The following is a 144,179-nucleotide window of genomic DNA, read 5'->3' as shown; positions in this document are numbered from 1 at the left end:
CTAGAGGAATACCTTGCCTCCAAAAGCTGAGAGACAGAGAGAGAAAAGGAGGAAGAGGCAGAAAAGAGGGGAGGGGAAGGTGAAGAGGAGAGGGGGAGACTAGGAAGGAGAAAGTGAAGTAAAAATCTCCCAGAACTAAAGGATATAAGCCTTTTGTATCCAAACATCTGCTGAAAGCTTGGTGTGGTGGCTCATGCTTTTAATCCCAGCATTTGGGAGGCAGAGGTAAGAGGATCACCATGAGACTGAGGCCAGCCTGAGACTACATAGTGGATTCCAGGTCACCCTGGGCTAGAGTGAGACCATACCTCAAAAAAAAAAAAAAAAAAATGAGGATATAGAACAATGAAATATGTCATCAGCACAGCCTTTGGTAAATAAAACTCCGTCTCAGTCAGTCAATATCTTAACTTGAAATACTATGTATTCTTCCTAGATCTCACCTTAGCAATCAAAAGTTAATTGTGTTTTCAGAGTCATGGAGTAAAACACCTACCTATCATCTATTTATAGCCTTACATAGTTTGCTGTTACTATTATTATTATTATTTGTATTTCACCACACTTTATCTCAGTAACCCTAAAAATCACCAATCTGTACAGGTACTGCAGTCGGCTCCACGTTACTGGGATGAACATCCAAACCCAGCGCAGTTCAGGGAGGAAGGGGTTTGTTCCAAGCTGACAGCTCCAAGGGGAAGTTCCAGCAATGGCAGAAGAAGCTGCTTCCTTACATCCAAGCAGAGAGAAACCATCACCAGCCAGCAAACCCCGAAAGCATAAACCAGAAAGTATAAAACCAGCAGCAATAAACAGGGATCCCTGAGAGCTCAGACTGCTTTGCACACCTACGGGCTGGAAATCAGATCCACTCCCAAACACACCTGAGGACTGAACACCAGGTACAGCCCCCCCCCCCCAGGCACCTCCTTTAGCCAGGCAGCTGGACACCCAAGTGACAAGCTTTTCTAAAACACCTCAGTCTATGGGGGCCATATATTCAAACTACAATAGGCAAGATGGGCTGGTAGTTTGAGTCATCCCTCAAAGGAACAAGCCATTCTGTAGAAAAGTCTGGAATAAAGAATTTCCTGGGGAAGAAGGGCCTCTGGAGTTAGAAGTGTTGAATTTGAATCTTAATTGAAAAAAAAAAAAATCTCAGCTGTGGTATCTTACATAACTAAACCTCTCTATCAGCTATGTCCAGGTTCATGCTAATCCCTATCAGGAAGCGGCAGCTATTTTCTTACACTCCCTCATTCCAGCCATGCACCTGTGTCTGAGCATGAAGAGGTGGAGGGGTCTGTGAAGTTGTTCAAATCCCTTTATTCCTAGATTGCTTCATTCTGCATAGGGTTGTTAGGGTGAGTGTCTGGGCCCTGCCACTGCCTTGCATCCTCAATATGCCAATTCAAGAGAAAAGTCACAGTGAAAAGCAGGGAAAGGAGACATAGTCATTGTGGCCACATGGGCAGGAGGAATAAATTAAGAGGAGCAGTGACTCCCAAGTCCATCTTTGGAACACTGACACGAAGCAGAGATTTGAATAGTGAGCAGGAGGTATGTGTAGCTAAGAGGTGCTGGTCAAGATGTAACCCTGCACTTCGCTAACTCATTGTCTTAGCTTCAGTTTCTCCTGCAAGGTGGTTTGACAACTTGGCAGAGTAGTGCCATCCTGTGCCCTTTTGGTCCTTTGGTCAAGTAGTTACCATGGAGAGTTGAACGCCTGTATCTAACACCTCAGTTTCGTGCAGTATTTTCAGAAGTGCACTGCCCTGTGTGTCAATACCTTTCTTTAGGGGTGGTCAATGAGTTGCTGACTTGGTCTTCCTTATGGACACAGCAAGGACACCTACCTGGCTACCATTCCCTCCTAGAGCTGAGTAGACTAGAGCTCCTTAAAGCTTTATAGGATCAAGGCCAGCAAAAAGCTGTAAGAGCTAGTTTTAAAAAATATTTTACTTATTTAATTATTTCAGGGAAAGAGAGAGAGAGAGGGAGGGAGGGAGAATGAGAGAATATGAATTGGCATGCCAAGGCTTCTTGCCACTGCAAATGAATTGCAGATGCATGAGTTACCTTGTGCATCTGGCTTACATGGGTCTTGGGGAAGTGAACCTGGGTCCTTGGACTTTCAGGCAAATGCCTTAACTGCTGAGCCATCCCTCCAGCCTAGAGCTGGGTTTTGTCTAATAGAGTCATTCATCATAAAGATGTGCTGTATACTCACGGAGCCTTTAGGCAGCCATTGCTCCTATTGGAATGTATTTTTTATCACTTCACTTATATTCTTCAGATTCTCTCTTGTCATCTTTAAGAACAATGGAGGGAAGTCCAATGAAGACTTCTTTTTGAGTATATTATTATTCACTATTGGCTTGGAAGTTAGAATTTTTGTATTTCTTATATAAATTATGAATAAGAAATAAGAATCATCACTCTTGATTTCAGGCCAGACATATTTTATTGTGCAACAATGTATTATGAACAACAATATCATAAACGTTGAGGGCTGGAGACATGGCTCAGCAATTAAGGCACTTGCCTGCAAAGCTCAAGAACCCATGTAAGCCAGATGCACATAGTGGTACATGCATTTACAGTTTATTCACAGGGGCTAGAGGCCCTGGCACACTCATTCTCTCTCTCTCTCTCTCTCTCTCTCTCTCTGTCTCTGTCTCTTTCTATCTCTTAAATGAATAAATTAAAATTTAAAAAAAATTTAAAAGGAATATCATAAATGTTGGAGAGTTTGTCCTAGAGGGGTTTGACACAACACACAGTGATAGCACAGAATTTAAAATGCAACTGTGAGGACTGGGGGTGTAGGTCAGTGGCAAAGCACTTGCCTCGTATGCTTGAGGTCCCAAGTTCAATCCCCAGCACCACAAAAATAAGCAAACAAAATGGAGCTAGGAATGGGGGGAAAAGAATGCATAAGTCCCCAGAACTTGTGAATGAATGTGATGTTTCACAACAAGGAAGTGTAAGGTTCAGAAGTGACCAAGGACCATGGTGACCATTCTGTGGCAAAGATGGAAGTTTTTATTGAGAGAGAAAAACACGCACTGCCAGGACTGAGTCTCAAGAGCAGAGCAGTCAGCTTAGGGTTACAGAAAGTGGGCTTTATAGAGCTCTTAAGTTGGAGGAAGGTGAGGAAGGGGGAAGGAATTTCTTTGTTGGGGCAGTAAATCTCTGTTCTTTACATTAGCCATAGGGTGAGGCCAGAAGTGACCCAGTGAGAGATAAGGGACAGTAAATCTAAACCTGGAGTCTTGTTAGGCAAGGGAGGGACAATGGCTGGACAAGTACTTGAGGAATGTGGATGACCCCTCTGTTGCCGTCCTGCTGTCTGCCCTCCTCCTGTCCTGGGTGACTCCATTTTATCCTGACCCAACAGGGAGGAGGGTTGAGTTTTCCAATAGGATTAAAATTTCTAGAAACATAAAAAAAAAAGGACATCATCCTGAATTGTTGGGTTCGCCTGAATATAATGACAAAGATGTTTTAAAACAAAAGAGGGATGTGGAAAGAGATTTGTAACTAGCTTTCTCTGAAAATGGATGAAAGGGTCACAAGCTAAGGGATGTAGAAGTTGACAAACAGGAAGGCAAGTAAGAGACCCTGTTTCTAAGAAAGATGGACAGTGTCTGGGGTATGACACATGAGCCTGTCCTCTGGCCTGCATGCACATGTGTGCGCTGTGTTCAGGGACACACACAGACACACACCATACACACGACAAGAAAGCAAGTTTTGCTCCTGAGCCTCTGGAAGGAATCCATAGCTGTCAGCACCTTGCTTTTGGTTCAGTGAGGTGCAATTCACATTCCACCTCCTGAACTGTAAATTAGTGTTGTTGTAAATTACTGTTTGTAGTAATTTGTTACAGCATCAATAAGAATCAAATACACCACTCCTGAGGATTTATGCTAATAATGACATCAAATTGCATCTAGTTGAAAACAGAAGTGGATGTGGTGGTTGCATACCTGTCATCCCAGCACCTGGGTGGAGGCAGGGGGATTAAAAGTTCAAGGTTAATTTTGGCTGTATAGTGAGTTCAGGGCTAGCCTGGGCTATAAAAACATTTTATCAGAAAGATGAAAGAAAACAGAAAGGAAGGAAGAAAGGAAGGTATGAAAGTATCTGTATTTGTAAACATGATCATTGGTGTTCAGTGGGCAAGGAAAGAGAAGCCTTCTGCCCAGTGGAGTCTAATTGTTTCTTGGTAATGATCTGTCTATGGGATTTGGAAGGAAATATATCACACATCACCTGATCTGTAAGCCAATGCTGTAATCTCCAGTTGCCAGAGGAATAAACAAATGTAATTTGGCAGTAGAGTGCATGCTTAGCACACATGCAAGGCCCTGGGTTCGGTTCCTAGTACACACATGTGTGCTCACACACACAAATAAAAAGAAGAAAAAGAAGCCGTGCATAGTGGTGCACACCTTTAACCCCAGCACTTGGGAGGCAGAGGTAGGAGGATCGCCGAGAGTCCAAGGCCACCCTGAGATTATATAGTGAATTCCAGGACAGTCTGGACCAGAGTGAGACCCTACCCTGAAAAACAAAAACAAAAAGAAGGAAAGAAAGAAGAAAAGGGATTCAGAGGAATTGCTCAAACTCTTATAACTAATTGTCAAAACAGAGGTGACTGCCAGTGCTCTGTCTTTTATATTCAGTCAAGGACTCAGCCTGTAGAGTGTTGCTACCCACAGTTAGGGTGGACCTACCCTCCTCTATTAACCTAGTCTAGAAAATCCCTCATAGACATACCCAGAAAATTTTCTAGGTGATTCTAGATCTTGTCAATTTGGCAGTATTAACCATGACAGTATTCCACCTGAACTGTGTCTCCTTGTTTACCAATGATTTCCTTGTATCTAAATTCAGTGTCCACATTTCACTTCTTCACTTAGGCCACAGAGAATGCTGTCCAGACAATATTTATCCCTCTGTCCTGAGCTATCCACACCTGTCCTTGACTTCTGTAACCCTGTTTCCTCCTGCCTTTTTCTCTAACTCTATGACTGACCCTTTTTGGTTTGATTTAAGCAAACCTACTTTTCACCTGTCCCCTGAATGACAGCATTTATTGTAATAGGCCTTTCTCCTATTCTATACACTCCTTTCAATCATGCGGACGTGTGTGTGATGTGTATGCTTGTGTAATGTGTGTAGAGGACAAAGGAAAACCAAACATGTCATCCTCAGGCATGCTATCCATCTGTTTTTGAGACAGGAGCTATCATTGGCCTGGATATAACCAGTTAGATTAGATTGGCCAGAGAGTCCCAGGGATCTTCATGTCTCTACATCCCTGGTGCTGGGATTAATACATATGCTATGACAGCTGACATTTACTGGGAATTCAACTCAGTTTCTTGTGCTTGAGAAGCAAGCGATTTACCATGGGAGCCTCTCCACAAACCCTTGCTGCACACTCTGTGCTTCGTCTGTGTATACTAATGGCTTCAGCCTCATGGGGAGAGCTGATCTGAACACTCTCATGTTTATACCTCCAGCCCCAATGTTTTTAATTCCTAAATCTCACACCTAAATATTCTCAAAAAAATTAAATTAATTACAGACATACTTAGTATGGATACATCATGTGCTGGTTCCACCTTTTCCCTGGTCACTACCCCCATTCTGCAAGGTACCCTCCCCAGTGGGTTTGCTGGTATTCCCCACAGGGTTGTGGGTTATACATTGTCAGACCAGCAGCTAGTTACTGGGGAGAGGCAGTACCTCTGGGCATGATGTCCCCACTGTGGCTCTAATAGTCTTTCTGCTCCCTCTTCCACAAAATTTCCTGAGCCATGTTGGGTGTGTTTGAAATCTACTTCAGTGACTGGCTTTTAGGAGGCTCTGAATCTCTGCCTTGGTAAGTGTTGAGTATCCTCAGTGTCTGTCTCCTTCACCCTGGTGCTAATTGCAAGGTTCACCAAGGAAGTAGCACTCTTGCTCATCTCCCCAGTTCCTCTGTGGTTTCAACTGGGGCTTGGCTGAAGTGCAAGAGGTAGTTTATCTCCTTGTGGCTTGTACCTGTCTGAAAATAAAAGCAGGTTCTCCAACAAGAGAGTGAAGCCAGCACAGTTTAAATGAGAAAAGCATTATTAATTTAGAGAGAATTTGATGGATGTAGTCCTTCTTTTAGCCCAAAATTAGTGAGAACCTGACATTGCAGCCCTCAATACGCTTGGAAAATTCCACTTGATGGTTTCATTAATGCTTTTTTTCTTAGAGTCCAATATTGCATTTTGAGTGCAAACAATTTATACCAGGAAGCATCCTAAGATACTGAGAAGCAAGACAATGGAAGAAAGATAATGAGTTAATGAGCAGGTTATTGCTGTGAGCAAGTGAGGCTCATTCATACTGGGGAGCCTCTGAGACAATGGATGGAGAGCCCCTGAGAAGTATGGTAGAAACAAGAAAGCTAAAGTGTGTGTATATCTGTTCTAGTCCCTAATAGGTGATGGTCACATCCGGGGCAATAACTCATTACAACTTCAGTTCTGACTACACATGCCCTAAAGCCACTCATGCTAGAGACCTAAGAGTGACCTTAGCCAAAGAAATGTGGAAGATGATTTTTTTCATAGGAACTGGCTGTGGCAACTTCAATGGTGGATTGAATGGATGTGAATGAGTCATGGGCAGTCTCTGCCACATACCTCAGTTCAAGCTGAGTTAAGATTTTACCTTCTTCCCGCATTCCTGCCTCAGTAAATGACTCCATTGTTCACGTAGCATCCAAACCACAAACTTAAGTAACTTCACTGTCACGTTAGTTTCCTCCCTTTCTCATTCCTTCTATACTATCTATCCTATCAGTTGGACCTTTTAGACTTTTCTCAAATTCACTCATCTGTACATTCTATAACCAATGCACAATGCCAAGCCACTATCCTCTCTTACCTGGATGCCTGCATAGTACCCCCACTGGTCTTTCTATCTCCTTACTCTGTAACTCCTAACTTACTTATATCACAGCACAGAAACTTCTAGAAGTATAAATTTTATATTACTACCTCACTTCTAGAAACCATTCCATGGAAATAAAACCCCCACATCTTAGAATAAATGCTTTTCTAGATACCCCATGGTTTAGTACTTGCTGACTTCTTCTACTGGACATATTTGTATTAGTGTGAGAAAATACCTAACAAAATCAACCTAAAAGGGGGGAGGATTTATTTTGGTTCATGTGTTCAGAGGTTTCCATCCAAGTACTGCTGGATCCATTGCTCTGACCCTGAGATGAATGTTAGTTACTTTTCTTATTTCTATAATTAAATTCCTGAAAACAGCAATTTAAGGAAGGAAAGGCTGATTTTGGCTCACAGTTGAAGGTGCAGTCCCTCAGAGCATTGCGAGGAGCTGGTCACAATTGAGTCTCCAGTCAGGAAACAGAGAGGGAATAATGCCACTGCTCAGCTCGTTCTCTACCAGACCTCAGAGAATAGGCTGGGGCTGCTCACAGTGAGAGTGGGCCTTCCTATCCCAATTAGCTCCCAATTAACCTAACCTAGCTGCTGTCTCACAGACATGCCCAGAGATTTGTCTGTACAACCAAATCAAAGTCTACGGCCAATCAAATTCACAGTTAGCATTAGCCAGTGTATCTAGCATGCACCAAAGCCATCAGAGTAAAACTGAACATCATGGCAGCAAGGGAATTTGACAGAGGAAGCTGTTCATCTCATGGAAGCAACTGAGAAGGAGCCAGAGCCAAGTGCCCCCTTCAAAGTCACACGTACCTACCTCCTTCAACCAGGCTCCTCCTCCTAAGTCTGCATAATGTCACTGATTTCATCAATTCATTGATGGAGTCAAAGTCTTCACAATCCAGTTACTCATAGAGGTCTTCAGCTGGTTACCAAGGCTGCTTCTCATGCATGAGCCTTCTGGGAGGACACTTCCCATCTAAAGCATAACATACTGTAGCCTTATGCTTTATCCCTTTCCTATTCAACAATTCCATTCAAACACACAGGACTTTTCTGTTATCTACACATGTACTTTGTACTTTCAGTTCTTCAGACATGCCTGCAATGCTTCCCTCCGCCCCTACCACCCTGCTCCAACCTCTGGTATTTAGCTCAGTCTCTCATCCTCTTGTTAAGACTCAGTATTCCCTGAGAGTACAAGCCACATCTTCCCAAGTGTCTCCCTGATCTCCATTGTTATAAGAATCTGATAGCATGGGACTGGGGAAAAGGCTCACTAGGCAATGTGCTTGCCACTCAAGCATGAAGACCCGAGTTCTATCCTCAGCACTCACACAAAAGCCAAGCATGGTGGTAGCTGCATGTAATTCTAGCACTAGGAAGGTAGAGATAGAGGATCTCTGGAGTCTGCTCACTAGGTAGTCTCCTTGAATTGGTGAGCTCTGGATACACTGAGACACCCTGTGTCAAAGAATAAGATGAAGAGTGATTGAGGAAGACCCCTAATGTTGACCTCTGAGCTCCACAATCATGGACATAAGCATGCACACTCACCCGCACACATGAGCACCCACACAGATACAAACAGGCATGCATATCTCTCTCTCTCTCTCACACACACACACACACACACACACACACACACACACACACACACCAGAAAAACAAGATACCCATAGAATCTCATCAAGGTGATCTCACTGTGATATTTTTCATACTGAGTAGTAACCTGCTTATCTGCCCAGATCCTTTCCCTCTTCCCAGAATGAGAGTTTAATTAAATGAGGTTCATGTGGGTCTTGGTCACTGTATTATCACACACACACACACACACACACACACACACACACACACACACACACAAACGAGAGGGGGGGGACTTTTTGGCCTATAAAAGAAACACTACATATTTAATTTGAATGAATGAGTTCCATTGCTCACCAAAGTAATAACTATGTAAATTTGTCTGGTGGTTAACTTTTCCTCAGATGCCTAAAACCTGAAAGTTCAAAGCTGTTCTTACATTTGAATACCACAGAGAAAAGAAAGGTCACCCTTTGAAATCAGCATGGGTCTTGTCAGTCCAAAAAGCCCAGGGCCAGAAGAAAATGTGTTATCAATATACTTACCTCCCACCTACTGCTACAGGAATTAATCACAGCTCTGAAGAGTATCTAAAAAGATATGGTTCCCAGAGTATCAAACCAATGATCTTTTCCAGAGCCCTTTTAACAACCCAGTACAATTGGTCTATTCATCTTTCTGGCAATCAGTTTTTGTTCCCCCCTCAAAGCTCAAAGCACTCAATTCATTTCCTGCCACTGACATGTAATCCAGAAATAATAGAGGTTTGAGCATAACTCATACCTGAAGAGGGAAAGTGCCAACACCCTGAAAGAAAAACTCTGCATTAACTCTTCCCCAAATATTCCCTGATTCCTTGTTAAATCTTTCCTTTCCTCCATCCTTCCTTCCTTCCTTCCTTCCTTCCTTCCTTCCTTCCTTCCTTCCTTCCTTCCTTCCTTCCTTCCTTCCTTCTTCCCTCCCTCCCTTCCTCCCTCCCTCCCTCCCTCCCTCCCTCCCTCCCTCCCTCCCTCCCTCCCTCCCTCCCTCCCTCCCTTCTTTCTTTCTTTCTTTCTTTCTTTCTTTCTTTCTTTCTTTCTTTCTTCCTTTCTTTCTCACAAAGATGGAACATGAGACAGTCTATTCAGTGTTAGCTGCTATTTCTTTTTGTTGTTTATTATATACCAGCACCTCTGACACGCAGTGGAAAGGGAGAAATTTGAAAATGTCTCTCTAGCATAGTCTTCATAATGATGTCCCAGAATTTGTATCTGAAAATTGTTTCCAATTTGATTTTCTGGGGAAATAAAACCCGGCCTGGAAATGACAAAAGTTGAATTGATGTTTGATTGCATGTGTGTTTGTGTGTACTATATGTGTGCATGCTTCTATGTGTATGAGGGTGCACATGTGTGTGCATGTATGTGGAGACCAGAGGGAACTTCAGGTGTCACCCTCAGGAATGACATTCATCTGCTTTGAGAAAGGATCTCTCACTGGCCTGGAGCTGACCAAGTAGGTGAGACTGACTGGCCAGTGAGTCCTAGAGATCCAAGTTTCTCTGTTTCATATCTGGGATTTCAAACATGAACCACTGTGCTTGGCATTTGACTCAGTTCCTCAAGCTTGTGAGGCAAGTACTTTACCCACTGAGCTTCCTTCCCAGATTTGGACTAAAGCTTTTAAATCCTTGTACTCTCACTGTGTGACAATGTACATGAAACGAAGCAGATGACCAGACTCCCAATGAAAGAAAAAGTTACATGAATGTGAAGTGAATCTTTGTTGTCTTAGGCACTAGGATCTGGGATGTGTTGGTCCATTTTTCACTACTGTAAGGAAATACCGGAGGAGGTAATTAAGAAGAAGGAGGTTCATTTAGCTTCTATCTTTAGAAGCTGACAGTCCAAGGTTGGCTAACCTGGTTATCCATCCTCAGAGGATGTCCTCCATAACATCACGGTGGAAGCAAATGCAGAAGAACAAGATCGCACCGCAAAGACCAGACTCGCAAAAAGTCATTCAGGGGTCAGGTTTGCACTGTAACAACTCACTTTTATGAGAGACAAGGAATCCCATGAGAGCTGTTTCAACCCCTTCTGAGGGTAGGTCCCTAATTGTTTAAGGACCACCCACTAAGCTCCGCCTTTGAAAGCTACCACTGTCTCTCACAACCACATGGGAGACCATGTTTCCAACATGTGAATCTTCAGGGGCGGGCAGTGTAATTAAACCCTACTGGAAGCACAGCCGAGGGATCTTTAATTCTACACAAATGGTCACAACTTTCTGTGAAATTTCTGAGTGCACACAACTTAAGGGCTAACTCTCCAAGCTTACTCAATAAACTGTTTGCCTTGCAAACATGAGGGCCTGTGTTCAATCCCCAGAAGCCAGGTAAAGAAGCCAAACATGGTGGCATACACCTGTAATCTCAGAGCTAGTGAGATGGAGACATGTGGCTTTCTAAGGCTTGAGCCTAATTGACAAGTTCTAGACCAATGGAAGACCCTGTATCAAGGAAAGTGAATGGCACCTGAGGAACAGCACTTGTCCTGTGTACTTCACATGCAAGTACACGTACCTGCACACATGAACACACGGCACACATACACACAAAAGGACCACATGGATAGAAGGATGTGAAGGGGGAGAGAGAGACACACACATTCTGAGGGCTGATAGGTTTTGTAACTTGACTGGATGTAGAATCTCCCAGGAGACAAATCTCCCAGGAGACAAACCTCCAGGAACATCTGTGAGGGTGCTTTTAGGTTGGGTTAATTGTGGTGGGAACACCCGCTCTCAATGTGGATGACACTATCCCATGAATTGTCCCTAGACTGAATTAAAAGGAGAAAGCAAGCTGAGTAGCAGCATTCCCACTCTCTACTTCCTGACTGTGGACACATTATGACCAGCTGCCTCAAGCCCCTGCTACCATGTCTTCTCTACCCTCAAGCTGTGAGCCAAAATAAACCCTTCCTTACCTAACTGGCTTCTCATCAGGTATTTGGTCACAGCAACTTACATAATTATTTTGGCTTAGTTATACAAAGTCTTTGATGGGCCCGATTTACTTATTTCTTCGTCCGGGTTGGAGTAGCTGGTTACTACAACTCATGTTTTCCTCTATTAACCCCTCACTGTTACTCCCTCATTTACCAAATGAAGAGTACCCAGTGCTAGCCACTGACATTCAGATCCTTGTGGAGATTTCAGTATAGAGAGCTTGGAGTTTGGGCTTTAAATTCATGGCAAAAACTAAAACAAAAATCAAAATAATAGCAAAGCAAATGGGATACCACTGAAACTGATCAGCTTGAAGTGGGAGAAGAAGCACACTATAGTGACATCTTGGGGGGGGGGGGGAAACAACAAAAAACCAACCAGCAGGTCCCATGACACTGTCATGTGGGATTTATCAGTTGAGCAACAAGCATGTGTTTGACTTCCAAACCATAAAATTCTTTTGGCCTCTGTCACTCTGTCAGCTATAAAAAATCTCTCTCTTATTCCCTTCTTCCTTCCTTCTCTCCCTTCCTCTCTATAGAGCCTACATAAAAAGACAGAAGGAAGGAAGAAAGGAAGGGAAGTCTTCCCACATAACTTAGTTTGGTATATAAATCTCTGATTTATTAGCTATATAACAAACTGAGTCATTTTGGGGCAAACACCTTTTTTATGTGTAACAGCCAAAAAACCCCACAAGCTCATTATATGAAGGGAAAGAGTCTGACATGACATCTTAAAATGTCACTATTTTCTTTGCACGAAACATGAAGAAAATGTGTCCATAATCATTTATTTTTGTTGAACAGTCTGCTTCAGCAAATCCTAAGACATCTCTGGAATGAGCAAAGAAACTGTCCAGAAATGAAAAAACAAACAAACAAAAACTGTCAGGATCAGCCTGTACATTTACTGGTGCTATGGAAATTTGCATGAAGTTTTTCTCTGGTGTTTGTTCATTTCTTCACAGTGTTTTAATTTAGAATGTGGAAGCCTGAATGAAATTTCTGGCCAAGTTTTTCTGACCTCTTGTCAGACTTTCATTTTTTTCCCTGAGGATAGCTAAACTCAAAACAAGCATATAGTATTTTATCAAACACTAGTGCCTGATTATAAACGAACTCTATTTAGCTCTCAGGGAAAACATGTAGTTCTAATGTGGTTTAGCATGCTGGAGGGCCCTAAGTTTAGTCTCTTGTTGTGTACATATTTGTATGACAAATAGAAACAACAGAAGACAGTGACAGAGACAGAGAGACAAAGACATAAGTATTAATCATCGAGATGACAATATTTTCATGTTCTACATATTATATTTCTAATTCTGATAGATAAGATTATACTATAGATCACAAGTTTTTATAAAATAGTTGTTACAGAGAGCTATGATCAGACTTGTAGCCAGAGAAGCACATAGAATTTGGAGTTTCCCTTCTTTATTTTTAATATTTTATTTAGTTGACTAGATAGATAGATAGAACATGCAAATGTGTCAGGGCCTCTTGCCACTGCACACAGCTCCAAACACATGTGCCACTTTGTGAATTTGGCTTTATGTGGGTACTGGAGAATTGAACCCAAGCCAGCAGGCTTTGCAAGCACATGTCTTTAACTGCTGAGTCATCTCTCTAACCCAAGCTTTCTTTATTAATACTTATTAATAATCTAAATTCACATTGTAATTTTGATTGATTTAGTCTCTGCTTGTTATCGAACACTTTTGATATTATATATTCTGGAATGGCATTAATAGTTAAATGGGACAAAAATCTCACCAGTAGACTGTGTTTTCTGGTGCTTTCAATACTTGAATTCTATTTGTTGTCATGGAAGCCTTAGGAAACTAAAGGAAAAGGTGGAAATTCATTTTCCACAATAACAGTTTCCATAAGGCTAAAGATAGAACTCAATTAGTATAGTGTTTTCTTGGCATGCATCATAACAGAGGAAGCTATGAAGGAAGAAAAAAAAGGCAGGAAGGAAGGAAAGAAAGAATGAAAGAAGGAGAAAAAAAGAGGGCAGAGAGATGGCTCAGTGAATAAAGCACTTGACATGAACGCATGAGAACCTGAATTCAGATCCTGAGCACTCTTGTAAAAGCCACGTGTGGTGGTGCACCTGTAGTCCCAATCCTGGGGAGATGAAAACAGGAGGATCCCTAGGGCCCACTGGCTTGTCTAGCTGGATCAGTGTGTCTTGGTTCATTGAAAAGCCCTCTCTCACAAAATAAGGTGGAGAGAGATTAGGAATACACCTAATGTTGACCTCTGGCCTTCACATGCTCCAGCACACACACATATGAATATGCACATGCACATTCATGTAAACACACACATCAACCTCTGGTACACACACATATTCATGCACCCATACATCTAGGAACACATGTACATATGCGCATGTGCACCGCCCAGTATGCACACATTACAAAAAAGAGAGCTTGGGAAGATGATTCAGAAGGTAGGAGCGCTTGCTGTGAAAACATGTGAACAGGAGTTCACTCGCCATCACCCACATAAAAATCCAAGCGTGTCCAAGGAGATGGCAATAGACAGTGAAGGTGGCCAAAACCCATCAAGGCAGAAATCCAGAGGTTGCAGAGAGCTCAACAGTAAAGTAGACTTACAACATACCCGGCAAGGTACAAGGAACACAGCAGAAGCCACAGGGTGGGAAGGGGTATCCTGAGTCCTTTCTCTCTTCCAAGACTGACTGATTCATTCATAACCCATGGTGAATACCAACAACTCCACTGAGATGAGCCTTCAGTGGAATGGGACCAACACATGATTTGTTCATACAGTAAAGTACATAATCATTAAAAAAAAAAAAAAAAAAAAAGCTAGGCATAATTACACATGCCTGTGTAAGCTAAGCATGGCAGAGATAGAATAATCTCTGAGGCTCATTGGTCAGCCAGTCTTACCAAAACCAGTGAGCTCCAGGCTCAGTGAGAAACTGTCTCAAGGAAAAAAAGGTAGAAGAGCAATAGAGGATGCCCAAGCTCTGCCCTTGGCTTTTGCACATGTGCACCGGGCATGGGCATCTGCAGCACACACACACACACACACACCAAAAAGAGAAAAGGAAAGGAAAGAGAAAAATGTGCTTCACGTAACGTCCAGCTGCAGAGTGGGTCAACTTCTTGGTTCCCTGAGCCTCTCCTTTTCTGTCACTTCGGAGATAAATTAATGCTGTGTCAGTAGCACAGTTGACTTGGGATTTACCTCCGGCCCAGATGCCAGGCACTGAGCTGATAAACAGATCCCAAGTCTCAGCCCACACGTTTTGTGAGAGTATAGATTTAGCATTCCATCATGACTAGCAGCATGTCAGTCTTCCTGGCTCACGGTCCCTTCACTCATTGATCAGTCTAAGCATGTGATACAGTTTATCCTCCAGTGGCAAGTCAGGGAGAGGGGGTTGGAGATATCAGTCTGGGATGGATGTTAAGAAGCAGAGCAACTTTCATTACTTGTGTTTGGAGCAGAGAGGAAGAATGACACATGTGTTCCCAGGGAGAGAATTCTTCAAGCCATTTTTCTCCATCACTTCCTGTGATCTGCTTGTTGACTTAGTAGAAAACATTCCAGAACCATTTGAAGAGGTAGGGAGAAATGAACAAGTGTCCTGGAATATTGTGTATTGGGTGAATTCTATTTAGAAAAGCTACAGGTGCTAGAAGTGGGATGATGTGAACATACTTTTTCTTTCCTTCCTTCTCTTCCTTCATCTTTCCTTCCCTACCCCTCCCTCCCTCCCTCCCTTGTTTCTCACTCACTCAGACTACAGAAGCTTGCACAATGATCTTTTAACAATCTTCTCCAGCTCAGGAAGCAGGGAGGGTAGAAAGAGCTGCCTTTAGAGGAAGGAGATGCCAGAGACTTGGGTAGCAACAGTAGGTAAAGTATTCATGGAGGCCCATGAGTGTAGACGTTTTTCAGGTGAAAGCAGTTGGGAGGCTAGCTGAAAAGCATCTTCTAAGAACATCCCCTGAGGCTGAATTCCTCTGGTCAGGCAGCCTGAGCTTCCGGGTTGCCCAACCACTTTTTCAGAAAGACAACTTCCTCTTCAGTTCGCTAGTTTCTCCCCTTGTTTTTACAACTGGAGTCCAGGACACAAGGCAACTGCATAACATTCTTGAACTGTAACAGGGACAGCTACTGGTTGCAGCCTTGCCATATCTTCCAAATGTCTCAAATTTCCCCATGAGCTTTCCCATGGTTTGTTTTCCCCTTTCTTTTCTGTTTCTTCATTTGTTGTTGTTTTGTTATGCATGTGTGGTATATGTATGTGTAATCTCACATGTATACAAGAGGGAGGGAGTGTATGCGCCTGCGCATTTGCAGGCCAGAGATTGATGTCAGGCATCTTCCTCAATCACTTTTCACATATTTCCCGAGTCAGGTTCTCTCTGTTGAGCCCAGAGCTCACTGATTTGGCTAGACTAGCTAGCCATCTGGGGAATCCTCATCTCTGCCTTCTTAGCGCTGGGATTACAGGTAGGCCATCAAGCCCACCTACTAAATACCTGGTGCTGGGGATCTGAACTCAGGTCCTCACGCTTGCACTGGAAGTGCTTTACCCACAGACCCTACTTGCCCTTCCTTTACTGACAAGGGAGAGGCTTTCAGGAAAAGCTTAGCAAACATTAGACAGTAGAGTCCTGCCTCTGTCAGCATAGCTCCTTCAGATGCACACTCATTGCAAATGGTCACCAGTGCCTAAGATCTGGGCCTCATCTTTCTCCTCTTCAATGTCAGTACACAGAATTTCTCTCCACTGGCTCCCCCAAACAAAAACTTACTGGGGTGGCAGAGGCAGGAGTATGCCTGGAGCTTGATGGCTGGCAAATCTAGCTGACTTAGTGGGCTTTAGTTCAGTAAGAGACTTTGTCTCAAAACATAAAGTGGAGAGACTGAGGAGAGATACTCAGTGTTCACCTTTGGTCTCCATCTTCATGCGCACATATATATGCCCACATGCATATCAACACACACACATATCACACATACACATGCAAAAGAAAAAAAATATTGAACCTTTTAGCTAAAATTCTATTTTTGTTGTTGTTTGGTTGGTTTTTTACTGTTTGTTTGTTTTTGAGAGGTAGGGTCTCTAGCTCTGGCTGACCTGGAATCCACTGTGTAGTCTCGAGGTGGCAATCCTCCTATCTGGGTCTTCCGAGTGTTAAGATTAAAGGCATGAGCCACCATGCCTGGCTTTGTTTTTTCTTTGTTCTTTTTTGTTTGTTTTGTTTTGTTTTTGAGATTTTAACAAGAAAGCTGAAGTCTGTGGTGGACTGAGTGCTTGTACTGCCAACCCCAGTTGCTCTATGCAAGTGTGAATGCCAGTGTGTTAGAAGTGTGGCTTTGAGAAAGCTAGACCCCCAGATTCTCTATTACAGGAGAACACAGTGAGACACATGTGTAGTGTCATGAAGAGAGACCTCAACAAAACCCAGCCATTCTAGTGCCTTGACCCCTGACTTCCAAGTTCTAGAAATATGAAAAATACACTTGTGGTACCTTGTTTGCTATAGGAACACAAACTGATTAAGCCATAAAAATAAAAGTATCGGGTCTTGGCTGGACCTGGGGTCCAATTAACAACAGTGTGTGATTCTCACATGCATGAAGCCCTGTGTTCGATGTCCAAGACCACCTAAACCTGGTTGGGTAGCCCATGCCTATATTCGCAAGGGGAAGCAGAGAGATCAGAAGTTCAATGTCATCCTCTGTTACACAGGGAGTTCCAGGCCACTCTGAAGTACATGAGAACCTGTCTCAAAAACAAAACAAATCAAAAACCAAACACACGGGCTGGAAGGATGGCTTTGCGGTTAAGGCATTTGCCTGCAAAGCCAAAGAACCCAGGTTCGATTCCCCAGAACCCACATTAGCTAGATGCACAAGGGGGCACACATGTCTGGAGTTCGTTTGCAGTGGCTGGAGGCCCTGGCATGCCCATTCTCTCTCTCTCTCCCTCTTTCTCTGCCAAATAAATAAATGAAAACAAAATATTTTAGAAAACCAAACACAAATAAACAATAATCAGATTTATGTGACACTTTATTCTTATAATCTTTTGCCATTATACACAATAAACTGTTTTTCTCACACACATAAAACTTTTTTTTTTTTTTGAGGTAGGGTTTCATTCTAGTCCAGGCTGACCTAGAATTCATGATATAGTCTCATGGTGGGCTCGAACTCAAGGTAATCCTTCTACCTCTGACTCCTGAGTGCTGGGATTAAAGGCCTGTGCCACCACGCCTGGCTAACACTTTGTTTTTAGTGACCTATTATAGAATTTTACAACGAAGGAGATTTTGTTCCAAGACTCTGTTAAAGATGTTAATTTAAAGTTGGTACTAACTATATCATAAATGTTATACTGTACATTGTAATGTGTGCCAGATAATTTTCTAGGTGTATCATAAGGAGACAGCATGAAAAACAAGTGAAATCCTAACCTGTGTGAAGCTGTGTTGGAACTGAGCTCAGAGAGAGTATGTATGTAAGAGAGAGACAGAAAAGAGAGAAAAACAGAATGAGAGACACAGAGAGAAAGACAGAGAGATCAAATCACAGGAGTATCTTAAAGAAACAAGCAAAAAAAAAAAAAAAAGTTTTAAGCATGTTTTGCCACAGTAGAAGCAAATTCTAAACGTGGAAAAGGTACCAACTTTTCTTTGTTTCCAAAGAGTCAGAGTCAGGTGGATAAGTATAAACATGGAGTTTGGGAGTTTGTAGGCAAAAGGCATTGGAAGTTTTGTAGGCCCTGAGGTGGGGAGAGTGAATGAGGGATTTAGAAGTGGGGAATATGTCCTCAAAGTTTTTCCTCTCCCATAAGGAGCTGCCTGAAGAGACAGGGACGAATAGAAACCTAGGAATGTGAGCATATGACCTGGGGGCGGGTGCTGATCCCTCTAGGTCTGGTATAGGGAGAACAGCTGGTCCTGTGAGGTCAGCCTGTGGTGGGGCTTGAAATATCCCACATAGGTGGTCACCAGGAGAAGGTGTTCTCATTGACTATGTGGCCACTGGGAATGTAAATGAAATACACTGCTAGATAGTGACAAGTGTTAACAAGTAAGCAAGAAAATAAACAAGTAAGCATGGCAAGGCAGAAAGCACGAAGGGAGTACTGAGAGTTTAGATATGATAGTAATTGTAGTCAAGGCAAAGGTGATCTTGCTGGAATGATAGTGGATTAGTTGATTTTCTTGCAACAGTGACAAATACCTGACGGAAGCAACTTAAAGGGAGAAGGGCTTTTTTCAGCTTACAGTTTCAGGTTCCAGTCCACTGTGTCAGACAGGGCAGCAAGGAGCCAGCATGAGGCAGCTGGTCACACTGTATCCACAGTCAGCAAGCAGAGAGAGGTGAATGCTGGTGCCCACCTTACTCTTTTTCTTTTCCTTTCCTCTTTTTAAAAAGATTTATTTATATATTTCTTTGAGGTAGAGAGAGGGAGAAAAAAAGGGAGAGAGTGAAAACGGATGTGCCAGGGTCTCCAGCCACTGCAAACGAACTCCAGATACATGTGCTACCACGTGCACCTAGCTTTCATGGGACCTGGAGAATTGAACTGGGGTTCTTAGGCTTCGCAGGCATTTGCCTTAACCACTAAGCAATCTCTCCAGCCCACTTTTTCCTTTTCATTCAGCCAAGGACCCCAGTCCGTGGAATGATACATCCCACATTAAGGGTGGGTCTTCCCATTTCATTTAACCTAATCTAGGAAATTCCTCACAAATGTTCCCACCATGTTTCCATGGGGATTCTAAATCTTGTCAAGTTGACAACTATCACACCTAGGTTCAGGAACAGAGCCTTGCAGATCCCTAGAAAAAGAGCAGTTAGAGACCCAGTTACAGACTGCCTGTGTGGAGGGTGGCAGGAAGCCATATGTCTGAAGTGGACTAAACAATGGAGAAGAGAAGGCCATGAGATCACAGAGATGGAGAGCTCCCTTTCATGCATTCTAAACATACTTTTCCCTTCACATTTTGAAACCTCTGAAATTAGAAGGCATCTTATATTCAGTGGTGTGGTGGTTGAATTAGGTGTCCTTCATAAACTCATGTGTTTTGAATGCTTGGTTCCCAGCTGCTACTTGGGTGGTGAAGTCTTGCTGGAGGAGATGTGTTGTTGGGTCAGGTTTAGGTGTGTTATAGGTCAGCTCTCCTCTAACAGAGTTTGGATCACTCTCCTGCTGTTATCTACTGGATATTAGCCAGGAAGTGATGTCCAGCCTCTGCTCTACCATCTTTCCTCTGCTATCATGGAGCTTCCCCTTGAGACTATAATCCCAAATAAACCATTTCCTCCCATCAGCTGCTTTTAGTTGGGTGCTTTGTTTCATCATTGCAAAGATAACTGACGATTGCTAACCAGGTGTTGGTCTCCAAGTGAAGAGATGCCATATAAAATGGGAGAAAATTTTTTGCCAGTTATATACCTACAGAAGAATTAATATCTACAATTTACAAAGAACTTATAATGTCAATAATAAGGAATAAAAAACCTAATAAATGGACTAAAGAAATTGATAGTTATCAAAAGATGAAGTACAATAAACACATGAAAAATGTTCTCGTCATCAGAGAAATGCAAATTAAAACTACATAGAACATGCATCTCATTCAACCAGAATTTGTTGTTAAGGAAGCAAATGAATGCTACTAAGGATGTATACAAAAGGAAACCTTATACACTGCTGGTGGGAATGTAAACTAGTCAAGCCACTATGGAAATCAGGGTGGATGTTCACCAAAAAACTAAAAGTAAGTCTACCATGTGACCATCTATTCCACTCCTGGGTATTTGTTTATTTAAAGAACATATCAGCACAGCAATGGTCTTGGTAGCACTATTCACAATACCTAACATTTGAAAACAACCTCGGTGTCCAAGAGCATATTACTTGATAAGGAAAGGATAGTGTATACATACAATGAAATTGTTTCTAGCCATGCTGGATAATGATGTGTAGTAAAAGGAATGAGGCCCTACATAATAACATATACACTCAGGTGTTAAGCCTGGTTCATTGCTATTCCAATTAGGCTACACTGGTTTGCCTGGTAGTCATACACATGATAGACACTCACCACCCTACCCAGATTTTTATAGGCATACTGGGGATTGAGTTCAGGTTCTCATGCTTGCATAGCAAGCACTTGACTGACTGAGCTTAGCCCCTTAGCCCCTGCCCCCCAACACACTTGTACTTTCTATTTAAGTTACACCAAATTTTCAATTTCTCATAAAACTAAGACCTTGTTCTTATACCTCTCCACCTATTTTATCTATCTTTTCCCCATCAACTGTTCTTTCACAATGAGCTGGCTCAGAGGTTGCCTGATCAGGGAAACTTTTAGATCTCCATGCGGACATAATTATTCATCTTCTGACAAAATACACTGCATGGAAAATCAGTTCATCTACTTACCCTTCTCTACCAAGCATCTGTGAGATGGAGACCCCATTCATTTGTGTGTTCCCTAGAGAAAGTAATATACTTGACACAGAACAATTACACAGTGTTTGTAAGAATCATTTTCTGTTAAATTGTTTTCAGTGAACCACAACACCTTCCCCTGCAAAACATAAATAATTCCAGAACCCATCTCATAAAGAGTTTTAGGTATTTTGAAGATTACTTAAAATAATGGATGAAAGCAATAATGCTGAGGGCTGGAGAGATGGTTTAACAGTTTAGGTGCTTGCCTGTGAAGCCTAAGGACCCATGTTCAATTCTCCAAGTCCTACTTAAGCCAGATGCACATGATGGTGCATGTGTCTGGAGTTCGTTTGCAGTGGCTAGAGGCCCTGGCACACCCATTCTCTCTCTCTCTCTCTCCTCTCTTTGTTTCTAATCAATCAATAAATAAAAATAAATCTTTTTTTAAAAAGAATTATGCTTGATCACTAAATGTTTGCTGTTTAAAAAATTGCAAATATTGCAATAGAATTATGGTCTTATTTTTAATCATAATATATTTAGAACCCATCTGAAAATAACAACTATTTTTAAACCTTGTAATAGTATCTACCCCATGACAAAAAGTTCTAGTGTGATCAATGAAAAAATAAAAAAGGCAGTAAAAAGAGGAGGAAGGTAACCCCATTTCATTGTCCTCCTGCTGAGGAGGTGCTGAGATCTGAGGTGATATGAAGATTCTAAATATAGAGTGCCAATGACCCAAAAGTTCTTCTCAAACTTCATTTTTTTTTCTAATAGCCTTTGCAAAAATACTCCTGGGGCATTAACAGTTGGTGTCAATTCAGGGAGTTTTTGCAACTTACAGTAATTCATCCTTTTATCATGCTGTCCTTGTCTCTTAAGGCTCTTTTTCTGTCTACTGTGGTTAGTTTGTTGAAAATGCTTCATTCAAATTGTGTAGTATTTTTCAAATGTTGAGATAAACTTTCTAAAACATTAGTTACATGACTAAAATTGGCAACATTTGGCTAGCCCTGAAAATGATTTTGCATTATACTTATTCATCTGAAGGAATAAACTGCATAGAATTATTGGAGCAAATATGCAGGAACTCTTCATGTAACTGTAAAGTACTGTGTGTGAATTACACATTCATGTCTTGTTTTGAAAATGGAAATAGACATAACTAAAGATCTAAGATTGAATTAAACTCAAAGGAATCTCTCTTCTCAATAAAAACAAGAAATCAGAACTCCCACTTTTCCAGCTGCTGACAGTATGGAAACAGGTATAAAACCTAATTGCCTGTGGTGATTTTGGGCAAGTATATAATTAATGATGGAGCTTTAAGTGTAGTTTCAGGAGAAAGGATCCCTTGGTAGGGATCTTATCTGCTTCCATGAGGCAAAAGTATAAGTATGGATCCAAATCCTATAGGCACACTCATAAATCTTCATTGGAAGTTTGGCTTTTTCCCAGGGGTTTCCCCTATGCTGCTCTTTTCCCCTTTCTCTTCATTGTGTCTTAGGAGTGGAGAGGAAGGGAATTAGCTTTTTTTCATTTTGCATTCCACTGTGGTTCTCTTTGTAGATAAAATTTATCTTTTCATGGCTTTACAGCTGTAAAAGAAACTTAACTTAAATTCTGAGTGCCTCGGGTTTCACAGTTCCTTCTGTTTTCTTCTTAGAGTGCATATCTTGAAATGCTATGATGATACATTCCCTTGTGCCTCATTTCTTACAATAGCCTCTCTTGAATGTTGGGTAGGAGAGCTTTTGGGCAAACTGTGTAGTTATATTTGACACTAGTTTGAATTAGCCAACTTAAAACTGTGAGAGATGAAAATTATTGTTGAAATCTCTATGCATACAAATTGAAATAACATGTTTATTAATTTTTTACATTATATTTATTCATCAGGAGAAAATCTATCTGTAATTACATTTGTTTGGAGTTTGATGAAGTCTGCAGAAACAAATCCCAGAATAGCTCTTGAGTAGCATGGACAATCTAATGGTCCTCTGGGAGTAATCCATTTTATTTTAATACTGATGTTATTGCTAATAGTAAAAGTTACTTATATTTAAGTAATTTAAAAGTAACTTACTCCTGTGCCAGATAATATGTTAAATTACTATGTATCTTTAGAACTACAAAGCAGGGATTATTAATATTATGTCAATTCTAGCAAACTTAAGCAACTTGTATCCAAGGAATTACCTTCGTGATTGAGTCTGAAATTTAAAAATTGTGCTGGAAAGATTGCTTAGTGGTTAAGGCACTTGGTTAGAAAACCAATGACCTGAGTTCAATTCCCCAGTACACACATGATGTCAGATGCACAAAATGCTGCATGCATCTGAGTTTGTTTGCAGCAGCTGGAGGCCCTGACATGCCCAGTTTGTTTGTCTCTCTCTGCTTTAATTAAATTAATTAAAATCAAAAATATATTTAAAAATTGGTTATTTCTATTTAATTCCATATAAAGTATTCACCATGATAACCTTAGTGAGTTTAGCCATGAGTCTCTTTCTGTGATCAGTCTTCCTGTTGAATTTTCTTCTGTACCTTGGCTCTTAATTCACTCCTCTAACTGTTAGGAAAGTAGCCCAGTCCACAGAGGTGATATTGGACAAAGAAAGTAAACCTCCCTCCCTGTGCAATGGCTCCTGGTTTTAAAGCTGTTTCACTTTTTTGCTTTGATTTTTCCTTTGTGTCCTGGAACATCAATTGAAATTACTCAAACTCCTATTCAAATGGCTGCTCTGTGCTGTTTTTTAGAAGACAATATCTAGAGTTAGGGGAAATGGTTCAGTCAGTAAAACACTTGAGGTTCTCAGGTTGGAGCCTGACATCCATGTGTTATAATCAGTGCTTATAGGATGGTATAAGGATTCCTGGGCTTTTTCAGCCAGATCTCTTGGCTGAACTGGTTATCTTGGGGCTCAGTGAAAGACCTTGTCTCAGAAGAGGTGGACATAATTAAAGATCACATCTGACACCCACATTTAGCCTCCAAACACATGCACACATTCATGCATTTTCACCTGCAGACACATAAACAAACCTGTACACACATACACACACACAGGATAATATCTGTAAATAGTATTGGCCTCTTCCTAGGGAGAGATCATTATTGTCTGCAAGATGGATATGGATAATTATGTATATGGGAGATGTTATGAGGTATTTATTTTGGGAATCCTTTCCTATTTGGGGTTTTAAAACAGTACATCCAATCACCAAGGTCCTTTGGCTGCAGTTCATTGGAGGCATTCCCTTCTTAAATCCTTCCAACTTCATGTAGCAGTTAAATACTTGGGATACAGGAAGATAAGCCCAGCTGGAATTGGGGTCTTCACACTCCATGCTACTTACATTGTCTACTAAGAAAGTTATAATCATATCAATAAATAACTATTAACCAAAACCCAAAAGCCCTGCTCCATTTCCGGCAATCACTGAAAGATCTTCATCTTACTTTTCATTAATAATTCATTTTCTATTTTTCTCCTACCCCACCCAAAGTGAACTTCATGAAAGAAGGCTTTTTAATAGAAGATTGCCTGACATGTAGGAAGAAGTCAATGATTTTCATTATATACATTATGATTTGATAATTGAGGTGTCATTAAATGTGATAGTTCATTTTCATTGTCAAATTGATTAGATCTAGAATCACTTAGGAGACAAATTTCTACTCATGTCTGTGAGGGAGTTTCTCAATTAGGTTAATTGAAGAGGGAAGATGCACCTTAACTGTAGAAGGCACCGTTCCATAGATTGAAAGCCCAGGCTAAATAAAAAGGACAAAGTAAGCTTTGCACAGCATTCATCACTCTCTGTTTGTAGGCTGCAGATACAATGTGACCGGTTGCCCCTTGCTCCTGCCACTAAGTCTTCACTGTCACTATGGACTGTATGTCTCTCTTTGAACTCTAAGTCAAAGTAAGCCCTTCCTCCCTTAAGATGCTTCTTATTGGCTATTTGATCATGATAGTGGGGAAAGTAGCATGCATTAAATAGCTTCCAGAAGAACTGAAGGAAAGAGGCAGAGCAAGGTAAAGAGCAGTACTAGCAGAAAAGGAGGACGGGCTTCTTTCAGCTTTACCCTCAGTTGCTGAAGTGTCTAAAAGAAGACAAGTCCTCACATAGCTCCAAAAATCCTTTTCTCCTTGCATTCTATGTTCTGGCTGGAGTACCTGAATAGTGACTGTGGTGACTTGAATTAGGTGTTCCCCATAAACTCATGTGTTCTTTTTTTTTTTTTTTTTTTTAATCTTCCTGAGGTAGGGTCTTGCTCTAGCCCAGGCTGACCTGGAATTCACTATGTAGTCTCAGGGTGGCCTCAAACTCAAGGTGCTTCTTCTACCTCTGCCTCCTGCGTGCTGGGATTAAAGGCATGTGCCACCACACACAGCCCCCATAAACTCATTTGTTCTGATTTCTAGGTCCCCAGCTGGTAGTGATTTGGGAATTGCAGTCTTATGAAGATGGTGTATTGCTGAGGGCAGGCTCATGGGTGTTATAGCCAGGTTCCCCTCTCAAATGCTTGGCACATTCTCCTTCTGGTGTTGTCCACCTGATTTTGGTCAGGAGGTGATGCCCAGCCTCTGCTCATGCCTCTGTTTTCCTCTGCCATCATAAAGCTTGCCCTTGCAACTGTAAGCCAAACTAACCCTTTAACTCCCACAAGCCACCTTTGGTTGAGTGCTTTGTGCCAGCTATGTGCAGCTGACTGCAATAGTAACTTATTCTTTGTCTTCATTTCTGATTATTTTTGATTCAAGGTTCTTAGTTTATGGAATGAAAGCTCATCATGTGTATATTATATACTTTGTAACTATTCCACAAGGTCAGAATTCATTTATTTATTTTTAATTTTATCCACATCATCCATTTCTGACATTTTCATAAATGTATATATTGTATGTTGAGCATATTTCTCCCAATTGCCCTTCCCTGTGACCCTCCCCTCCCATTATTACCCTTCTCCATTAATTTCCATTTGAATTTAATGCAATATTTTTATGCCTTGAGTTAAACTAGGGTTGCATTTATGATCATGGCTGGAAGTTTATTTATGGCAAAATGGGCAAGTCACCAGTGGCTGCATCACTGATGAACTGGATTCCTCCTTTACGTTCTACCAATTGTTACTTTTAAAATGGCAGCATTGTTTTTTCTACCCTGAATATTTCCCTGGGGCCGTCCAGAGGTATGCTTGCTCCTACCCATTAGCTTTAAACACTTTCTCATTGTTCATTTACTAATTAAAGGGCTGTTTTCCTTAGGGATGGTTATTGTTAGAGCAGAGGAGAGCCAATAAGTTTCACCCTACAAATCAAACATGCCAACTCTGTGACTCACACTGTATATTTAGAATATGAGTTAAATTAGTCCAGCAGCAGAGAAGAGACACTGATTCTATTGGGCACCACAATTTTATCTTCATTATCACCTAGAGGTATTAATGATGAACGACAAGTTGAATCCTGCGTTGAGAGTGTCTATTCTTATATTAGCTTTACTCTTTGATACAATGAAACAAAATATCTGACAATAGCTCACAAATGCATGGTGGTAGAGCAGGCATGATGGCGGGGACATGATACATCTGGTCATATAGCATCCAGTCAGGAAGTAGAGACCAGTGAATTTTGGGGCTCAGCTCACTTTCTCTTTTTTTATTTGGTCTGGAATCCATCCCATAAAATGTACTCCTCATATTAAGGTGAGTCTTCCTTCTTAGTTAAGCCAATGTAGAAATTTCCTTACAAATACCCTTAAAAGTATATCCTAGCTGGGAGTGGTGGCACATGCCTTTAATCCCAGCACTTGAGAGGCAGAGGTGGGAGGATCATTGAGAGTTCGAGGCCACCCTGAGACTACATAGTTAATTCCAGGTCAGCCTGGACCAGAATGAGACCCTACCTCGAAAAAAAAAAAAACAAAAAACAAAAAAATATATCCTAGATGATTTTAGATCCTGTCAAGTTGACATTTCCCATCAAAGCTCTGGTTTAAACTTGGCGTTTTAGATAACTGGGACTGTTAGCATTTGGCACTCCAAGTTCATGTCTGTTCAACAGGTGCCTTGATACAAAGACAAAATACCTATCAGCAAAAACAAACAAACAAACAAACAAACAAAACAGGTTTTCCTAGTTCATTTAATCTATAAAATAGAAAAGTTCCTTTAGGGGAGATCATTACATTAACCACATAAAATAGCTACTTGTGGTGGTGTGGCACCAGAACAATGACAATATAAGTAAGGAGATAAGGGGTCAGGGAGCCATGGCCTGAGGAAGTGTTAGGCAAGGAGGGGATAATAACTAGGTAGTTTCTTGAAGAATGTGGATAATCCACATTCCTATGCCTCTGTCACCATTCTGCTGACCTTGGTGACTCCATCTTGGGAGCCCATTCCAACCTAACAGTTATAGCAATGAGTAAACTAATTAATACATCACCCATTTTGGGGGAAACACTATAATTCAGATAAATGTTTTCCAAATTTATTTGTAAGCTTATGACTTACAATGCCAGAAATGTACTTTCCATAGTATGTCCTTTCACACATCCATGGACATAAGTATAGACACACACACACACACACACACACACACACACACACAAAAAAAAAAAATCTTTTCAACACAGTGTCTTTTCCAACTTCCCTTGAGTTGTTGAAGTTTGTCCATTCTATTTCATAATTTAAGTGTGTTTGCTGTGAGTCATGCTATTAGTTTCATGATCCTCTCTAGAGGCTTACATTAAAATAAACACTACTATAGATGATTTCAGGAGAGTCAATGGAAAATTATAATCATTGGACAACACAGAGAGTAAATAGACCACTAAATTATCAACTGAAATAAAAATGTAAAAATGCCTTTCAATAGATTGTGCTGGGGACACATAGGTATCTAAATGCAATTAATAATATACAAAATTAACTCAAAATTCTTAATTATTTCAATATGAGAGCTACAATTATTAAGCTCTTCAGAGAAAACATAGACTGAAAAAGATGAATAGTTTTATATTCAGTGCTAACCACTGAACTTGCTTGCATAGAAGGTCCTTGGTATGATTCACCTTCGCATAACAAAGAAAAGGAAGGCAGAGGTAGGAGGATCACTGTAAGTTCTAGGCCACCCTAAGACTAAATAGTGAATTTCATGTCAGTCTGGGTTAGAGTAAGACCCTGCTTTGAAAAACCAAAAAGGAAAAGAAAAAGAAAAAAGCATACAAATATTTGTGACCTTTGATTTGGCAGTGGTTGATTTGCTAAGACACCTAAACTACAAGTAGAAAGAGGAAAATAGAGTAATAGGATTTAATTAAAATGTAAAATTGTTATGCTAAGGACTCCATAAAAATGAAAAGACAACCTCTATCATATGATAAATAGAGATAAATACATATATCCCGAGTATATAAAGAACTTAGCTGGGCTGGAGGCTTAGTGGATGAAAGTACTTACTTGCGAAGCGTGATGGCCTGGACTTGATTCCACAGCCCCCACAAAAACTAGATGCACAAAGTGGTGAATATTTCTGGTGCTCTTTTGCAGTGGCAGGGGCCCCTGCCTGTCTCTTTCTTTCTCTCTCTCTTAAAGGAATATATATATATACATATATATTTAAATAGAATACATTAAAACTCATAATTGAATAATACAAAGATAAATTACTGAGCAGGAAAGATGGTTCAGCAGTTAAGGCACTTACCTCCAAAGTCTAAGGACCCAGCTTTGAGTCCCTTCTGGCATTTGTTTACAGTGGCTAGAGGTCATGGCATGCCCATTTTCTCCCCCTGCCAATCTCTCTCTTTTTCTAACAACTAAAATAAAAAGAAAAGAAAAATTAGCCAATCACACACCTGTAATATCATCATTTGGGAGGAAGTGGTAGCAGGATCACTGTAAGTTTGATGACAGCCTGTGCCACACAGTGATTTCTAGGTCAGCCTGGGCTAGAGCAAGCTCTACAACAAAAAAAAAAAAAAAAAAAAAAAGAAAGAAAGAAAGAAAGAAAGAAAAACGGAAGAAAGAAAAAAAAAAAAAAAGACCAGCCTAATTAAAATGTAAGTTCCTTCAGTGTTTGGGCAAGAGGAGAGAGAATGATTCGCAGGAGGCACTCTCTAGGTCAGGAAGTAGAAACCCAGGGAAAAAGACCTTGGGTGAATTTCCTGTTTCACATGGTAATTCTTTGCCAGGAATCTCCAAACCTTGGAGCAGTAGGGGACCTTGATCTAAATCCTTTAATGAGTAAGAGAAGCAGATAAGGTCCTCTGTTAGTTACTTATCTTGTTCCTGTGACCTGATACCTGGCCAGAAGCAGCTTGAGAAAGGAAGGGCAGCCAGAGCAGAAGCAACAAGCCACATTCAGTCTGCAGAGATGTAAACACTGGTGCTCAGCTTGTTTTCTCCTTTTTATTCAGTCTGGGACCTCGCCCCATGGGACGGTGTCACCAACATTTCAAATGAGTCTTCCCTTCTCCGTTAACCTGACTATAAACTTCGTCATCGATACGCACAGAGATTTGTTTTCAAGGTGAAAGGTTAAACACCTCAGGTTCTTAAAAGACCACATGTCCAATGTGATAGGAAAACTAATGTTAAGAGAGTTCAATTCAAGATGTTTATACAAAAAGAGAAAAATATGAAGAACAGAAAGATAAAGAAGCCAGAATTAGGACAACCTTAAAAATACAAAGTATATATTTGTCATGATGATTTTTTTTCTTGGACATAAACAGGTATGTATTTTGTAATGTTGTTCAACAGTATATAAAATGGGAACAATTTACATGAATGTTAGGCCAGAATTAATGCAGGCGTCCTATGAGAATAGGCTTTTAAAAATAATAATTCACAACATTCAGTATTCTTTTAGTGCCCTCTGCAGTTCTCAGAATCAGTATACTGTAATGTTTTTTATTTGATGTTGCTGCCCTCCTCTTCATTTCCTCCATAAATCATTTCCTTATTTCAATTTTCCTCTATCATCAGGGACCTAGTGGCCTCATTTTGTAGCTTGGGAGAAAGAATTCTTTAGGAAGATCATGTCTCTTCCTCAATTATGTATGCATACAAAGGTGTGTGTATGTGTGTGTGTAACCAAAAATATATGTATTCACTGAAAAAGTTTAGAAAACACATCATTTTAAAATCACCTTTATTCACACTACCTAGATGTAAATGCTGTCTATCTTATAGTGTGTGTCCTTTTTAGTTTTAGATTTTTTTAAGGGAGGTTAATTTACACAAGAATATTTTAAAATAAAGGCTCTCCAACTGAATATTTATAGATATAATATAGGCTTTATTTTAACTTAAAGAAGTTCCCCCTTCAATATCACATGTCAGTTTTAAATACAGCATATTTATATGATAATGAAAAAGATTTTTCAATGCATCTGTAAGAAAATTAGGCACAGAACACTATAGTAGTCACTTATGCCTGACAAGTGGCATATGGAAGAAAAGGGTCTATTTTGGCTCACAGCACCAGGGCTGAGAACATGGCTGAAGGGAGGACATGGCAGTAGGAGCGGGAGGCTGGCTGGTCACACTGCATCCACAATCAGGAAGAAGAGAAAGTGAGGCCAGTTTACAAAACCTCAAGGCCTGCCCCTAGTGACTCATGTCCTACAGTAAGTCTCCACTTCTTAAAGGTCCCACAACTTTCCCAAACAGCACCACCAGCTGGGGTCTAAGCATTAAAGTGCATGAACTTAAGGGGGACATTTAATACTTACACTGCTACATGATAGTCAGGCAGAAAACACAGTTGTTCTGTACATTTATCTTCTGTAGTGATTTGGATAATGTTCAGGCAGGTGGATTTGCCAGTTTGTTGGATGATGGTGAAAGCCACCCTTGGATTTTTCAGGTGTTTTTCCTTGTCTCCTCTTCTTATATACAGCTCATTGTTTGACAGTGATATATTTAAGGTGAACTTGTGGAAGTATGAATTGATTTATATATTTTTTTCCTTTCAAATAAAGTAAGAGTCAAGTAGTTTTCCATGAAGACTATAAAATGGTCCCAGAAATGTCCTGGCAAGAGATCCAGACAGATGTCCATAGGTCTTCCATCCTACTTCACTTCCTATATAGACATTTCAGGATATTCTGTTTCTGTGGGAAGATGTAGAAAAATAAATAAATAAATAAATAAATAAATAACTAAAATGGAGTACAATTTTTAGGGACAAAACACAGAAACACTGATTCTTTCCTGAGCAATTCGGCCTCACTGACTATTTGCTTCCTGAAATTAACCTGTGGTAGATGGAAAAAATACAACTAAGCTTTTCTCTAAAGCTTTAACTATCAAAGGGAAGGATCTAGAGCAGTGCTGGGCATGCTCATGAGTTTTTGTTAATTTTATTTTTTTGGCATGTGTCTGTGTATATACATATTTGTGTGTGTGTGTGTGTGTGTGTGTGTGTGTGTGTGCATGTTTGTGCATGAGAACCAGAAGTCAGTGTTGCATACTATCTTTATTTATTTTCCACCTTAGTTTTTGACAGGGTATCTCACTGAACTTAGAGCTCACAAAGTAAGATAGATTACCTGGTGTGGTGGTTTGATTCAGGTGTCCCCCATAAACCTAGGTGTTCTGAATGCTAGGTTCCCAGCTGATGGATATTTGGGAATTAATGCCTCCTGGAGGGAGTGTATCATTGGGGGCGGGCTTATGGGCTTTATAGCCAGTTTCCCCTTGCCAGTGTTTGGCACACCCTCCTGTTGCTGTGGTCCATCTTATGTTAGCCAGGGGGTGATGTCCACCTTCTGCTCATGCCATCGATTTCCCCTGCCATCGTGAAGCTTCCCCTCGAGCCTGTAAGCCAAAATAAAACTCTTTTTCCCAGAAGCTGTTCTTGGTTAGGTGATTTCTACCAGCAATGCGAACTGGACTGCAACAGTAAAGTGGTACCAAGGAGTGAGATTGCTGCTAGACACCTGACTATGTGGCTTCAGCCTTTTGTAGCTGATTTTCAAGAGGAAAGTGGAAGGAGTTGAAACCTTGGCCTAAGAGATGCCTTGCAGTGCTGTAAGTACAGCTTAATGGACTATTCTGGTCAGAGCTCTAAGACCTGAATGCAGTAAGAACTATGGACTGTGAGGTTTGGCTTATGAGGGTGAGAAAGAGCTGTGCCTGGACTGGGCTAGCAGTTTGTGTGAGAAGCTTGCTCTTGTGCCCATGTTCTGAGAAGTTGTGCAGGGTTGCTTTGCGTAGAAATGAACTGGTGTGTGCAGAGGGATATGGCACAGAAAGAAAAATCTTTGGGTGAACTGTTGCCCATTCAGCTGCAATTGAGAGATTACAACCTCTGAGACTGGGCTAGCTGACCTGCGCTAGGGCAACAAGAAGAATGTCAACTCTTTTGAAGGGGTCTGAGTGCTCAAGGAGTGTCCTGTTCTTCAAAGTCTGCTTTAATCCCCCCTGGATTAACAAATTGGCACCCTACCTGGTATTGTGGAGTATAAGAAATGCTGGAAAGAGGGTCATTGAGTTTGCAACACGGTCTTGTGTTTTGGAAATGGCCATGGGCAGTGTGAAGCAGGTTTGCTGGTTGCCTGCATAGAGACCCCATGGGGCCATGAAGATGAACCGTGGCTTGCAGTGGAGACCCAGTGGAGATGCCGGGACCATGAGATGGCTGCCAAGGAGCTGCTGGCCCCGATGAAGTTTTCCAGGACTGTGAGTAGCCTAGCTGGAGGGGCGGAATTGGAATGCCAGAGACTTGTTGCTGGTTAGAATTATCAGACTTGAAGATTTGTCACTGGTTTGAGTTGCTGGACTTGAAGCTACAGAGTTTGATGTTTGCCCTGGTTGTTTTAAATCTTGTATTGGTTGAATGTTTCTTTGCTATGCCCAATGCCATCTATTGCAGTGTGAATATTTATTCTGGGTTTTTTGAGGTTATATTTTGGTATTATGGCTCAGTTAAAAGATCTTGAACTATGGGGATGTATGAACATCATTGAGATTGATAAAAAAAAAACTATGGGGACTTTTAAAGTCAGACTGAATGCATTACATTTTACATCATGCATGGATATCAGTTTATGGGGGCCAGGGGCGGAATGTGGTGGTTTGATTCAGGTGTCCCCCATAAACCTAGGTGTTCTGAATGCTAGGTTCCCAGCTGATGGATATTTGGGAATTAATGCCTCCTGGAGGGAGTGTATCATTGGGGGCGGGCTTATGGGCTTTATAGCCAGTTTCCCCTTGCCAGTGTTTGGCACATCCTCCTGTTGCTGTGGTCCATCTTATGTTGGCCAGGGGGTGATGTCCACCTTCTGCTCATGCCATCGATTTCCCCTGCCATCATGAAGCTTCCCCTCGAGCCTGTAAGCCAAAATAAAACTTTTTCCCAGAAGCTGTTCTTGGTTAGGTGATTTCTACCAGCAATGCGAACCGGACTGCAACACCTGGTCAGCAAGCCCCAGGGATCCTCTGTCTCCAACTCTCAGAACTAGCATTACAGGTATGTACCATAACACCTGGCTTTCACATGGGTTCTGGGGATCCAAACTCAGGTGTTCTGGCTTGTGCAACAAGCACTTTACCTTTTGAGGTGTTACTCCTACCCCTTGAGTTATATTTTGAGACAAATAGTATTATATATACCACTAATGATGATGGTATTCTGCAAATACTTTTATAATCACTTATCATTTTTGAGCAACAATAGTGTGTATAAAATAGACAATAAAATAGCCATTATCATTTATTTTCTTGAAAGTAAAAGAAGCACTAAAGAGAAAATGTTGAACATACTACTACCCAAATGTTAAACAAGAAAAACAAGATTGTGATCCCGTTGGAAAGCATAGCTGTACATTATCTATAATTGCATAACAATGAAACATTACTTCAATGAAAACTTTTGACTTTATATAAAAGAATGTTAAAATATGAATAAAACCAAAGTTGTTGATTTCTGAAATTGGCTTTTATGATTTTTTGGAATTATATTTTGTGTTTTATGGTATTGAGAGATGTCTTTAGGTTCCTGCTCTTAGCATTGGTGGTTATGTCACTTACCTTCTTGTCACTGGGGGGAAAAAAAAACCAAAACATTTGACCCAAAGTAGCTAATGAAAGAAAGGCTTGATTTTCCACTTACACTTTCAAGGGAAAAACACAGCAGGAGCTGGAAGCTGGAGTTACATTGTCATATCCACAGCAAAGATGCAGAGAATGATAAATACTGAATTTCAACTTACTTTCTCCTTTTTTGTATAGTTCAGGACCCCAGCCCATGGGATGATGCTGCCCACAGTTAAGGTGGGTCTTCTCATTTCAATGAATGTAATGCAGAAAATCTCTAACATACAAGCCAAGAGATTTGTACCTATGTGGAATCCTGTCAAGTTGACAACTGAACAGATCATGAATTCAGCCTCCTTCATTTGTTCAGCTTCTTATTGTTCCCTGAAAGGCTCTAATTCCGTGCCTCTCACTTTGGTTCCAAAGCTAGACCATACCACTTCAGTAACAATCTGTTAATTTATTTAAGGCCCATTCTGAGTCTCCTATGCCCATGATTCCACAATGATTAATTCCTTCACTGATTAATTTCCTTTCTTTGTTCATCAACAAACATTTGTTGAATTCATACTGGAGGAAAGACACAGTTGTTAACCTCAGATATATAGCAGGGATAAACAATCTCTGTTCTCAAGAAACACTTATTGGAGAGTAGTGATGGTGACAGAAATCACGTATTTAATATATAAAGTTGTTATACATGGCAATGTAGGAAAATGAAATTCAGAAAAGGGGGGTGATCATAACGTCATACTGGGGAAAGTAGGTTATTTGATGTGTGTGGACAGAGAGGGCCTTGGGGTGATATTAGAGAAGATATTCAGGGAATTGTAGGGATTCTGAGATAAAGTTGACTCTCACACTATCTGCATATCGCTTAAAAATAAATTATCCTATAACTTAAAGTGGCTTATCATAAGTGCTTATTATCTCACACAGTTTTTTGTGGGCCAAGAACTTGAAAGTGGCTTAACAGGGTGGATTTGCTGGGGATCTCTCACAGGGTTATGGCTAAAATGTAAGCCAGAACTCTTGTCTTTGAAGGCTGGAACTAAACTGAAGGACACTTCCAAAATGGTTCTCTCACACGGTGTGGTTGTTGGAAAAGGACTCAGTTCTTCCCTTAATGGGTTTCCCCCATACAACTAGTGGATGTCCTTGTAGTATGGGCTTCCATCCCCAACTACTATGTTGAGAAAATAGTTGACACAAGCAAATGAACCTTTAAAAAATATTTTATTTATTTATTTTACAGAGACAAATGTAATGCAGAAAATCTCTAACACACAAGCCAAGAGAGAAAGTGTATGTGTGGGGGGGGAGGGGAGAGAATGAATTGCACCAGAGCCTCTAGCCACTGCAAATGAACTCGAGACGTGTGTGTCCCTTTGTGCATCTGGCTAACATGGGTCCTTGGTGAAATTGAACCTGGGTCCTTTGGCTTTGCAGGCAAATGCCTTAACTGCTAAACCATCCCTCCAGCCCCAAATGAACCTTTTAATGCTGTGTTAGACTTTTTGATAATGTTCTTTTTAGCATCCCCTTAACTTCTGACTCCTAAGACCAACTGGTGCCTACTTTGAATGGACAGATCCTGCCCACCCTATGTAAAAGGTTTTATTATATAAATGGTAGAAACACTTCTAACCTCTGAGTCGCTTACAGAGCTAGAAAAGTATCTTAAAGAACAGCCAAGACAATAGTAAGAGTTTAAAGAAGGTCTTCACCACAGGTTAGAAAAGACATGTTTGAATGCCATAAAGTTGTTGAATGAAAATCCCAGTCAGGGGTGAGCTACTTCCCTATGAATTATTGATCAGGGAGGCTACCATAAAGGCTATTAGCACTGCTGTTGGTTACATTTCAGAACTAGATTGTAATACCCTGTTACTGAAGACACTGTATGCCCTGGCTGCAGGATATGGGGAAAAAAATCTGGTTAGAACTGAGCTGGAAGCACCCCCCCCCACACATACACACTGGCTAGCTCTCAGTGTCTGAGGTTGCTAGGCAAGCTGATGAGGGAGAATTGTCACCAACAATTCTGCTAAGCTTCATGTGCTACACTACCAACATGTCGGGCAAGACGTGTTTGTTGGGAACATAACGGCACAACTATTGTAGGCACACCCAACAGCTTTCCAAGTGGATTCAAGTCCTGCTCCACAGGAGGGAATTCATGTCAGGTACTGTAAACCTGGTCAAAAACTTGTGGCTAGGGAGGTCATCGATAGGCTCCTAGTGGAAGGCAGCTATTTCAATGAATGGATGTGATGTGCCTGTCAGATTGCCTTTTAATCATTTGTGCCTATGCCCATAGAACATTGCTGCTGTTAATTCTACTGCCAGCCTTGGTTGTGAAGGAGAACTTTTTACAATGGGGACAACTACAGAGCCTCAAGTGGACAAGCTCCTGACACTAAGTGACTGTTACTAGGGCATAGTGGTCCAATATATGCTTAGCTGTCTACCCATGGGCATCTGTCTCACTCCCTCCAAGACTCAGGGGATACCAAGGACTGAAAGAATGTTAAGAGCCAGAGGAAGGGGTGGAGAGTATTGTAGCAGTCTCCTTCAAATATAAACATTCCCTTGGGAGAACGGCTCCAGCGAGCGGCTCGGGAGGCAACAAGTCTGGGAAAGCTGAAACTTGAAAGGTTCCCAGACCCCATCCCAAGGTACTGGATGTAATAAACCGGGACAGAGACTGTCCAGCCAGCTGGGCTGAGTGCAGGTTGTACACTGCGCTCCAGAGACACAGCCCCGCTCCGTAAGTGAGCCCCATAAACTCACGGGTTCACCAAAGTCAGGTTTTGGTGCACTTGTAATTTGGTCTGTTGTCTAAGCCCTAACTGGGGTGATTAGATGTGTGTTTGTGTCTCCCCAGAGAAGAAATATCAGGCAATGTGTACTAATAAAACTAAAAAAAAAAAAAAAAGAAAGAAAGAAGAGAAAAGAAAAGAAACTGAGGGCTGGAGAGACAGTTAGCAGTTAAGGCACTCGCCTGAGAACCTTAAGGATGCAGCTTCAATTCCCCAGAACCCACAAAAGCCGGATGCACAAGGTGGAGCATGTATCTGGCATTTGGTTGCAGTGGCTAATGGCCATGGTGTACCCATTCTCTTTCTGTCTCTCTCTACATAAAATAAATAAATATTAAAAAAAAAACACATTGAGACTCTGTCTCAAAAATAAAGAGCAAGAACAGATGATTGGGCTTCTGTGTGAGAAGGAAAATACTAGCAGATGCCAGTAAGTTAAAAAGGAGATATAAAGGGAAGAGAAAGGAAGGGAGGAGGGTACTTAATAGGTTGGTACTGTATATATGTAAGTACAATGATTGAGATGGGGAGGTAATATGATGGAGAATGGAATTTCAAACGGGAAAGTGTGGGGGGGGAGGGAGGGTATTACCATGGGATATTTTTTTATGATCATGCAAAATGTTAATAAAAGTTAAAAAATTTTAAAAAAATAGAGACAAAAAAATAAAGAGCAAGAGTGATAGAAAGGAACACATATCATTGACCTCTGGCCTCCACACACACATACATATACTTACACATAGGCAAAAAAAAAAAAAAAAGGAGTCTTTCCTCTCTGTAGGACTCTGGAGATGCTGCAATAGGGAGGAAGTTTGGACCATGCAAACATCCTGTCAATGGCAAAGCCATTAGCCTTCTTCTCTCCAAGCTGCTTTTCCTCTGAGCCACTGAACATTTATCAACAAGGACTAGAATTACCTCACCCACTGGCATTCTCAGTCATTGTCATGTGGCAATAACTGTTGGCATCACATGCTGTTGTACAAGTTCTGTGTGGATTTAGGGTTCTCTACAAGGTACAATGCCAGCTTGGTAGTTATGGACATTTGGACATGTAGATAGTAGTATAAATGTTAGTGGCCTGGCCTTTGTATTTGTATGAATATAAAGCAACAAGGATCAGATTATTTAGGGTGGCAGGCTGTTTAATAATAGACCATGGCTATGAAAAATAAGTGATTAAACAAAATTTAGTTAGGTTAATTGAAAATGCTCTGCACATTTTGCTACGTACATTTGGAGATGCTTTGTACATTTGGATGCCAAGCAACTTTTGGTTCCATTTACCTACTCATTGGACTTGTTCTTGGATTGGAGACTTTGAAAGTGACATGCTTACCAGAAAGGAAAAAAAAAAAAAATCAGCCATGGTATTATGCCTTCAGAAAAAAATGTAGTTATTAAAGCAAGCTAATTTTAACTGGATAATTGGTGACTTAACTGTCTTCTTGTCAGGAGGATTTGAACAATAAAAGACTTTAAAACTTTTAAAACTAGGCCTGGAGATTAAGGCCTATAATCCTAGCTAGTTCAAAGGTTGAGGTAGAAGAACTGAAAGTTCACATAATCTCTGAGAGCACAGAGAAATCAAGGTCACTCTGGATAACTGAAAACTTAAAAAAAAAAAAAAAATGACCAAAGGTTTGTATTATAACTTAGAGGCAGAGTGTTTGCCTCACATGTGGAAGACCCTCAGGCTCAATTCACAGTATTTCACTCATCTTCTCATTGCTGGGATAAAACACCTGACCCAAAGCAGCTGATGGGAGGACAGTGTTTATTTTGACTTTCAGTCTTGAGGGGAAGCTGCATGAAAACAAGGGAAAATAGGACACGAGCAAAGGCTGGTCATCACTGTTCCAATAGCAGGTAGAAAAGAGCAACAGAGAGTGAGCCACAATCTAGCAAGGGGAGCTGGGCTCTAACACCTCTAAGCCTGCCTTCTGAACCACACTTCCTCCAGTAAGACTCCGCCAGCTGGGACCAAGCATTCAAAACACATGAGATTTGTTAGGGGGTACCTGATCCACGCCCTGATCTGATCAAACAATACACACATCAGATCAAACCACCACACCCAGTATGACCACAAACAAGCAAACAAAACATTTTAAGCCATATGACCAAACACCCAGTTGATATTTGTAGTAGGCATTGAAAGAACTTTCGAGATTACTGAAATAATGGATAGCATTTAAAATATGAGATTTCTCCCAATTTAAATTACCTATATGTTAGTACATATATTTGTTGATGCATCCAGCCCTATGGACTGAGTACTGACTGGGTTTTCAGTCTTTTCACCATGGAGACAAGAAAGCCACCCAGCACATTGTGTGTACATCAGTCTAATAAATCCTTTTTGTACTATATATATATTTTTAATTTTTTGTTATTTAGTTATTTGAGAGTGATATACAGAGAGAGAAAGATGCAGAGAGAGAGAGAAAGAGAGAATGGGCATGCCAGGGCTTCCAGCCACTGCAAACGAACTCCAGATGCGTGCACCCCCTTGTGCATCTGGCTAACGTGGGACCTGGGGAATCAAGCCTCGAACCGGGTCCTTAGGCTTCACAGGCAAGCACTTAACTGCTAAGCCATCTCTCCAGCCCCTGCACTATATTTTCATTGTTTTGGTTCTATTCCTCTACATAACTTTGTAACACACTCAGTAAGCACTTTACCCACCGAACCTCCTCACCTGCCTGGTGTCAGCTATATTCTTCCGCATGTGTTCATTCCTAGCTCAGACGCCTCCATTCGGGACTCTCTATGGGGGACTATTGCACTGATTTTCTCATTGCTGAATAAATACCAGACTAGAAGCAGTTTATTGGAGGAAGGGGTTTATTTCAGGCTTACAGAATCCAGGGGACACACCATCTATGGTGGAGTAAGAAAGTATCTCACTTCTATAGATGCATAGCACAGGGACATCATCAAACAGCCAGCAAGCACCAACAGGCAGAGCTCAAACTGCCTCTGGACACACCTGGTAGGGCTGGATTACAAAATCTACCCCTGAGTGACACCTCCTCCAGCAAGCTGCTGAACACATAAGTAGGAAGCTTAACCTTAATCAAAAATCCCTGAGTCTGGGCTGGAGAGATGGCTTAGCGGTTAAGTGCTTGCCTGTGAAGCCTAAGGACCCCGGTTCAAGGCTTGGTTCCCCAGATCCCACGTTTAGCCAGATGCACAAGGGGGCGCACGCGTCTGGAGTTCGTTTGCAGGGGCTGGAAGCCCTGGCGCGCCCATTCTCTCCCTCTCCCTCTGTCTTTCTCTCTGTGTCTGTCCCTCTCAAATAAATAAATAAAAAATGAACAAAAAAAATATTAAAAAAAAAAATCCCTGAGTCTATGAGGGGGCGGGGGAGGACACGTACAATCACATTCAAACCACTAGAGGGCCTCAACTAAACACTTCCCAGATACATGCATCAGGAGTCTTGAGGGAGCATTGATTGGCATCTTTTTGCAACCTGACTCAGTAACTTTTGCCTCTGAGCCCTTCTTCTCCCCACCCTTCCCTTCCTGGGTTCATAAAAGGCAGAAGCCTTTCAGTCAGACTCCTAAGCAGTGAGGTGCTTCCTCCCCCAATGTCACTGCACACTGCAGACCCTATCCACAGAAAGCTGATGCCTTGCTCTTTTGCATTTGGTTGGCATTGTCTCTTTAAAAATGTTATCCTAAGTTTAGCTTATGTCCCAATTAACCCCCTCAATGTCCACACACAGGATGATACTGCAAAGTTACAAAGAAAGAGTAATTAATACCAGAAGGGTGAAGATCTGGGTCAATAACACAATCTGCCAGAGTGATATATTATTATTATTATTCCTTTATTAATTAAATAGACTAATTTTATGTCATTTAAAAAATTATTTATTTATTTATTTATCTGCATATGTGTGAATGGGTATGCCAGGGTCTCTTGGTGTTGCAATCAATTACCTGTCTGGCTTTATGTGGGTGGCTGTGGAATTGAACCCCAAGCAAGCACCTTTAACTCCTGAGCCATCTCCCCAGGCCCTTATTTTTTAAAATTAATATTTTCAATATTATTCACATATATAATGTATTTTGATCACATTCACTACCACTATTTTCTTTTGTATCCCTCCAACTTTTTGCCAACCCCCTTTTCTTCTTTTAAACTAGTCCCCTTTCTACCTCAATATCTTATCCTTGTAACACACTGAGTTCAATCAGAACTGCTTGCATGAGCATGGGCAAGGGGTTATTCACAAGAGCATTAGTAGCTTGCTAGGGGATACACAAATGAAGAAAGTGTCTTCCCTAAACCACTTCTATAAAAGTAAATTGACCCATCTTTTAAAATATATAGCCAAGATCTAGAATTTTTAAGTGGTGACAGATGAGTTTTATAGGATTTTTAAACTAATGTATAGGCTATAAGTGTATTTGATATATTTCAAGTATTTTAATTACTGTGCGAGTGTCAGTAGGAACATGAATGGTTGCTATATGTTCTGTTTTCCTGGTGGGACAAGTTGTCCTGGAGCTAAAATCAAGCAACAGTTTAATTTTTAAATATTTTATTTTTATTTATTTATTTGAGAGAGGGAGAGAGACAGAATGGAAAAGCCAGTGCCTCCAGCTACTGGAAATGAACTCCAGACACATGTGCCATTTTGTGCATCTGGTTTACTTGGGTCCTGGGGAATTGAACCTGGATCCTTTAGTTTTACAGGCAAGCACCTTAACTGATAAGCCATCTCTCCAACTCTTAATTTTATAATGTGCAAAAAATCCAGTGATAGAAGGTTAATTTCCTTTCTAATGTAGCGGAAGAAAATTTAATTTTAGTTGCTGAAAGTTTAACTCATTCTATACTAGAAAAGTATGCATAAAACAAACTTTAAAACTTCAGATATTGAGACTGGGTAGATTGCTCAATGGGTAAAATGCCTGTACAAAGGTTAAAAAAAAGCCAGGCATCTTGGAGTGCATTTATAATTCCACTGCTAGGGAGGCAGAGATAGAAGGATCTCTGGGGCTCACTTTCTAGCTTAATCTGTGACCTCTGGATTCAGTGACAGACTCTGGCTACATTTACATAATGTTTACATAATGTAGAAAGCAACTAAGAAAGACACCCTGTTGCAGTCCGGTTCACATTGCTGGTAGAAATCACCCAACCAAGAGCAGCTTCTGGGAAAAAGAGGCTTATTTGGCTTACAGGCTTGAGAGGAAGCTCCACGATGGCAGGGGAAAACGATGGCATGAGCAGAGGGTGGACATCACCCCCTGGCCAACAGAAGATGGACCACAGCAACAGGAGGGTGTGCCAAACACTGGCATGGGGAAACTGGCTATAAAGCCCATAAGCCCGCCCCCAACAATACACTCCCTCCAGGAGGCATTAATTCCCAAATCTCCATCAGCTGGGGAGCTAGCATTCACAACACCTAAGTTTATGGGGGACACCTGAATCAAACCACCACACACCCAATGCCAACTTTTGGTCTACACACACTCAGAGGAATGTACACTCCAACACATATATAAAAACATGATTGTACACATGCACTCCACACACACATACATCCACATACAAAAACATCAGATCATTAGTATGGTGGTTTAATCATTTTCATTGTCTTTAAGAAGGAAATGCAGACTGCATTGGTGAGGGCTGCCTTCAGACTGAGAACACCTCTATCCCATTTCAAATTGGTCTCCTTATTCCTCAGTGCTGAAGGAGTTCAACAGCAAGGGCTAGCATTCATCTTTGGCTTCAGCAAACTTTTGTAACAATAACTGCATGTCTCCTGTAGCCAAGTGTTTTAATTCATTATTCTACTAAATACAGCAAGTACTAGGTGAGTGCAAGCATTGCAAAAGCAACCATCCGGGCTGCTCAAGAAATATAGATGAAACAGCTAATGAAAATAACATAAGCTACCTGTTTCTGGAGAGACAAGTTAAACATACAAATAATTAGGTAATGATTCAGAATAATATGTAATTATTTGTTTAGACAAGTGGTAGAATCCTTATTACTCTGGGCTTTCAGAAGAGAGAAATGAAGTAGCTTAGCAGGGTGAGAAGTAGATGTGGGGGATCAGAGATAGTTCAGTTGGTAAGGTGCTTGTCTTGCAAGCACAACAACGATAGTTCAACCCCCACATAAAAATCCAGGTGTGAAAGTGTGCACTTGTAGTCCTAATGCTGGGGAGGCAGAGATAGGAGGATCTCTAGGTCTTGTTGGCCAGTCAATCTAGCCTAATTAGAGAGCTGTAGGTGGATGGGAGACCCTGTCTCTAAAAAGTGGACAGCCTTTGAGGAATGACACTCAATGTTGTCCTCTGGCTTCTGTGTGCACATACATATATGTGAATACGTACCCATATACACATGTACACACACACACACACACACACACACACACACGGTGGGTTTATGGAGGAGTTACTCTTTGAGTCCTGTAGAATGTGTGTCGTGACCATAGCCAGAAGAAAGAACACATGAACAGTTAAAAAGATGGGAATGAAAATGGCATAGCACCTAATGAGCAAGTCAGCCACCCTGAGTGGAAAGTTCTTGCTGGGAACACATGAGTGGGAATCAGATGCTTGGCAAGTCTGTTAGGCTGAAGAGATTAGATTTCAGAATAACACCTGTGCCTTTCATGTCAGCTGCTATGGACTCTGCTGTTAACCAATAGCTAGCATTTTTACTTCTGGAAGAAATCCAGGAGTGTGATTTATGTTGGAAAAGACTATCAGAGTTTGGAGCAGAGTTTGGAATGGCTATAGGGAACAGGAATTTAAACTGGCTGCAAGCAAAAGAAGGTAGTCATCTCAGAGACAGGAGTCCATTCGTTCATTAAACAGATGAGTACTGAGGACCTCTATGTGCTAGGCATTCACAATAGAGAACAACATTGTTTCTTAAGAATTGTTAAGTGGAGCTCAGCATTGTGACACGTACCAATCGCACCAAAGAGGCAGAGGCAGGAAGATAAGGAGCTCCAGGTCATACTCATTTACATAGAAAGTTTGAAGCCAGCCAGGGCTTCTATGGGAGAACCTATCTCAAAAGGCAGAACCACAACAAAAAGAGAGGCTAGGGAGGTAGTTTAGAGGTTAAAGGAGCCTGCTCCACAAGCTTGATAGGAGAGTTTATATCCTCAACACCCACATAAGGCTGAACACAAGCAGCACATGCATACATAATCCTAACATGCCTAGGGCAACGGAAGGCAGAGTCAGCTGAATCCCAGTTTCTGTCCTTGGTCAGTTAGTCCGGCCTTTCCAGTAGCAAAAATGAAAAGCAAACACAAAGACCATTTCTCAAACAAGGTGAAAGAGAGGACTTGACTACCCAAGATTGTCCTCTCATCTGCATACACATGCTGTGTGGTACACTCATACTCATACACACAGACAACACACACAAACACACATACACACGTGCGCATGTGCACACACACACAAGGACCTGATAACAGGCATGAATAATTAAAGAAGAATCAATACCTTGATATAAATAACTTAATAATTCAATCGTTAAGAGTAGAATTTCAGACCAGCTGATCAGGTGAGAATATTTCTTGCCACAGTTGCTCTGTACTGTCAGAGGATCCCATGTGTTTAGTCTACTCAGCCACCAACATAATGCAAAAGCTGAAAATGCATAAATCTCTTTTAAACTGTTCTCTCCATGCACATTTTGTAATCCAAGCCATCAAAAATCTCAAGGGAGGACATGGGTGAGGGGAAGAAAGAAATAGCATAAATTCTAAAAAGCTGCTGAGAACATCTACAGTAGACTAATATTGGAGAGCTTCCCATGGAGCAAGGGTCTTCTTGAAGAATTCTCAGAGCACCTCTATCATGCATCCAATTCATCAATAGATAATCTTCAAGTTCCCGGATGTTTGGGGCATGGATATAGTGTTAGAACCGTGGAAGTGTAAGACCGAAAATGTTTCTGCACCCATGCTGCTCATATCTAGTGGCAAAATATACACATGTACACATACTTTTTTTTAATAAGTACTATGAAAGAGTAAGGTAAGAGAATAGAGTGATAGTGTGTGTGTGTGTGTGTGTGTGTGTGTGTGTGTGTGTGTGTGTGCGCGCGTGTGGTGGAGGCAGTGATTTTAAATTGAGCAGATTGAGGAGAATATCTTTGAAGAAATAATGGTGAAATCCATCAGAAACAGGATGCCAAATGCAAAGACTGCAGGGCTAGATGGGCAAGAAGGTGATGTTGCTGGAATTTGTGTGTGTGTGTGTTTGTACATGTACCAGGGTGGACATGTGAAGTCAAATGACAGTTTTAAGGTTGGTTCTTGCCTTCCACCTTAGTTGAGGCAGGGCCTCTACCACTTTGTAAGTTTTCAGGAAATTCTCCTGTCTCTGCCTCCCTTCTTTTCATGGGCATATTGGGATTAAGCAGCCTATTACAGCTTCCAGCTTTATGCGGGATCTGGGGATCCAAACTCAGATACTCAAAGTTGTTGGATGGGGCTTATGCAATAAGCCATCTCCCTGGCCCAATAGATAGAATCTTAACAGCTGGGGCTAAGTGACAGGAGAGAGAGCTAGGTCACAATACATTTAGGGCCTCCCAGAAATATGGATTAGCCACTATGATGGGACATATGTGGTGGTTTACAAATAGGATTGACATGCTTTAGTTCCCATTTTTAGATCTTTTTGATGCTGCTTGGAGAATAGTCTATGTAGGCCAAGTGTAGTCTATGTAGGCAGATCTATCAGGAGGGAGTGAGGTACTCAAAGTGAGTGGCAATAGGTCATGTGGAGGATGTGTGTGTAGATGTTATGAAAAGTGGCTGAATTCAAGAGGTACTTGACTGTGAAGAAAAGAGGTAAATGAAGAGTGACCTTCCCCCATCTTGGGGCCTATTTACTAAAATGATGAAAGGCTGGTGGAGGAAGGCATTTGGCTAGGGATGTAGGTTGGTTGGTAGAGTGCTTGCCCAGCATGCACAAGGCCCTGGGCTCCAACTCCAGCACTGTATAAGTCAGGTGGAGTCATGTGCCTGTAATTCCAGCACTTGAGAGGTGGAGGTAGGATCATCAAGAGTTCAAGATCATGCTTGGTTATATAGCTAGTTCCAAGACAGCCTTCATATATATATATATATATATATATATATATATATATATATATATATATATATGACTCTGTCTCAAAAACAAAAACACACCAACGTGTCAAATAAGGGAATGAATAAAATTATCACATTATAGGGCTGGAGAGGTGGCTTAGTGATTGAAGTGCTTGCCTGCAAAGCCAAAGGACCCAGGTTGGATTCCCCAGGACCCACATTAGCCAGATGCACAAGGGGGCACACACATCTGGAGTTTGCTTGCAGTGGCTGAAGAACCCAGCACACTCATTCTTTCTCTATTCCTCTTTCTCTGTCAAATAAATAAAATAAAAATAAAATATTTTTTAAAATTATGACATTATAGACTTGTGGTGATAAATTGTATGATTATTCACTATTATGAAGCAGCAAGAGTATACAACTGCCTAAAGTCATTTTGGCTCATGATAGACATCCTAGAATGTCAGAGTTTGGGTACAGGTAAACCTTTGAAGAAATATAGACTGTGTAGCAGTAACATAAAGTAGTATTTTAAGAGGATTAGTATCTGGATGGAAGCCAAAATATTTTCAATGCTTGAAGTCAAGGATGGGAAAAAATGAATTAGACATTTCCCTTAGACATATTGATTTATTTTTGCCTTAACCATGCTTCTCTATGGTCCAAGTGGGGATAGACGAAAGAGATTGTTTTGTTTTCACAATGTAGGAATAATCAGTTGTACTCTTTTCCTTCAGCTGAAGTAGAGACCTAAAGAATGTCTTCACCTGATGGGTTGCTGTCTCATGTGTCTCTATGTATGATTTTTTTTTTTTTTTTTTTTAGGAACCATGTTCCAAATAAAGGACTTTTTAAATGGAATGGACCTGCTGGGCAGTGTGGATCTTATGTTGTTCACCTGGTATCTCACAAATTTTAGAGGTACCACTATCCCCTAGGTAGCCCTAGTAGATGGAATCTCTCTTAAGAAACCCACTAGGATGTGGTGGGAACTAGAGATGACAGTGAAATACATGTGTTAAAACAGCAGAAGGAAAGACTGACTGAGGGAAGAAAGGAAACCAGCTGGAACATGGAGGAAGGGAACATACTACTGCTGATTTTCCAAATGTACATGTTGTCAAATTGCCTTGTAAATATTTATGTTTATACCCATAGGCTAGTGCTGCTCTCAGCTTTGGCCAGAGAAGCTTTCTGTGATGGCTGGTCATTATTATAGTTTCATAACTTGCCAGAGTGCTGAGAATAAATGGCTATTGAATGCTCAGTCCCCAAATGGGACATTTTTATCACCCCTCCAAGGCTCAATGGACATCAAGGAAGAGGGATCAGTCATGATGTAAGAGCAGGAGGATGGGGAGGGGTACTGTGGAATGCTGACCTTTCGACATGACACAGCACTTCACAGCTCACAGCAGCTGTGGTTACCTGCACAAGATTGGGGCTATCAGCATTCCCTCATAGATCGAGAAGGGATTGATAAGGCCCCAACCTTCTCATAAGAACCAATGCCAGTTAATGGTTGTTAGGAAAGGGGTTCTTCATTGCTGTCTCCATGAATAAGTCACCTATACTCAAGTAATTAATTGCCAATCCATGCTCATGCAAGCAACCCTAAATAAACACAGTGAGTCATGAACAAAACACATAGAAATAGGAGGAAAACTAGTTGAAAAGAAGAAAGCATTCAGTAAGAATAGGATGGGAATAAGAGAATGTATGAGGAGGGATGAATATGATCAAAATATATTCAATACATGTATGAAATTGTCAAAAATAAATTTCCTGGGTTGGACAGATGGTTTAGCAGTTAAGGAGCTTGCCTGCAAAGCTTAAGGATTTGATTCCTCAGTACCCACATATGCCACATGCACAAGGTGGCACATGTATCTGGAGTTCATTTGCTGTGGCTGGAGGCCTGGGCATGCCCATTCTCTCTCTATTTGCTTCTGTCTCTCTCTCTGTCTCGCAAATAATAAATAAATAAATTTACGTGTATTTCTAAAAAAATAAAAATATTTAAGATCTTTAAACTAAAAAAAAAAATTACACTCCTTTTCTGAAGTTCCTTTATAGGTTCATAGTTCACTTGCACAGCCTGGATGTGAGCATTGTGCTGACAATTGTGTTGGAACACCCCTGTTCTAAGTCCTACATGGATAACCTAATACTTCGCTATAGATAATGAATATCTTTGCTACCTATGTGTTTTTTTTCCTGTGCTTTGGGGGCCTCTGCTAGAAGTAAGAGACATTAAGTAGCACATACCACATATAATAACCTGGTGCATATATCATGGCCACTACCTACTTATTTTTCAGATTTTCTCTTTGGGGTCAAGAGGCCATCAATCAGGCTGAACATGGGTCTTGTGCACTGAGGAAGGGTTCAAAGGACTCTCAGTTGCAGCCTGGGCTGTTATCATAGTGACTAGAAGCAGACATGAGTGTTGATCAAGTGAGAAGAGAGAGCCAGGGTTGTACTGGGTGATACCAGGAGCAAAGTAGTGGCAGGTGAGCAAACAAGCCAGAAGCTGAGAGGTCAAGCATACGGAAGCCATGGGCTCCTTGTTTCTAGGATCTAGACTGCTCATGTGGGCCACACAGCTGGCAGGGAAGCCTGGTCAGCTGGATGAAGGCAGGATATAGGTATGGAGCCAGTCAGATGAGTCTTTACTTTCTTATCTATTTTCCTACTGATTATGTCTTCAATAATAGGGTAGAAAAGGAAGTGACAAGTGAATTTCAAAAGGAGCATACATTTGATGTCCAGTATGGTAAAGAGGTAGAGTATAAAGCAAGAAGTGAATTACGCAGAGTATGGTGAGGCATGCTACAAGCTTAGCACTTGGAACACAGGGGCAAGAAGATTATGAATTCAAGGCTAGCCTGGGCTACATAGTGAAACACAGTCTCAAAAATTGAGGGGACTGTAGAAATGGCTCAGGGGTTAAGATTACTTCCTGCTTAAGCATGGGGGCTTTTCTAGTTGAAGATCACCACGTTTAACTCCCCGGAGGCCAAATAAAAATGCTGGGCATGGTTATACATGTCTACAACCGCAGTCCAGGGTGGGATGAGACCAGAGAATTGCTGAAGCACACTGTGGGACAGAAGCTATTGGTTGAAGGAGACCACCATCTCAAGGAAAGACATACACAGATGTGCTCTAAGAGATGGAAACCAAAGATTCTGCCCTGGCCTCCAAAAGCATGCACATGGGATGTGTGCATCTGCACACACAATACATATTCCATCCATCACACACACCAGTTTTACACACTTACACACACACACACACACACACACTGAAAACCAAAAAAGCATGCAGATCTAGTAATTTCTAGCACAGTAAATACCTGCCTTCATTTGATCATAAGTTTCATTTATGTGGCTTCTCTGAGGGCAGGACCCACAGATGCTCCTACAGCGTCACCACACTGGCAGGCATTGAATAAACACGCAGTAGTATGTGGTTTATTGTTTCTCTCCAACTGGGAAAGGAGATCAGAAGTAGAGTTGGTTCTCAGCCGCCTCTCTCATACCTAAAAACCCTTATGTTCTCATCATATGCAAATTAAAAATCTAACTCTTTCCTCATTTTTAGCACATGCTTCCGTCTCCTTGGAACTCACCTGACCTACATAATTTGCAATTGCTTCATTATCGACATGCCGTACTTGACCAAACCAGTTTTATAACTCTCTCAGGACACACCTGTTTCTCTTGTTCAAATACTTCTACTCGGAAAAAACACTTTAATCCTTTACTAAAATAATTTCTATCATTAAATCAAGTTTAGGAATGGGGATGCAGCTCAGTTATAGATCTTGCTTATCATGTATAAGACTCTGGGTTTTATCCCCAGCACCAAAAAAAACCCACTCAAATATATAAATAAAAGCAAATCAAGCCTATGTCACACTTATTTTCCAAAGATTTCTGTATATCTGCAAGAAGCAATTATGACACTCCAACTCTTGTGTCACAACATGACAATGATCATGCACCAACTGTGTACTGCTCAATATACACACTCTATATATGTTTGTAACTTTATTCTAATCTCTGATACCTACTCACAATAGCCAAGAAAATTGACCTACATACCCATCAGCCAATGGATGATAAAGAAAATGTTTATAGAGCTGGGTGTGGTGGCATACTCCTTTAATCCCAGTACTCGGGAAGCAAAGGTAGGAGCATCGCTGTGAGTTCGAGGCCACCCTAAGACTACATAGTGAATTCCAGGTCAGCCTGAGCTAGAGAGAGACCCTACCCCCCCCAAAAAAGATAAGAAAATCTTTATATACACAAAATGGAATTTTATTCAGTCATAACAAATGAAATTATGCCTTTTCTAGGAAAATAAATGGACCTGGTGATCATTGTGTTAAGTGAAATAAGTTTCTGAAAGTCAAATATTACATATTTTCTCTCATGTGAAATCTAGAAAAAAAATACACATATATACCATATAAAAGCAGAAGGGGATAATGTAGGTGGAAGAAAGAAACTAATGGAAGAGGGAGAGGAGGGTGGAACAAGGGGGTTATTAGAGGAGTGAATGTGAGCAAAGTACAATGATTTGTGTGTATGAACCCACAATTCTCTGCTGATATATTGCTTCTCCAACTTGCCAGTTAACTCCATGGAGTCTAGGATTTTATTGCATACAATAACACAGTCTTAGATAGCTTAGAACCTCCCAAGTTTATGACTTCCATTATGGTGTATCATTGACCCCATAAAATACAGTAGGGTTAAAATTAAGAAGAAGTCTTTCATATACAATACATACTTTCTAAGACCTGAATCTTGGTCCATTTAAACATGTCTTAGAGACAATTTGAGTCAAGAGATATTTATCAAGACAATCACGTTTCCAGCATTGTGGAAGAGATTAGCAGGGATATCATGGCATGCAGTAGATATTTGTGAGAGACTGAATATACTGACAATAGCTGGGGAATATATAAAAATAGGCTCTTATCCACAAGCTTTGTGTCAGAAAGCCTGGAAAGATAACCACAATCTCATCTTCAAGCAATCACCCCAAAATAGCCAGGACTTGATTAATAAATGTCTGTCTCTCTAGTTGTTACTTCATTTCCACTTATACTAGACCAGAGAAATCCAAATACATACCCTAAAACTATCACCTAGGATGCCTTCTTTTTATTTTAATTTAAAAAACATTTTATATTTTTTTATTTATTTATTAATTTGACAAAAAAGGAGGGGAGATAGAGAAAGAGAGAGAGAGAATAGGAGAATAGGCACCCCAGGGCCTCCAGCCACTGCAAATGAACTCGACGCTTGTGCCTCCTTGAACACCTGGCTAACATGGGTCTTGGGGAATCGAACCTGGGTCCTTTGGTTTTGCAGGCAAACATCTTAATTGCTAAGCCATCCCTCCAGCACTGCCCCCCCCCACCGTTTCTTAGTATGTTTTGTTTATTTTTATTTATTTATTTGAGAGCGACAGACACAGAGAAAAAAAGCAGAGAGAATGGGCACACCATGGCCTCCAGCCCCTGCAAATGAACTCGACGTGTGCGCCCCCTTGTGTATCTGGCTAATGTGGGTCCTGGGGAATACAGCCTCAAACTGGGGTCCTTAGGCTTCATAGGCAAGCGCTTAACTGACAAGCCATCTCTCCAGCCCGAGCCCCTTTTTATTTTAATAAAAAAAAAATATATATTCTTCTATCCCTTTGCCCCAGCTCCCCTTTCCCTGAGGGCCCTCCTCAGTGGGGTTGTTGGTATTCACCATGTGGTTCTAAAGGCTTCAGTTATTCTCTGTTGGGGGGACTGTGCTTCAGTGTATTTCTACCCATCTTGCAGCTTTTACAATCTTTTTATCCCCTCTTTTTCAATGTTCCCTGACTATGGTGGCCCTGTTAGCAGTCTGATTTAGTGTTGAGTTGTGTGTAGACTCTGGGTTTCTGCTTTGATGGGTTTTGGTTGACCAGTGTTTGTACCATCTTCCTGGAGCTGGCTGTCAGGCAAGCAGTGAAAGCAGTAGCTGTGCCACTAACTATTTCCTCTGCAATTTCTCCTGAGCCACAGCAGATGGCAGATCTAGTAGAGGTGGCACATCCTGTGGTAGGCAGTTAGATGGCTTGTTGTTAACTTACTTTTAACTTACACATGCTAACAACCTCCCATCACCAATGGCTTAAGTACTCTTCACCTTACTTATTGAGACAGGGTTTTTCACAGAACCCAGAACTCACCAAATCGACTGGTTTAGCTAGCTAGCTTGCCACACAGATCTCCAGTCTGTCTGCTAAGTGCTGGGATTACAGGTATATAGCTTGGCTTTTCCTTGGGTGCTGGGGATATGTACTTGGGTCCTCAAGCTTGGACTGCAAGCACTTCATTAACTCAAGCTCTCCATCACCAAGCTCCCAGATGCCACCTTCCTTCCTGAATATATTGTATCTGCAGTTGGTTAAATCCATGAATAAGGAACCTGTGGATACAGAATATGTATCATTTGTTTGTGTCTGGATGTTCATTTATTATCATACTTGGAATTTACAGATTACAAGTAGTTTCACCTATTAGTGAGCCCAGACTCATGACACGATCATTTGTAATTTACTAGGGCTTGACATTCTAAAAAGTTAGGTAGGGACTTTGACATACACACACCAATTTGCTTTTATATTCCTACTCTAGCCGAGGTACTTTGTGGGGAGAGTTACATTCTCTTGACAGCTTTTCAAGGGACTTTTCGGAAGGCATCAGATTTATTACATGATGAATCTTAAGAGACTATAATGGATTTCAAAAGGAATTTGTCATAGTTACCTCCTCTTTGTTAGGTGAAATCACCCATGACAGCAAGAAAGTTTGTTTTTTGGTGTTTTCATGTACAATCTCAAGGGGAAGCTTCATGGGGGTAGAGCAGAGGCTTAGTATCACCTCTGCAACAGCAGGTGGAAAACAGAAGACTGAGCCAACTAACACTGGCTAATAAACTACAAGCAACACCCTTCCTCCAGCAAGGCTTGACCTCTGAAATTGCCACTAGCTAGGAAGCATTCAGGACACAAGTTTATGGAGGACGACTGATTCAAACCACTTCAGACTTAAAGAAGGGTCAGCACTAAAGAGCAAACAGAGGGCTCAGGTGATGGCTTACTGGTTAAGGCGCTTGCCTGCAAAGCCATAGGACCTAGGTTTGATTCCCCAGGGCCCATGTAGCGTCAGATGCACAAGGTGGTTCAAAGCGCATGCATCTGTAGTTCATTTACAGTGGCTAGAAGCTCTGGTGTGCCCATTCTCTCAATTTGTCTCTCTCTCTCTGAAGTATTTTAAAGAGTAAAGAAACTAATAAAAGTGAATGCTCAAGCCTGTGAGACTATGAAGTGTTATCCATGGGCAGAAATGGAGATGGGAATCAAGAATACTGAAAAGATCAAGAGGATATTCAAACTTATTCAATAAACACTGACTGCCAATTGGATGTAAACATGAATTTCAAAAATAAGCCGAAAACATGGCCTGCCATCTCTGTAATACGCACTTATTTTACAGAGTGGAGAAAAAGATCCTTGCTCTCCTGGAACTAATATTTGAAAATGTACTGTTGGGCTGTGATGGAAAGAGAAAGGAAAAGGCACATGTTTATATAAAACTAAGAGGTGAAGTTGACCTTTTTTATATGAAGAAAGTTAGGGCCAAGGAGATTAGCAACGTGGCTTTAGAATACCTTTATAACTCCAGGCGTTAAGATCTGGTTGACATACAACAACGAAGGAAACAAGTATCTCCAAATCCACTTTGCTTGTCTTTTCTAGAAAGGGATGCTGAGTTCCCTGCCTGGGCTTTGTAAGAAACCCAGATGCTAAGTGTCGTTCTAGGGCAAGACTGTGCGGCCACTCGGGCACGCCTCTTTCCCCAGGTTCCTCCCGGCCACCACGCTTGGCCTCCCTCTTCCCTCAAATCTCCGTTCCGCGCGGTCACGGGGAAACAATTACAACCTCGATCGCCAACACCTGAAGACGCGGGCGCGCGGGACTCGGGTTGCGCAGACCTGACGTCATCAGCGCGCCGCCGCCGCAACCGTCGGTTAGCAGGGCGGGGCTGTCGTGTCGGGGGCGGGACCTGGTCTGTCAGGGACCCGGCCTAGGTTGCCGTTGTGGGGCGGGGCCTAGGCTGTCGGGGGCGGGGCCTGGGCTCTGTCAGGGACGGGGCCTGGGCGGTCGTGTCGGGGGCGGGGCCTGGGCCGTCCGTCAGGGACCCGGCCAGGGCTGTCTGTAAGGAAGAGGCCTCGACTCTCTTGTCCGGGGCGGGGCCTGGGCCGTCTTTCAGGGACTAGGCCTGGGCTGTCCGGTTGTGGGCGGGGCCTGGGCTGTCTGTCAGAGACGGGGCCTGGGCTATGGTGTCGGGGGCGAGGCCTGGGCTGTGCGGCCGTGGGCGGGTCCCAGGTTGTCTGTCAGGGACGGCGCCTGAGCTGTCGCGTCGGGGGCGAGGCCTAGGCTGTGCGGCCGTGGGCGGGTCCTAGGTTGTCTGTCAGGGACGCCGCCTGGGCTGTCGCGTCGGGGGCGGGGCCTGGGCTGTCCGGCCGTGGGCGGGGCCTGGGCTGCCGTATCGGGGGCGGGGCCTGGGCTGTCGTTTCAGGGACCCGACCTGGGCTGTCCGGCCGTGGGCGGGGCCTGGGCTGTCAGGCTGGGACCAGGGCCAGGGCGCCATCCGGGCCTCAGGCTGCCTGCCGGCGCGGGCTCTTCCCCTCGGTCACTCCCTTCTCCGAGTTGGGGGCTGAGCGGCATCCGCGGCCAAGGCCAGACTGGCGTCACGGCTTGTGAGGTTCGGCCTCCAGCGCTGCGGGGCCATGTCCGGGGCCGGGACCGCCGTGTGAGGCCGCGGCGCGGGGCGGCTGGTCCGGGCCAGGTCCGCTCATGGTGCCGCCACGACGCCATCGCGGGGCAGGACGGCCAGGTAGGCAGGCGGGCGGCGCAGGGCCCGGATCCTCCGCGAAGCCCGCCCGGCCCGGCCCGGCCCGCCCGCAGCCGGGTCCTCAGCCCTTGATGGACAGGTGCCGTCCTGGAGCGCGGAGAGGGAGGACCGCGGGACTGCGGTGTTCTGGCCGTCGGGGAGCCGCGGTCCCGGTCTCGGGGAGGCCATCGCCGCCGCCGCAGGCTTGCTTTTCCTTCCTTCTCCCCGCTGCAGAACAGGATTCCTTGCACCACTGTCTCTATCCTGCTCGCACCCACGTTTAAGCGACCGGTGCACTGACAGGGCCAGATTGGGCACGGGTGCTTTCCCTCCACCACCACCCGAAGTCAGTGGCCCTCGATCAGCCAAACCCGTGCAGATCTCCTGCCTGTCAAATCGTCAAATTGCACTCGAGGAGATCCGGTAGAAAATACACGTTTAGACCCAGGCGCTCGTCTAGACGCTGTCTGGGTTGGATCTCTCTGGAGTTCTGTGTACGTCAAAACTTGGACATATTGTTCTCCAGCACTGAACTACCCTATGTTGGGTATTGTTTTCCAGGCCCAGGGATCACATACCTCTCACTGTAGTCTGAAAGGTACAATGAAGACCATGGAAACCCGGAGAAAAGCATATATGATATGCTGAACACATTTTGACATTTTTCTTTCCTTTGTTTTCTGCTGAATAAAAAAAAAGTGATGTGAGGAATCTTGAACTGTTGACGTTTGCCTAAGCATCATCTCTGTGATGCTTTTCCAGGTGGGCTGAGTTCTTCGCTTCTAGATAGACTGAGAGCTTCCAGGTTTGCAGGCACGGCTCTGGAGGATCTCAGAGAGGCCTTCAGAACAAGGTACATTTTACACTTTTTGTGCACTAGATGGCTTTTGTCCTGAGCAATAGCAAACACATGTCATCTGTTTTCTTGCACTTCTGCTTTCTATGTGGTTGTTTTCCTAATATCCCTAATGAGATCTATATTTTCTGTAAAACAGATTACAAATGGTTTGTGTATTTATCATGAATCGAATGAATTCCCAAAACAGTGGATTCAGTCAGCGCAGGCGGATGGCTCTCGGGATTGTTATTCTCCTGCTTGTAGATGTGATATGGGTGGCCTCCTCAGAACTCACTTCGGTATGTACACTTCAGGAATGATGTTACATCACGATAACGGAATCAGAGCTAACCTGTAGCATTTCCATCCATTACTTCCTCATGCTTACTAAGAGCAGAGTTTTAAATATTGAATTAATTTATGTATCCCTTCACACTGAATTAGTGTCATTTCAAGTTCAAACTGAAATTGTATTCTTTGTTGTTTCCTATAGTGGTCTTCTGTTTTGCAGAGAGAACTACTTAGAGAGTATTCATATTTTCTTACCATGAAATGGTGATTCTGTTAGTTTTCTAAGTTTAGTTATTTCTCCATAAATACTATTTTCTTTTATTTATTTATTTATTTATTTATTTGAGAGCGACAGACACAGAGAGAAAGACAGATAGAGGGAGAGAGACAGAATGGGCGCACCAGGGCTTCCAGCCTCTGCAAACGAACTCCAGACGCGTGCGCCCCCTTGTGCATCTGGCTAACGTGGGACCTGGGGAACCGAGCCTCGAACCGGGGTCCTTAGGCTTCACAGGCAAGCGCTTAACTGCTAAGCCATCTCTCCAGCCCTATAAATACTATTTTCTTAGTGACCAAATATTCAGAAAAAAAGCAATCTTTTACCATTTAGTACAAAATAAGAACACTTTTGGTTTGGACATGTAGCATTGTAGTAGAGTGCTCCCCTAACATAAAAGACCTGGATAATAACATAAAAAATTAAGTGAAGGTAAATTTTAAATGAGAGAGAATACATTTAGACAAGTGAATAAAAGTGCTCAGTCTCCATGTGCACATCACTATTATCTACATCATCCACAGCAGTATGTTTGGTGACTCAAACATTTTGCAGTGCACAATGTAGAAAGATTGACTTCAGTTAAGTTTTCTGTTAATTGATGACTCATTGGTAGGAATGTGGTATTTTGAGTTCATAAGTTAGTTTTCTTTTCTATTTACATATTCAATTCTGTTTGATAACTGATGCCTATAAGAAGGCAGCAAATTTTGTTTTCAGAATTAGTATGTTTCAGTTCATTCACATACTGGAGTCATAAAGAAATAGACTAAAAGAAACTATCATTTATAAAATGAAATGAATAAGTCAAACCCAGGCTGTTGGATACCACAGAGCTCCTCACATCTTAGCTAAATAAATAGTTGATACTGAGGTAATTTCTCTAATAGGTTTTTGAGCCTTTCTGGAATTAGGCTCTGGTTTACAATAGGGCATTTGTTTTTCACTTTAAAACTCTATAATCTCATTAGATTAACATTCTGTAGCTTTGCCTCAGAGAAATTGTTTTAATGTTGACAGGCTACTAAACTCAACTTAAATTTTGTAGTAGTAAATGAATTATCTTATTTGTTTGGTGGTAAAATTTAGGACAAAGGAACATCTGGTTAAATTATAATTTAGCAATTCATGTCTAAAAGTAAACACCTTACCAACCCATTTCTGGTAATTATTTCACAATGTATACAAAGTACCATATTGTTCGCTATAAGTATATTTTGGGGTCTTCTTTGTTTATTTGATTGGTTTTTCAATATTTTTCATCAGGTATTGTTGTGTAGCCCAGGCTGGCCTGGAATTTGCTATGTAGCCAGGTGTATGCCTCTGCCTCCCAGGTACTGGGGCTACAAGTATGCACCATTATGCCTAGATATCATTTTTATTTGTCAATTTTACCTCAGTAAAACTAGAGAAAATTATATTTTTAAAATTTTAAGAGAATTTTTATAATTTTGTTATAATAGATCACACATCATATGTTTACTTCTTCCAACCAGATAAACTGTTTTCTTGTAAAGGAGAGTGGGACAGGATCTCATGTAGCTAGTCTCAAATTTGCAATGTAGATGGTTTGATATTGTACTTCTGATAATAACTAGTAAATCTTACTGTACTCATCACTTTAACAGTCATCAAGTTTTCTAATCTTATCAACTTGTATCATACCTTTTTTTGTCCTGGAGTATTTTAAAGAAAAGTCTACTTACATAGTTTTCTTCCCCATCTTAAACTGAAACTAACTTCCAGTTTTTTTAAAAGCATAATCACTATACCATTAACATGCCTAACAAAATGACTGTAAATCCTCACAGTCCTCCAATAATTAGTTCATGGTTATATTTTCCCAGTTGTATTAAAGGAATCCTGGTTAGGATTTAAAGAGATTTATTTTCCTTTTGCTATATCTTTAACTCACTTTTATTTTTTAAGTGTATGCCTCTCCCTGTTTTATTTGTTTATTGAAGCAACTAGGTCATTTTTCTTGTAAGACACATCACATCCTTGGTTTTACTGATTGTTTCTTTGGAGTAGCATTTGACCAGCTTTTTAAATCTTGCTTCCTATAAGATGCCTATAAGATGATAGTTAGGTTCAAAGTCTTGACTGAGGTTGAGTTCCTAGGAGAGATTATCTTGGTGTACTCCCTATGACATTACAACGTGGGGCATAGAATGGCTGCAGGTCTGGTTTGGGTGATGCCAATTTAAGCAATATAAAATTCCTCACCGAACTTTAGATCATAGTTGAATGTTGGGGGCTGGGGAGATGACTCGGGATAAACTGCTTGCAGCCAAAGTGTGAGGTTCTGAGTTCACATCCCTGTGACTTGTGTAAAAGCCAGACACTAATAGCAGTGCACCTAAGGTGAGAAGTAAGATGGAGACAGGAGAATGTCCCAGAAATTCACAAGCAGACTAGCCTGGCTCATGCAGTAGTGAACAAGAGAGCTTGACTCAAACAAGATGGGGAGTAAGGGAAAACAACTGATATATTCTCTGACTTCCTCATGCATATCACAGCATGAGCATGCCTATACTCACACCTGTGAACATACACACATCAGAAAATGTTGAATATCTGTGTGATTATTGCCCTGACCAAGTATTTCATTAGGGATTGCAAGGCAATGAGTTTTCTAAGTCATTTCTTTTGTATTTATTAGCTAGAGTTTTTTTAATGAGAACTTTTCCAAACCTAGTATTTGGCTGTGGTGAAACACAGGATATAAAAAAGCTTGGCTAAATCTCATTTCCCCTTATTTGTTCATTTCAGAGTAGACTTGCCTAGGAACTTCCAGTGGTAACTACTGAGAGTCTGTTTTTAGCATCATTATAAAGTCATCAGTGTTTACATTTTTATATGGTTGATAAGTATTTCAAATCATTGTAGTTATTGCTTATAAAATTTAAACTGACCTAACTCTCATTAGTGGGTACCATTTCAGTTTGGTTGTGGGATCCTTTTGCTGTGACACAAGCCTTAGATATCTTACTTGATTTCTAGGTTTATCTTGTACTGTCCTGCACCATACCTGTATTTGGCTTGTATTGCTTCTTTTCATGCATGATGGCTCAGGCTTTTCTCTGGGACCTGGAGTTGCTTATGTTGCTGAACTTATTATCTTCCTAGGCCTTCTTAGCACATGTGACTATGTTTTTGGTATTGTTATTTTTTAGGCAACAAACATAAATGCTAAGTTTGTATATGACACATAAAAATAATAAGTTTTTAAAAGTAACTTTCAGGCTGGAGAGATGGCTTAGTGGTTAAGGTGGTTGCCTGCAAAACCTAAGGACCCATGTTTGACTTTCCTGATCCCATATAAGACACAGAAAGGTGATGCAGACGCAAGTTTGCACATGCATACTAGGTGGTGCAAGTGTCTATAGTTTGATTGTAGTGGTGGAGGCTCTAGTGCACCAATTATCTTTCTCTCTCTCTAAAAAAGTAACTTCCTAGTAACATTAAATTTCATGTAATTTTCTTCATACACCATTCTGCTTCATTACTTTTTCCTTTATGCTGTTTCTTCCGTATGAGCTCACTTTTCTCAGCCCTTCACACAAAGCTCAAGAATAGCCTTTTGGTACACTTCCAGGACCTTCCACTTGGTCTTTCTCTTGGTGTTTCCATGGGACCCTGAGACTCCTTCATGATTCTTAGCACATCAGCACATATTTCTCATGTGTGTGTGTGTGTGTGTGCGTGTGTGTGTGTGTTTATGTGTGTGTGTGTGCGCGCATGCATATTTCTCCTCTATTAGACTTTAAGTTCCTCAGTGGCAGGAAAGCTTGTCTTATTTTTATCTTTCTTAGCATATGCCTTCATATATGTGTCTCTTCTATTATACTGTAAGCATCTCAAAACTAGGAAAACCTGTCTTATTTTTATTTTCCTTTGGCCCCTTGGAGCAGATAACTTTGCACAGTAAATTTTCAGTGGGTGTTGAGATGTTTCTGTTTTGTTTGAAAATATTATCTTTCCTATGCAAGGCAAATATTGTAATCAGAAATGAATATTAAATATTTTAGTGATTTTTACTTTTCTTGTCCAAATGGCCATCTAAACAGTTAAGAATGATATAATGGCTTTACTCCATTAGAGATGAGTTGAAGGTTTAGAGTCATTTCATAGTCATGTGTAACCTTTTCCCCACAGTATGTTTTTACTCAGTACAACAAACCATTCTTCAGCACCTTTGCAAAAACATCAATGTTCGTTCTCTACCTTTTGGGCTTTGTTATTTGGAAGCCATGGAGGCAACAGTGTACAAGAGGATTTCGAGGAAAGCATGCTGCATTTGTAAGTTTTTAGTTTTGCATGTTGGGGAAGGGTATAGCTTTTCCACAGTTTAAAGATTTATCAGTTTCTTTAAGGACAGTCCAATTTTAAGTTATTCATTTAATTGAGTAAAGACAGATTATAAGAAATATCATTTTTATCTAAAATCTTAATTGTATCCTTATCAACTTGGTGTATGAATATCTTTTATTTTTATAAATCTCTGTGCATGTGTTCACATGTGTGAGTGTGGGTACAAATGTCCCATGATGTGTTTGTGGGGCTCAGAGAGAATCTTAAGTCTATCTATACCTTCTGCCTTGTTTGAGCCAGGATTTCTTGTTGTTTGCAACTGCATATATCAGGCTAGCTGGCCTGCAAGCTTCTAGGTGGTACATGTGTCTGGAGCTCATTTGCAGTGGCTAGAGGCTCTGGCACACCCAGTCTCTCTCTCTCCCCCTTTCTTTCTCTTTGCCTATTTCTCACAAATAAATAAAAAATAAATAATTTTTATAAAATAATAAAATAGTATATTTTGTATATTTAAATAAAAATGCCTTATTTAAGCCGGGCGTGGTGGCGCACACCTTTAATCCCAGCCCTCGGGAGGCAGAGGTAGGAGGATTGCCGTGAGTTCGAGGCCACCCTGAGACTCCATAGTGAATTCCAGGTCAGCCTGGGCTAGAGTGAGATCCTACCTTGAAAAACCAACCAACCAAACAAACAAAAATACCTTATTTAAGCTGGAGAAATGGCATAGTGGTTAAGGCACTTGCCTGTGAAGCCTAAGGACCCATGTTTGATCTCTCTCTAGATCCCACTTAAGCCAGATACACAAAGATGATGCAAGCACAAGGTTATACATATGCATTAGATGGCATAAGCATCTGGAGTTTGATTACTGTAGCTGAGGCTCTGGCATGCCAATTCTCAGTCTCTCTCTCTCTCATACATGCATGCTCTCACCAAAAATAAAAAATGAAAATGCCTTATTTTAAGATGTCATTTTTGGCAACAGGGTTATATTCTTTATTAATGTACTATGACTGTACTAAGACATGGTCCTTTCTAATGTTTAAGTAAATAGTAGTTTATATAGTGACATGTCTTAAATGTAGAGGTAGACACTAAATTCTTGAGAAGAGTATAAAACTGTTCCTTGTATTAATTAGTCCTTTTTAAAACTTTTTCTCTCCCATCCCTGTGGGAAAATATATGTGACATTAAATTTACCATTTTAACCATCTTCCCTCTTTTTATTTTCTGTGAGGTAGGGTCTCACTCTAACCAAGGCTTAATTTACTATGTAGTCTTAGTTTGGCCTTGAACTCACGGCAATCTTCCTATCTCAGCCTCCCAAGTGCTGGGATTAAAGTTGCGTACCACCATGCCTGACCCATTTGCCCTCTTTTTATTGTAATTTATGTACTATGCAAAGTTTAGCATTTTAATTTTAGTTATTTTAAAATGTGAAATTCAGTAGTATGTTCTCTTTGCCGTGGACCCATCACCATGCTCCATCACCAGAACCTTGTCATCATTCTAAACAGAAGCTCTGCATCCATAAATGTGTTATTCCTATCTCCATCTCCCCAGCAGTGGGATGGTAAACGTGTAGCACCACATCTGTCTTAAAAACAAAAAACAAACAAAAACATGAATAAATAAATGAATACTAAAAACAAACAAACAAAACATGGGTTCTGAGGATCAAATTAAGACTTCTATAATCCCAGCACAGCAATAATGGGGATGGGAGGCAAACTTCTGAGAAGTTCTCAGTTAGTACACCAGTGAACACCAGCCGCAATAATGAGAAGCACAGCCTTCCCCACGTAAGATGGAAGGTGAGGACCAGAAAGCTAACCTCTGACTTTCACCCGCACTTACACAACACACACACACACACACAAAAGGAAAAAGAAGAAAAAGATAATATAGGGTTGAGGAGATGGCTCAGTGGATAAAGCACTTGCTGGGCAAGCATGAGGACCTTAGTTCCGACCAGCCAGCACCCACAAAGATGATGGTTGGGTGGTAGCAGCCTGCCTATAATTTAGCACTCAGGAAGCAGAGATAGGGAATCTTCGTGGCAAGCTAGTTAGCTGGACTAGTGAATTAATGTACTCTGTGTCAATAAATAAGGTGGGAAGCTATTGAAGAAGATACCCAGTGTCAACCACTGACCTCCACATGCATGTATACACACTTGCCTGTATACCTGCACCCACACATATGTGCATACTACACAAACACATATGTGCAAAAATAAAAGTCAAGAGGATGATCCCCACCCTGCATGGCTGAATACTTGGTATTGACTCTATCATTATTAATAATAGCTAAGCTGATAGGTTTGCTTTAAGGTTTTGGTTCTGTTCATTTCAGCTGTGTCTGACTAGTTATAGGTTAGACCATGAGTTTAATTAAATCTTCTGTCCCATTCCCTGTATTTAGTTCACAGATGCTGAAGGTTACTTTGCTGCTTGCACAACAGATGCTACTGTGAATAGTTCCTTGGTAAGTGCTGCTTTTCACACCAGCCATGGCAGGAAGAACCATGGTTGTATTAAGAGATGCAGCTCAGAGCCAGGTATGGTGGCGCATGCCTTTAATCCCAGCACTCAGGAGGCAGAGGTAGGAGGATCACCATGGGTTTGAGGCCACTCTGAGACTACATAGTAGATTCCAGGTCAGCCTAGACTAGAGTGAAACCCTACCTCAAAAAACTTAAAAAAAAAAAAAAAAAAAAGATACAGCTCAGTATTGTGTGCTCTCTCTCTCTCTCTCTCTCTCTCTCTCTCTCTCTCTCTCTCTCTCTCTCTTTCTCTCTCTGAACTGCAGTTTGGTATTTTCTTTCTTTTGCAGGACCTGGGGCTTAGAGGTAATCAGTTTAGCTACCTGTGAGGAGAGAGGGAAGGGAAACTAGTTAGAAAGAACAACCAGATGAAAAGTCCTAGAGAGAGGAGTTGAGACTTCATGGTTTTGTAGAGTTAAAGCTTTTATTAGGAGAGTTTGCAGTACTATGTCAAAGTAGCTAGTATGGTGGGGTTCAAAGCCAGAGAGTGAGATAAGCTCCTGAATTCTGAAACAACAAAGTAAGTTAGTACAGGTTATAAGTTTTCAGGCGAGGGAGAAAGCTTTATTCCCTGTGGCTACATGCTAGGAGCCACAGAGGCACTATATAGGACTCAAGGCCATAATCCTGGTGACCTTGGGTTTTCCTGATGACAACATGAGGCTAGTCTTGCTTTCTTTGGCAGCAGGGCCATGCTCTTACCTGCCTGGTCTCAGACAGTAGAGCCTCTTAAGGGGACCACATATGTTCTAACATAGCTCTGCTGGCTTTTCAGTTTCCCATCCATGGTTATCACCAAATGGGAACAGGCAGTGCTGCTCAACTGAACATATATAATCACTCAATAATATATATTCAATATAGAAGCATTAATTTCATTCCACAATTTTTAGGGGACTTAATACGTATTAGATACTTGTTCTGAGTTCTGAAAATACATCTTATGTTTGGGTGTATATTTAGAGAGAGAGAGGAGAGGTAATACAAAAGCAAATTAAATAATTAACATATTTAACATAATTAACATATTTAAGTATTTAGAGTCAGTTGGATAGACTGTAAAAGTCAGTTCATTTAAGATAATCACATACACATATGTGTATGGTGGGCTTGCATATGTGTGGGTACATGCATATGTATGGGTGCATGTGTGCTTGCAACATGTGGAGGCCAGAGGTGAAAGTCTGGGTGTCTCCATCAATTGATCACCTTATTTATTAAGATAGGGTCTCTCGTTTAAATTTTGCCAAACTCAATCATCATGCTTGTGTGGCAAATGCTGTACCATTTACTATTGATCCATCTCCCTTCCCCAAGGCATTGCTTTCAAATGCATTTTTGGTAATATTTCTTTTCTTCCTAAATGTGGCATTCTGAGAAAACTGTTGTAAAATTCAACAGCAGTTTTTGAACAATTGGCTTTCTGGCTTTATTGGCATGACTGTTTTTACATTGTCTGTCTACCCTTTAAAGCTACCATGGCATGCTGGGCAGGTTAGTAGCTACTGTGAAGGATTCATAAAGCTTGGAGAAGATGCTCTGTTCTCTGAGATCTAAAACATGGAATACATAATTTAATATCAATTGCCTATCTCAGTGCAGAAGGTGCTGACTATTCTAATAATTGCCACTTTTATTCCTAAGATGGATATAATAAATTGCTCTAGGGTAAATGCTATAATGTAAAGTTAAACATAATAAGATTGTGCACATTACTTGTCCTCATTGTCAATCTCTTCTCTCTCTTTTTCTTTTTTTTTCAAAAAAAGAGTCTCACTCTCCCACGCTGACCTAGAATTCACTATGGAGTCTCAAGATGGCCTCAAACTCTTGGTGATCTTCCTACCTCTGCCTCCCAAGTGCTGGGATTAAAGGTGTGCGCCACCACGCCCAGCTTCTCATTGTGTCTTCATTACTGAGTATTTTTGTTGTCAGAATTCTACACCAAGAGTCAAAAGAGCAATAAAAGAAATAAAAAATTGTTAATGTTTTAAGAATTAGCTTAGTACTTTAAATCTTAGGAGCATTTGCACAAATGGTTGAGACATTTAGAGGCAGGCACCTTACCTGCTGAGCCATCTCGCCAGTCTCTAGGCATTTGGAGTCACATCTGGAGCTTGGTTAGAGCTTATGGCTTTAATTTTACTATTTACTATTTGCTTTATATATGTGCTTCTAGAAAAAGTTTCTTTGTAGTATTTCTTAGGGCCTAGGATGGCACAGTAGGTAAAATTCTTGCTGTGCAAACATGAGGACCTTAGTTTAGATCCTTAAAACTGACGTAGAAAAGTGCAGTTGATCACGGTGGCCCTCCCATAAATCTAAAGATCAGGAGCCAGAGACAGGCAGATCCCCAGGGCAAGCTGGCTAGCTGAATCAGTGAGTCCTGGTTCAAGTGAGAGACCCTACTTCACTTAACAAAGTAGAAATCAGTTGAGGAAGACTCCATGTCAACCTGTGACCTACACATATATGTATACACACACATGCATGCACACACAGGTACACTCACACTCATATGAATAATATACACATATGAACATACATCACACACATACACATGCCAAACAAAACCTTTATTTTGGGGACTAATGAGAAATGTATTAACTGTTTTGTATGTGGACCTTATACTGATTTGTTGATTTGTGGTAGCTGTTTTGTTGTTCTTTTTTAAAAAATATTTTTTAATGTTTTATTTTTATTTATTTGAGAGAGAGAGATTGAGAAATAAGTGGGGGTGGGGGGGGGAGAATGGGCATGCGAGGGCCTCCAGCCACTGACAATGAACTCCAGATGCACGCGCCCCCTTGTGCATCTGGCTTGCATGGGTACTGGGGAGTCGAACCAGGATCCTTTGGCTTTGCAGGCAAGTGCCTTGACTGCTAAGCCATCTCTCAAGCCCTTGTTTTGTTGTTCTTGTCTCTTAATCATGTAGAGCTTTTCTAGAATTGTTCTTTGTTGAATGTTAACATAATAAAACACTTTAGCCAATATGAATCTGTTCTGTATCTGTACATGGTCTTCCTTCTCCACTGGGAAGAAGTCTTATTTACTTACCCTTATTATCAGAACCTTGACCTGACTAGGAAGGGTTCAGCATGTTTTGTTTTTGTTATTTTAGAAGTGGGGGCAGACAGTGTTTCATACTGTTGTATAGGCTGGATCCACAGTCCTGGGCTTGAACCATCTGCCACCTCAGCCTCTGTATCTGGGGATATATGTGTGCACCATCATACCCCACATACAATATGTATTTTATATGTGTGTGTACACGCATACATATGCATTTATATATAGGCATATGTGTCTGGAGGCCAGAAGACAACAAGATAGGGTCTCTCAGTGATCTGGAACTCACCAAGTAGGCTATACTGTCGAGTGGGCCCCAGGGGACCTCCTCCCTAGTACTGGGTGCCATGTGACACCACACCCTGCTTTTTATGTGAACACTGAGGACTGAACTCAGGTCTTCATACTTGCACCACAAACACCAACTAAACCATCACCCCAGCTCCTAAGTATTATTTCTTTTTCTTTTTTAAACAAGTCTTTTATTTATTTATTTATTTGAAAGGAGACAGAGAGAATATGAATGTGTGTGCCAGGGCCTCTATCACTGCAAACAAACTCCAGATGCATGCATCGCTTTGTGCATCTTGGCTTTATGTGGGTACTGGGGAATTGAATCTAGGTTGTTAGGCATTACAGGCAAGCATCTTAAGCACTGAGCCAACTCTCCAGCCCAGTATGTGTTTTTAAAAAGACCACATGAAAAGGGCCAAAAGATGTTCTTCTAGCCGAGCAAAGGTTTCTTTTTTGACATTTTAATATTATTTGAGGTATTCATTTCTAAACATACAGATCGTTGTTCAGTGCTGTTGTGCTGTGTGTATCAGTTGAGTTTCCTTATTCAGTCTTTCACCTTCATTTTGGAAGCTAGGCTGCCTAATTGGACATGCTGGTGTACATACATCTGTGTTTCACATGGTATCTGTCTACATGTCATGCATTAATATTTTACTCAGCATATTATGTTTTAATTTTTCTCCTTATATTTGTTTCTGCTTCTGCACCATTCTAGAGTGAACCCCTGTATGTTCCTGTGAAATTTCATGATCTTCCTAGTGAAAAGCCTACGAGCACACACGTCGGTACAGAAAAAAGTGAGTGAATCCTAGAATTTTATGTAAGCTACCCCAAAGCCTAGATATTCTTTGGGATGACTGGAATTATATAGCATTTCTTGTGTTCTACATAGTTTAATTTGACCTTTAGTCTTCTAGAAGTCTGGCTGAATTATAAATCTGATATACTATAGCTCTTATATTAATGAAAGTGGAAATCATTTATAAATATCGAGTCTGTATGGTTTCATCATATATGTGCTGGGTATGTGTATATCAATGAACAATATTCTTTTAGGCATACCCTCAAAGACCCAATTTTTTTAAAACAAAGATCAGTTATACTAATTTTGTGAATGTTTTAAAGGATGTCAGCTTCAGTGTAAGGCACAGTATTGATCCATATTTCCTTTGTAAGGCATGAGCCTGGAGAAGAATATTCTGTGTGTTTGTCCAAGAAAAGAATTCTCATAAATTGGGTTTGTATGAGGAAGAATACAAAAGCATTTTACTGTAAATGCCAAAATAATAATCATACTAAACTAGGTAGTTAATATATGTGCACACAATTGTAGACCTTTTGTTTGAATGTTAGTATCATTTTCATTTTATGCATCTATGTGTGGGTGCTCAAATGCCTCAGAACAGGTGTGGAGGTCAGAGGAAAACTTCACATGTTAGTCCTCACTTCTACTGTGTTTGAAACTATCATTGCTCACTGCTGCAAACACAGGACTAGGCTGGCACACAAGGTTCTGGGAGAGTCTCCTGTCTCCACCTCCCTTCTTGTCATGGCTGCACTGGCATTATAAACACCTGCCTCCAGCTTTTACATGGGTTCTGGAGACCTGAACATAGGCACTCAGACTTGCACAGCAAGTACCCAATGAGCTATCTCCTCAGCACTGGTTTTAAGCTCTTTAGAACATTTTATACATGAAATCATTTCTTTTGTTAATAATTTTGAGTTAGCAGAGCTGCCTGTGTAAAAGTACAACTCTGGTTTTCTTTTCTTTCTCTCTTTCTTTTTTTGTTTTGAGGTAGAGTCTCACTCCTAATCCAGGCTGACCTGGAACACCCACTGTCACTCAGGCTTGCCTCAAGCTCATAGTGATCTTCCTGCTTCATCCTCCCAATTCCTAGAATCAGAGATGTGAGCCACCATACCTTGCAAAAGAATTCTATTTTTCTTGGATTGTTTTAGTTTAGTCATAAATGAACTGAATAATCTGTATTTATCATTAAATTAGAACTTGTGGCTTGTGTTGCTGAAATAGTACACTTACTGCTTTTGTATTATGTTTTCCTTTTCAGATCCCAAGAAGTCTCGTGTAAGGTTCAGTAATATCATGGAGATCCGGCAGCTTCCATCGAGCCACGCGTTAGAAGCGAAGTTGTCTCGTATGTCATATCCCACTGTGAAAGAACAAGAATCCATATTGAAAACTGTGGGGAAGCTCACTGCAACCCAAGTAGCAAAAATTAGCTTTTTCTTTTGCTTTGTGGTAGGTATATTATTTTCTTTTAAAAGGACATTTTATATATTGTTTGTTTGATGTGTGAGAGAGAATGTTTTTGAAAGTATGTACACATGGATGCATCACAGCCTCTTGTCATTGCAAACAAACTCCAGACTTGTGTGCCATTTGCATTTCTGGCTTTGTGTGAGTACTGGAGAATAGAACCTCAGGCTGGTAGGCTTTGCAAGCATGCATCTTTAATTGCTAAGCTATTTTCCCAGCCTCTTTTCTTTATTATATGTTTGGTACTAAATTTTATGGCGGTATACATGCCAACAATATAGTACGGAAGTGTTGAGACTATTAGATTGCTTGATTTTGTGTTTAAATTGTCATCTGGCATTATTGGGAAGTTAAGAATATCAGAGCTGCTTAAGACATATAACCTTTGTGAATTAAAAGTCAGTAGATCATACAGCATTACATCTATTCATAGATACACACAATTTCAAAAATCTTGAGTTTGCCATTGCCTCAGGGTCAGAATTATGAATAGTGGTATTTTAATGAATCTAGGTAAGTATCTACATTGATTTTCTTCACCTCTGTTTGCATTTTACATTAAATTTCTACAAATATAGTGAGCTGTTACCTTAGCAAATACTCATTGAAGAGTTTGACAGAATTTCTTATAACATTGTTTATAGTGTATTATTTTAATATAAAAGCTGAAAATGTACTTAAGATTTCACATAGGATAGTGAAGTATTTTATTGGGCTAAAATAAGATTAGAGACCTGGGTGAGTTAGTAAGAACTATAAAGTATACAGTATTAAAAATGAATTTCAGTTGTACTTTGTGTATATATCAGTGAAAGTAACCTAGTCCAAAACAGGATAGCTTAATGTGAGCCTTTGAGATTCTGGGCTGCTAGCAAGGATTCAGCTCTGTACCTAGCATCTTGAAGCACATTGTGCCAATGTCAATATCAGTGGCCTGATTATGGCGTGTGTATATAATAAAAGTAAGTTTAAGAATGTTTGTTGTGATTTCTATCTCTTGTAGATGTGTATTAGGCAGGACTAAAATGTATTCAATGATTCCTTTCAAAGGAGACTTATGGTGAGATGTAACAAGAAAGGGTGAAAACATAAAAGCCAAATTAACTAGGCAACGGGGGCCTGAACTGGCTGAGAAATGGGTTGATTATATTACGAACTTTAATTTAGAGGAAGAGAGCCCCTTTAGATGGTGTACAATTTATCTGTGGGCAAATTGTCAGGAAGGCAAGGAGGACAACTTCAGTTCACCCAGTTCATTATCTGTTAAAGGAGTATCTACCTTCCTTGGATAACAAATGTAGTCTTAACTTAAACTCTGGGAGAAATATACCATGAGAAGATACATGCAAGACCCACAGTGGGTGTCTGAAACTATGGAGAGTACTGAACCCAATGTATTGTGTGTGTGTGTGTGTGTGTGTGTGTGTGTGTGTGTGTGTGTGTGTGTAGTGCCTAACATACAAATTATTAAAGTCTTTTCCCATATATATTTGAGATAAAATTTAATTTGTACATTAGGTACAGTAATACATTAACAGCAATAATAAGTTAGGGTAGTTATAAAAATGTATTATGGCCAGGTTATTTAAAACTTATGAATTGGGGGATGGAGAGATGGATCAACAGTTAAAAACACTTGTTTGCAATATCTGGTTTGATTCCCCAGTACCCACATAAAGCCAGATTTACAAAGTGGCACATGTATCTAAAGTTCATTTGCAGTAGCAAGAGGCCCTGGTGTGCCCATACTCTCACACTCTCTGTTTGCTTCTTTCTCTCTCTCTCTCTCTCTCTCTCTCTCTCTTTCTCAAATAAATAAAGCAATACTTTTAAAAACTTTTTGAACTGGGCTAGAGAGATGGCTCAGCAGGTAAGAGCTCTGATTATGCAAGCATGAATACCTGATTTTGAACCTAGCACCCATGTAAAAAGTTGGGCATTGCTGTGCATGTCTGTAAGGAGCAGAGGCAGGATGATTATTGGGGCTCCCTGGTCAGATATTGTAAAAAAATAAGGTGCTCCAGATTCAGTGAGAGACTCTCTCAGAGAAATAAGGTGAAAGAGTGATAGAGAAGGACTCCAAGTGTTCTCCTCTGAACTTCACACATATGCCCACAGAGCATGTGCATCTGCATGCATACAAGACATGTATACAACATACATACACTCATACTATACCACAGATAACACACACAAAATAAACCTTATGAATATTGTTTACTGTATATTTCTGTAATTTACTGTTTGTATTTTTTAGCCATAAAAAAGGAAATCATGCCATTTGTAGCAGCATGGGTGAGCTGAGAGGACATTATGACAGATACAGAAAGATGATTTACGGTCTCATTTATTTGGTGACTTAAAAGCAGAAAGTAGAATGATAGTTTCCAGGAGCTGGGTGCTGGAAAGATAGGGAGATAGGGAGGTGTGGGTCAAGGAGGACTAAGACTAACTTTCACATACATACACAATGGTAACCATGGTGATAGATATGATAACCATTACATGATGTTATTTAGTATACAGATAATCCTGGATTCTATATATATAATTTTGTTAGTTAGATATCTAAAAGAGGTATATCATTATGTAATTTTTAGTTATTATATAGTAATTATCAGTATCTTTTAGTATACTCTAAAAATGAATTGCCAATCATGAAATAATGTTATGAATAATATACTCTGGACTAGTGGAGACATTGTGTGGGTAATGTTTATTACAGCATAATGGGTCCTCTTTTATGATCAGGGTGTCTTAGAACTGAGAGGCAAGTACTAAGAAGGTCTGTCCCTCAAGAGCTCATAACTAGTGAAGGATTCTTAAGGCCTTTCAGTGCCTTCCATAACAGTCATTTGCTTTCATTTCTCTATTTCACATTAGCAGGGACAATGATGTTGTTTGGAAAATGAGCACAACATTGAAGTTATCAAAGTAATAAGGGAAGTGGGTCAAAAAATCTAATCATACCCTAGAAGCACTATCTGCTCTTTAGAAAATTTCCAAAAGATGATTAAAGGCAGAGCCCACCTCTTCTGGTACTTCAGCTGTTGGCATGTAGCAGCTTCTCTCGCTGTGCGAGTTTGTTCGTACACTTCTTAGCAGTCCTACCTCATTTTCCTATTTAAGTAGGCAATGCAATTATTGAGGAAGTCAGAGAAGTATGGATTAAAACCACATGGCCACAATTTCCCTCTGGCATTAGCCTTGAGTACAGAATTGATCAAACAGATACTGCTGTAATCTTAGCCTTCTGGTAGTGCTGTCAGATCGTACATCTATGGTGCTCTTTGAAGTAGAAACAGTAGTCATTATACTGCTCATTTGGCTGTAAGTTCTACTGTAGATCAGGAGCTGTCTGTCTCCCACAGAGATAAGACCCCTCCACAGAAACAGCTCTCCCAATGAATCTGCATAAATATGAGAGGCCCCTAAAGCAATAAGACTAGAAGGTACTGAACAGCAGTGTACTTCCTAGAATGTACTTTACTGGTTTTCCTGTGTCTATGCATCAGATAACGTGTTCTAGAATGTTCAAAAGTGTCTGCAACTGAAAAGGAGCCATAACAGTTAAATAACCCTGGACACACATGGCAGATCTCATGAAAGGTCTCATTTTTTTTTATTCCCTAAATGAAAGTTGGTATATGACTGGAAACATAAGAATAAGAGCAGAAGGGAAAAAAGATAAAAATATTAGGAAGTCTAGAAAAGTTCCTTCAGTATATCCAGCTATGAGAACTCTGGGTTTTTATCTCCAAGCTGATAGTCCGGGAAAGAGTCACAGAGAGCCGGTCAGCTCACAGTTGTCTAGGTCATTTCTAAATTTCCAAAACGTATATTGATTTGTGAGGGACAGCATTGTTTTGAAAGAGAATTGTGCTATATACCCTAAGGCTGGCCTTGAATTTGAGATCCCCTTGTTTCAACCTCCTGAGTACTGGGCTTATGAATGTGTGCCACCATACCTGGTATGAATATACATCAGTCTAACTGCTTGACTAGTTCCATCTGGCTCTGTTACAGTCAGGTTCACATTGCTGGCAGAAATCACTTGACCAAGAGCAGCTTGTGGGAAAAAAGTTTTATCTCAGCTTACAGACTCAAGCTGTACAATGACAGGGGGGAAACGATTGCATGAGCAGAGGGTGGACATCACCTCCCAGCCTACATCAGGTAGACAACAGGAACAGTAGAGTGTGCCAGACACTGGCAAGTGGAAACTGGCTATAATACCCATAAGCCTTCCACCAATAATATACTGCCTCCCAAAAGTGTTAATTCCAAAACTTCCATCAGCTGGGGACCTAGCATTCAAAACACCTATGTTTATGGGGGGGGGCATCTGAATCAAACCACTACATTCAACTCCTGGCCCCCATAAACTGATAACCATCCATGATATAAAATGCATTGCACTCAGTCCATCTTTAAAAGCCCCCATAGCTTTTATCAATCCTAATGATGTTCCAACATTCCCATAATCCAAGGTCTTTTAACTGAGACATGATACCAAAAAATCCCCCCAAAACCCATAGTGGCACAGAATAAATGCACGGCAAAAGATGGCACTGGACATAGCAAAGAAATACTTAGCGATACAAGATTTAAAAAGGGCAAACACCAAACTCTGTAGCTCCAAGTCCAACAACTCTATCCAGTGATGAGTCTCCAAGTCCGATAATTCTAACCAGCAACATCTCTGGAGTTCCAATTCCACCCCTCCAGCTAGGCTACTCACAGTCCTGGAGAAACTTCACCTGAGGCAGCAGCTCTCCTTGGCAGCCATCTCATGGTCCCAGCATCTCCACTGAGTCTCCACTAAAAACCACGGTTCATCCTCACAGCTCCATTGGGTCTTCATGCAGGCATCCAACAAACCTGCTTCCTACTTCCTGTGGCCATTTCCAAAACATAAGACCACATTACAAATTCAATGACCCTCTCTTTCCTGCATTTCTTATAGTCTTTGATACCAGGTAGGATGCCAATTTGTTAATCCAGGGGGAATAAAGCAGACTTTGAAGAACAGGACACTTCTTGAGCACTCAGCCCCTTCAAAAGAGCCTACATTCTTCCTGTTGTCCCAGTGCAGGTCAGCTGGTACAATCACAATGGTTGTAATTTCTCAATTGCAGCTGAATGGGCAGCAGTTTTGGCCTAAGGATTTCTTTCTATGCCATATCCTTCTGCTCACACCAGTCCATTTCTACTCTATGCAGCCCTTCACAAATTCTCATGATACAGGCATAACAGCAAGCCTCTCACACAAACTGCTTCTAAACCCAGTCCAGGCAAAGCTCTTTCTCACCCTCAGAAGCCAAAGTTCCCAGTCTATATTGTCTTATTGCATTCCGGTCTTTAAACTCTGACCAGAATAGTCCATCAAGCTACACTTACAGCACTGCAGTGTGTTTATTAGGCCAAAGTTTTAAATCCTTTACATTCCTATTGAAAATCAGTTCCAAAAGCCTCAGTACCACTTTACTGTTGTAGTCAGGTTCACATTGGTGGCAGAAATCACCTGACCAAGAGGAGCTTGTGGGAAAAAACAAAAAAAAAAAAACATTGGCTTACAGACTTAAGGGGAAGCTCCACAGTGGCAGGGGAAAATGATGGCATGAGCAGAGAGTGTATATCACCTCCTGGCCAACATCAGGTGGATAACGGCAAAGGAAAGTGTGCCAAGCACTGGCAAGGGAAAACTGGCTATGATACCCATAAGCCTGCCCCCATCAATTGCCTCCCAAAGGTGTTAATTCCCAGATCTCCATCATCCGGGGACCTAGCATTCAGAACACCTAAATTTATGGGGACACCTGAATCAACCCACCACAGGCTCTATGGACAGATCTGGTGCAACAGAGTTCTCATTATGTCACTCATCTCTGTGTTTCAATGCAAGAGAACATTCCCACATTTAAGCTTGTCTTAGATAAGTTTAATTGAGCACTAGCAGCACTTAGATAAAGTAAATTTTGAAGTTGATTTAATATTCAATTTTACCTTCACTTAAAAAAACCCTGAATGTTGATTTTTTTTTAAACAAACATTTTGTTAGTTTCTTTTTTATTGTTGCAGTGGAGGAGATTGAACCTGGGAACTTGTACATGCTAGACAAGTGCTAGTTTATTTTAAAACTTTTTGGTGTCTATGTGTTATGTGTATGTATGTGTGCACACACATGTGTTTGTATGTATGTGTGTGCATGTATGTGAAGTCACTTGTGAATGTTTATGATCACATGTGACCATATATGCGTATGTGTTGGATGTCAGAATTTAACATTGGTACCTTACTTGATCTCTCTCCATCTTACTATTTGAGGAAAGGTCTCCCACGGAACCCAGCCAGCGAACCCTAGGGAATTCCCTGTCCACCTGCCAAACACCAGGATTATAGTTGTGCATTTCCTCAACTAGCATTTTATGTGGGTTTTGATGATCTGAACTCTGATCCTCATGCTTGAATGGCTAGCAGTTTATTCACTGAGCCATCTCTCTAGTGAATTTCAACGTACTTAAGTTTTTTAAAATTTTTTTTTGTTCATTTTTATTAATTTATTTGAGAGTGACAGACAGGGAGAGAAAGAAGCAGATAGAGAGAGAGTGAGCACACCAGGGCCTTCAGCCACTACAAACAAACTCCAGATGCGTGCACCTCCTTGTGCATCTGGCTATCGTGGGTCCTGGGGAATAGAGCCTAGAACTGGGGTCCTCAGGCTTCACAGGCAAGCGCCCAACCACTAAGCCATCTCTCCAGCCCAATGTACTTAAGTTTTTTAAAAAATATTTTTTATTTATTTGAGAGAGAGAATGGGGGGGAGGGAGAAAGGGGTACAGAGAGGATGAGTACACCATATTTTCAGCCATTGTAGATGAATTGCAGACGTCTGTACCACCTTGAGCATCTGGCATATATATCTATTGAGGAATCAAACCTGAGTTCTTAGGCTTTGCAGGCCATTTCTTTCATTGCTAAGCCATCTCTTCAGCTCTTTAAGCTTTTTTTTTGAGACAGAATTCCAATATATAGCACTTGTGGGGCTTGTGGGCCCCCTCCCTTGAGTGCTGGGAGCACAGGTATGCACTACACCAAACCATGAGAGTTTCTTTGGGGAAATTGGATGGTAAGATCTCAGGTCCTATTATAAATGGCTGCCTGTCTTTTCGAGGCTGAAAGTTTTCAGTAAACACAACTTTTAAAACCTCTTCTGATAACAGCATATAGGAGGAGAAGGGAAAAAAAAGAGTCATGGGTAAATTGGAATGACAAACGTGAATGTGTTTTACATTAGGTTTCACTTTTGTTTTCTTTCCAGTGGTTTTTGGCAAATTTGTCATATCAAGAAGCACTTTCAGACACACAGGTTGCTATAGTTAATATTTTGTCTTCAACTTCTGGTAAGAAATTTGTCTTCAAAATCTGCATTATACATTGGTACATTTATTTCTGGTGCATATGTGTATGTACATACCCAGAAGTCTGTCTTCTAAGTCATTAGTTCTCATGTACATTAGGAGATTATAACTGCTTCCTTGGGAGGAGGGAGATATTACTGAGACAGGATCTCAGTGCAGCGTGGCTGCTTTGCTGTACAGGTGAGGCTGGCCTTTCCCGTGCAGTGATCCTGTTTGCCTGGGCTTTTCCCGCAGCATGCTGGGATTTTGGGCATGCACCACCCATTTGATCATCTATAGTTTTCTGCCTGAGCTTTCTATTGCTTATGTTCTTTCAGGTACTCCACAGTGTTTTGTTTTTTGCTTATTTTTTTGTTGTTCTGCTTTGCCATCCTGGAGATTGAACCTAGGGCCTTGTGCATGGTAGGCAAGTGGTTTAGCACTGAGCTACATCCTCAGGTCTCTTGGTGGATTTTTTTTAATACAATATATTAAAGTTTTATAATATGGCTGTTTATGTTGTAATTGACTTATCCTGGACATATTTTTTTCAAAGGTGTTTTTCTAGATCCACTGGCTAAATATAATTTCAGAACTATAATTTTCCCTGTCGTAGGTGTTTTATTTTTAAAATTGAATCACCTTCCAAATCTAGAAGATAAAGGAAGCATTTTTGAAGCTGTAAAAATAACTTTAGAACAGAGGCTTAATCATGATGAGGTCATGAAGTTACCATGAATGTACTTTTTGACCCTTATTAGTTTAAAAATAAATGGGACCGTATTTGATTTGTACTGTTGAAATAAGCCTGGCTTAGTGTAGAGGCTGTTATTATGTCTGACCTTTGAACATTTCAGCTTAGGTAACTGCAGTTTCAGTCATTTGAAAGAGACCAGAATTAGCTCAAATGTTAGGTCTATAATTTACTTATTTAAGTGTGGAATCCTTAAGTGATGTGGTCAGTATTTAAGCTCATGTGCTTCTGCCTTTGTCCTTTTTTCTTGTTCCACATAGGACTCTTTACCTTAATCCTTGCAGCAGTGTTTCCAAGTAACAGTGGAGATAGATTTACCCTATCTAAACTGTTAGCAGTCATTTTAAGGTAAGAATATAATGTGCTCACTCTGTTAATAATATGGTGGTGAGGGTGGGGAAGATAGCTCAGTGGGTAAGAGTACTTGCTGCACAAGCATGAGGACCTGAGTTTGATCCTCAGCATCCACCTAAAAATTAAGGTGTGGCCATGGACACTTGAGGCCCCTGTGCTAAGGGGAGTAGAAGCAGGAGGACCACTGGGATTCCCTGGTCAGGCAGTCTAATTGAAAAATAGGGAGCTCCAGGTCCAATGAGAGTCTCTGTCTTTGGGAAATAAGTCACAAGAACAAGACACTGTATGTGTGTGAATGTGCCACCACATAAGCACATACATGCCCCACACCCATACCCAAAAGTGATGTTAAAAAAATTTCTAGTCCGGATACAGTAACAAGACACAGGTGTGACCATTTATATTCATTGTCAACTTGACAGGACCTAGAATCACCTAGGATCTGTCTCCTAGGATGGGTATGTAGATTAGATTAAATAGAACTTGTAAATTGTTTTTAAATAATATCTGACACATATTATGTGCTATGTTGTCAGTACATGTAGCCATCATCCTGACCATTGCCATCTAAATGGAAGCAAAGTGGTTTCTGGTATATTTTGTGGTACTCAGTAAAAAACGGTTGCATGTAATCCCAACAGTCATTATCTAACAGGGAACTCATTGATGCATTGATGAATGTGAACATTTCTTGTAAGGATTATTTCTTTAAGATTTATTTTTATTTATTTATTTGAGACAGAGAGAGAGAGAGAGAGAGAGAGAAAATGGGTGCACCAGGGCTGCTAGTCACTGCAAATGAACTTGATGTATGTGCCACCGTGTACATCTGGCTTACATGGAACCTGGAGAATTGAACCTGGGTCCTTAGACTTTCTAGGCATATGCCTTAACTGCTAAGCCATCTCTGCAGCACTATGGTGGACTATTGACACCTTGTTCCATGAAGAAAAAAAAGATTCTTTTTTCATATTCCTCTTCAATTGTCACCTTGGCCTTTTTTGATCAGTAGGTGAGAGAATTTGATTTTATTATTTCCAATTTTCATTTGCTTGAGAAAATATATACATCTGACAAGATGCATAGAAGTAGAAGGGAGCCTAAGCTCTGGAGAGAAGGTTATCACTTGTGTGTTCACTGCTGTGTGCCCATGCTTTGCTCATTCATACCCGATGCTTCTAGTAGCAATCAGAGGAAATGACCACCTCCTACGTTCAGTCTTATTTTTATCCCTTAGAGTAATGGGCTTCATGGAACTATTTAGTATGCATGAGTAGTGCCATTGCTAGGTTCATGAGGTTCTAATATCTCTGTCTTATTGGCAGATTAGAAAAGGGATGACAAAGTAGTAAATGCTGGCATAATGAAAAGACACTAGCGTGAAGGACTGTTGGACTCTGGAGTGAGGTTACCTGTGACTGAGTCCATCTCTGTGGCCTTAGTTATGTTGCTTTCCTTCTTGATGCCCTAGTCTTCTCTTATGAAATGGAATTGAAGTAGTACTATTATAAGTATTATAAGTCACTATCATGCATTTTGTGAGGATTAATTATATTAATTTAAGCTAGTACTATGCTATACTGGTAATATTAACTATTATTAATGAAATCACTCAATTCTTTGACAGTGCATTTGTAACTTTTCTAGTTTCTGTGATGATGTACCTGACAGTAGCAACGTAAGGGTTCATTTTGGCTTACAGTTCACAGCCGTGATAATTGGGAATGTGAGGTGGCAGGAGAATGAATCAGGTGGTCACATTCAATATGAAGTCAGGAAACAGATAAATGCTTGTGCTCAACTCTTTTTATCCTTTTAATTCAGTCTAGGATCCCAGACCATGGAATGTTACTACCTACCTTTAGAGTGGGTCTTCCCACCTCAACCCAGGGTAGAAAGTCCCTCACAGATACCCAAGGATTTGTTTCCATGATGATTCTACATTCTGTCAAGTTTACAATTAAGAGATTAATCTTCACAGACAATTTTACCCCAGATCGAGATGCTTTTAGTTGCTTGTAAATGAATTTTTATCTTTTAAAAATATATTTTTAAATTTATTTGTAAGGAGAGAGAGAGAGAGAAAGAGAGAGAGAGAGAGAGAGAAAGAGAAAGAACAGAAGAAGAAATGGGCATGCCAGGGACTCTTGCCACTACAAATGAACTGTAGACACATGTACTACTTTGTGCATCTGGCTTTACATGGGTGCTGGGGAATCAAACCCAGGTAGTCAGGTTTGCCAAGCAAGTGCCTTTAACTGCTGAGCCATCTCTCCAGTCTCATTATTTTTGTCTTAATGAGTAGTTTCTTAGGAGTGCATTATTTTGCTTAGCAATAATGATTATTATTCTCACAGCATTGGGGGCGTGGTGCTGGTAAACCTGTCAGGGTCTGAAAAATCTACAGGAAGAGACACAATAGGTAAGTACCTGACTGCATTTGTTGTGTTAGGGAAAATGAGCCATACTTGTGCTTCCTGTTATGCATGTACACAGAGGATAAGTGCTCATAATGTCTGTTTTCTTTTTAACTGTTTTCTTTGGAAATAATGTAAAAAAAGATGTAGTTTATTGATTTCCCATACGACTTTCACCCACATCCTCCAGATCTTAACTTCTACAACTAAAGAATATTTATAAATGTCAAGAATTGATTTTAATACCATAGTCTATTTACTTTTATTTGTCTTTTATGACCTTGATACTGTTTTGTGTATGTCCCACTTGTTTTGTGTGATGTCTCTCCTGTGGGTTTGTCTGGTAATTCTTTGTAGTAAAATCAAAGTGGTACATTTTAGTAAGAATGTCATGAAAGTAATGTTTCCTGATTTGATCAGTGTTTTCTCTGAAGGCACATGTAATTTATTTAAGCCATCACTAATGATGTTAATCTCAAAATGGTGTGTGCCAGGGTGCTCCTGGGTAACGTGCCTAGTTGTTCTCTCTCAGTAATAAGCATTGTGGGGAGATACTTTGATGCGATCATCCTATCATTATCATATTTTCACCCCACCAGTTTTGTCATTTGCTCTAATTTCTTGCCTGAAGCAGTTACTGTTACAGTTAATGCTTAGTTTTTCAAATAGTGCTAATGTTTAACCAAAACAAAGGTTATCAGTACCCAGCTATATCAGTAACTTTTCTTGTTCCTGTAACAAAGTGCCTGAAAAAGCAACTTAAGGAAGGCTTATTTTTTACTCACAGTTTGAGGGTACCATCCATCAAGGCAAGGAAGTCATGGCAGCAGGAGCTTGATACAAGTGGTCACCCTATGCCAGCATCACAAAGCACAGAGATGAATGCTGCTGCTCAGCTCACTGTCTATTCAGTCCACCCCAAAGCTCACTCTTAGATATGTCCAGAGATTTGTTGCCCTGGTGATTCTAAATCCAGTCAAGTTGACAACAAAACTTAGCCATCGCAACAGCTTAAGTAATTAGATATTGATGCTTATTGAGTAGAGCAGTACTTTCTAAACTATTCCTGGTTATTGCCCCATCAACTCTGCAGGGATCTACTTTACATCTTTCTCATTCAGCAACTTGTGATATATAAAACACAACACATACTTGTTAGCAGTATGCAGGATCTTGTTAACAGGTTTTCTCTTTGCTTAAAAAATCCTGAAAATAATAAATTGCTTTAATAATAATTTTTAAAAATTTGACCTTTTGAATAACTGAATTGGATATGGTCACTTGACCAACACACATTATTTTATTGTTCTTGAAGGCTTACTTTAATGTGCATGAGTGCAAGTTAATAAAAAGAATCAGTATTTATCATTCATGTGTTATATGATTCATAATGTACCAATTATAATTGTATTAGTTCTTTCACATTGGTATGACCAAACACCTGACCAGAAGCAACTGAAGGAAGGAAAGGGTTTATTCTGGTTTATAGTTTTGAGAGGATAAATTCTATTGAGTGGGAAGGTGCAACAGCATGAGCAGGAAACAAGTTGGTCCTATTGTAGCCCAAATCAGAAAGCAGAGGATAAACATAGAGTAATCCAGGCTTTAAAATCTTGATGTCCATCCCCTGTGTCCTACTTCCTCCAGCTAACCTCCACCTCCTAAAGGTTCCATAGCCTGCACAAACAGCACCACCAGCTGGGGAACAAGTATTCAAAGACATATACCTAGGGGGGACAGTTTACAGTCAATCTATAATGTTTTGTTTGGCTATGTCATGATGCAAAATGTATTCAGTCCAATTTCAAAAGTCTCCACAGTTTTTAGCAGTCCCAACACTCTCAAAAGTCCAAAGTTTGATGTCTGTGAAACTCAAGGTACTCTTTCAACTATGACCCCTCCCTATAAAATAAAAAAAAAATCAAATTATATACTTCCAATATGTAATGGAATCAAGTAAATATTCTCATTCCAAAAGAGAAGAATAGGGAATGGCAAGGAAATATTGGACCAAAGCAAAACTGAAACTCATCAGGGCAGACACCAAACCCTGCAGCTCCATGTTCTATATCTGAGACTCATGATGAAGTAGCTGGATCCAGCAGGGTTGGGAGGCTCTCTCCTCCACCTCTGCTCCATGTAGCTCATATAGTGTTTCTGTTGGGATGGATACATCTTAACCTATTGCTATTCTTGATGGACATCCCATGGTCCTAGCACCTCCAACTTTCTGGAGTGTACATTACAACCTAGACTTACCCTTCTCAGCTTCACAAACGGTCTTCAAGCAGGGAATTTCTTGGACTCAGAAGCTCTCTTAAACTATGGAGCAAGATGCCATGGCCCTTTCCATCACTCATTTTACATTCTGCAAATAAATACAATGTGAATGACATTGCCAAGTTCTGTTACCAGCTTGGGTTGGAGCCTGGCCCCTTGCACCTAGTTGCAGCAGCCTCTATGTGTTGCTGACTGTGGGGAAATACTTCCCTAGGCAGCTGAATTCCCCTTAAGATTTGCATTTTTCATAAGTGAAAGACTTCAGTGGGTGAAGTCTTACCCCTGTAGTGCCTTTGCTATTATCTCAACATAGAGTAATAGATTTTCTTTAATGGTGCCAATCTTAACATTTACAGCTGCTTTTTAAGCAACAGTATGCTTATTGTGGAACATTTCAGACCTGTCCTTTTTCTTGTCAAATGGTACATTTTTCATATCTTTTTGCTCTCCATGTTGCTTTTTCACCATAGACCTGGACCAGAGCAGTGAGCAAAACTAAAGCCATAGATTAATTTCCATTCTGTCTTGACGTTTCCTCTACTAACCTCATTAGTTCATTTACCTTTAAATTAAACCTGGATTAAGCTCTCAGAACAGTGGCAAAATGCAGCCATTTTTTTTTTTTTTTTGGTCAGAATATCACATGTACCGCCTCTAGTTCATTTCCTGTTTCTCTGAAACCTCATGAACCAGGTCTCTACTATCTTGTAGTCTTCCAAGAATGGATCCTTAAACTCTGCTTACAAAATTCTAAGGCTTCTTTAGCCCAAATTTTCAAGCTCTTCCACATTTTTTGATACAAACCAATTCCAAAGGCCTTTGGATTGCATGGTTAAATTTATCATAGCAATGGTACCACCTCTCAGTACTTTTCTTCTATGACCAAATACCTAACCTGAAAGTCACTGGAAAGGGAGGAGAAGGCTTACAGTTTCAAAGGGATACATTCCATCATGGGAGGGAAAGATGACAGCAGGAGAGAGGAATAGTCAAGTCAGGAAGATGAGGACAAACAGGATGTGTGTGCTTGCTATAAAACTCAACAAGGCCCACCTCCAGTGATCTATGTTGTGCAGCAAGGCCTCACCTCTGAAGGGTTCTACAAAATGCCACAGCCTGGGGACCAAGTGTTCAAACACATGAGCAATAAGAGGGACATCTCTTTGTATGCAAATTAGGTGTTTGTAGTAGTCAAGGAGTTCTTTTTATCTGATCTATTTTTATGTATTTATTAGAGAGAGAGAGAGAAAGAGAGAGAGAGAGAAATGTGTGTGCTAGGGCCTCCAGGTACTGCAAATTAACTCCAGACACATGCAGCATTTTCATCTGGCTTACGAGGGACCTAGATAATTGAACCTGGGTCCTTAGGCTCCACAGGCAGGTACCTTAACTGTTAAGCCATCTCTCCAGTCCCAAGGAGTTCTTGATTCAAAAAAATTTGTATAATATAAAATAAAACCACTAGAAGATAAAATAATATCATATTTAACCATGTTACATTGTCTAAAACAGGAGAAAAGTAGATTGGAAATTCAGCAGAGTAGAAAGAGGTGTTTTGTGCAGGAGGTAAAACTGTATCACAGCCTTGAATCTCAGAGTGGTGATGGGGAGAGAGAGAGAGAGACTGTGTGTGTATGCATGCTACAATGTTGCTTACCTGAGTTTCATTGCTATAATATGTATAGGTTATATGGTTAGATCTTTGAGGGAAATGCATTTATAATTATGTGCTTTTGGATTCATTTCCAAATCCATCCTATGCTACTGGAGGACCTGGCCTGGATGGGATGAGTTCTTCTTTATCTTTTAATTTCTCGGGTCAGATTCACTACTTTTGTGCCAGCAGATCCCTTGTTTGCATTTTTATATTCTTATTTCTAAATTTAGTATCAGATACATTATTAGATTTTAAGCAAGGAAATGTTAAATTAGTTAATAATTGAATGTTTTAAACCATTGTGTTGATTTTTACAGGTTCCATATGGTCCCTTGCTGGAGCCATGCTCTATGCTGTCTATATTGTTATGATTAAGAGAAAAGTAGACAGAGAAGATAAATTGGATATTCCTATGTTCTTTGGTAAGAATATATTTAACCTGTGTTCACACAAGAGCACAGCATTCCTTTATTGTAGGAAGAAAAATTTAAATACCATTTTTGCAGTAGTATCTTCACCCTTTGAATCAGATAGATTCCTCAGTGATATGGCAGAATTACGCAACTGTTAAGTGTGACAGTGCACCAGCTATCTTATACATTTTACCACTTTTGAGATGTCAGATGCATCGGATTGGGAAACCTGCCCCTAATTGGTGCATATAATATTATTCAATTCTGGGTCTTATTTTCATTCAAGTTTTTATGTCATTTCTATTTTCATTTTCTCTTCTATGATCTTTAATGATGGAGATTCCCACATTACCCAGTTAAAGATTCTAGAAATAATTCTTAGGTCTCAATAGATAAAACTAATAGTTCAGAATCTCCTTTCCATAAACTTGGCTCAATCAGGAACTTTGATAGATGCAAGACTGCATATTGACAAGGTATTTCCAACAGCTCTCCCAGGAATAACAGATGAAGGTGTCTGGGGGGAGAGTTCAGAGCACAGGGTACAAGGAGCTCAGAGGCCTGCAGTATAGCTGCCATAACTTCCTTTGACCTGTACTCATCTGCTAACCCAGGACACTGGCTTCTAAAACTCGACAAAGGCCTGAATTTATATGATCTTTTCAGCACTCCTGTCCTATACTTGAACTCCAATGGTGCATCTCCTAAGACTGCCTTACAATTTTACTGAAAGAAATTCTTTAAGAAATAAGTAAACCAGCTCACATGTTTGTACTAAGTTTTAAACTTTGCTTAATCTTTCATCCTGAATATAAATTAAATTATTTTAGCAATATAGCTTCAAAAGCCAGGGAATATCATATATAGTCATTATGAAGATACTTAAACAGGTATCTCTTTCTGCCCCTCCCTTCTTTCTACTTGTTCCACCCTTGCTTTCCATTCTATTTTCTTTCCCCCTCTCTCTGTCTCCCTCCCTCACTCTGCATGGCCTTAAATCTAAATGATACACTATCTCTTATCTCTACTTAGTAAACTAAATAAACTTGCTAACTTTGCTGTATACTCTGACTGTTCCTGACATTCTTATCTCTCATAGTTAAGAGCTTAGCTGGGCTGGTGGTGTACACCTTTAATAACAGACTTGGGAGGCAGAGGTAGGAGGATCTCTGTGAATTCAAGGCCACCCTGAGACTACATAGTGAATTCCAGGTCATCCTGACCTAGAGTGAGACCCTACCTCAAAAAACAAAAACAAAAAGTAAGCAAACAAACAAAAAAGGCTTAGTGGTTAAGGTGCTTGCCTGCAAATCCAAAGAACCTTGGCTCAATTCCCCAGGACCCACATAAAGCCAGATGCATAAGGTGGCTCATGCGTCTGGAGTTTGCAGTGGCTGGGTGCCCTGGGGTACCCATTCTTTCTTTCTCCTCCGTTTTCTCCTCTCTGCCTCTTCTCTCTCAAATAAGTATTTTTTTTTTTTTTAAAAGAGTCTAGCTATACTTGTAGGGGTGAGGGGAATAGAATGACCTAAGACATGAATGATACCACCAACATGACATTTCTCAGGCTACTGACTGTAATTTCAGGCCACATTTCCCATCTTGTTTGCTTCAGACAGTTATCACATGGATCTCATAGCAGATCTGTGACATTAAACAGTAAAAAAAAAAAAAAAAAAGCGATGTAAGAAGTACCTTAAGGGCTGAAGAGATGGCTTAGCAGTTAAGATACTTGCCTGAAAAGCCAAAGAACCAAGGTTTGATTCCCCAAAACCCACATAAGTCAGATGCACAAGGGGACATGTACATCTGTAGTTCCTTTACAGTAGCTGGAGGCCCTGGCATGCCTATTCTCTTTCTCTCTCAAATAAAAACTAAAAAAAAAATATATATATATAAACTTTTCTTTATGATCTTGACATGTACATGTATATAATAATATTTAAACTTATTTTTATAATTTCTTTTTGAGGTAGAATCACATTGTAGCCCAGGCTGACCTGGAATTCACTGTACAGTCTTAGGCTCGCCTTGAATGCACAACAATCCTCCTACCTCTGCCTCCCAAGTGCTGGGATTAGTGGTATGTATTGCCATGTCTGGCTTTTATAATATTAGTAGGTAATTTTATTTATACCTTAGAAGACTAAAGCTTCCAGGGGATTCTGCATCTTAACATTATGTTTACACTACTAATAAATGGTTGTGATCAATTAATTGTAAACAACTTGGCACTTGGGCCAACCAACACTGCTAATAAATGGTATTGCTGGCATCAGAACTCAAGGTAGTCACTATAGAACATAGATTGTTTTGTTGTTTTGGTAGGGTGGTGTGTGTACAGTGTTCTGTGTGTGCATATGTGCTTTTGTATGTGTTAGGTTATCCGTTAGCTTATGTGCTCTGAAAACACAGGAACCAAGGGTTTTATCTTGTTTGGTACCTTCCTCTGTTATTGCTAGTATTATCATCCATAGCTGTTTTGCTTATACATATGGGTTGAATGGAAGCAAGCCATCTAGTTCTTGGTAATTAGTTGAGGTTGAACACATGAACACATATGTACCAGCTCATTGTATGAGTTCTAGGACACTATTATTAATAGTTAAGATTAATATTTCTTTATTTTGGAATATTTTAAGTGATTTGTTTCCTAGTAGTTGCTTCCATGTAGTGTAGATACTCAAGCCTCTAAGTCAGTGGTCAGTACATATTTGATATTGTTTTTTCTAATGTTGAGCTCTTCATAGGATTGACTAAAAATAATTCAACAGGGAAAGGTTAGGGAGATGGTTCAGCAGTTAAACGTGCTTTCTTGCAATGCCTTTGGCCTGGGGCTTAATTCCTCAGCACATGGCCATATAAATAAAGCTGTACACAAAGTGGCACCTGTCTCTATGATCCCTATGCATTACCTATGCCAACGGGAAGCAGAACAAGGAGAATCTGAAGCACTGTGTGCCAGCTTGTCAGTCTTTCCATTGCAGTCTGGCAGTTCAATTGCAGTAGCAAGAGATCCTGTCTTGCAAAAGGTGGAGCCCAGACACTTAACAGGTGTCCTCTCATCTACACACATTTGCCATGGTACATGTACCTGTACATATACATGAACACACATGCACATGCAAATAAATAAGTGATTTAAAAAAAAATTCCAGTTAATGGGCTGGAGAGATGACTTAGTGGTTAAGGCTCTTTCCAGCAAAAGCCATGTAAAAGCCTGATACACAGGTGGAACATTCATCTGGAGTTTGGCTGCAATGGTAGATACCCTTGCATACCCATTCTCTCCCCACCCCCATATGCCTGCCTATTTCTCTCAAATAAATAAAATATTTTTAGATATATACAATCTAAAAATTTCTAGTGAAGGAAACCTATTGAAACCTTTTTTGAAAATCTTTTGTAATTATAAAATCATAAGTTTGGAAAACTAAAATAAGTCCTAATTTTAACTTTTATCTCTCTCCTTTTACAGGTTTTGTAGGTCTGTTTAATCTGTTGCTCTTATGGCCAGGGTTCTTTTTACTTCACTATACTGGGTTTGAGGACTTCGAGTTTCCCAACAAAATAGTATTAATGTGCATTATCATTAATGGCCTTGTTGGAACAGTTCTCTCAGAATTCCTGTGGTTGTGGTAGGTATTGTTTATTCTCCTATGTATTTTATTAGTGACTCGTTTGTTGACTTTTGGATGGTCTGAGTATTGGCATGTCATCTGTCTTGTGTGCCTTCCACTTATACTCTTATAACTGGATAGAGTAACTCCCTTAGAGCAGGAACTTTATTATCAAATTCTGTGTGCCCATTGTACATAGAAGGAGCTTAAAAGTACTTGTTGAGTAAATGAACGTACACAAGTGCATGAATAAACAAATGAATATGAATGTTGTAAATTTAGAAAAGTGCTTTCAAAAACATAGCATTATGCAAATGAAAGTAGTAATTATCTACTGGACAACCATATTTTGTAGATTATAAGTGAGAATTTGGGGTTTAGAATATCTCTGTGATTGTTCAGAAGCTTTTTGTTTTGTTTATATTCAGGACTTTTCAAATGTATGAGCCAGATATATAAATTACAAACTGATCAGTTTGAAATAATCATAGTCTTTGTTATGCTATAGTATTTGTTAATAGATAAATGGCAATAATCTTAAAGGAAGTTTGAGCACACTATGACAGTTGAAATTTATCAGTCCTTTCAACTATAGAGTTCTACTTAGTCAATCGTATTGCTTTCTTCCTTTACTCTGTGTGTATACTTGTGCATGTGTGTGGTATATGCATGTGTGTGTGCAAATGTGCATGCCCTTGCAGAGGCCAAAGAAGGTGTCACTCTTCCACCTTATCTCCTTGACAGAATGACTGAATGTGGAATGTCTCCCATATTTCCTTTAGAGTGGCTGACCAGTGAGCCTCAGCATTTCTCTTACTTCTGCCTATCTCATGCTGGGTTGTAGACATACACAACACCTGGTTTTTTGCATGGATGCAGGGGGAATTGAACTCAAGACTTCATGCTTATTCAGCAAGTGTTCTTACCCACTGAGCTATCTCAACAGCATCATTTAAATCTTGTTTCTCTCAAATAGAAATTTCTAATAGCTTATCACTGTCTTGTAATTTGTGTCATTATAATTTTAAAAATGCTATTTTATTAGCTAAGTATTATTATAAAGCCCTGTTTAAGAAGTTATTAAAAATGGGATGGGCCAGGCATGATGGTGCACTCCTTTAATCCCAACACTTAGAAGGCAGAGGTAGGAGGATTGTTGTGAGCTTGAGGCCACCCTAAGACTACATAGTGAATTCCTGGTCAGCCTGGGCTAGAATGAGGTCCTACGCTGAAAAAAACAAACAAACAATAAATGGGCTTGGGAAATGGCTTAGCATTAAGGACCCCAGGACCCAAATATGTAAGCCAGATGCACAAGGGGGCACATGCATCTGGTGTTCATTTGTAGTGGCTGGAGGCACTGGCATACCCATTCTCTCTGCCTTTTTCCGCACCCTCAAATAAATAAATAAATAAAATATTTTTAAAAAATGAATGAAATATAAACTATATTCCCAACATTGAATAATACATGTAAACAGATCTCAAAAATAAGGTATTATGGACATTTTATACTTGCATGCTTATATTTCTAATATGTGAAGATTAAACTTCTGGAATTATGATAATATCTTTGTTTTTTGCATCTCAGTCCATCAGAAATGTTCGTCTTTGCTCCAGCTTTCTCAACCTATCTCATAGAAAATCTTTGTTTAGTTTGTTCATAGTTTTTCCTTTATATTTTTAATACAGAAATGTGTGTTTCCTTCTATCTTTTTATCAGGGGCTGCTTTCTTACCTCATCCTTGATTGGCACACTTGCACTAAGCCTTACAATACCTCTCTCCATAATCGCTGACATGTGTATGCAGAAGGTAAGGTAGTCTGGTAGATGTCTTAGGAATATTGACCAGATAGAATGAAAGTAAAGATATGTGTTTAAATTATATATAAGGTTGCACACATGAATCAGCCTTGATGGCTTCTGTACCCTGCCCAAGTGCTTTATACATAGAAACATTCAAAGTACTAAGGAAATAGATAATCTGCATTTTGAGCCTTTTAATTGTTTTTCCAAATTTTAGGTGAAGGGCAGTATCTCTGTATGTAGTTTCCTAGCTTTTGAATTGAGTTCATCTGGAATATCCTTGTAGGTCTGTGATGTGGAATGGTGACACATTTTATCATATCAGCAGGAGTAGTTTGGTTCCTAAAGCCAGTACTGTTTCTTCCTTGGTACTGTGCTAATCCTGCAGTGGGCATGAGTGGCATGTGACTAATGGGGTTTCCAGGAGGGTTGCTTATCTCTTGCACTCAGAAGAGCAGGTGTTCCTGCCCTCCTCTGTGAAGTCATGCTCTGATGATAAATTTTGGCAAAAAGAACATAGCAGAAAAGAGAATCTAAGGTGTGTCTGCTTATAGCCTGGAAGTGGTGGGGTGTCTTCACTGCTCTTGGGATGGCAGGGTGAGCAAGTATGCCTCTGTCTAATGCTCAGGAGTCACTTATGGAGTCAGGCAATAAAGATGTTGATGTGTGTTTTCTTAATGTCATCTGAAGTGGGAAATATTTGAAATCCCAGAGGCTTATAATATGGACATATAGTAATCTTATTTTTATTAGTACATATTAATTATATGTAATAATGGGTTTCATTATAACATTTTAATGCATGCATATATATATATCTATTATATATAATGAACTTGATCATATCATCCCCATTACTTAGTTTTTGTCTAATCCCCTCTCTCTTTCCAACTAATCAACAGTCTGTTGTCATGTCTTTTTATGTGTGTGGCTCAATGATTTAATTAGGGTTATGTAGTGGTTTTGCATGTGAATGTATATCTCCCATAGCCTGAGCTATTTTTGGTTAAGTCTGAGCTTGCAACCTGAGTCTCCAGGAGAAGGTGTGTTACTTGGGGGTGGATCTAGAGTCCAGCCCTACTAAGGTTGCAGACAGCCAGCTTGAGCTCTGGCTGCTTGTGTTTGCTGACATTGGCTTTTCTCTGTCTCTACTGGGACACTAACATCAGATAACTTCTTCTACCATGATGGAAATTCCTCTGGAATTTGTAAGCTTGAAGTATATAAGCCTGAATCCCATAAGCTGCATCTATCCCAACAGCAAAAAGGTAACTGTAGCAGGTTACGTACAGAAATCTGAGTAAGCGTTAATTATAGAAACATGGACAATTTGCTAGTGGCTATACCAATTGAAGAACATGTCCCTCTTCCAGCAACAATTAACTGCCAGCAGCTCCTCAGGGAGTAATTGTTAACCATTAGCTATCTATAAATTTATAAGGAGGGGTGGATCCTCATGCACCTCTTCCTTCTCTGTGATGTAAAGGTGACTGGAAAACCTGCTATAGGTCTTGTATGGGTGATCATGGGTGCTGTGAGTTCATGAGTGCCAGGTCTTGTCGAGAAGGCAGCATCCCACAGTGTGCCACGGCCTACTCTGCTTTTATATTCTGTCTACTCCCTGAGCTTTGGAAAGGGATATAGTCATTCCAGTTAGGGAGTGAACAGTTCATCTAGTTTTTGTTAGATATTTTTATTTATTTGCAAGGAAAGAGAGGGAAAAAGAAAGAAGAAAAGAGAGAGAATAAACAGTCCAGGCCCTCTTGCCACTGCAAACAAACTCCAGATGCATGCACCACTTTTATGTAACTGGCTTTATGTGGGAACTGGGGAATTAATTCTGGGTACCAGGCTTTGCAAACAAGTGCCTTTAACCAGTGAGCAATCTCTTCACTCCAGTTCATCTTATTAAAAAAAAACAACTGCGTGTGTGGTGGGGGATGGGTGGAATTTTATTGCTGCACATGGATACCAGACCACTTTTTGCTCAGGCTGATGTGGATGTCTTGGAAATTGAGTCTGGGCCAACAGCCTTTATAATCAATCACCTTTAACTGCTAAGGTACCTTAATAATTTTAATGCTATTTTTTCCTTTATATCTTTATATAATTTAAGTGACAAAGACAAAATACATTTGATGATGCGCATCTTTATTTAAAACTTTCTGTCTTGATATTTCTAGATTATTAAATATTCTGGCAAACATTCCAAGAAAAGATTGTAATGTATTAGTAGTGTAACAACTAAATAAAGTTTGTTTTTTTGTTTAAATTTTTTGTGATGGCCACTTGTTCCTGGGTATCACCCTTAGGCCCACTTAACCTCTGTGTTGCATGTTGAACATTATCAGAGGGATTGTTTCCATTTTACATCGGGATGCTCATCAGAAACACCATTTCCACAAAACAGTTTTACTGTAATGTTGCATTTAATAGGGTAGTATGCATTTTCCACCAGAGGGAGTCTTGCCCATGATTCTAAACTTTTCTAAGATTGACTTTTTATAAAATGTCATAGTCTTACATTCCTTCTTCCCTGCCCCCATGCTAGTGGGGGGTCCTCCTAGGTGGGGTTATTGGTGTTCCTTGCATGGTTCAAAAGGCCTCAGTCAGATTCTGTGGAGGTATGACAGTGCCTCAGTCTAATCCCACTCATTGTGAGTCTCTTAAAGACTTTCATCTTTCTTTCTCAATGTTCCTTGAATCTTGGCAGGTAAGATAGGGATCTGATTTAGTGTTACTTTCTCTGTAGCCTCTGTATCTGTTTTGATGAGGTTTTAGTGACCACAGTGTCAGTCACCTTCTCCCTGGAACTGGTTTTCAGGCTAGCAGTGAGAGCAGTACTCACATTGCTGCTTCCTCAGCTGGGGAAGATGTGGAGGTGACCTGTCTTGAGGTAGGCAGTCGGCTGTCTATTCTTGATGTATTGCTGTTGAGTCTCTTCAGTGTTCTTTACCATCTGTAAGATAGAAAAGATCCTCCAACCAAAAGTGAAAGTGACCTGGATTAAAGGGGCTAGGCATAGTTGTTAAGGAGATTGCTAATGTGTATTTCCACTCTTCTTAGCCAAAGAGCACTGGAGGTTCTCTCTGGAGGCTATTGGTTTCCTATCCTTTTAACCTCCCAAAGAGAACACATGGTTCTTCCCTATTTGAAAAAAAAAAATGGGAGTTGCTATTTCATCATTTTGAGTATAAACCACAAATATCTCAGTCATTAATCAGTGCAGGGTTCTTTAAACTGTTTTAGATTTAGATAATAAAGGTAAACTGGAACAAATGATCAATTATTTCTTTATAACTTCCAAACATCTTACTATCTGTAGTTTTCTTGATAACCCAGATAAATATTGGGTTAGAAAATAATCTTTGGGGCTGGAGACAGAGCTTTGTAGTTAAGATGTTTGCCTGAAAAGCCAAAGGACTCAAGTTTAATTCCCCAGGACCCATGTAAGCCAGATGTACAAGGTGGCACCTTCATCTGGAGTTTAGTTGCAGTGGCTGGAAGCGCTGGCATGTCCATTCTCTCCCTCTCTCTTTCTCTCCCCCTTTCTCTCTCTCAAATAAATAAATATTTTCAAAATAGATCATCTTTGGTGGCATCCAAAATTCTTCACTGTGAAGTATGCCTTGCTACTTGACTCATCCTTATTCTACTTGGATATGTGTCAATTTTGAACACTTTTCATCTCCTGCTAGAGAAATAACCTAGCTTTGAGTGTTACAATGAGAATTTTTAGCAAATTGATAATAAATGGTTTGCAAAAGTTGTAGTTGAGAATTTCATTTGCATTTATCTATGTTTATATAGTGTGTGCATATATGTATGTGTGTTCATATGTGTGTGGGTCCATGTGGATGCATCCTTGCATGTGTGCATGCATATAGACATCAACATTGGGTATCTCAGTTGATCTCTACTTCAGCTCACCAATTCAGGTAACTAAGAAACCCTAGAAATCTCTTGTCACTGTCTCCATAGCACATTAACCTCCGGACCCAGCTTTTGCATGGGTGTTGTGGATCTGAACTCATGTCCTCAGGCTTGCAGAAGAAGGACTTTACTCGTTGGGCCATCTCCCCAGCCCTCATTTGTTTTAGTACTAAGAACTGTAATGTAACATCATACCTCAATTATTACTCCGTTTTTGTGACCTTTTTTTATTTTTTTTTCAAGGTGGGGTCTCATTCTAGCCCTGGCTGTCCTCACGGAGTAGTCCCAGGCTGGCCTTGAACTCACAGTAATCCTCCTACCTTTGCTTCCCAAGTGCTGGGACTAAAGGCTTGTGCCTACATCCAGCTGCAGCTTTTTTAAAACTTTGAGAATTTTTCCAGGTGTGGTGGCACATGACTTTAATCCCAGCACTTTGGAGACAAAAGCAGGAGGATTGCTGTGAGTTTGAGGACACCCTGAGACTACAGAGTGAATTCTGGGTCAGTCTGAGCTAGTGTGAGACCCTAACTTGAAAACCCAAAAATAATAATAAATAAATAAATAAAAATAGAGAGAGAACGGAAGAGAGAGAATTTGAAGGTGGTGTGAGAAACTGAGAGGGAGAGGTCCTCTTGAGAACAGGCATTGACCACTGAAGAAGAAATAGGCATAGTGGGATATGAGGCCAGGGTTTCTCACATAGATATTACTACTCTCAGTCTACTATGTCTAACATAATAAGTATGCTTTCTTGGCTTTTCTTGATTTCGTTATTTTTAAAGCAGAGTGTTGTTGTTACTAATTTAGGAAGGGGAGTTGAAATCCTAAACCCTTACACATAAAAATAATTGGCCTAATAATAACAATGTTTAGTCTATCTTCTTGTTGGTGTATTAACTTATTTCCTTCTACTTTTAGTGCATTGTGTCAAAAGGAAAATTTACCTTAATATTTTAATCTTTTACTTTTAGGTGCAGTTTTCTTGGTTATTTTTTGCAGGCGCGATCCCTGTGTTTTTCTCATTTTTTATTGTAACTCTCCTATGCCATTATAATAATTGGGACCCTGTGATGGTTGGAGTAAGAAGAATTTTTGCCTTTATATGCAGAAAACATAGAATTCAGAGGTAGGTTTTTTTTTTTATTACTGACAACTTCCATAATTATAGACAATAAACCATGATAATTTCCTCACCCCTCATGTTCCCCTTCACAATTCTACTCTCCATATCCCCTCTCCTCTAAGTCTCTCTTATTTATATGTTATCATTTTTACCTTCTATTATGAGGGTCTTGTGTAGGTATTACCAGGCACTGTAAGGTCATGGATATCTAGGCCATTTTGTGTCTAGAAGAGTGCATTATAACTATTCCTACCCTTCTTTGGCTCTTACTTTCTTCCTACCACCTCTTTTGCAATGGACCCTTAGCCTTGGAAGGTGTGATAGAGATATTTCAGTGCTGAGCACTCCTCTGTCACTTCTTCTCAGCACTATGGTGCCTTTTGAGTCATCCCAGTGGTCATTTCCATCAGAAAAGAGAAGTTTCTTTAACCAAAAGTGAGAGTAGCATTAATATATGAATATTAACAATCAAGAAAAGTGCTTACCAGGCAGTTTGGTGAGCATAATATATGCATTTAGGCAGATAACAGCAGGCACTACACCCATAGGGCTTATGACTTCCCCTATCATAAGCTTTCAGTATCAGGTATGTGTTCCCTCTTGTGGAGCAGTCCTCATGTCCAATTAGAGAGCGGTTGGTTTCTCCCATAACAGACATGCCACTATTGCACCCGTTGGCTCATTTGGCCTGGTTGGCCCAACTTAAGGCTTACAATGACTGCTGTTGTTTTACTCCACTGATGACTTCTCTCTCTCCCATGGAGCTGCATTCAGTGTGGCTTTATCCAGCTTTCTGTTAGTTGGTCTACAGGGAGGAAGTTTTTAGCTCAGCTCCAGCAAGATTTCTCAAGTGACCTCGTAGCCTAATCATGTGGAGTTTTCAGCAATAAGGTCTACCATTTACTCCTGGTGGGAAACCCAGACCCTCAGCAGTAGCCTATAATGTTTTGGGAACATCAGGGATCTCCCTGGCCAACAACTCACTGGAAGGTATCCTATCCCTGGCCACGGAAATTTTCCAGTAACAATCTATGGCTTCTGGATGTGCCATTGTCCAAAAAGTTAGGTTTCCATATGACTTAATCATACCTTCTTCGATTTTTAAAATTTTATTTTATTTTATTCATGGGGGGCAGGGAAGAGGCAGACAGAGAGAGAGAATGAGTGTGCCAGTGCCTTCAGCCACTGGAAACAAATTGTAGAAGTACATGCCACCATATACATCTGGCTTACATGGGTCCTGAGGAATTGAACCTGGATCCTTTGGCTTTGTAGGCAAGTGCCTTAACTACTAAGCCATTCCTCCAGCCCCCCACCCTCTTACATTTTTGTTCCATATAGATTATTTTATGTTTTTTTTTTATTTTTTGTTTTGAGACATTGTCTCACTGTATAACCTACACTAGCCCCAAATTTTTGATCTTCCTGCCTTAGCCTCGGGAATGGTGGGATTCCAGGTGTTTTTCAGCAAGATCTTACTGTAGACCAGACTGACTTGAAACCTACAATGTAGTCCAAGCTGGCCTTGAACTCATAGTGATCCTCCTACCTAAGTCTCCTGAATGCTGGCATTATATGTGAATGCCACCAAATTTGACTCAATATAGCTTTTAAAAACTGATGTTTATAGTTGAGTGTGGTGGTATGCTCCTATGGTCCCAGAAACTCGGGAAGTTGAAGTAGTAGGATTTCCAGGCCAGCTTCCTGGTGTGGTGAGTACGTGACCCAGGAGTACCATGTGGCCCAGGATAGTATAGATGTTGCCCGATCAAAAATTATAAATTTACTTTAAACATTATATGACTTTATTTTGTGATTGTTATAACTTGATCACACTCTTCTTGAGCATGATCATTTTTATTATTGTTATTTAGAAACTTTATATGGGCACATGTGATGGTATCATGCCCCCTTTACACTAAGAGCCCTCCTTCAGTGGGATTGCTGATGTGGGATGGTAGGTAATGAGTTGTGAGAGTATCAGTCAGTGTAGAAGTGGGAGCAATGCCTCTGGATGGTCCCTCTAACTCTGTGGCTCTTAAAATCTTTTCACCTCTACTTTTACAAAATTCCCTGAACCTTGGTGGATGTGTTTTAAGTTTACTTTTGTGCTCTTTTAAAGCTACTTTTTAATTTACTTATTTGAGAGAGAGAGAGAGAGAGAGAGAGAGAGAATGGACATGCCAGAGCCTTCAGCCTTTCATTGGTTTGAACATCATTCTCATAGAATATATTAGCATTATCTCAGATGTCTTTCTTTTCCTTTTTAAAATTATTTTTTAATTTCTGATTATTTTTATGTGAATATGATGTGTTATGTTCCCTCTCTCTCTCTCTCTCTCTCTTTCTGTGTGTGTGTGTGTTCATGCATATGTGCCCTTGGGGCACCCCATGTGCTCAACTCTGGTGGCTGCAGCAGAATGTCAGGGGTCCTTTTCTGTTGTTCTTCTACCTTTTCTTATTTGAGCCCAAATCTCTTTCTGATGCTGGAGCTTGCTGATTTTCAGGAGCTCTGGAGATTCCCTGGTCTCTGCTTCTCTTCACAGGACAGGTGTTACAGACACACATAGCTGTACCCATCTGTTTTATGTGGAGTCCGGAGATTTGAGCTCAGGAAGTCTCAATCCCTCTCAGGCCCTCATGCTTGCACAGGAAGTGAGCTTAACAACTGAGTCATCGTTCCAGCCCTCATCTCTTTCTTTTTGACAGAAAAAGTTTTTTACACTTTGCTATAACAAGAGCATGGGACAAACATGGGGAATCTTTCCCTCCTCATGGTTCTGCTCCTAACTGTACCTTGACCTCACAACTTCAGACAATGTAAAAGCCCGTTTTTATAGTTTTTTTTTCAGTTCTAAAGCTTTTCTTAATCATAAATTACCTCTTTTCTTCAGAGTTCCAGAAGACAGTGAACAGTGTGAGAGTCTCATCCCTATGCATGGTGTTTCTCAGGAGGATGGAGCTAGCTAGCTGCTATGGTCCATACACAGGTTTGTAGGTGAGCTGACATTTTTGTGTCATCATATTCTTACTCCTGTAATATTCAAACACAGGGTTAATTTTCCATACTGAGCTATTTGAGAGACAATAAAACTGAAGGTGTTGTGATTTCTGGAATCGAACGGCCTTGTTACAGTTCTCCAGCTTCTTTCACAATTGGTTGTATGTCCCTATGCAAGCCTCTTAACATCTTTGTGCCTTTCCTATAGCAGAACTCCTTCACAGGGTTCTCAGAAGTATTAAGTTCAAAGTGTGCATGGCATTGGTACTGGTACATTTTGACCAAGTCTCCTTCATGCTGAATTAGCATTTTACTTAGTGATCTACTTCAGAAAAATACTTTAAATTTATTTATTTATTTGCAAGCAGAGAGATAAAGAGGAGACAGACAGAGAGAGAATGGGTGTGCCAGGGCCTCTAGCCACTGCCAATGAATTCCAGATGTATGCATCCCTTCTGCATCTAGCTTTTGTGGGTGCTGAAGAATTGAACCTGGGTCCTTTACCTTTGCAGACAAGCACCTTAACAACTAAGCCATCTCTCCAGCCCTCGATAAATATTTTTTGTTTTGTGATTACAAATTTTTTTAAGTAAAATATTTCAATGCATGTCCAGTCTCCCCTTGCTTCTCTCCCCACCACCTATCCCTGTCTCTCTCTCTCTTTGAGGTAGGGTCTTACATTAGCCCTGGGTAACCTTGTAGTGTCAAGGTAGCCTTGCACTCACAGTGATCCTCCTACCTCTGCTTCCTAAGTGCTGAGATTAAAGGCGTGCACCACTGCATCCAGCTGTCTCCTTCTCTTTTCTCTTTTTATCTCTCTCTCTTTTTCTGCTTTAAGTGGCACAATGTAAGCCCTTATTATTTGACTGCTTTTTCACTTAGTGTTTCAGAAAATTGTTCTTATTTTAAAAATTTTAAGAAATGTTATATGAAATTTATTGGTTTACTAATGAATCCTTGAAATAAATTCAACATATGTTTGCTATTTACAAAAGTGATTGTTTATTTAGAGTAAGACAACATAGTAAATAACTTACATTGTGGAGATTCAGGTCCCTTTCTTTGGAAGTGTCTTTAGGCAATTTCTGTTGAAATGTTTCCTAATTGCACTTCCCACCTAGAACATCCTACAACTCCTGCCAATGTCAATTACTCACTTCGTTCTTGAAGCCTGATTTTCATTATCTTCTTAGTAAATTCATCTCTGCTAAAAGGCTAATTATCTTGGTTTTCTGTTTTTCTTTGTTGGGTTGATTTGTAATCTAGTGTTTATTGCTATGACTATGTCTGTGCACACAGTTTGAACTGTGGCTCTTCAGGACTTCCTGTACAAAGTGGCTTCTCTATCCTGTTGACCCTGAGGAAATCATATTAATACACTCAACTATAGCTCAGCACAAATGTGCTCACCTTGTGAGCAAGGCACTAGGCTTATTCCCTAAAATGTTAAGTAAATAAATAAACTCTTAGCTAGTTCTTTTGCTGTTTACCTACCTCCTTGTTTCTTTCCTAACCATGCTAATACTTAAAATGCTGCGTGTTATTTAGTTTTGGGTAGTTTCAGCTGACCTTTTCTCTAAAGCCGATGAGGAGCCCCACTCATGGATCCACATTGCTTACCTTCCAATTCTGTATCATTCTTTCCTCTCCATCATCCCACTGAACATTGTGGTACAAACCTATAATCCCAGTATGGAAGGTAGAGGTAGAAGAATCAGGAGTTTAAAGCCATTTGCCACTACATAGTGAGCTCAAGCCCAACCTGGGCTACATGAGACCCTGCTCAAAATAAAAAATAAAAATAAAAAGAACTTAGGGTCTGGAGAGATGACTTAGCACTTAAGGTGCTTGCATACAAAGCCAAAAACCCAGGTTCCATTCCCCGGGGCCCACGTAAACCCTCTCTCTGTCTCTTTCTGTCAAACAAATTTAAAAAATAAATTTAAAAAACATAACTTAAAAATAAAGAATTTAGGATTAGCAACGTGTGGGGGCCAGCGGCTCCTGGGGTGGGTGCATCATGGATCTTCACTATGTCAGTCATCTTCTCGCCTTCCTGGCTACGAGGCATGGTGAAGATCAATCAGGACATCATCCAGCGGCTCCTGGAGGAGAATGACCAGCTGATCCGCTGTATCGTGGAGTATCAGAACAAGGGCCGAGTGAACGAGTGCATGCAGTATCAGCACGTGCTGCATAGAAATCTCATTTATTTAGCAAACATCACAGATAGCAACACAGCCATTTCTTCAAAAGCACCAGAATAATCGTCCTGGTGGCCAGCATGAGGAATGACTGAATGTGGATCCATCCCCCATGAGACAGAATTGTTACCAGCTCAGCTATTTGAAATATTAGTGAAGGTTGTGTGGAAGTGTGAAGAAAATTATGAGCTCACTGTCTTCTCAATGTAAATAGCAAGGAATTGAGCAAATCCCTCAAGAAGACTGTAAGGCATTTAGGTATGTGACACCAGTACCACTTTCAGTCAGCAATTAACAGTAATTCTAGTTATTATCGAATATCATGTGATGATAAGTGATGCACTGATTTCTTCAGTACCACAAAATGTCTGCTGATTTGTCTGAGTTTGGAACAAAACAATGTTACTACATTACATATTGTTCATATCAATTTAACAATATTTAACAATTCCCCATTATTAATTATTATTATTATTTGACTATTTGTTGGAAAAAACAAATAAGTCATTTTTCCTAGAATTTCTCATGTTCTAGAATCATTCAGTGAGGTCCTTGTAGTCCCGCTATGCCCCACTGCCACCCACGTTTCCTGTATACTGGTAGATATAGAGATGGTTCTGCAAGAGGGTGACAAATGTCTCATTTGGGTCACATAAGAAGTGACCTGATTTATTTTCAAGTGTCCAACAGTCTTTCATTTATATTATAATCCAGCTTTTAACTCATTAGGAATGACATAGGTGATTTTTTTCTAGTGTTGTCATTTCTTCTGCCTATTAAAAAATAAATAAAGCTGGGTGTGGTGGTGCACACCTTTAATCCCAACACTTGGGACATTGAGGTAGAATCACTATGAGTTTGATGCCAGTATGAGACTACATAGTGAATTCCAGGTCAGCTTGGGCTAGAGTGAAACCCTACCTCAAGAAACCAAAAAGTAAATATATTTAAAAGAAAGACCTTGGGCCGGAGAGATGGCTTAGTGGTTAAAATGTTTGCCTGCAAAGCCAAAGGATCCCAGTTCACCCACGTAAGCCAGATGCACAAGGGGGCGCACTCATCTGGAGTTCGTTTGCATTGGCTGGAGGCCCTGGCAAGCCCATTCTCTCTTTCTCTTTCTTTCTCTCTCAAATAAATAAAATATTTTTAAAAACAAAACACACAAACAAACAAATAAAAAAAGAACTTAGAACTTGGGTGTGGTGGTGTTCATGTCTTTAATCCCAGCAGTTGGGAGACAGAGATAGGAAGATCACCATGAGTTTGAGGCCACCTTGAGACTTCACAGTGAAATCCAGTTCAGCATGAGTTAGAGTGAGACCCTACCTTGAAAATCAAACAAACAAAAATTAGAAACGAAAACCATCATCCCTATACAGTTCCTACATAATTGCATGTTTACAGTTTTATGACTACATAAATATTAGTTATAAGGGCTGGAGAAATGGCTTAGCGGTTACGCATTTGCCTATGTAGCCTAAAGACCCTGGTTCAAGGCTCAATTCCCTAGGACCTACGTTAGCCAGATGTGCAAGGGGGTGCATGCATCTGGAGTTCATTTGCAGTGGCTAGAGGCCCTGGCATGCCCATCCTCTCCCTCCCTCCCTCCCTCTCTCTCTCTCTCTCTCTCTCTCTCTCTCTCTCTCTCTCTCTCTCTCTCTCTGCCTCTTTCTCTGTCTGTTGCTCTCAAATAAATAAATTTTAAAAAATAAGAAAAATATTAGTTATAATAATAAGCCATTCTACTTGGTGTTTCCCCTCTTCTTTCTAATCTGTTTAGAGAATCTAGTAGAGAAGCTATTTTGAGTGGTTGTAAGGTGAGGGAACGCTGACTGCTCATTCTATTTTCTTCTTTTTAGCTACTTTCTCATCCCTTCTTATAGGAGCACTTGGTTGTACTTCTCAACTGCTACCTAACAACTATTCTCCTAGTCCATATGGTTTATTCCTTTTAAGAAAAAGTACCTTTGTTGTCTTTTTAGTGAGGTTCTGGCAAAGAAGTAAGGAAAAAGTATGCCATCCTTAAATTAGAAACCTCAGCCATATACTCAGTTGTTTTTGAAAATTTGTGTGTGTGTGTGTATGTGTATGCATATGCGTGTGCACAAATGCATGCATTTAGTGGCCCTAAAACTACTTCAGGTACCATCTACTTTTTTTCTTTTTCTTTTTAAAATTTTTATTTATTTATTTGCAAGGAAAGAGAGAATGAGAATGTTTGGGCAAGGGCATCTAGCCACTGTAAATGAACTCCAGATGAATGTGCTACTTTGTGTATCTGGCTTTACGTGGGTATTTGGGAATTGAACCAGTGTCATTAGGCTTTGCAGGCAAGCACCTTCACTGCTCAGCCATCTCTCCAGTGTCCTTTTTTATTTTTTCTTTTGAGGCAGGGTCTGTCACTGGCCGCGATCTTGTCAAGTAGGTTGGACTGATTGAGTCCCAGGCATCCTCTTATCTCTGCCATTCCAGACCTAGGGTTACAGGCACATGCCACTGTGCCCACCTTTTCTTAAATGTGGGTGTTAGATATCAAACTGAGTTCCTCATGCTTTCTCAGGAAGTTCATTACCCACTGGGCCACCTCAGCCCTCTTTAAAGCTTTTGAATGCTGTGATTTATAGTTTATCTTTCCATGGCATTGCATGCAGTATTCCCATAGTCATATTCAAACCCACCCCACCCTGGTAGTATTTCAGTGTTTGGAGAAGTGAGGGCTAGATAGAGAGAAGATGAAAACAACTTAGAATATAATCAAATAGTATAAGACAGGGTAGAGTACACATGCAGCTCTGTACTCCTAGAGTTCTGATAGAATATATCAGGAAGACAATTTACTGCTTATACACAATCTTTCATAGTCTTGATGTTGCCTTTGCCATACCTTGGAGCTCCGTGTCCTGAGTTCCTAACACTCCTCTCAAGTTCAGCTGTCCCTTAAAGTAAAATTTATGAGATACATATTTCAACATTAGGATAATTTGCTTTTCATATTATAAACTGTTGAAAATTAAAATGGTAAAAATTGAAACTAGGAGCTATAGAGATTGCTTAGTGGTTAAGGCTCTTGCCTGTGAAGCCTAAGGACCCAGGTTCGATTCCTCAGTGCCAACATAAGCCAAATGCACAAGATGACACATGCATTTGGAGTTCATTTGCTGTAGTTGGAAGCCCTGGTGTGCCCATTCTCTCTCTTTCTCTCTCTCTTTTTGTTTCTACCTACCTCTTCCTCTTTCTCCCTCCCTCTCTGTCTTTAAAATAAATAAATAAGGCTAGAGAGATTGCTTAGTGGTTGAGGTGATTTCTTGAAAAGCCAAAGGACTCAGGTTCAATTCCCAGGACTCATGTAAGCCAGATGCACATGGTAGTGCAGGCATCTGGAGTTCATTCACAGTAACTACAGGCCCTGGCATGCCCATTCTCTCTCTGTGTCTGCCTCTTTCTCTGTCTCTCTCTCAAATAAATAAAAGTGAAAAACTTTAATAAAATTTAAAAATAAAAATAAATTAATATAATATCCTTAAAAAATGGAAACTAATCATTTTCTGTGTTCTTTTTTTGTCTTTAGTTTGATGATGGAGCATTATACAACGCAGAGACAATCTGGAGAGTTTTTGTAGAAAAAATGGTTCAGTGCCTAGTCTGAAAAATAACAGTTTCAGTTCGTTGAAACTCTAAAACATATTTTCCTCATGTCAGTTTTCTTCATTTTCATAATGAAGTATTTTCTACGTTGTTGTGCACACATCACTCCAATTACATGATTTTCCAGTTCTCAGTCCCTTGCCAGGGCTGGTCTGCCTTACATATCTCAAGGAATTCACCTGGTAACATCACTCAAGAAATCAAGGAATGCAATTCTAGTGTTCTGTTGATGTTATCTTCACATACTTGTTTAATGCTGGGCTATAGTGTTTTTAAGAAAGCATGTAAGTGTGTAGATCCATATTTCTGACAGGTAATATGCCTGTAATTGGTACAGATTATATGTTTGAGTTTTATTGACTATGGCAAAAACCAACTATACAAAAAGAGTTTGTGTATATTACAAGTATGTCCATGCACATTGGAGGAACTTTAAAGTGAATAACTAAGAAAGAGTTCTGGTATACTCACACTACATACACTGTATTATCTTTTCATAGCTTTAGGTGCCTTGTATCTTACAAATGTGACAAACCTTAGCAGATTTTTAAAGGGGAAATATTGTCAAATGAAAAACTGCATATCCCTAAAGGGTGTATGGCTGTAAATTTAATTGATAAAGCTCTGTTTAATTTAGAGTTTTAAAAAAAATTATTCTCTCTTCAATTAAGCAATTTTCATAATGGAATGATTTAAATTGAAGTGATAAAGAGTATTATTAAAATAAAATGTTTGTATATGTATTTGTGTATTAAAGATATGTATCAGTTTTGCATTTTTTTCCACATATAAATCTGTCAAATTACCCTTGAACTGGATGCTTTATCTTTAAATTATGTTAGTTTTGCTGCTAAGTAAACTTTAATACTTACAGTATCTGAAAGAAAGGCAAGGAAAGATTCTGCCCCCAAAATTACATTTTAAGTTTTCCAATGTCAAGATTAAATTATATATGAAATATTTTTAATTCTAACTTCTAAATTTATGTGTGTCTTATGTGTGCCCTTTGCATCTGGATTTGTTTGCCATCATGAGCTTGTGCAGTACTTGCTAGCATCTGGGTAATCAGCATCCATTTCCCCTTCAAGTATGTGAGACTAGTTCTCTTCCAAATCTCTTAATCTGATTTTTAAAAATTCCTCTTGCAGAATCCATTTCAGTTTATCCTATTGACAAGCTAAAGCTGCTCTGGCACTTCCCTGAGCCCACAATTGTTAACCATCCTCCCACTTAGTCCAGAGAACCTTTGTGTTACATTAATTTACATGATTGTTTGTCATATTTAAGTTAAAATACAGGTGGTTGTCTTTTCACATAGCACCACCAATAATTGGTAGGCTAAAAATAACGCTGATTTTGTTACACTGTTCACCTGTGTATGTGTATCTTGATGGGATAAAGACAATTAAGGGATGTGGACTTCCAGGGAGTTTTCTTTTAGAAACAAGTCACTGAAGTAACATGTCAATTACTCCAGCACCAATTTTGGCTGAAGTTTACTGTCTATATTCCTCTAATTTTCATTTGTGTTGATTGATAGTTCATAAAGATTTTTAGCAATTTATGAGGTAAAATAGTTAAGACAATGGAAGTGAAACTTGTGTTTTAAGTTTTGATTAGAAGGGGCTGTGAATGCAGCTGAGCTTGTCCAGTGTGTAGGTCCTAGCCCTGCATAACTGGGTGTGTTGGCACGTGCCTGTGATCCTAGCACTTGAGAGGTGGAGGTAGGAGGATCAGGAGTTCTAGGACAACTTAGACTACCTGAAACGCTATCTCAAATAAGTCAATAGATAAAGATGATGGGAAGAGGGTGAGATCCACAGCTTCTGGCTGCTCCACGTACACGTCACAGGTGATGGACTGCCACTGAGGATTGGGGGTCTGATCTTTAGTCAGCATGCCGGGCCACTGGCGTGCTTAATAAAAGAGCTTCTTTAAAAGGAAGCACCACTAAATTGGTTAACCAAGGGTATGAATTACTGCTGCTTTGCTCAACCACCCATTATCTTTTCTCTCAAGTTTGATTTATCTGAGTGATTGTGGTATTTAAATTCTGCCATCATGGTGAGTAAGAAATTAAAAATTTCTGTGCTCTTGTGTGTGAGAATGATGTGTGCACACATGCATGTGTGTGTGTGTGTGTCTGGAGACAAGATCCCCTATATTCCAGGCCAGCCTCAAGCACTATGTAGCCAGTGCTGGCCTGGAACTATAGGTCTTCTTGCTTCCACTTCCAGATTGGAATTATAGGCCTCACCACCACACATGGTTTCTGCACTTTGTATTCAGGATTCATCTTTGTAAGAAGTAAGTGCAAGAAGCTGGAACCTTGGCCTGCACTTGTAGTCTCAGCTGCTAGGGAAACTGAAGCAGTAGGATCATGTGATCCTGGGAATTTGGAGCTAGCCTGAGAAACATAGAAGCATCCTATCAGTTACAGATTGAATATAAAAATGCCCCCCCCCCATGCTCATGTGTTTGAACACTTGGTTCCCAGCTGGGGGCACTGTTTGGGAAGGTTGTGGAACTTCTAGGAGGCAGAGACATGATGGAGGCAGTGGGTTACTGGAGTAGGGCCTTGAGGATTTATATTGTGGCACCATTTCCTGTTTGTTCTCTGCTTCCTGCCTTTGATTGAATGTGACCAGCTCTATTCCTGCTCCCATGTCTTCCCTTCAGTGATGGGATGAGTCCCCGAGAACTGTAAGTCAGAAGAAAGCTTCTCCTTTCTTCAGTCTGCTCAGGTATCTGTTCCTAACAGTGAGAAAAGCACAAATAACATTACCTCAAACTAGGTGACAAGACCTGGGATCATGATGACTTTAGCGTAGACCTTCGGAAACGGTGATAAGCCCCTCAAGTAACTGCTGTCATCTTTCTTTTTTTGAGAACAGTATTGACCTATAACTACAGCTTTATGAATTTCAAGACATAAAAGATTTTTTTTTCTGTTGTATTTATTTATTTATTTTTTTCGAGGTAGAGTCTTGCTCTAGTCCAGGCTGACCTATAATTCACTATGTCATCTTAGGGTGTCCTTGAACTCACAGTAATCTTATCTCTGTCTCCATAGTGTTAAGTTAAAGGCATGTGCCACCACGCCTGGCACAAGGATTTCTTATACTTAGTGTTCCATCTTCTCCTGTTCATCCCACACATCATTTAAAATCCCAGTATTTCATTGTGTTTCCGATTATGACCTTGATGAAAGCAAGTGCATTTGTCATTATTTTCTGTCAGATGATGTGAGAAAAATGAGGCGTCCTCAAAAGGCTGCTTTTTGGAGTATGAGAAGGCCACTAGCTACTTAATCTTAAATAAATTTTGATTTTTTTAAATTGAGAAACTGACTTGTGCTAGCCTGGTTTTATTGATTCCTAACCCTTAAGTGATTTTTACTGTGGAAACTGACAAATAAAGCTCATTGTAAATGGTGTCACAGGTGTACAACCTCTTCTCAGGACACATGCTAATGTCTACTTTGAAGTCAATCATGCAGAACCAACTTGGGGTTGTAAGATAGAAACTCTCTAGAAGTCATGTTCATAGTCAGGCATTAGCACTGATCCTCAGTGTGCTGGTTAGACTAGTAAAATGTCTAAGGAACAAAGGAAGATTTAATTATGAAATTATATTTTCTATCACCATTAGCACATAATTAGCCTTTTAAGCAGTACTAGTTGTTATAATTCTGCTTCATTTCTCCCTATTCTCCTTTTGAAATATACTTTATTACCAACTAAAATTTCTAGAAAAATTTAAAGAAATGGGATGAATATTATCTGGTATTTTATACTTATACCATAAAATATTGTCTGCTGAGTTTTTAAGTGGCGATAAAAGATTTATGCAATATTCAATTTATAGAAATTGAAGATAGAGCTTATTTTCAGAATTGACTTTGATATACTCAAAATTCCATATTAATATATATTAGGGCCCATTTTTAAATAGACATGAAGATTTTAGATACTGTGTATCCTTTTTATCATATCAACTTTATTTTCCAGTATAAAAATTAATAATGCCATGTTTCATAGGTATAACGTATGTACACAGGAAAATTTCCTTTAAATCTCAAAAGAGTTTAATAAAGTGAATAGTGACAATAGAAGGATGCTGTTGTTTTTATATTCATTTTCTTTTGTTTTCTCATCAGGGGTGAAGATTGCTTAATGAGTGAAGTAATTTCACCTTTAACTCTTACTTCATCATCTTCTTTTTATTCTGACTATTCTGGTTATCTAAAACTAGGTGATTTACATATCACAAAAATTAACAATCACTCTCATGTCAGTACATTTCATAACAATCCTTAAAAATTTCCTGTATCAGTCTACACTTGCTATTTGAATATTGAAGAATGAAACCAGTGACATGTTATGTGAAAGAGTAATTAGTATTCTCTGATTAGGCACATTTGCCAAAATGTTAATGTGAAATGGTAACACCTCTAGCGAGAGCATTTTTAAACTTATGGTGACACAAATATGATTTTATTTTTGAGTTAGGAATATGAGGTATAGAATTACCAAACTGAAACTTTTAACAAGTCACTTGTGAAATTTTAAGTTTTCAATTATATTTCATGTATTATATCTTTTGCAAGAACTACTTTGATGAACTTTCATTTAGATCTCTATATCCTGAATGCTAAGCACTCAATATTTCTCCACTTGGTTTTTCTGTATCTAGTTTGAATTGATAAGTAGTGATAGAGTCAGCCATGTGAGTGTATTCTTTCATCTTGGTTCATCATTGCAAGACAGCTAGAAAATTGCATTATAAGATGCATATTTTTTGACACAAGGTAAAAATAATTTCTTAAAGATTTGTACTGCATTTTGTTTACTTAGAGTAGCTTTTACATTTATTTTTCTTTAAAATCCAGTATCAGGGGCTGGAGAAATGATGGAGTGACTGCTAAGGCACTTACTTGTCTGTGAAGCTAAGGATCCAGGTTGGATTTTCCACTACCCACATTAGCCAGATGCACAAGGTGGTACAAATATCTGGAGTTTGTTTGTAGTGGCTGGAAGCCTCGATGTTCCCATTCTCGCTTTCTCTACTGCTTCCTTCCTTCCTCTCTCTTTCTTTCTCCCTCCTTCCTTCTCAAATAAATAAAAAAAAATTTTTTAAGTAAAAACAAGTAGCAGAGGCCAGTAAATTAAAAAGGAGACATAAAGGGAAGAGAAAGGAAGGGAGGAAGGTACTTAATAGGTTGATATTGTATATATGTAAGTACAGTGATTGAGATGGGGAAGTAATATGATGGAGAATGGAATTTCAATGGGGAAAGTGTCGGGGGGGGAGTTACCATGGGATATTATTTTATAATCATGGAAAATGCTTATAAAAATTTTAAAAAATAAAATAATAAAAAAGTAAAAACGTATTCATTGGTCATACACTAGAAGTGGACTCTTGTGGCAGAGTTGGTGGCCATATATCTCATGTTGCTGAGGACAGTCCTGGTTTCTACCTGTTTTCCTAGTCTAATCATGAGTAGTGTTCTTCACTTTCACAAGTGGCACATCCACACAATGAATAATATGACCCTCCTCAGGTGCCCCATGTTTCCTGACACTATGCATGTCATAATTCCGACATAACCCTGACATAATTCATGTCAGGAGATATTTCTTCCCCCAAATCTCAAATGACTCAATAATAGATAAATGCAGGCATTTTTAGTAGCTGGGTCAGCGTTCTCTCAGCCATATTCTGAGGCTTGAAAACTCTGTATGTGGTTGAGGAGCAACAAAGCAAGGCCTTGCTGATGGAATATATTTGAAGAAAACTCCCAACATAGAGTCTTTCTATTCAGCCTGTGTGATTGGCTTGTGTGCCTCCAGGAAGCAGCTGGCCATCCATTAATGCTTCTGCCTCAAAGCTATTTCCCTCCTGGAATGGACTTCACATAGATTCTGGGTTACTTCACCAAGGGCCTGGGGAGATGGCTCAGTGTGGTGAAAGGCATTTGTTTGCAAAGCCTTGGTTTGCTTCCCAAGTACCCATGAAAAGCCAGATGTACAAAGTAGCACATATATCTGGAGTTCAATTGCAGGGGCAAGAGACCTTGCTGTACCTTTCCCTTTCTTTCTATCTCTGAATCTCTCTCTTTCCCCTTCCAAATCAATACAACATTAAAAAGAAGTAAAGATCATGTTTATCTTATTCTATTGGGCCAATTTTCCTCTGCAAAGGTAAGAAATCAGTTGTAACTATTATCAGGAAATGAATATTAAGCATTTAAGTTGATATTGGGAGAAATATCCAAATTAAATCTAGCCACACAGACATAAATCACCCCCAAAACTAAGTGGGTCTAAAATATACAACAGAGAGGTCAGGGAGAAGACTCGGGGTTAAGTGTAAAGGCTTGAGTTTGGATTTCCAGCACCCATGTAAATGCAGGGCAGGTGTGGTAGTCCACCTGTAATCCTAGTGCTAGGGAAGCTGGCTAGCTAAACTCAGCTCTAGGTTCAAGTAAGAGACCTTGCCTCAGTAAGTACAGTGGAATGTGACCAAGAAGGACACCCAGTGTCAACCTGTAGACACTCTAGTACATGCACACCCCTCACACACATACACCTTTGTATGCACACATACACTTGTACCCACATACAAAAAAATAGATGATATATAAACACTTTGTGAGCCACTTTCATAAAGATGAGGGATAAAGGGCAAGTTGTACCTTCAAACAAAAATATAGTAGCTCTCTGTGTTGGTGTGAGTCAGATGACCCCCATAGACTCATGTTTTCTGAATGCTTGGTTCCAAACTGTTGGCAATTTGTGGGGTGGAGTGTTGCTAGAGGAGGTGTCTTGTTGAGGGGGCTGGGCCTTGAGGTGTTATAGTCAGCTCCCACTAGCCAAAGCTCAACTCACTCTTCTACTGCTGTTTTGTACCTGCTGTGGCAGAGGTGAAGTCCAGCCTCCTCTCACGCCATCCCTACCCTGATAGCATGAAGCTTTCCTACAAGCCAAAATAAAATACCTTTCCTATAATAAGATGCTTTTGGTCAGTGTTTTGCCTCAGAAACATGAAAATAACTACCACAGTTTCTATGGTTTGTTAAAACAAATAGCTAACTATTAGGCCCTACCTACCTATTTCATATAATACCATAGTGGAGATGACAAGTCATATATATATAATGCTGCATCTCTGGACAATATTTACCAACCATCTGGTGTTGTATATTCTTGTACATCCTATAACCTGAGTTTTAAACTCAGATAATTATTTCTTGTGAAATTTATTCTGGATAAATGGTTTAAGCATGTCTATATGAAATTATTTCTCAATTCTTGCTCTATCCTAGCATCTCATCAGGTTAACTTCATGAGGATTACAACAAAGTGACAAATGTTGATTATGTGATTAAGCTGCAAGATACATCTTCAGGACCCTACTTTACTTCACTACTGCATAAAGGGTGTGGTGGTTTGATTCAGGTGTCCCCCCTAAACTTAGGTGTTCTGAATGCTAGGTTCCCAGCTGATGAACATTTGGGAATTACCACCACCTGGAGGCAGTGTATTGTTGGGGTGGGCTTATGGGTATGATAGCCAGTATCCCTTTGCCAGTGTTTGGTACACTTTCCAGTTGCTATTGTCCATCAGATGTTGGCCAGGGGTTGATGTCCACCCTCTGCTCATGCTATCATTTTCCCTGCCACTGTGGGGTTTCCCATTAGTCTATAAGCCAAAATAAACCCTTTTTTCCCACAAGCTGCTCTTGGTTGGGTGACTTCTACCAGCAATGCGGACCTGACTGTGACAGAGGACACACTATCCGATGTACATGAAGAAGATAGGGAGGGTTTGATGAGGATGTAGTCTAACCTAACACTTGTTTCAGATATGTTCTATCAGTGAGCCCTTGCTTTGCTGCTAACCATGTACCAAGATGTTTTCAACCCACAGAATATGGCTTAGAAAATGCTGACATAGGGGCTTACCAAAGGTAAGACATATTTATATATTCATGTGTCATTTTGAGTTTTTGTTAGAGGAAATGTTTCTCTTCCTGAGATAATGAGAACTCTGGATAGATAATACATTTCCTGAGCACCGATGGCAGATCTAAAGTGCTCCACAAGCAACTTTCTGTCCCTAATTTGTACAAAGCATCTTTACGATTAGTTGTTGTAAAACATCACTCAGCATGATATTGATGAGCTGTTCCCATCCTTTTCAGATTAGATTCAGAAACACACAAAGCAGCTTTGCAATTACTGCCAATATGTCTCCTTATCAGGAAGAGTAGAAAATGGCCAACTGCTGGTCACTGAGAACAAATATCCCTTTGACACAAGCTCTGTGATGGGGCAACACTTTACTAGTGAGGTTTGGTAAACATGTGTGTTGTATACATGTGTACATGCCCTGCAGGTACCCTCTGTGCTCACATGTGGTGGGGTGGTGGGGTGCTTACCTGCAGTGGTCAGAGTAGAACATCCAGTGTCCTGTTCCATTGTTTTCTCTCCTATTCTTCTTTGATCTGGACTCTCTTACTGATACCAGAGCATGGTACTCTCCTTTGCAGGGCTGGGGGTACAGGCATATCCATGCCCACTTGTTTTTGTGGGTTCTGGAGATTCAAACTCAGGAGGTTTCAGGCCCCCTCAAGCTCTCATGTTTGTGCAAGAAGCATATGTAAGTGCTGAGGCATCTTCCCAGCTCTATTTATATGTTTTTATTTATATCTTATATATGTGTTCAAGTGTGTAAGTGTGGACACAGTGCATGTGTGAAGGTTCAAGGACAGCCTTGTGTTAGTCCTTACTTTCTACCTTGTTTGAGGCACGGTCTCTTTGTTGTTCTCTGTTACCTGCACCAGGCTACCTGGCCTCCAAGATTCCAGAGGGACTCTCATGCCTTCATTTCTCATCTTTCCATAGGCTTACAGGTTGAGATTGTCTGTGCTTAGTCTATGGTGTCTAATTTTATGCAGCTTCTGTGGATCTGACTCAGTGCCTTACCTTTGCACAACAAGCACTCTTACCAACTGAGTCTTTGCTTCTGCTCAGCCTTTGTTTTGATATTGGAATTACATTTAGTTGAAATTGAATCACAAGTAGAGAAGGATATTTTCCTACATGCAAAAAATATACATTATGTAATTCGATCAAAGAAATTCATGGTCTTTAATATATGGAATATAGCAACAGGTATAAGAAAGTAGGATACATAGGATATAATGGTTTTTCTATAGTTGTTGCTGTCAGGTTTCACATTGCTGGCAGAAAATGCCCAACCAAGAGCAGCTTGTGGAGGGGGGGGGGACAAAATATTTGTTTTGGCTTATACACTGCAGGGGAAGCTCCATGATGGCAAGGGAAAAAGATGGCATGAACAGAGGATGGACATCACTTCCTCACCAATATTAGGTGGACCACAGCAACAGGACAGTGCCAACCACTAGCAAGGGGGTGCTGGTTATAACACCTGTAAGCCCCACTTCAACAATGCACAGTAATTCCCAAATCTCCATAAGTTGGGTGCCTAGCATTCAGAACACATAAGTTTATGGGGGACATCTGAATCAGACCACCACATTCCACCCCTGGCCCCCAAAACTGATAACCATCCATGATCTAAAATACAATGCATTCATTCAATTTTAAAAGTCCCCATAGTTTTTAATCAATCCTAATGATATTCAAACATTCCCATAGTACAAGATCTTTTAACAGCCATAATATAAAAAAAATCCAAAAGATTCATATTGGCACAGAATAAACACTCACTGCAAAAGATGGCATTGGGCATAGCAAAGAAATAGTCAACCAACACAAGAGTTAAAACAACCAGGGAAAACATCAAATTTGGTAGCTCTAAGTACAACAACTCTCGTCAGTAATAAATCTCCAAATCTGGTAATTCAAACTAGCAACAAATCTCTCGAGTTCCAATTGCACCCCTCCAGCTAGGCTACTCACAGTCCTGGACAACTTCATCTGGGGCCAGCAGCTTTCCTCAGCAGCCATCTCCATGGGGTCTCCACTGCAACCCACTGCACCCAACTCCACTGCAATTCATCCTCATGGCTCTATTGAGTCTCTGTGCAGGCATCCAACAAAACTGCTTCAAACTGCCCATGGCTATTTCCAAAACAGAAGGCTGTGCTGCAAATTCCATGGCTGTCTCTTTCCTGAATTTATTATACTCCATAATCTTAGGTGGAGCACCAATTTGTTAATCCAGGGGGGAATAAAGCAGACTTTGCAAAACAGGACGCTTCTTCAGCATTGAGGCCCCTTCAAAAGATTCTGCATTCTTTCTGTCATTCCAATATAGGTCAGTTGGCCCAATCTCAGTGCTTGTAAACTCTCAATTGCAGTTGAACAAGCAGCAGTTTCACCCAAAAATTTCATTTTTTCTTCTGTGCCATATCCCTCTGGTCAAACCAGTCCATTTCTACACAATGCAACCTTGCACAAGGTCTCAGGACATAGGCATAACAGCAAGCCTCTCACACAAACTGCTTCTATCCCAGTCTAAGCAAAGCTCTTCCTCACCCTCATAAGCCAAACTCACAGTCCATAGTTCTTACTACATTCAGCTCTTTCAACTCTGACCAGAGTGGTCCATCAGGCTGTATTTATAACACTTCAAGGTGTCTCAAGCCAAGATTTCAAATACTTCCACTTTCCTGTCAAAAATCAGGTCCAAAGGGCCACAAGTCACACACTCAGGTGTCTAGTTGCAATGATGGCCCTTCTCAGTACCAACTTTACTGTCATCAGGTTCATATTGCTGGCAGAAAAAAATCAATGGAAGCTTATGGGGAAAAAGGTTTATTTTGGCTCACAGAGTGGAGGGGAAACTCCATGATGGCAAGAAAGAATGACAACATGAGCAGAGGGTGGACATTACCCCCTTGCCAACATCAGGTGGACAACAGAAATAATAGATTGTGCCAAAAACTGGCAAGAGGACTCTGGCTATAATACCTGTAAGCCTATCCCCAACAATATACTGCTTCCAGGAGGTGTTAATTCCCAAATCTTCATCAGCTGGGAACCTAGCATTCAAAACACCTAAGTTTAGGGGTGGACATCTGAATCAAACCACCCCAGCAGTGAAGTTTAACACTTGGTCTAATCTAGGAAGAATGAAGGCTAAAAGTGAAGAGGACGTCCTTTTCTTGTTTGCAACTGACCTCATGTCACATGTGTGGACAGGAAGGGAAGAGAGAGAGGGCAAAAGAGTGGGAGAGAGTAAACCTTGAGCTCTATTAAGTTCAATAGGAATCTTTGACATCATAAATAATTTTATCCAGATCTTAATTCTGCTTCCTCAATGAGTATGTTAAGTATTCTTTAAAATCTACCTTTATAAACATCATAACTATATTAAACAGCAGTGCCCTTGATGAGAGTGCTAATTTAATTCAGCACATCTTTGTGTGGACACCAACTACTTGCAAGGCTTTGGGGGCTACATTAGTGAATAACAGACTTCAGTCTCAAAAAATTATTATCTCCAGTGAGGAATATGTTGTATAAAAATACACTAAAACAATAGAGAGATGGACAGCTGCTCAGTTGTTAAGGTGCTTCCTTGCAAAACGTAACTACCCAATGTTTGATTCCCCATTACCCATCTAAAGCCAGATGCACAAAGTGGCACATGCATCTGGAGTTTGTTTGTGGTAGTGGTGAAAGGCCCTGTTGTACCCACACTCTTTCTGTCTCTCTATCTCTCTTCTTGCAAATAAGTAAAAAATATTTCAAAAAATAATAGAAAGAAATAGGTTGCAATCTTTGCCTTTAAGGAGGGTAAAAAGGTAGATATTACAAGACCATCAAAGGTTTCACATAGGAAGTCATATTGAGATGAACTAAGAAGACAAAGCTCAAGTTTTGAGAGGTGTTGAGAAAAGCAAACAACCTTGTAGAGTTGAGGAATCTGTGTGTCTGAGGGAAACTAAAAGGTCAGTTTTGAACTGGAAGAACATGTGAGGGTGTGATTGGAAATGGTGTTGGATCAACAAATTGACAGATTCACGTCAGTCAGCCCAGGCAAAGCTTGACTGCAGGAAGGATGGACCACACATGTCACAGTGACATCCAAGCTTCTCGCTGCTGTGTACCCCATTGTCCTCTGGTCACCCAGTAGATCTGCTCCCTGGCATCTGAACTGAGCCCAGGCTGAGGAACAGCGCCTTACTCCACAGGTCATCAGGGCTGGTGGAAGGAAAGACTATGGGATAACGGGGCCAGAGCTCATTGAGTGCCCTCTAAGAAGTGACCTGAGACAATGCTGCCCACATTTCACTAGCCAAAGCAGATGTACCAGTGAGAAGGGAAATGTAGTCAGCCAGTGATCTCATAGGAAGGGATGCCAACTTCCCAAAGGCTTGAGCACCAGATTGAGTCTTTTGTATTCAATTATATACATGGTTATCAGCCATAGCAGACTTGGGCACAAGATCATGTAATTTGGGAGAATTTTATAAATTATCTAACAAACAAAAAATCCCAAGTGTTTTTTGCATATGTGTGGCATGTATATATGCATGTGGAGGGGGGTGATGCACATGCCACCGCCTGTGTGGGCATGCAGAGGTCAGAGGAGAATGCCTGGTGTCCCCTTCTACTTCTACTTCTCTGCTTTTGTATCCTTGAGACAGTCTCTGTGCACCTGGAGCTCCTGGGATTTTTTTTTTTGGGGGGGGGATCAGATTGGCCTCCCAGCAAGCTCCAGTGATTCCATGTCTCTGGTCTCCACAAGACTGGGGTTACAGGTATGCATGTCCAAGCCCGGCTATTTACATGGGGGTTGAGGATGGAACTCAGTCAGACCCTTGATACTTGTGGGGCAAGTGTTCCTACTTGCTGAGCTATCTCCCAGCCTTCCAAGTTGATTTTTAGTGTGTGCATAGCTGCATGTGTGTATGTCCCAGAATTATCTAGAGTGCTCATTATAAATGCAGGTTCCAGAATTCTAGGTCTCAACCAGAGACCCCAAGAATCTGCAAATTTAGTAAGCATGGATAGTTTGTAGATTGTCTACAGATCTCATTTGAAGAAATCCTAGGTGGTTGGGAAATGGCTCAGTTGATAAATTGCTTGCTGTGGAAGCATAAGCCTCTGAGTTCAAATCCCAAGTACACAAGTGAAATGCTAAATGTGGTGGCATATGCGTCTGACCCCAGCGCTGGAAAGGCAGATAGGAGGATCCCTGAAACTCACAGGTCAGCTTGTCTAGTGTGGAAGAAAGACTCTGTTTCAAAAAATAAGATGCAGGTCTGGTTTAGTAGTTAAGGTATTTGCTTGCAAAGCCAAAGGATCCAGGTTCGATTCCCCAGAACCCACGTTAGCCAGATGCACAAGGGGTGCATGCATCTGGAGTTTGTTTGCAGTGGCTGGAGGCCCTAGTGTGCCCATTCTCTCTCTCTCTCTCTCTCTCTCTCTCTCTCTCTCTCTCGGTCAAGTAAAATAAATAAATAAAAAATAAGCTGCAGAGTAACTGAAGAACATACCAAAATTTACCACTAGCCTTTACATGTATGCCACACAGATATACATGTGAGCACACATAAAAACATGCACGTACACACATTGTATGTACATACACAGAAAATAAAAAGAAGAAACCTCTAATTGTAGAATGAGTAGAGATTAAGCAAGGGCAGGTGATATAGGGCAGTGACCGAGGGACTGGCTGGCTGTGAGCACAGGAGCTGAATATATGTATATGGTCAATTTGCAGAGACAGAGTGAGACGGAGAGAGAGAGAGAGGGAGAGGGAGGGGCTGGGAGAGGAGAACTGAGTTAAAGCTACTGTGGAAGGGACTTTATAGCATAAAGAACCAAGCAATCAGGTAGTCCATGGAGTAAACCTCTAGTGTTGAGATTAGGATTATCCTCAACCTGTCCTGAGAAGCAGGAGGTAAGCCTTCTGACAGGAGAAGTGGTTGATCAGGAGTTATGGGCAGTTAGTAGTTGCTGGGGGAGGGAGTCACATTCTTTAGAGTGTAGCCACTAGTCAGCGGCCCATGCTCCAGTAACTAACCCCCACCCATTATCACCCTCCTTTAAGTCAGTGGTCACAGGAAAGATGAAGTAGGAAGGGGTTAGTTGGAAGGGAGAGGGGGTTTAGTGGGACTGGTAGGGGGACAAGAAAGGGTAAGGGTTGGATATAATAAAAAATATATGCATGCATGAAATTGTCTAACAATAGTAAAAATCAAATTGAAAAGGAGAGAAAACAATTAAGCAGGGAGCTGAGAGTTTGATTAGACAGGCGATAAGCAGGAAATCAGAGAAAATCCAGTGATTGTTGGTAGTAGATATGTGAAAAGCTTTGACTAAAAATTTCTACCTAAACTTCTTTTGTCTTTGGCCAGCAGGGGGCGCAATGGTAACACATATGCTGATGGTTTTGGTCCCAGAATAAACACCAGCTGTGGTTAAATAGGATTTTTAACCCCACCTACAGTACAGCATTGTGAGTGCTTCATTTTTTACTTTTATAGCCATGAACCTTCATAGAGGGAACTTTTAAGGTTTCTCTTTAATTATTAAGGCAACTAGTTTTTTTTTTTTCCTGAACTGCCAATTCCTGTAGTCAAAAAGAAATTAATTTCAAGGAATTTAAAGGATTTATTTCCCCTTTATTGACTTCACTTGAGGCATAGAGGGGAGATTAGGACAGAGGAGAAAAGACTTACGAAAGAGAAAAGTGCACTACTTCATGACTTGTAGAAGGGGAGTGCTGTGTCCCAGGGTTCGGGAGACCTACATGCCATCCATTCAACATCGTTGCCTGTTGCTAGCCAAACTTTTTTTTTTTTTTTTTTCCGACGTAGGGTCTCATTCTAGCTCAGGCTGACCTGGAATTCACTAGGTTGTCTCAGGGTGGCCTCGAACTCACAGGGATTCTCCTACCTCTGCCTCCCGAGTGCTGGGATTAAAGGCATGCACCACCACACCCTGCTTTATACCAGTCTTTTTATCCCATTCCTTCTTTCCTTCCTTTTTCCCAACCCCTCTTCTTTTCTTTACTTCTTCTTTCACCTGTCTTCTGTTTCTTTTTCCATTTTGCAAGTTTCCATTTTCACTTTGGAGACAGGGTCTTGCTATGTAGCCCAGGCTGTCCTCCAACTCACTACATAGACCAGGATGGCATCAAACCCATAGCAAATTTCAGCTTCCCAAGAGCTGTGATTACAGGTTTGTGTCCAACATGCCTGGCTCAGTATACAATCATAAATGTCTTTTTGTGGGTTAAGAGTTGTTCAGTTGTAAAGAGCTTGCCTAACATGTGAAAAGCCCTGAGTTTAATACCTAACACTACAAAACAAACAAAACAAAACAACACACACATACAAATAAAATAAAATATAACCTTCTTTGTTCTTAGGTAATGATCCCCTTCATATATTGTGGGGATTAAATAATATCAGAATTCAGCATCACAATTTCTAAAGTCCCATGTGAGAAGTTTATCATTAATAAGTTCTTTCCACTTTTACTTAAAACTTTCTTTTTTTGTTTATTTTTATTTATTTATTTGAGAGCAACAGACAGAGAGCAAAAGATGGGGGAGAGAGAGAGAGAGAAAGAGAGAGAATGGGCACACCAGGGCCTGCAGACTCTCCCAACGAATTCCAGATGCATGAGCCACCCTGTGCATCTGGCTTACGTGGGTTCTGGGGAATTGAGCCTCCAACTGGGGTCCTTAGGCTTCACAGGCAAGCGCTTAACCAGTAAGCCATCTCTTCAGCCATTAAAACTTTGTGATTCCTGTGAGTCTGTGGAGTCTTATTTCTTACCACATGTAGGAAACTACTATGTAAATGAGGATTTTAATATTTGTCATTCTGATGGGGAAATTATGGAAGTTTGAAATAATTTGAATTTACAACTCTCTTCCTGGAAGACAATCATTTTTTCTTATTTAAATCATACTTATACATTTTTTCCCTCCATAAACTGGATGTTCATGTCTTTTGCAAATAGGTCTTTTACTTATTGATATGTAGGACTTGTTTCTATGAGGTCAATAAAAGGACTTGGGAGATGGTAATTTTCAGGATGTTTGGTTGCTGGTGGCCTTTGTGCATTCCCTCCTGTACATGCGTCCTTGACCCACTAATCACAGGCTTGTTGACACCTGTCTAACCCACAGCGTTACATCACTTTGGCTGGACTATTGCATAGAATCATTTGCCTCAAACTTGCAGCATTTCTTCCACTTCAGTATGGAGAAAAGCCAGGACTTACATGGTGACAAATCAGGTGAATTTAGAGGTGGGAATATTTTTCTGTTTTAAAATCACTCGATGATGAGGGCCGTGCTCAGATTCAGGGTTAACATGGAGCAGGCTCTGAGAATACCATCCACAGGCTGCCCCAAGATACTTCTTTTGGAGCAATGACCTTGGGAATGAGGATTGTGAGATGGATATCCTTGGCACTCCCTGGCTTTCATTACTTCATAATGGACTAAATTTCCTTTACAACAGGTTGTGTGTGTGTGTGTGTGTGTGTGTGTGTGTGTGTGTGTGTGTGTGGTATAATACACATCTTTTACAGCTCACCTGCCTAAGGTGCACTATTGAATGACTGTCATATTCACAAGGATTTTCAACTATCACCATAGGTGACTTGAAAAATTATTCACTATTCCCAAAGAAATGCTGAATCTCTTCAATGTTACCTCTAAATCTCCAAACATCCCCAGCCCTAAGCTACTTTCAGTTGGTATGTGTTTGTCTATTCCTAACATTTCGTATAAATGGAACAATCTGGTATGTGGTCTTTGTGACTCGTTTCATTTTATTTAGCATTGTATTTTAAGGTTCATCTGTATCATAATGAGTATTATCTGTACGTCCTTAATGGTTGAACAATAACCCATTGCGGGGATGTACCTCATCTATGCATCTGTTCCTCAGTCAACAGACATTTGGGTTGTTCCCTACTTTTGGTTGTTCTGAATGGCGCCACTGTGAATATTGAGTCCAAGGTTTTGAGTATATGTATGTTTACTTGTCTCTCATGTATATGCCTGGGAGAAGAACTGCTGAATCATATGGTGTGTTTAGCATATTCCTACAGTGGCTATCCTGTTTCAAAATTGTACCTACAAAGGACAAGTGCTACACCATCTGCCTGTGTCCCCTGAGAATCTTGGTGCTCTCTACCTGCTCCCCTTTCTCTCCCCCATCACCTGGCCATGGTAGCCCTGGAACTCTGGGACTGCCTCCTGGCATGGTAACTGAGTATACCTTGGGCTAAGAAGAGGGAAGGTCACCTTCCCCCAACCCACACCTCTGCACCCAAGGACCCTCCCTCATGGAGCTCTCTGTCTCCTCTCCCTGTAAAACCCACTCCCTGGCTCCCACTAGCTCCCTTTTTGGATCTTCGTCTATAGGTGTGTGCATGCCCCTCTTCTTCTCCACCTCCTCCTTTCTTCCTCTTCTTCTTCTGCTCTTCCTCCGTCTTCATTTTCTTCTTCTTCAGCATCTCTCGTGTGCTTGCATTTCCTTTCTCTCCCTCCTTTCTCTCTTTCCCTTTATTTTTCTCCCCCTTTATAATAAAGTCTTAGATCTAAGAAGCTGTCCCTCTTGGTTTTCCATATCTAACCCAAAATTTACTATCCTCAACACTTCTCATCTGCCTTTATGTGGGTATTGGGGAACTAAACCCGAGCCAGAAGGCACCTTTAACTCCTGAGTCATCTCCCCAGCCCCACTTGCTTATTTATTATGACCTTCTGGTGATGAAGGCTAAGCCCTATAATGACACATGTATGAGCTAGACCAGGAGTTAGTGCAGTGTGAAGGCCAGAGAGCCAGAGAACTGATGGGATAAATTCCAGTACAGGTCTAAAGGCCCAGGAAGCAGGAGGAGGCTGATATCTTGCTCAACTAATCAAGTAGTCAGTTCAACCATCTTTGCTTGTGTGTGTGTGTGTGTGTGTGTGTGTGTGTATGTGTGGTGTGCACACATGTGTATGAGTGTCCACATGCATGTCAGTGCATGTATGTGTGTGTATGAGTGAGTACATATGCCTAAGTGCACTCTCTGGCCTCCTCCACATGCACACATGCACATAAGCATATATACTTGCACAAACACACACATACATGCACTGACATGCATGTGGACACTCATACACATGTGTGCTCACCACATACACACACACACACATACATACACAAGTAAAGGGTGTATTCATCTGGACATCATTTGCATTAGCAAGAGGCACTAGCATGTTCATTCTCTATCTTTTTGCAAATAAATATATGAAACACCTTAAAATAAATGAACACTGGGGAGGTAATATGATGAAGAATGGAATTCAAAGGGGAAAGTGTGGTGGGGAGGGAGGTATTACCATGGAATATTTTTTATAATTATGGAAAATTTTAATAAAAATTGTGAAAATAAAATAAATAAATATAAATAAAAAAATAAATAAACACTTTCTATTTGTATGATTCTCTTGAGAACCCTAAATAATAAAATGTTTTAATATTTTTGTCAATCTGCATGTGTGTGGGTGTGGGTGTGAGTGTGGGTGGGTGTGTGTGTGTGTGCACACCATAGGACTATTTAGAGTGTTGCTCCTCAGGGGTCATCTACCTCCTTTGGGCCAAGGCCTCCCATTGGGCTCAGGCTCACTTATTAGGCTAGCTTGGCTGACCAGCATCTCTAGTAATCCTCCTGTTTCTGTATCCCAAATATTGGGATTCTGTACATGTGTCACCATCCCTGGCATTTGCTTGTAGTGCTGGGAAACAAACTCAGATCCCTATGTTTGCAAGGCAAACACTTTACCAATTGAGTCATCTCAGCCCTTAGACCAGAGTCTTTAGCCAGCTATCAGTGAGGGAAAGGAGGGACAGTGTCACCAATTGAGAAAAGGCTAACTTGAAAAAGCCCATTAAGCATGAGCCATAGAACTGGTCTTAGCTATCTAATACCTGACCCTGGGATGGTTTGGGGAAAGGGGGCACTGGCTTGGAGGGTGGCAGGAAGATGGGAAGGAGGGTGGTGATGCAGTCTTTGTTTGGTTAGCCAATCTGGACTTGAAAGGAGGACTCCTGAACTTTAGCAACTTTAGCCCCATGATCTATGGAGATTGAGCAGACATTCCAAATCTAAGAAAAGAGCTGCATAGTTGACTCAGTGGGAAAAGTACTTGCCACACAACCATTAAGACCTTAGCTCAATTTCTGAACTCTCACACAAGACATAGAGTGTGTCGACACATGTCTGTGATCCCAGCACTTGTGAGGCAGAGATAGATGATCCCTGGGGCTTGCTGGCTAAGGAGTCTAGCCAAATCAATGAGACTTAGGCCCAGTGAGAAATCCAGTGTCTAAAAAAATAAGGTGGAGAGCTGTTGAGGATGACACCTGATATTGGTCTCTGACCTCCAAATGTACATGTGCTTAACCTTCACACACACACACACACACACACACACACACACACACACACACGTACATATATACCATATAAACACAAAAAAAACAGCCAGGGAAAAGAAGACCAAGAAGACAGCCATACCTGGTTATCTTGTGATTACTGACACAATGCATGACCTGGTTCCTCGTAGCTGCTGGTGCACTAAATACAGTCACAGCAGTGCTGCTGGAGGTGTGATCTGTGGCCACCCAGCAGAGAAGCAAACTGGTCCCCAGGAAGCTGAACTAATAGTCCCGACTTCATTCACCCAGTCATAAGCACACATCACATCGGGAGGTTTCCACACCTGGAGTCTGGAGTATGGCTGCTCCAGGAGTCATCTTGATTGAAGACAGGCTTGAGCAAAGGCACAACTTCATTTCTTTAGAGTAAGGCTCTAATGTTTTTTTCTGTTCTGATACTTTTTTAAATGTTTTTATTGAAAACTAAAAAAATGTAAAGAATATACCATGATCTTAATCCCCTCCCACGACCTTCCCTTTTCCCCCTCCCAAGTCTTCCCTCTTCTGAATCCCTTCTTTTTTTTTTTTTTCCCCCAACAGTCTTTCTTCTATTTTGATGTCATCATTTTTTTCTTCCTATTATACAGGTCTTTTGTGGGTAGCATCAGCCACTGTGAGGTCATGCATATTAAGGCCATCTTGTGTCTGGAGGACAGTATTAAAAGGAAGTCCTCCCCTTTCTTTGGCCCTTACATCCTTTCTGCCACCTTTTCTTCAATAGTCTCTGAACATTGGAGGGCATGATAGAGAGGCTGCATTTAGTGCTGAACACTCCACTGTCCCTTCCCAGCACTTTGGTGAATGTTGAGTCTCACCAGTGGTCAATGCCTTTTGAAAAGAAAATGTTCTCTAACCAAAAGTGATAGTAGTATTAATATATGGGCATAAGCATTGAGTATTTAGAGGACAGTTTGGTGAGCATAATGTAAATAAAAGTTTTTCACCAGGGTTTATGGCCTTCAAACTCATAGACTTTTGATTGAGTTTTCAGTGTCAAGCAGGAATTCATTCCCATGGAATGGGCCTCCAGTCAGAGAGCAGTTGGTTTTTGCCATAACAGACATATCACCATTGCACCAGTTGCTACTTTTGGCCTGGATGACGAGCTGTTAAAGCTTGCAGGATCCACTGCTGATTAAGACTGCTATTGCCTTTTCTCCTTCAATAGTTTGCCTACGTTTCTCCAGCATTCTGAAAGCTAATAAACAGCGAGGAGGCTTCCAGCTCAGCTCCAGCTTGATTGCTCAGTGACCGATATCCCAAGCAAGCAGAGTCTTCAGCAATAGAGTCTTACCATCTAATCTTAGTGGGAAACTAAGAGTCTTGACAATAGCCCATATGTTTTGGGGTTATCAGTGGTCTCCTTGGCCACCAAGCTTCTTACATAGGAAACAGAATGTGGATGTCCCTGGAAAGAATTTGCTTCCTGAACAAGTTTGTATTTGTGTTTTCACTAGGCGGACTCATCACCTCACCGTGTATGATTTCTTTTGGCTACTTTGAATAGTTTGCCCTGGTCCTTAAGTGTTTCTCAAGTCACCTCTTCTATGGGTGTTTGCGAGTATGTGTTCCTGTCACAGCATGTGTGTGGAGGCCAGAGGACAAGTTCAGATGCTGAGCTTCACTTTCCACTTCATTTGAGGCGAGGTCACTTTCTTATTCTCCACTGTGTTTTTCAGGTGAGTTGGACTGTCAGAAGCTTTTGAGTGATTCTCCTGTTTCCAACTCCCTTCTTGCTGGGGGCTTGATGGGACCACAGACGCCCACTACAGGGTTGGGCTCTATGTGGGCTCTGGGGATATGATGTCGAGTTTTACACTTGTAAGGTGAATGCCTTATCTGCTGAGCCACTTTCCCAGCCAACTAAAGCTATCTCTTGACATGTTTTCTTTTTTCTCTTTTAACCTCTGTTAAAACAAACAAACCAAAAAAAAAAAAGTCGAGGTTGTAACCTGTCTTTCTGAAAAAGCACTTTTCTCTTGAATTGTAAAACGCTCCATTATATGAACACTTCTGTAGTTATTAGTACAGCAACAGTAGACATACTGATCTCAGACATCTGAATATGAGTTCTAAAATTAACAAGCCCTGTGCGAGCCATATGTTCTTTTACTCTTGATGCCTGCTACACCAGAAATGTGTGTTCACATGCAATTTTCATGCAAGCTGCAACAGAGACTGACATTCTGGGAACACAGGTCAGCCATGTGAAAGATGGAGGCACACTCTGTGCAGAGGTCAACCAGATTGCTTCTGCTTTCATTCTCCTGATGTGAACCAACCTAGCTACTCCAGAAGTAGGAAACCACAAGGTACCGCAGTCCACAGAGAAGGAGGGGAGGAGGAGAGAAGAATGTCAGCATAATAAAAATCAAACTTTTAAAAGAACGCCAGCATCAGGAGAGATGCATCTTTTAGGACCAGCACACACACTATAGATATAGTACAACACCTCACAGTCTTTTTTGTCTGACTCTGGAGAAAAATTTGTCTTCCAAAAGACAAACTCGACAGCAAAAGAAGTCAGTCATCAGCTGAGCTCTCAGCAAACCAATGACTTCGTGGAAGAGGGAGGATGAGTCTAGCTGCAAGTGCATGCTGGAAGTAAAGTCTTGTAGCTAAGCTTGAAAACATTGCCCTTTTCATAGCTGAAACTCCCACCACCCTCACGTCCATCACACAGCAGTGAGAGGAATCCATCCAGGCTTGGTTTGCTGGGGATAAGAGTCCCTTTTCCTCTCTGGCAACTACAGAGTATAGAGGGGATCTGAGGGTCAAGTGGCCCTACTCCACTTTGAAGAGTGGGAGCAGGCTTTGGGCAAAAGTGAAGCACACACCCACTTTATTGCTTTCATCTTGTTAGCACAAGACTGCACACATTTCTCCTTCAACTAGAAGTAGAATCAAACCATCTACCTTGTCTAAAAAAAAAAAATCTGTGCAATTAAATGTTCCCATTGTGTCAACATTACCAATGTAGCTAATTCTTCTTATATTTATTTATTTACTTATTTATTTGCAAGCTGATGGAGTGATAAGAGAAGAAAGACCGATGGACAGACACAGAGAGAGAATGGGCACTCCAGGGTCTTTCAGCCACTGCAAATGAATTCCAGATGCATGCTCCACTTTGTGCATCTGTCTTTACGTGGGTAATGGAAAATCAAATATAGGCTGTTATGCTTTGCAGGCAACCACCTTAACTGCTGAGCCATACATCCAGCCCTGTAGCTAGCTTTTTGTTTGCAGAGGCTAAGAATGGAATGAAGGAAACTCTGGTTGAGACTTCCATCTTTGGCTGAGTTCCTCTTGGTGAGAAACAGTAGCATCTTGACTGAACTCTTCAGGGACATGAACTCATTCTCTGCCGAAGAGAAGCCCAGGTTCATTTTTAGGCAGCTCTGGTTTAACACATTTCCTTGCAGTTTCCTAAGAGCTTGATGTTGTGCCATGGAGCAAAGGAGATTCAATTCCTCCTTCTCCTCAGGACGCTTCAGACACAGGAAGATGCTTATCCTCCTCAGAACATTAACGTACTGTTAACAGTCTGCCACATCACACCTTTCCCCCATAATTGTGGCATATCATTGGTCACTCAGCTGCCAATGTCTCCTACAACCAGTCTGATGCCTCACTGCTAGATTTACCAAAGGAATAGATTCATCTATTAGTCACCTGGGGAAGAATCAACAGAGGGTCGATTTCACATCTATCTCTCTATTTCCTAAGAAGCCATTCTGCTTTGTTTAATGTAATGACCTTATTTCTTACTTTATCTCTGCTTCTAGTCTCAGGATTCCCTGGCATCTGGGAACCCAAGTGTTGCCTTCTCCATAGTCACTTTGTGGCCTTAACAATTTGCCTTCTCCGTATAGCACCCTGGGTAAATGTTAGTCTCAATCATATAACATATATCTTGATTTCTTTTCTCTAAGTGAATGCACTAAGTCAGGTCTTTTTGGGAAGCAGTGTGTGTGTATGTTTTGTATATGTGTGTGTTCATGTGTATGCATGTGCACATATATTTGTTCATTTCTGTGATGTGCTTGCACCTGTGTGCACATGTGTGTGGAGGCCAGAAGTTGAAGACAGGTATCTTTGTTGATTTATCACTACCTTATTTATTGATATAAGATCTTTTACTTGAACCCAGGCCTTGCCAATTCAGCTAGTCTAGTTGGGGTTTCACATGGGTACTGGAGATCTGAACAGAGGTACTCACATTTTATCCATGAGTCATCTCCCCAGCCCATGGATACCTTCTTATCCTCTAGAAAGGGACCCAACTTCCTCTCAGAGTGTGATCCTCTCTCATTTCTTCTGAGAATTTGCTTGCCCTATTTCTCCTTATTTTATTAAAATTTTTATATCAATTCTGGTCTGGTAAATACTTTATTCTCATTTCTGGTCATATCATCTCTGCCATAATGGGGGTTATATGTGGATTTCTACTAGGCTCTGTGCCATCTTACTTGCTGTTAATCCTCACCCTCACAGTGATTTCATTCAATCCCAAAATTTCAAGTCCATGTCATTTCAAATTGGCATCTGCCTGAGCTTCAGAATCACACTTCCACTTGCCTATCAGATACTGCTAACTTGGAAGTAGCCCAACCAATCCTGCCAACTTCTGAAGTGAAAATTCTTTGTTTTATTTTCCCCATGCATTAGTTACTTTCTTGCTGCTGTGACAAAATGCCTGACAAAAAGCAACATGAGGGAGAAAATGTTCTTTTCAGCCTACAGTTCAAGGTTATAATTCATCATGCTGGGGAAGGTGGGCAAGGTGACGAGTTTGAAGCAGACAGAGATGCATGCTGGTGCTCAGCTCACTTTCTCCTTTTCATTCAGTCCCAGACTCCAACCCATGGAATGGTATCACCTACATTTAACATGGGTCTTCCTTCCTCTAATAACCTAGTCTAGAAACTTTCCCACAGACATGCTTAGGGACTTATTTCCATAGTGATTCTAAATTCCATCAAGTTGACAAGCAGAGGTTAACTATCACAACTCACTCTTTCCAACTTTAGCAAAATGTCAAATGTTCCCTTAAAACAGCTTATGCTCCCACACCCTAGCAGTGCAATATACTTTCTTTGTTCTGTTTCTGTTGTTGTTAAAAAAAAAAAAGAAATAAAGCCAGGTGTGGTGTTCACATCTTTAATTACAGCTGAGGTAAGAGGATCACTATGAATTCAAGGCCAACATAGGCTACAGAGTGATTTCTAGGTCAGCTGAGGCTAGAAGTTATAAAATAAAATAAAATATATAAAATAAAATATATTTATATTATGTTATATTATAGCAAGATATAAAATAAAATAAAATTGTTACTTTTATATCTATGATTAGTCCCATATTGCTTGCTCTTAGTATATTTAATAATCATATATTAAGCTTTCCATTAATACTTATATTCTGATAGTTTCCATTTTAATGTACTTATTGTAGAAGCATTATGTAGTTAGAATATATATGCAAAAACTTCAGCCAAGGTAAGTGAACAGTTCACTTATTTTTATTACTGTAGAAGGTGATGTGACCAGCACCATTGAGGCTTGGAGCATCCCTAGCAACCTAGAAAGTTCCTTTATGTCTATTACAAGTTCTTTCTGCTACTTACACTCAGTCCTAGGCAACCACTAATCTGCCATTTATATCTTCAAATTTCCCTTGCCTGGGAAACTCCACTTATATGAATAAGTTTCATGTAGGTGGAGCTATGTGACACAGAGTGTCTGTGGCTGGCCTCTTTCATTGAGCATGAATTAGTTCTCTCCAGGCTAGAGCAGCGGGGGTTTGTTCCTTTACCTGCACAGGTTTGCTTATCTGCTCATGGGCTACATGGACATACAGACCCCTCCCCCTTTTTTGTTAATTGTCAGTAATTCAGCATCAAAACTTTATGTGGAACTCTTTGTGTAGACATGAGCCTTCTTTTTTTTCCTAGATACATAAGAGTATGTTTAGTGACTCGTTTGCTCAGTATAAGTTGAACTTTTAAAGAGGTTTTCAAGCTCTTTTCCAAAGAGAGGCGATATTATTTTAGAAACTCACCAATGCATCACTGCCAGGAGTAGTGCTGTCAGTCCCTTAACTACAGGCATTCTAGTGGGTGTGCAGCGAGAGGTATCTCCTTATGGTTTTAATTTTCATTTTTCTGATGATTAAAAAGACGTTGAGTATCTTTTCATGTCCTTCTTAGCCATTTGTATATCTTGTGCAATATGTCTATTAAAATCTGTTACACTTACTATGTATGAAAAAGCCATAAGGAAACCTGCTAAGTTGTAACTTAATTAAGAAATAATTTAAGGAGGCTAGAGGTGGCTGGTGGGTCCTGCACATTGTGGGTGGGAATTGATATGAACTTGGTGGAGGGTGGGAGAGAACAGGAAAGTGAACTCAAGATCCCAGAGGAGACCCCCACTAGTAGGAGCAGCTAGAAGAAGAATGCTGCAGGAGCAGCGGGCCAGGGAGCACACCAAAAGAGACCAGAGACCTCAGTGTTTGGCAAATAGCAGGCACTCAGATTCTGTAGGTTTTGTTTTTAAAGGATGCAGCATGTATTAGAAAGTGATTGTCAAAATGACTGGACATCCCTTCATATATCTGAGACTTGTTGAGTGGCCTGCAGCTCAAATGTATTGGGATCTGGTAAAGAAAGCTCAGAAATAAGGGAAGAGAGGAGGCTACCATAACTGGAACTGCCCTTTTTCTAAAGAGGCACTCCAAGGAGAAGCTGGCATGACTTTTCCCTTGAAGATCTCAAAACCATAGCTCAGGGATCTGTGCCATTCAAGGGTGTGACAGTAACTTTAGTCACAAGTAGCTGCAGATCTTGCTGAGAAGACTCTATACATGAACATTAAGCTGGAAAACTATCGCCACCTCATTTCTGTGGGGTGTGACATGACTAAACCCAAAGTGGTCCTCAAATTGGAACAAGGGGAGAAACTATGGACATCATTTGCAGATCATGTTTGCTTAGGAGAAAACTGGAAAGGTGAAGACTTTTAAAGGAAATACAATGAAAACCAAGATAGATACTGTGGATCAGTTGTGTGCATTAATCATAAGCTGGTAAAAGAGAAGAGTAAAGAATATGAAAATATGTTTACTATAGGGAAAAATCCTGCTGAGTTAAAAGATCCACCTCTGGAATATGACACTAAGGGAAACATAGCAGATGTTTCAGAATTAAACAGAAGCAATCTGAGCCCTGCAAGACAAATACTTCATGAATATAATGGATATGGGAAATCATTCCTTAATAACCTGTAAGAAACTGTACATACTGAAGTCCAGTCCCATCATCTACATGGCTTTCAGTCTGAGCAATGATATGCTTGTGACATATCAGAAGATGGTGCCTCCAGCACAGTCATGTGGTTATAACGACTGTGAGAAGCCATTTCTTAGAAAGAAAAGCCTAATTACACATAACAGTGTATCCAAAGTGGGACAGAGACGCACACACACACACACACACACACACACATGCACTGAGGTCCTTCTGCAGGAAGTCAGTGTTGATGCTGCCTCCTGAATTCACACTGAGGAAAAACCCTTCAATGTGGAGATGCATTTAGAAGAAAGTCATACCTTGTTGATCACCAGACAACTCATGTAGTAAAAAAAAAAAAAAAAAAAACAAAAAACAAAAAACCTTTGTTTGTAATGACTGTGGTAAGTCCTTTTGTCTAAAGATAGCCCTCACTAATCATCAAAAGACAAACACAAGGGAGAAGTCATATGAACGTCTGGAGTGTAGGAACCCTGTCGGATTAAAATCAGACCTTATTCATCATCTGAGAACTTGTGCAGGAGAGAAACCATGTGAGTGTAATGCCTGTGGGAAGTCCTTCTACCAAAAGACAACTGAAACAAAGAGTAATCGGGGAACTGAGCAAGAGTGCTGCTTTCTTGGTGAACCCGGTGCCAGCACAAGGGTGAAGGAGGTAGACACAAAGAACACTCAACTCCTACCAAACCAGAGATCCAGAGACACAGAGGCTCCCAAGACCTCATCACTGAAGTAGACCTAAAATGAACCCAATATGACTCAGGGAAATTTGCAGAAGAGGGGGCGGAAAGATTGTTAGAGCCACACATTGGGACATTATGCACAGAGACATTGCCTCTTCCCCATAACTGATGGCTAACCCCATAATGCACAACCCACATTCCCCAAGTAGGAGGGTCCCTGCAGAGGGGGGAGGACAGGGAGGGAGCTCACAATGGTACCAACATGGCTGTATAAACTCTGGGAAGAGGCTATTATCCTATAAATAGCAATTTGTACATTATTACATGTGGTAATAGTGTATTCATTTTAATTTTGTATAGTATTCCATTTTAAGAATATATTGCTATTTATCCTTAAAAAAGTAATAATTTTTTTTAAAAAAGAATTTGAACAGAAGTACCCTGTGTGGGTGAGTAAAACCACTCCTGGAAGCCATAAGTTATTAATTGAAAACCCCAGCCAGTGCTAGAGGTGGGCTCTAAGGACCAAGAAGACCCTCTAGGCTTCCAAAATGACAAAGGCTATTGTCACTGTTGTTGAATACCCACCAGAACTAGATGGTAAGAGCCTATTGCTGAAAACATCTCACACTTTGATTCAGAACATAGAAAAATCAAGTTGGAACTTGAACAGGTGTCTAACTCTTTTAGTGACAGAGGGTAGTGAGCAGACTCTTGAGAGAGAATTGTCATCAAAAGTCTTACTCAGGGGCTGGAGAGATGGCTTAGCGGTTAAGCGCTTGCCTGTGAAGCCTAAGGACCTCGGTTCGAGGCTCGGTTCCCCAGGTCCCACGTTGGCCAGATGCACAAGGGGGCGCACGCGTCTGGAGTTCGTTTGCAAAGGCTGGAAGCCCTGGCGCGCCCATTCTCTCTCTCTCCCTCTATCTGTCTTTCTTCTATCTGTCTTTCTCTCTGTGTCTGTCGCTCTCAAATAAATAAATAAATAAAACTTAAAAAAAAAAAGTCTTACTTAGTTCTGGACCTTTTGTGTTATACTACTGACCAGCCAGGCAAGATGTCTACACTGAGCCTCATGCTGCTCAAACCGTTCAGCTTGTCAACAGCAGCAGCAGCCTGGCTCTTCACGCCTGCCTCTCTGGGCCTTCCTTCATCTATGGACTAAATTGAGGTGCCTTGGTAATTAGATATTTCCTGATCTCTGCCCTGTGGGGTATTCTGTTTCTTTGAGGTTTTATTCTGTGTATAAATTCATATGTGTATGTGTGTATATGTATGCATGCGTACACATGATTGTGTGTGCTGATGTGTATGTGTGTAGGAGTAGAATGTGTGTGTGTGTGTGTGTGTGTGTGTATGTGCATGTAGGTACACATGATTGTGTGTACATTGTGTACGCATGTAGCACTAGAAGCCAGAGGACAACCTCAGGTATTATTCTTCAGGAACATCATCTACATTTGTTTGAGACAGGGTCTCTCATTGACCTTGAGCCTACCAAGTTGTCTAGACTTTTTGGCTGGCAAGTCTCAGCAATCATCCTGTCTCCACCTCCTCAGTGCTGATATATAAGCATGTGTCATCATACCTGGCTTTTTTGCATGGATTCTGGGGTATAGAACTCAGGTACCCCTGATTGTGAGGCAAGCACTTTTCCAACTGAGCCATCCTAGCATCTTCAGGGTAGCTCTGTTTTTAACAAGAAATACTTTCTTCAGTGGTATCAGCCACTGCCCTTCGAATCATGTAGTATGATAAAATGGGGATCCTCTCTTCTACTGACCTATCCACAGGAGAAATCACTATCTTATGAACATCTATAAGTGAATTTGAATTTTGTGAGGCCTGTGCCCTTGTCCTCAGGGTAGAACTTCTCTCTCTCTCTCAAATAAATAAATAAATAAAAATATTTTTTTTAAAGTTTTAATTTATCTTTTTCCATATTCACATCTTCTCACATTTAACATAATGTACTTTGATCTGATTTCTTCAAAATTGCCCTATCTTATCCCGTACTCCTCCCATTTAACACCTTTCTTCTCCATTAATTCCCATCTAACTTTCATGCCTTTTAAAAAATCTACTAAGTTAGAGTGGCATGCATGATCATGGAGGTGGATTATTTTCTGTGGAGTGGAAACTTACAAGTGGCCATACCACTGATGAATCTAACTCCTCCATCCAAGCAATTGTTACCTACCATGAGCTACTGTTGGGAGGTCTGGGGTCTCATGGACTCTTCTCCTGTTGATGGTTAAGTAGCAACAGGCTGAGTCTTGTGTAGGAAACCACAGCTGCTGTGAATTCATTAGTCTAACAGCCTCATTGTGTCCAGAAAAGAGCATTTTGAAGACTTCCTTGCCATCCCTTTTCTCTGAGGTTCCCTGAGCACTGGAGAAGGTGGTTTCAATATCGTGCTTGAAGCTAAACATGCAGTAGTCACTTATCCTCCACAATTTTGCCAGCTTGGAATGTCTGCAATCCCCTCTGTCCATTGTAGTGAGAGACTTCTGTGATAGAGGCTGCCAGCAATACTGATATGTGGAAACAAATATAGTTGTTTAGAAGGCAGTTTATCATGGTGTCTGTCTAGTATAACCGTGTTAGATTCACGCTTAGGTCCTATGTCTCTAGCTATAGATAGCTGGCCATGCTCACAGAACCAGGCATGCATGCATTCTCTCCTGTGGAGTGGACTTCGAATCCAGCCAGAAGGTGGTTGCTTACTCTAGTAACACACCTGTCCCTATTGTACCAGTGGGCACACCTTGCTAGGCAGATCAGTTGTGGTATACCCAGGATCCATAGCTGGGTAGAACTGCTGATGGCTCCCACTCCCCACCCCCAGCAGCTTGCATAGCACCTTCTGGTACAAAGAAAGAAGGGAGGAAGTTTCTAGTTCAATTCCAGCTTAGTTTTCTTTACACCTTGCCAACAAAACATGTGTTGTCTTTAGCAACAGGGACTATCTAGGTAATAACCTATATTATTTTAGGGGTTTCCATAGTTTTCTTGGCCTTCAAATTTATAATTAATAATCCATGGCTTCTGGGAGCAGCTTTATCCATTCACAGAGGTTTAGCTTAATAGTAGCAGTAGGTTCTCCCATAGGGTCTGTGATCTTGTCTCTCCAGCCATGGCACTTTGACCAGGTTTACAGTACCAGGCATGAATTCCTTGCTGTGGACTAGGCCCCAAATCCAATTAGAAAGCAGTCATGTCAATACTGCACCAGAGGGCACATCTCACTTCACAACTTGGTTGTGGAGCAAAAATGTTCCACAACTTGATATGACTGGTGGTGATTTTTCCCCCCCAGCAGTCCACATAGCACCCCCAGCTCTGCAGAAGCTAGCCATGGGGGAGCAAGCTTCTAGTTTGGTTCCAGCTTAATTTCTATGTCTTGAGAATTAGTTTCTGTTGACTGCTTTTACTTCCAAATATGAGTTTCACTCCTCCATTACCTTTTATGGTATGTCACTTTCGTTGAAAATGGACATTTTGTTAATTTTTTAATATTTTATTTTTATTTATTTGACAGAGAGAGAGAGAGAGAGAGAGAGAGAGAGAGAGAGAGAGAGAGAGAGAGAGAAAGAGAGAGAGGAGGGAATGGGCATGCCAGAGCCTCCAGCCACTGCAAATAAACTCCAGACGCATGTGCCACCTTGTGCATCTGGCTAACGTGGGTCCCAGGGAATCAAACCTGGGTCCTTTGGCTTTGCAGGCAAACACTTTAACTGCTAAGCCATCCCTCCAGCCCTGAAAATAGACATTTTGTATAACATTTTGTAGCAACTCTGGATGTTAATTTTTACCCATGAGATTCTATTTTCATAAATTTCCTGTACTTAAATCGTAGGCTTCAGAGTATGTGGCCATTTAAGTCTCTTCTCAGAATTTTTTATACTTATGACAATTTTTTGTGTTTCACTTCCTTTGGGTCATCTCTGTGTCTATGGAGGTTAGTGATCAGAACATGATTAAAGCAGAGGTTGTGTTCAAACGCCTAGAGTGTGTAAAGCCTCCAACCTTACCCGTGGATCTGTGGGTGAGTTGATGAGTTTGTTCAGTGCAATGCTACTGCTCAAATCTGCATTGAGTTTCACTGTCCTCGGCTCTCCTGAGTTTCCCTCATAGCTCTTTCTAGTTTTGCAAATAGTCAAGGATGTATGGAGACTTACAGAGAGTTTTCTTGGCTGTCTCACTTCCAACATCCCCTTGAATTTTTATCTGGTCCCCACATGTCCCAAATACAACAATGTCCTTAAAGTGGCTGAGCCGGAAGTTTCCCTGCTCTTTGTTACTTTATAAACATCACCAGTGAAGGTTTTCAGTTGTTCCCAAATAGCAGCTGACCCATTGCCAGTGAGGCTGATAATTTTCTCACTAATATTGCCTTTGGAGTAAAACCTACCTTTCTTTCTAAACGATCTGGAATATGAAATCAGAACTCACCCCAGTCAAGAGGCCTCAGTCTCTTGATGCTTGTGTTTGTTTCTTTGTTTGTTTTTGAGACAGGGTCTCACACAGCCCAGGTGTCCTTGAACTTACCCATAGCCAAAGAAGACTTTGAATTTCTGAGCCTCTTGATACTACAGGTGTGTATCACTACACCCAGTTTTTATTTTTATTTTAATTTTTTTGAATGAAAGAAAGAGAGAGAGAGACAGAGAGAGAGAGAGAGAGAGAGAGAGAGAGAGAGAGAGAGAGAGAGAGAGAGACAGAGAAAATGGCCATGCCAGGGCCTTAGCCACTGTGAAAAAACTCCAGCCATGTGCACCCCTTGTACGCATGTGCAACATTGCATGCTGGCCTCACAATGCATCCATCTGGCTATGTAGGACCTGGAGATTTGAACCTGAATTCTTAGGCTTCACAAGCAAGCTCTTTAACTGCTAAGCCATCTCTCCAGCCCAACACCCAGTTTATATGGTATTGAGAATAGAGCCCAGTATTTTGTGCATGCCAGGTAAGCACACTACTTAATGAGCTACATTCTCCAGCCCCTTTTTTCTTGCTGCTGTTTTATATTCAAAACTGCTCTCAAAGTCACTATGTAATCAAGGATGACTGGAAACTCCTGATCCTCCAGCCTTCAACTCCCAATCGTTAGATTACAGTGATGTGTTATAACATTTGGTTTATGTGCAGCTGAGGATCAAACCCAGGACTCTGTATCATCTAGGAAAGTGTCCTGCCAACCAAGTTCCTCTTGCTGCCTCTATATGAAGTTTGAATTTTTTTCCGTTAATAAATTATTTCAGCTTCTTTTCTTGTTTGCTTTTTCTTAGTTTATAATCCAAATGTTTTAGTAAATTGTAAAAATATATATTTATTTACATATTAGACAGAGAGAGAGAGAGAGAGAGAGAGAGAGAGAGAGAGAGAGAGAAAGAATGGGTATTGAAGGATCTCCTGCCACTGCAAATGAACTCCAGACACATGTGCCACTTTGTACATCCTGCTTTATGTGGGTACTGGGAAATCGAACCTGGACCAGGCTTTGAAATCAGTGTCTTTGACTACTGAGCCATCTCTCTAGCTCCTCTTTTCTTTATACTAATTTTTATGTTTATTGATTTATTTTTGTATGGGAGAGGATTTGCCAACCTTCTCAGGTCATGAAGTAATACCTTGGTTTTTATGTCTAAATTGTTTGTCCTCCTGAAGCTCTCATCATTTGTATAGCTGGAGATGGGGATCTAATTCTATTTATTCCTCAGATAAGTAGACACATTTCTAAACAACTTTTCGTTGACTGAACCCATACTCAACCTCAGTCTGTTTGTGTATATCATTTTTTGATGAGACAAATGTTGTTTGAGTGCAAGTATGTGTATATGTTGGTACAGCTGTGGAAGAAAATGACATTTCAGTTTACAAAACAAATGAATCACATCCACATATCAAGGGAAGATGGGAGAATCTGTATGCAATGGATGGCATTAATTTGTAGAAAATGTCCCAGAAATTACTAATGTTTAGACTGTAACTTGTGGTGGTGTTGTGTCTAAATGGGGACTATTTGTGACTTTCTGGACTTGTGTATTATGTCTTGTCTAAACCAGCTCAACATGTTGCTAAATTAAAATTAGCTTTCCTGCTATCTTGGTAAACTTGCCAACAGTATAGGACACTTATTTTAAAAAGTGGTTGTAAAAGAGATACCAAGAAGACCCCTCACCCCTTCCACCATGCAAACGCATGGATAGACAGCTGTCTCTGAACAAGGAGTCCGGCCATTGTGGGGCCACAAATCTTCCAGTGTCTGGACCTTGAACTTTTCAGCCTTCAGCAGTGTAGGAAATATGTTTGTGTTGGTTTTTTTATGTACTCAATTCATTGCATTTTGTTTCAGCAACATGAACAGACCAATGCTGTATTCTGTATCAACTTTTGTCAAGTTTCTTTTATGACAATGACCCTCACTTGACGATATTCTCCAGGTCAGTACACAGTCAAGCAGGGCCTCACCTCTTTCTCTAATGATTCTTTGTCCAAGAAATCTCTTAAGCACCACGACTCAACATGAGTGTATGTCCTGAATGGAAAATGCACCTTCCTTTTAAAGGTCCAGAAGCCTTCCTTAGCTCCCCATCTCCATTGCTGCTGTGGCTTCTGGCATGTTGAATGTGGCATGTACAGAACTTTCTGCCTCCACAGAAAACTTGTCAAAGGGGACCACCTCACTTTGTTCTTGGGATTTCTGAGGGCATCTCTCATTCTCTCTGGGATAGGAACCCACTGTGCCTCTTGACAGTGTTTCTAATTCTCCTAATAAAAGCTATAACTGTAAATATTTTTATTTATTTATTTCTAAGAAGAGAGAGAGAATGAGCATGCCAGGTTCTCAATTGCTGCAAGCAAATTCCAGATGCATGTACTACTGTGCATCTGGGTTTATGTAGGTACTGTGGAATGGAATCTGGTCATTAGGATTTACAGGAAGCACTTTAACCGCTGAGCAATCTCCCCAGTCCCAAGTCTGTAACTCTAAAAGGATGTTTGTCTCAGCTCTCTTGGACTAGGCTGTTCTTCCTCCTATGCTGCTTTTTATCACAGAGGACAATCTCAGATACCTTTCATCAAGAACATTACCATCAACTTCCTTTGAAACATGGTCTCTCATTGGCCCGAAGTTCACCAATTAGGCCAGGCTATACCCAGAGACTCTCTTGTCTCCATCAACCCAGACTAGATTTACAAGCACTCGTCACAAGACACAACATTATGAATTTATTTTTCATGATAACAGCTATTCCTAAGCAAAAGGCTCTGTTAAGGTGCTGACCAGTGGGCATCCAGACAGACTAGCACAAGATCACTCCACCCAGTATCCTACACTGACCACTTCCTGGAAGCATCCACCTACTTACACTGACCACTTCCTGGAAGCCTCAACCTACTTTTACCAGTGGCACCATCATTTGTGTTAGCTGTGTAATGCTGGCAGCTGCTCCTGTGTGTTCAATAGACCAACCACAGGGGGAGACCGTGGTGCAGGGGCAGAGCAAAGCCTGTCAGAATTGGATGAAGTGCCAGTCACATCCTAGCCATGTGATTCTAGCGAGTCCCCTCATCCCTCAGAGACCCAGGTTTTTCAGTTGTGGAGTAAGGATGATATCTTGCAGGGGGTTTGTGAAAATTGAAGATACAATGTAGAAAGTACTAAGTACATCACTGTAAGTGATTTAAACACTTCAATGACACCCATTAATGGCCCCTATCTTTGAGGCTTAATGTGATGAGTAAAGGAAAAAATTATATGCATATGTAAAGCACCTGGTATGTTGTAGACTTTGGTAAGTGGTAGATTGCAATGTAAATTTCAAGGAATACAGTTCAAGCATGATTTTTACTTTTTGACAATTTTATATACGTAATGCATTTTGATCATATTTGCCCTCCCCCATTACCTTCTCTTGTCCCCTTCCCTTCTTGATGAACCCATTTTTCTTCCCAGCTAGTCCGTCTTTTACACTGGTGTCTTTTTTTGTTTGTTTTGGTTTTCAAGGTAGGGTCTCACTCTAGCCCAGGCTGACCTGGAATTCACTCTGTAGTCTCAGGGTGGCCTTGAATTCATGGTGATCCTCCTACCTCTGCCTCCTGAGTGCTGTTACTAAAGGAATGTGCCACCAACCCTGCTGGTGTCTTTTTTTTAATGTCTAGAGAGACGTCTTAGTGGTTAAGGCACTTGCCTATGAAGCCTAAGGACCTAGGTTCGATTCCCCAGTTCCCACGTAAACCAGATGCATAAGGTGGCACATGCATCTGGAGTTCATTTGGAGTGGTTAGAGGCCCTGGCATGCCCATTTTTTTTTCTCTCTCTCTATCACATAAAAATAAAAATATTTTAAATTATGTGTGGCCCACTGAGTTTAGTTAGAGCTGCCTGCGTGAAAACATATGGGGGTTATTGATTAGAACAAGGGCAACTTACCAGTGGCCACATTGCCCAAACTGTAGCGTAGCAACCATTAACTGCCAATAACACTTCAGGGAACAATGGGGCCTCATGAGCTCCCCCATCATCCATGACAGAATGTTGATGGGCCCAGTCTCATGCAGGTGACCACAGCTGCTGTGAATTCATGAGTGTACTGGACATGTCTTGTGTGGCAGGCAGCATTCTGCAATTCTCTTTCCCATCCTTTGGTTCTTATATTCCTACTACACCTCTTTTGCAACCTTCCCTGAGCCTTGTACAGTGTTCCTAATGGGTTTCTTTGTCTTGGGTCTGGTTTCAACCAGTTGTGTGCTCTGCAGCAGACCATGTTGGACCTCAGTTTCTTCACTTGATAACTACAGGTAAGTCAAGCGGTCTCTCTTTACAAACCAAACAGGAAACTCTGTTGTGTATTGAGAGGAACTTACTTAGGAATGCTAAAAAATATTCCAGAAGTCTGGCCCATGCTAGCAAAGGAGGGTGATTATACTTTCAAAGTGAATAAATTCATTACAAATGAGAATATAATCAAAACAGTTTACACAGAACAAGCTATCTCTGAGATGTGTTCACTGTGTACATGAGTCCTGAAGAAAACTGCTCTTCTGACACTCCTGCCAGCAGGGTTTTAGCGTCTATACACCTTGCTTCCAGCTTCCATCAAAACACCCAGTGCACCTTTAATTTAGTTGCAGGTTTGTCCTCCCATCCCCAATAGCCCAATTAAAGAAATAAAGCAACAGTGAAAAGTAGAAAAAGGAGATTTATTCAACATGTGCATATTGGGAAGAGGAACAAGAGATCCAGTGACCCTTGAGTTGGGAGAAGTTGGAGGCCCATTGGCAATTTCCAAAAACAGCCTTTGCTTGATAGATGCAAGGACGTTAGGTCAAGTAGGGGTGGGCAACACATGGCTATTTAGGGGGTAGGAGAAAGCCCAAGGTAATTTAGCTCTGGACCTGCAACATTCCAGCTCTCCATGATCACTGAAGTTTTTCACCAGCCAGTCAGTCTTATAGGCTGTTTAATTGAGGTCCAGCTTGTTGATTTTTTTTTTTTTCTGGAAACTTGAGTTCACAGTCTCTGTCACTGATGGGAAAGGATGGTGCAGGGTAGCAACAGAAGACTGTGCAGAGCTCTCTGCTTTTTGAGAGGAGCCTGCTACAGAGTAGGGAATGCCACAAAGACTCTGGGAAGGACTGTAGCCAGTGGCCTGCGTGTACTCACAAAGATTGGGGAAGTGCTCAGAGACAGCTATCAATAGACTGCTGGAAGTGTTTGGGAACAAAACCTTTAAGAGAACTTCAAGTGAAAGAACCCTGCAGTGAAGAACAGAGAAGTCCTAATTTATCTCTCTCTCTCTCTATTTTTTTTTTTTTTGAAGTAGGGTCTCACTCTAGCCCAGGCTGACCTGGAATTCATTATAGAGTCTCAGGGTGGCCTCGAACTCACAGCAATCCTCCTACCTCTGTCTCTTGAGTGCTGGGATTAAAGGCATGTGCCACCACGCAGGGCCTAATTTATCTCTTTAAAGTAGCTGGAAGCTCCATTCTAAGCTTATTTACCAATGTCCAAAAGATCTTTACTAAAGTGCAAATGGATGCTAAGGCATCCCTGTGAGCCTCGTGCAACAGCGTGCTCCTTCTTTCAGAGGCGGAGTCAGCCCATGAGGTGAGCACTAGGGAGCCCCATTTTGAGGGGTGAGAAGCTGGTCTCTGCAAGGGTGAAGCTGGGCATGTGCTCAAGGCAAGAGGGAATGAATGTCTCGCCAGGGCAGAGGGATGAGCAGAGAGAGAGCTCAAGACCTGTTTCTCCTTGGGACTGACTACAGAATGTCATAGGTCAGCATTTTCTTCAGGCAGGGAAGATCTCCTCAGAGGCTCAATTTCCTTTTGAAAATACATATTCAATTTTCACAAGTCCCACCCTCAAAGGTATCATACTCGGCTCCACAAATGAAAAACCTGGGTCTCCGGGATGTTTGGTTCTTTGTCTGGCTCATGTCTGTGTGGCGTGCATGCGTGGTGGGTACGTGTGAGTGTGCTTGTATGTGTGTGTGCACGTGTCTGTGTGATGTGCATGCACGGTGTGGACTTGTTAGTGCACTTGTGTGTGTGCATGCACGTGTCTGTGTGGTGTGCATGTGCGGTGTGGACTTGTGAGTACACTTGTGTATGTGTGTGCACGTGTCTGTGTGGTGTGCATGCATGGTGCATACATGTGAGTGCAATTGTGTATGTGTGTGCACGTGTCTGTGTGGTGTGCATGCATGGTGCATACATGTGAGTGCAATTGTGTATGTGTGTGCATGTGTCTGTGTGGTGTGCATGTGCGGTGTGGACTTGTGAGTACACTTGTGTATGTGTGTGCACGTGTCTGTGTGGTGTGCATGCATGGTGCATACGTGTGAGTGCACTTGTGTATGTGTGTGCACTTGTCTGTGTGGTGTGCATGCATGGTGTGTACTTGAGTGCACTTCTGTAGGTGTGTGCACATGTCTGTGTGGTGTGCATGCATGGTGCGTATGTGTGAGTGCACTTGTGTGTGTGTGTGCACGTGTCTGTGTGATGTGCATGCACGTGTCTGTGTGGTGTGCATGCACAGTGCATACGTGTGAGTGCACTTGTGTGTGTGCATTCACATGTCTGTGTGGTGTGCTTGCACAGTGCATATGAGTGAGTGCACTTGTGTGTGTGCGTGCACGTGTCTGTGTGGTGTGCATGCACGGCGTGTACATGTGAGTGCACTTGTGTATGTGCGTGCATGTGTCTGTGTGGTGTGCATGCATGGTGTGGACTTGTGAGTGCACTTGTGTATGTGTGTGCATGTGTCTGTGTGGTGTGCATGCACGGTGAGTATGTGTGAGTGCACTTGTGTGTGTGCGTGCACATGTCTGTGTGGTGTGCATGCACAGTGCGTATGTGTGAGTGCACTTGTGTGTGTGCGTGCACATGTCTGTGTGGTGTGCGTGCATGGTGTGTATGAGTGAGTGCACTTGTGTATGTGTGTGCATGTGTCTGTGTGGTGTGCGTGCACGGTGCGTACATGTGAGTGCACTTGTGTGTGTGTGTTCACGTGTCTGTGTGGTGTGCATGCACAGTGCATATGTGTGAGTGCACTTGTGTATGTGCGTGCACGTGTCTGTGTGGTGTGCATGCATGGTGTGTACGAGTGAGTGCACTTGTGTATGTGTGTGCATGTGTCTGTGTGGTGTGCATGTGCAGTGTGTACTTGTGAGTGCACTTGTGTGTGTGTGTTCATGTGTCTGTGTTGTGTTCATGCACGGTGCATACGTGAGAGTGCACTTGTGTGTGTGCATGCACGTGTCTGTGTGGTGTGCATGCATGGTGCATACGTGTGAGTGCGCTTGTGTGTGTGTGTGTGCATGTGTCTGTGTGGTGTGCATGCAAGGTGCGTACAGGTTAGTGCACTTGTGCATGTGTGTGCCCTTGGTGTGCATGCATGGTGTGTACATGTGAGTGCACTTGTTTGTGTGCGTTCACATGTCTGTGTGGTGTGCATGCACGGTGTGGACTTGTGAGTGCATTTGTGTATGTGCGTGCATGTTTCTGTGTGGTGTGCATGTGTGGTGTGGACTTGTGAGCACACTTGTGTATGTGCGTGCATGTGTCTGTGCAGTGTGCATGTGCAGTGTTGACTTGTGAGTGCACTTGTATATGTGTGTGCATGTGTCTGTGTGGTCTGCATGCGCGGTGTGGACTTGTGAGCGCACTTGTGTATGTGCGTGCATGTGTCTGTGTGTTGTGCATGCACGGTGTGGACTTGTGAGCGCACCTGTGTATGTGCGTGCATGTGTCTGTGTGTTGTGCATGCACGGTGTGGACTTGTGAGCGCACTTGTGTATGTGCGTGCACGTGTCTGTGTGTTGTGCATGCACGGTGTGGACTTGTGAGCGCACCTGTGTATGTGCGTGCATGTGTCTGTGTGTTGTGCATGCACGGTGTGGACTTGTGAGCGCACTTGTGTATGTGCGTGCACGTGTCTGTGTGTTGTGCATGCACGGTGTGGACTTGTGAGCGCACCTGTGTATGTGCGTGCACGTGGTGACCAGAGTTTGACATTACCAGTCTTTCCTACATCACCCTCCACCTTCCTCACGGATACCGTGTCTAACATGAATGGAGAGCTCACTACTTTGGCTAGTCCTAGTTGACCAACATGTCCTGGGGATCTACCAGTCTCATGCTTCCTCTCTGAAGTGCTGTGATTACAAGTGGGCCCCATACTCCCCTAGAATTTATGTGGGTGCAGAGATTCTAAAACAGGTCCTTATACTTACATGACAAGCACGTTACCAACTGAGCTATCACGCAAGCCCTGGAGAGGGAGGAGATATGTTGTGGATACCTCCTTGTTGCTGAGATAAAACATCAGATCAAAGCTAGCTGATGGGGGCTGGAGGGATAGCTTAGCGATTAAGGCATTTGTCTGTAAAGCCAAAGGACTCAGGTTTGATTCCTTGGGAGCCATGTTAGCTAGATGCACAATAGGGTGCACATGTCTAGAGTTTGCAGTGGATGGAGGTCCTGGAATGCCCATTCTCTCCCCCCCCCATCTCTGTCAAATAAATAAATAAAAATAAAATATTTTTAAAAATTTTTTTTGTGACTTTATTTATTTGACAGCGACACACAGAGAGAGAAAGAGACACAGACAGAAAGAGAAAATGGGCGCGCCAGGGCCTCCAGCCTCTGCAAACAAACTCTAGACGCGTGCGCTCTCTTGTGTATCTGGCTAACGTGGGTCCTGGGGAATGGAACCTTGAACCGGGGTCCTTAGGCTTCACAG

The 144,179-nt window shown here is 40.9% G+C and overlaps 2 protein-coding genes across 3 annotated transcripts; both read left to right on the top strand.

Annotated features, from left to right (window-relative positions):
- Positions 1-54,707: 54,707 nt before the first annotated feature.
- Positions 54,708-104,444, top strand: Slc35f5 (solute carrier family 35 member F5). 2 transcript variants are annotated; one of them, XM_045149679.1, is made up of 16 exons: positions 54,711-54,954; positions 55,714-55,804; positions 55,947-56,088; positions 60,516-60,659; positions 63,096-63,158; positions 67,298-67,379; positions 68,655-68,845; positions 76,185-76,266; positions 77,278-77,365; positions 79,729-79,793; positions 84,043-84,147; positions 87,617-87,776; positions 89,482-89,572; positions 94,470-94,624; positions 97,516-97,619; positions 103,395-104,444. In XM_045149679.1, the coding sequence occupies exons 1-15, from the start codon at positions 54,915-54,917 to the stop codon at positions 97,589-97,591; spliced, it is 1,575 nt and encodes a 524-aa protein (XP_045005614.1). In that variant the 5' UTR covers positions 54,711-54,914; the 3' UTR covers positions 97,592-97,619; positions 103,395-104,444. The 2 variants fall into 2 exon arrangements, with proteins under 2 accessions (XP_045005615.1, XP_045005614.1); XM_045149680.1 differs by lacking the exon at positions 60,516-60,659 and having other exon boundaries at positions 54,708-54,954.
- Positions 99,656-99,973, top strand: LOC101616126 (SS18-like protein 2). The gene has a single exon (XM_045149681.1). The coding sequence runs from the start codon at positions 99,656-99,658 to the stop codon at positions 99,887-99,889; it is 234 nt and encodes a 77-aa protein (XP_045005616.1). The 3' UTR covers positions 99,890-99,973.
- Positions 104,445-144,179: the final 39,735 nt, after the last annotated feature.

This window comes from Jaculus jaculus, chromosome 5 (assembly GCF_020740685.1).
Source record: "Jaculus jaculus isolate mJacJac1 chromosome 5, mJacJac1.mat.Y.cur, whole genome shotgun sequence".
Lineage (NCBI taxonomy): Eukaryota > Metazoa > Chordata > Mammalia > Rodentia > Dipodidae > Jaculus > Jaculus jaculus.
The sequence above is the reverse complement of the archived record's forward strand: the minus strand, read 5'-3'. Positions and strand labels throughout refer to the sequence as shown.

What these genes read in the sequence shown, in the direction of transcription:
- LOC101616126 (XM_045149681.1), top strand. Translation starts at nt 99,656, where the DNA reads ATGTCAGTCATCTTCTCGCCTTCCTGGCTACGAGGCATGGTGAAGATC.
- Slc35f5 (XM_045149679.1), top strand. Translation starts at nt 54,915, where the DNA reads ATGGTGCCGCCACGACGCCATCGCGGGGCAGGACGGCCAG. An exon ending in TCGCGGGGCAGGACGGCCAG is followed by an intron (nt 54,955 to 55,713) that starts GTAGGCAGGCGG and finishes ATGCTTTTCCAG; the next exon opens with GTGGGCTGAGTTCTTCGCTT. An exon ending in TCAGAATTCCTGTGGTTGTG is followed by an intron (nt 87,777 to 89,481) that starts GTAGGTATTGTT and finishes TCTTTTTATCAG; the next exon opens with GGGCTGCTTTCTTACCTCAT.